The sequence below is a fragment of the Cygnus atratus genome, chromosome 11 (genome assembly GCF_013377495.2).
Source record: "Cygnus atratus isolate AKBS03 ecotype Queensland, Australia chromosome 11, CAtr_DNAZoo_HiC_assembly, whole genome shotgun sequence".
Classification (NCBI taxonomy): Eukaryota; Metazoa; Chordata; class Aves; order Anseriformes; family Anatidae; genus Cygnus; species Cygnus atratus.
In genome coordinates this window covers 1,565,990-1,710,168 of record NC_066372.1, presented here as the reverse complement: position 1 = coordinate 1,710,168, position 144,179 = coordinate 1,565,990, and the positions used below count along the sequence as shown (strand labels likewise).

The 144,179-nt window shown below is 36.2% G+C and overlaps 3 protein-coding genes across 4 annotated transcripts in view; 1 reads left to right on the top strand and 2 right to left on the bottom strand.

The window, feature by feature from the left end:
• LOC118251648 (aromatase) overlaps positions 1-8,481 on the bottom strand; it is a 16,984-nt gene extending 8,503 nt beyond the window's left edge. The window contains exons 1-5 of the mRNA XM_035554001.1: positions 8,340-8,481; positions 6,677-6,827; positions 3,147-3,301; positions 1,207-1,383; positions 386-500 (exon numbers count right to left, since the gene is read on the bottom strand). Coding sequence (XP_035409894.1) covers positions 386-500; positions 1,207-1,383; positions 3,147-3,301; positions 6,677-6,827; positions 8,340-8,481 — 740 coding nt within the window. The remainder of the gene's footprint in view (positions 1-385; positions 501-1,206; positions 1,384-3,146; positions 3,302-6,676; positions 6,828-8,339) is intronic.
• Positions 8,482-37,397: 28,916 nt separating this feature from the next.
• GLDN (gliomedin) lies at positions 37,398-56,313 on the top strand. Of its 2 annotated transcripts, XM_050712958.1 has the most exons (11): positions 37,607-37,727; positions 39,611-39,662; positions 41,096-41,107; positions 41,884-41,901; positions 42,923-43,030; positions 45,168-45,314; positions 46,080-46,199; positions 50,686-50,766; positions 50,855-50,980; positions 51,662-51,812; positions 55,101-56,313. In XM_050712958.1, exons 1-11 carry the CDS (start codon positions 37,695-37,697, stop codon positions 55,558-55,560), a joined length of 1,308 nt encoding a protein of 435 aa, XP_050568915.1. In that variant the 5' UTR covers positions 37,607-37,694; the 3' UTR covers positions 55,561-56,313. The 2 variants fall into 2 exon arrangements, with proteins under 2 accessions (XP_035409819.1, XP_050568915.1); XM_035553926.2 differs by lacking the exon at positions 41,096-41,107 and having other exon boundaries at positions 37,398-37,727.
• A 1,462-nt stretch (positions 56,314-57,775) lies between these two features.
• Positions 57,776-112,786, bottom strand: DMXL2 (Dmx like 2). Its single transcript, XM_035553927.2, has 44 exons — positions 112,485-112,786; positions 104,587-104,712; positions 102,744-102,815; positions 101,997-102,075; positions 101,200-101,353; positions 100,207-100,273; positions 98,205-98,380; positions 97,268-97,451; positions 96,463-96,637; positions 95,362-95,592; positions 93,836-94,113; positions 92,954-93,650; positions 91,640-91,761; positions 90,495-90,584; positions 88,399-88,516; positions 87,559-87,678; positions 86,918-87,145; positions 84,458-86,137; positions 84,060-84,170; positions 83,139-83,308; positions 81,698-81,795; positions 81,376-81,541; positions 80,171-80,435; positions 78,344-79,443; positions 77,098-77,289; positions 75,450-75,526; positions 74,757-74,887; positions 73,797-74,045; positions 71,617-71,798; positions 70,733-70,863; positions 69,603-69,688; positions 69,153-69,354; positions 68,235-68,352; positions 67,382-67,444; positions 66,898-66,984; positions 66,699-66,820; positions 65,786-65,924; positions 65,204-65,264; positions 64,994-65,121; positions 63,017-63,094; positions 62,315-62,406; positions 61,676-61,728; positions 60,379-60,596; positions 57,776-59,253 (listed from the first exon to the last, which is right to left on the bottom strand). Exons 1-44 carry the CDS (start codon positions 112,569-112,571, stop codon positions 59,044-59,046), a joined length of 9,213 nt encoding a protein of 3,070 aa, XP_035409820.1. The 5' UTR covers positions 112,572-112,786; the 3' UTR covers positions 57,776-59,043.
• Between the last annotated feature and the right edge of the window lie 31,393 nt (positions 112,787-144,179).

Genomic DNA, 144,179 nt, shown 5'->3' with positions numbered 1-144,179 from the left:
CAATCTGTGGCATAATATTTGACTGTCCTTAAACAGATAGTTAAAGTAATTTCTCCCCATAAAATGGCTTTTTCTTTCCTCTTTGAACTGAACCAATGATTTCAACTCAGTTTCATATCTGATATGACATTAACTAATGTTTTGGTGAGTGAATATGGACTGAATAGACATGGGCCTTAAATGGTCCCCTGAGTTCAGCCACTTGTAGCATCACTGACAGATCTCATTCTATTGCTATCTTGGGTCTGCAGATAGTGGATTTCAGCCAGTCACCTTCGAAATTTTCACATTTTATTCTCTAAAAGGAAGAGAAAAATGTAAGGAAAGATCTTCCTAGAAAAAAAGAATCTTATGCAAAAGATTTGTAAAAACTGTGGATACTTACACTGCCTCTTCATATTTCTTGCACAGCCAAGAAATCTTAAAAAAGATGTCAGGCTTTAATAAAAGTGCTTGCCAAGCATCAAAGTAGTTCTGAATCTTAAGTACAATGGCACTTTCTGAAAATAGATGTTAACAAACAGCTGTATAAAATCTAAACTTCAATAGTCAAATAGCACAAATGTTTCAGGAAAATTAATAACGAGGCCCCACTCCCTACTCCCACTAAGTTGACAGGAATTTGATAACCATTTTGTTTTTAATATGTAGTAGACAACATTAGGAAACAGTTGTGGCACACTGCAGACAAGATACATTTCTTTGTAGAAACTCTTGGTAGCTAGCTAAAAGGAGATCGTGCATCAACCAGAGCCAGTTTTCCACAGGAGAGAACTCTATTGCACTGTATTGATATGGGATAATTTGTACATCAGGATATTATTTCTGTCAAATGGTTTTGAAGGTGAAGAAGTCATCAAAGTTCACCTGACAAGTTGTCAGGTGAACTTTTCAATGCAATCATTTAGTTTGGTGGAAAGATTTCTGTTTCTTACATGTATGTAATGTTGAGGCTGTAGCAGCCTAGTACATAAAAATGTTTTTACATGCTATTTGCTTGATTGTGACAACTTAAATATATGTATTTGATCTCACTAAATTCTCATAACTAGAATCACTTATCAATCAATTTCAGTTAATTATTTAGTAATATAACAGTATGTTCTTGTTCCATTTTCTGAAACAATATTTGAGTGATATAAATGAGTTTTTCTTGTTTATGCACTTAAGTTTCATCATAAGGTATAAAAATAAGGCTGTTAGTACCATCCAAAGGGATCCCTAGAAAGAGTTTGTTAGATGTGTCAAGCATGATCCGTCTCATAAGATTCAACACATTGATGTTTCCTACTTCAGTGGTCACTTCTTCTAGTTTATCCAGGTGATCAATTGTTGATTCAACACAAATGGCTATCATACGCACGAGACCAGGACCAGACAGGGCTGTAAATAGATATGTGCAAAAGGATAAAAAGATTAGCTTTCATACCTTATTTAATAACTTATTGGCAATAATAACATCAATAAAAATCTTTATAACTTAAGTGACTGGAACAAAATGGTTTTGAGAAAAAAACGTAAGCGTTTTGAGTTAGAATGGCAATAAACCCAAGGCCCAAACTTCCCTTGCATCCAGTCACTCTGTATTTTAGGCACACGTTTTATGATAGGTTCACACAATGTTAGTGAAATGTATTTGGCTTCATCTGTGCTATCTTTCAGTGTTGGAGGTATATATCCTCCATATCCTCATCTGCAATATAGGCACTGTGGATGTCCTGCCTTGCTTGCAAGGGTGGTGAGCAGGGAAGTTAGACTGGGGATTCACAGGGAGGAGGACAGGAATTTTTGGAAACAATTCCTGGGTGCTCTTAAACAGCATGACAGCTTTCCAATAAGCTCCCCACAGCCTATAGTGTCGCTGCAGACATCCTGAAGCTTAATCTAGTAGTAGTCTAGATGTGTTAGCCAATCTTAGTCTGTCCACCTGTGGACATTGGGAAATAGTGTCATGATGCATTTTTTCCATTTTAAGAAATTAAAAGCAAGCAAAAGCAGTGGTCAGTTCTGTTGCTGTGTAATTTTTATGATAGGCTCTATCTGGAATGAACTCAGATAATTTTGAGTGACTTTGGAAATCTTGCCCTAGGTATTCTATTTAAATTTATTCTATGTAAATTACTTTTCCATATAACAACTTCTGTAATTGCCTAAAGGACATTATTTTATCAAATATATGTTGAGAGTAGTTGTACATTTGTAATTAAGAAAAGAGGTTGTCTGTGTTGTAAATACAGAGAACTGGTGGTTCTAGGAATAAATAGAAATAAAATGATTTCTTTCCTGTTATCTTTAACCAGTACAAAGTTGCTGGTACTTTTCAACAGCAAGACCAATTAGGAAAGGCCTAAGTGTCATACAGAAGAACAGATATCAACAAAATGGTAAGGAAGACTTAACAGATGATTTCTTTTCTTAACTGTAAAGCTTGCAGAACAAGAAGGCAACAAAGTGTGGTAGTTTTGTTAGGAAGGCTGTAAGATCATTGGAAATAACTAATTCTAATGATATACAAACACTGAAAATTTTGTATGTGGAAAGAAGGTGAGTCCAAAATTTACAGACTCTTAAAACAGTAAAATTTGACTTTATGTATTTTCTTATTTGATTTCAAGCTAATGATACTAATTACAACAACCTTTTTCTCATTACTACAAGAGAAAAAGATTTTTCTCTGTTTCTACATTGATTCCTAGCATATTAAATGGATTAGTAAATAGTTCTGCTGTGCAGATCTTCTAAATCAATTTTGAAACTATACACACATTTTTATTTTTTTTTAATTAGAACGAGAAAAGTCTGAACCCAGTTAAAGCTGGGGTAGGAACTTCCAAATACATTTATAGAAATGCCAGTTGAGTTAATGTGAATGTTGGTCTTGAAATTTAAAAATAATTTTAAGTATGGTTTGTGGGCATTTTTTTTTTAAGCAGAAGAGATTAAGCATTTGTAAAACTATGTGAAGACTGTTTCAAATACCATACCAAGCAGAATAAGTGTGAAGGAACATGTGCAAGAAAATATATTGAGATGTAAAGAGAGAACTGATTTTTCTAATTTAATTATGCAAAGGACAAACAACATTTCAGAAAAAAATACTGTGTGATAGAGTGAGGCAGTGTGTTAATGCACACTGATTTATTTACCTTTGGTGAAAAAGGGTCGAATTTCTTTCCAATGTGCTGGGTTGTTATTAAATATGATCCCATTTTCATACATGCCAATGCACTGTAATCCAAGCTTGCTCCCAAATCGAGAAACATAGTTCCAATGTTTCATTACATGGAATACACTTGAAGATCTGGGAAGGAAATGGGGGGAGTAAAAATCTAGCTAAAATACAGTTTCATAGATTATACACAAAACATTTTTCTGACATTCTCTGAAGTGCTGCTTTCCATTCTCAGTTTAGCAGGAGGTACTATGCTTGACACTAAATGTTGCGCCTATTACATAATTAAAAAAACTTGATGATAAAATGGCTTCAGAATTTGTACTAGAGCAATAATGTATTCTGTCTGGACTTAAACCTATTTTTCAATTAAAATACAAATGATGACCAAATGATTTTAATCTGAATAGTGTATATACATATAGGGACACACACACATACTCTCAGGCAATGACCAATGTCAGATGTTTCAGAAGACGGGGTAAAATAATGAGTTACATACATTCTTGTATATTTTTTTTTCCTAACATTAGATCAATGATATAAATTGATTTATTATTTTGATATTTGATCTTTGTTTCCTTTAAAAATCTGACATACTATATAATACAATCCTACTGACAGTTGGTGTGTGCTTTTTAAAATCACTACAGGAGTATTCCTCAGACTCTCAAGTTTATACCAGAGGCAGGAAAACACTGCCCTACAAAAATTTCTGATTGTATTTTGAGCAAAAGTATGAGGGCTAAGGTACATATTGTAAAGAATGAAGTGGTAGAACTGAAGACAATGTGTTTGACATCCATGTACATTTCTAATCTATGATAGCACTCATTGCAGTTGATTCCTTATGTTTTCAGAAGTATTAATAATGTATCCTACCAATTTGCACAATCCTTGGCAAATATTTTGGGAAGAGATGTATATCTCTGTCTGCCTGTCTATCCATCCCTGCCTCCCTCCCTCCAATCATCATTCCATATAATTCATACACTGGGATTTTCTGTAAACAGTTCAACACATCCACCCCAAATATGACATCTCTTACTTCATTATGTAAGAAAAATTATTTTTCATAACTTGAAGGCAGTAACTTGGCAGATTTTAGGAAATATAATTAATTCAAGTATGTTAAGGAGTGAAGACAAATTCTGCTTATTTTAATGTATTTATTTTATTTTTTTAAATGGAAGACTTCAGAGTTTTCCTTTGACTTAAAAATAACCAGACAGTTGACAACTTCATTATGATGTGTGTTAAATTTCACCTATACTTTGGTAGCTCTTTGGTCGTTCCTAAACACACCTACAAAGTATTAATATACTTGGAACTTTTGGTTATGCAGCATCATAATTTTATCAAGGATAATTACTCATACATAAATCTATTAAACTGAAAAAGAAATTTTATAAAATCAAATGTGTGGGATGAGTATTCCTATATAGAAACATAATGAAATCCAGCATATATATACTTTTTACAGTTTACAAGATTTATTTACACATATTCTGGTGAACAGGTTGTGATCAGCTTTATTGCTTTAAGATATTTCCTTTAGAGGGAGCTAGCATTTTAGAAATGCTAGTGTGATGAAAACCTGATTAAGTGAAAGCTAACAAAAAAGAAGGAAAATCAGAGCACAGATTGAAATGAAACAATAAGCTATTTTCTATACAGTCGTATACTCTTTGTGGACCAAATTGCAGATTTCTTACATGGGCTAATTACTTATTTTTTTTCAATTGAGTAAAGTAAATGGGAATTATTTCTTCACAACTTCATCAGTGCTAGGTTTTCACCATCATTTTACATGAGCAGAGGTAAATATAAGATGTTATGTTGTACAAGCAAACAAATGTGGATTATGCAGCGTGCATGCAGCTCCAGCCCCTCCAAAGAACTGAGCATACTCTTTCCTACACGTCCCAACAGTTGCTCTCTTTGCTAGTTTCCCTAAATGTTTTTTATGCATCAAGGAACATCATCTATGTTTCATGAACATGAAAAGATGGTGTTGAATTAAGATAGTTATGCCCAGAAATAGAAAGGTGCAGGAAGCTCCTTTTGCTCATTCCATTTCATGCATCTACTCAAGAGACATAGAATAATATTTTAAGGATAGGTTTTGACATATGACTTTCTGTAAGCAGATTTTCTTTATAAAACTATTTACTGAAGTCCTCCAAAAGACAACATTTCTTGTAACCAAGACTACAACATCTCAATATAATTAGATTTGATGGTAAAAATTCAGACAACAGTGGAAACAGTATACTTTTTCAGAAGTCAGGGTACGTTTAGTTTTGGAGTGAATCTATGAAGCACTCTGAAAAATATATTCTGTTTTCTGTTATTTTGTTTTTGTTTTGTAAAAAAGTTAAATACTAGTTCTCCATATGATATCTATGATTTTAAGTAAAACATTTTAAATATCTTCAGTAAAACTGAAGAAAAGTGATGTATAGACTGTAAAGTCTGATGCTATTGTATGATAAAGTTTATCGCTTTGCTTCTTACCAGCACTACTGATTTGTTTCTGAAGAACTGGTAACACATAAAGTGAAAGACAGCAGTAAGAGTTCACAGCATGTTATACGATCAAAACATTATATACAATGTTACATGAATTAATATTTACAATATCTACGTAGGGTAGGAATATAAATAGTTTTCCTGTCATGATTACCTCTTTTTACATAGGTAAAGATAGAGATGAAGCAGACTTGTTCAAATGGAAAATCCTGTAATAGTCCTCCTTACTGCATTATCTTTCATAAACTTTTACATGATGAGAGGTGGATATGCATTGATTGATATTGCTAATACAAAGATTGTGATTTATTACCCATTTTGCATGGTAAAACCTTTACTACTTTTTTTTTTTTTTTTTTCTCATGATCATCCAGAAGATCCAATGCAAGCAATTGGCCACTGGAACTAATAAAATGATAGACTGCATTTTAGTATTATGTTTAGTACTGTGTGTAATTGAACTCTCTGAGTAACCCCAGTAACTGGAGTGGAATTACTCATGATCCTGTAATGCTGCATTTGCTTAATTACCCTGCTGAACTGGAGCCATAATCTTCCAACATTACTCTCATTTTAAGGAGAATCAGAACACAGGAACTAAAATTTGATTTAATCCTGCACTGCAGTCAGCCAGTCAGGATACTTGATGTACTATGTAACACTAGTGTTAAATGGAATAAGAAGAAACTGTAAACATTCTTTTAGGACTGACCCATAATTCTTGATCTTTGTTTCAACTAAGAAAATGAGATATTCTATTCAGTAGTTGTCTTTAGTAGAGACATCAATAGTAGAGTCTTTAAAGAAACAAAAGATTAAAAAGGATTTGTGAACGCTAGGAATTAATACTGTTATGTTAGGATAATTTTGCAAAATAATAACTTAAATTCTACTTTTGAAAAAGTAGCAAAAAAGGTTGTAAAAATATGAAAAAGCTCTTCATGTTATTAAAGATAGAAAATAAAGATTTACTTGCTGATTATAAATGTTTCTTCACCACTGATCCAAACTCTCACAAATTCTCCGTATGTCTTATTGTAGTAGTTGCAGGCATTACCTACTCCCATCCAGAGAAATCTCCCATGTGAAATGAGGGGGCCAATTCCCATACAGTATCCTGGCCCTAAGAAAAAAAAAGACAAGTTTTGTCATCAGTGCTCTCTGACAAGAATATATCACTCTTTTGGAAAGGACATTTTTTTTACATTACATCAATGTCTGCACTGGGCACCACATAAAATCCCATTATGAAATTCTGTCTTACAGAAACTTGCATCTACATCATTGAAACCTCATTTATTATCCATGAAAGCCTACAATTCATTCAATATGGATACAATAAATGATATTCATTATTTTATACAACTTCAAACTGCTGCTTTGAAGTTGTTTACATTTGGAGGAACAGTGGCTAAATATTTTTTATTCGTTTGTGCTTTTAACAAAACCTTCGAGTGATCTTGGATAAATTTGTGATGAAGTGTCATAGTAACACCATCAAAAGTTACCTTTTGATGTAATTAAATATAATTAATCTCTCTTAATGTAATCTAGTTACATTTCTCTTAGTCATTAATACCAGAGTAAGAAAATAGATATTTAAAGGAAAAAGTATTTTAGTGCTGTGAATTTAGGAAAACAGCATGTTGCAGTAGACTGGATTAATACGCATTTAATCAAAGCTCTCAACTAAAACCTTTTGCTATAACTCATCATCAAATGTCCCTCTTACAAGAAAAAGGAGAAAGTGGAGAGAACAGGAGAGAATTTGCATAGTCATTGCATTATTTTTAAAAGGAGGTTTTCCTTCTTCATTGAAAGCTTAACTTGCCCTTACAAAGTCTGTGAAAACATAAATCGGATTCCATAAAATGAAACAAGTGTTTATAAAAACTTTTGTATTTTATACTGTTTAAAAGATTTACAAGTTGCATATGACTTCACTGTTTACTAATAGAAATCACAAGAACCCAGATTATTTAAATACCTGTAATCTTAAAGCAAATTAATTTATTTGTATCTTCTTGTCAATCTCATCAAGAATTCAAATAGAAAGCATTACCTTTTGTGCATAGTTTTGCCTGTTCTCTAACTTCTGGAGAATTTTAGCACATGGAAGGAAATTTGGCAAATATTTTTTCTCTGATGTTGCTCTGTTTTGGAGGGTCTCCAGTGGCAAACATGGTGAGGAAGATTAATAATTTACTAAAATCTAAATAATTTCTGAATTGATACTGTTTGCCTCTACTAAAGACAATTCAGGAAGCTTTAAGCTTACAACATATAAAATGTAGAAGTTTATAATGCACATGAATATATGAACATCTAGACTTCATAAAATAGTATTATATCTTTCTAGCATATACACAATAAAAGGAAAACTGAATGTCATATATTTATATAGCTAAGCCAGGTTTATTATGGAAGTGCTGAGGTTAAATGGAGCCTGATTTATTTTATCAGTTATTTAAAAAACATGTATTAATAATAATTAATTAATAATTAATAATGATTAATAATAATTTTTGATGCTTTCAACTATTATTCAATATTCCCCTCTCATTTAAATTTGAGACACACACACACAAAAAAAATACTTTGACAGCTTTTATGTGATACCGCAGAGTTAGTTTACCTGGTATTGATGATGTTTCTTCATGATTCCATATTAGAAACAGAAAGCACATAAGAATGAGTATGGGCACTGTGGCCACTGGCATCACATCTGGTACTAGGCTGGTGATGTAGTGCATTGGATTCAGAGTTTCCAATACCATCTTTTCCAAGAGATTCTGCTTTGCTTTACAGAAAGAGAGAATGGGGAAAGAGGCAGAGGTTTACAAAGCTTTAAGATACATACAACTTTAGTTGGTACCTCTCAACCCTCTGGAGGTCCTGTAAATTACTTCTTGATGTAGCTTTATTTTATAATGAGACTGACTGCTGGGACTGCTTGCCAGGACAAGCTACATCACAAGTTGAAACAGACGTGCGGCAGACACTCTTTTGGCTTGGAAATAAGTAAGCTTTTCTGACCTTGATATTGAAGCATAGTTTTAGATGCTTTGGCTAACAGACCTCTTATCTCTGATATTGGCTTGGCTGGCCAATGCTGAGGTTTACTCCTTGCAAATTTCTAACCAAAACACAAGAAATTAAACTCTCAGCACATGTGGAAGCATTGAATGAGTTCACTTGTAAGCTTTTATCTCTGTTACTTAGCCTTTTTCCTTCCTGCATGCCTTTAGTGTTAGTCCTTGAATTTCCAGAATACCTACATTAGTTTTGCAGACACAGTGTACCTCAGGATTTTGTTTGACGCAATGTACATTTTTATAGTCAACCTTTGAGTGTAATAGAAAAAGTATTGCATTTCTTTGTGGTGCTTCTGCTGATGAACACTTTGAAAAAATTAGTGTCTGCTATAACAAACATGATCATGAATTGTCTGGTACTTCAGGTAGTAACCAGGACTTGAAACAGGACAGAAAAAACAAGCAAAGAGAAAGGTCTGTTGTGCATAGGGGGATCAGAAGGATTCCTCTGAAGTTGTTTTGCATGTTTTTGTAAATTCAAAAATTAAAAATTCATAAAATATGAGAAGTGATTGTACCTGAGAAGGAAGATGTTACGTGAGTGAGAAAACCCACTTAACCACAGAAAGATACTGCTTGCATCTGCTCAGCAGTAAAGTAATAAAACATGGCCTTAATTCTGCGCTGAAGATAAGTAGGAATAGATTTTCTTTTTTCCTCCCTGCAGCATTTTTTCAAAACTGAAGGAAGTAGTTACTTAATAGTACACTTTTTGTTGCAGCTTACTTTCAGCAAATGTTTTCTCTTTTATCTTGTGATTTGGTCTCACAGAAGAAAGTACAGTTTAATTGTAGTAACTCTCAGTGCTGTAACTGTATTAAACCATGTCAAGAATGTAATAGATGCTTTCTAGACAGTGACAAATTGGTGTTTTCAGTCACAATAGAAAATGTATAGGCTACAGACAAAACCACGGGGAAGGGAGCAAGCAGTGGCTCAAAATCCTGCAAGTGTTTGTAATGCTCCAGTGTTTTGGACCATTGCTATGAAAGCGCTCTGCCATTTTTGTGATCCAAAATGACTGAAACACAATGTGCTATGATATGTACATGGATGCTCTTGTACATGTTCAGCTGTTGTACTGTTTTGCGTGTTTTGAAAAATGATTTTGTAATCAGAAACTTTTTTATCACATAACAGTGTTTATTAGTGAAATTAACATACAGTTACACACTAATGGTAATGTTTCTGTAAAGATAAATATGAAAATGCTAGCTTTAAATTGCCTTGAGTACATTGCCACAATGTGCCTGTATGTATATGTAAATATTTTTATTAGATTCAATCCCTTGCACCATACGAGCTTACAGTATATAGAAATGACTACACTTAGGGAATATTATTTTTACTTCTTATGCTCTGGAACCTATCTGAAGCAGTTGCTTTTTTAATAAATGTGGCTCCTATAGCTCTTAAAACAAACAACAGACATTTCTTGTTTTGAAAAGTTCCCTATTTTAATAAATATGATCCAAGCAGACAGGTTTGGCGTTTCTAATAAATTGTTGTTGTTGGAAAAGCCATCTGAGCCATGAAAAAATCACCTTGAAAATATAAGTTCAGTTCAGCTGAACTACTCATCCTGCTTGTACCCATTTTATTTTTTAAAGAATTTTCACTCAATAATAATAAAAAAAAGAAAATCACTCAATAATAAAATAAAAAAAAAATCAGCAAGTAAACTTTGATAGTAAATAGTTACTGAATAGACTGAAGATGTTTAGAAATGGAACAAAGCTGTGGTGCATGGAAGAAGCATTCACTATTCTTGCTTATTTCATCTTGAAATCTTCTACAAGTTGTTTTCCTTGCAGCTGGTTGAAGCGTGTGTGTGATAAGAGTGATTTGTTGGTTCTGATTGTTACTTATACGGTGGGGTGCGGGTGGGGAAGGTTTTTAAATTAAAAAAGTAGGTGGAAAGAGGCTTATAAGGAAATGTTTTTGTAGAATAAATGGATATGCACAGGCCTCTTGATCACAGGTAACTGTAGATCTTAACAGCTGGGAAAGCATCTGCCAGCAGAGGGCCCTGTAGATCACATATCTTTGAGACCTGGCAGAAGTACTGTGAGAAAGTTCTAGGTTCTGTTAAATGCTTTCTTGCAAAAGGTGTTATGATGAATGATGACAGGGTCCCACAATAAAGAAGAAGTCCATATAGCCAAGTGACAACTGTGTTGAACCCAGTCCTTTCAGCTAGAGCTTTGTACTTAATAGCTGTGTCAACAGAAGTGCCAACTATGTATATAGTTTACAGAATATAGAATGTTATATATCCAAATAGCTGAAATTTACTGATAATTTTGAGAAGGAGCTAATAAGACAACCTGAAAATTCTCAAAGATCCATTCCCGATTCCTGGAATTTTTTCCTCAGCAGTATTTCATTTGTCAGGAGGGGCATGGGGAAAAATCTGCTGCTTGTTATAAATCTCTAAATATTAGTGCCCAAATAATAGCATCCAAATCAACTGACCTAGGTTTAATTAAGCAGTTTGGAAAAATGAAATTTTAAATAGACTGATTTCACACAAAAATAACTATTAGATTATACAGTTCCAGGAAGTACTCATTTTTCCACATAAAACATTGTAGCCTTCCTCTCTTTTACTAGACGCTGATTCTAGTTTCACTAGTTTCTAGTTTCAGTTTCACTGAAAACCATGGTTTTCAGTGTACCAGAAAGCTCAAAATGTTCTTGTTTCCTTTACACCACAGCAGCAAAACAAATATATCTACCTACAGTACAAAATAGTTTTCACTGAGTTAAGATTGACAATTTCATACAGACTGTAAACCTTCAGCCTTCTACGTGTAAGTACATACTTAGCTTTTGTAGTGCATTTCACAACTAGAAGGCTAATGTCTAGCTAGCTGAGTGGTGTCTGTCTTGTTTTTTTTTTTTTTTTTCTGTGGATGCTCCCTGAATGTGTGATAGTCAGGAGGATGGTGGCTCAAGGTATGTCTCCATTGGCGTTTCAGCTTTTTCAGGGGTTTGCTTTGATAGCAAAACTACAGATCATTCCCATTTGCCATACCTGTGTTTATATCTCAGAGCATGCAAACTTTTTGGATGTCATTTCGGATGAAAATAAATCAGCTCTTGTACTCAAAAGCTGTGTTTCACTCACACACACCAAATTTAATGGCCATTCAAATGACAAAAACAATTTAGATCTATTCTGAAATGAACCCTCTTGAAATGTATTAATGTAGGGAGTGGATCATCACTACCAATTACCTTTTCCTTCTTGCTTTTTTTTTTTTTTTTTTTAAACAGATCTGCTTCCATTGGACTACAGTGTTTTCCAGTGCTGGCATAGCTTAAAAGGAACATAGTACCTTTTAACAAATAGAAGAGTTGGATTCATTGGTTTTAAACACGACTATCTTGCAGTATTGGGATGATAGCACTTAAGATGAGCACTTTTAATGAGAGCTGTCCCTAAGAGCATATCAGATTTCTTTACTAGAGCTCATGATGAAGGAGTTCATGTAACTACTTTAACACTGCCTTCAAATTGTGGGTTTTACTGCAAAATAGTAAATTACTATCCTAGCTGTTGAATAAAAAGTCATTTGTGGAACTATTGTAAAATTAGTTGCATTTGCAGGGAAACCATTGTAAGAACCACTAAAAATAATCCACCTTTTTGTTCCATGGCTGTGTTACTTTTGAAGAATTAGTCTGAAGTAGGTAACTATCACCAGATGTGTAACATATGACATACACAAACCTTGGTACAGGGATTGTCTTGTTCTCTTGAAAGGCCATGGACTTTAAAGTTGAGAACACATTAAAAGATGTTTTTAAACTTGAGAGTGCTTACTGTTCCTTGTAAACCGAGTTGTAAAATTATTCTGTAAGCATCTGATTGCATATGTTTATTTAGTGCCACACTAGAAATTGCTCCCTGATATTCTGCACTTTCCTAATTCTGTAATTCTCTCCAGATGCAGTGGGGATGTCATTGACAGATTTTCATCACAATTCATTGGACGTCTGATGCTGTTACTCGTCCTGACATTCTTTACCTTCAATTATAATATTTTTTCTTATTCGTTTTTCACTTGCTTTGAATCTGTGCTTCAGTAATCCTCTGCATAAAAGACATTCCAGATGTCATCTGTCCTATTACAGTTGACTTCATTTCCGATTAGAATGTGTAGAGCAGATCTTTTAAAGTTAGATGTGCTTTTGAAAGCACTCTGGCTCGTTTAGGTATGTCTCCTACTTTTTATTCAATCCTTTTGAACTACAAGAGAAAGATAATTATAGCAAAATGTGCACATCAAGAAATGAATACATAGCCTATAGTTACCTTTTTCAGCCATTTCTAGAGTTTGAATCAGCAGGCTAGAATTTGTGCAGTCGTAGGGGTCTGTCACATCTAATTGCTATGGAAATGTATTCTAGCAATGTTGAATGATTATTGCAGTCTTGTAGACTAATCCTGTGCCACTTGATTACTACATAACCTAATCTAAATGGCACTACTGAATTAATCTGTTGTTAAGGTTAGAGAAGGAGGAAGAGGTTACACTTTCAGCAGAAGCTTGGAAGTGGAAATTTAATAACAATGATCCTAGCTGTCTAAAGGGGCTCTTGACTAGTAAGGGAGCCTAATGTGTCTGAGGGTGAGAGTAACAGGAATGCAGAATGTGTCCATGATCTAGTGGTGTTGAAAGAAAATACCCATGTACGAAGAGATGAGAAAGATCATTACATTTGATGCCTCTGCTACTATTTGGAATTGTGGTTTTCTTAATCTCGGTGAGCCTTCTTATGACAATGTTGCCTTGTTTCACAGCTGAATAGAATCTAAATTCCTAGAGCATATTTCTCTGATATTTTAAAGTTCTGTCAGCTGCCTTCAATATCCCTTCTAAAGTGTTACTGTATGTTGGTTATGTTAGTGGAGGCCACCATAAATACAACCATAAATGATGCTTGGCTTTTCTTACCTTCCTCAGTGAGCACAGAACTCCATTTCTTGTCACCCCTCCTACTCAGTGTACTGTAAGTTTGTGAAGTGCAGAGAAGGTTTTAATTGAAGTACTATTGTAAATACTGACATTCCTGTTATTTTGGGTCTGTTTGATCAGTTACTTTTCTGAATACTTACTAGTACTAGCATGTCTGGGACTTAATTGGTAAATGCAGATTGAACACACATTGATAGGGAAAGAAGTAAGTTAGAAATAACTTCTGTGAATGTAGGACTTTTATTTGAATATTACTATGTGTTTGGATAACTACGTGAAAGACAATGCCTCTTTTATGAGCCTTAATATTGTAGTTGTATGCCTTCATTTTGTGAGCTTACTATCTTTGTGTTAAATCAGAATTTGTCACATATCAAATGGTGTCACTGACATTTAGGTGTCGTGGAGGAGCTGTTTGAAGCCACTGTATTGAGCTTGGTATTGTGATTTCTGCAAAGTGATTGTCAAATAGTATCCTATAGGCTGCTCTTCCCCTTGTGATTTATGTAAATGACACTTCTGGTACAACAGAGCTGTAAGTCCTGGCTTTTAAACATTCCAAAGAAGTTACTGGATCCTTTTAGTAGTTTTTAATGCTGGAGATCTGATGTTGCTGTTATATAACTAAGTACTGACCAAGTTGATAAATTATTGCTGAAGTAGCTATCTGAGCTCTTTGAATTGCTATCGATCACAGAGCTTAGTGAGCTTTCCAAATAAAGTCTTTATGATATACTGTCAAATTAGTTTGGATATTACCTTTGGGGCAAGCCAGGGAATGTCCTAATAATCTGAAAATCTTGAATCAAATGCATCCTTCTAGAAACTGCTAGTTACTTTGGATGTCTGAATTGATCTTCAGAGGATGAATGCTCACACCCTGAAAAATCACTTTCCACTATTGTGTTAAGAATTCAAAATAACTAGCCAGTTTTAAAGCTATGATTGCTTTGTGGTGGGCAATATTTGGAGTGATAACCTGTCCTGTGTAATTAAAAAGTTGGGAGTTATCTTTCTCCCTCTTTCTGGCAGTATGCATACTATTTTCTTGTAGCTATTTATACAACATGGATATGTGAAGTAAGGTACATTCTGTGCTGCCCAAATGACTGTACAATGAGGGTTTCTGCTTTCCGAACAATCTGTAATTATTTGAATTGTGATTTTTCTTTTAGAAGAATAATGATCTGAAATTAGATCTTGGACGATGTCCTCCTCTGAGGTTTTAATTGCAGTCTGACATACGATTTGGAAAAATAACTTGCCAGTTTTAGTACCTTTCATAAAGGGTCTCACTGTTGCTTAGGAACCGACATAACGTCCATGAAATGTACTATCTGCAATAGACAGTAAAAGGGTTTCATCTGAAACATACATCTCCTGAGGGAGAATAAGTATGGCAGTGCACCTATGCCATCAAGAAGAACTGTGGAGATAAACAAACTTCTGCAGTATTGGTAAGGCTCTATTTTACTGCCTCTACCTCAAAAGTTTCATAAGAACACTATAAGCTCTAATTGCACTCAAAACTAACTGGAAAATGAGTTGTAGGTAGACAACTTTTTCTCTAACATGCATTACATGTTACGATTTTTCTCTAATGTGCTAACACATCAGATGTTTTATGACTATGGGAAAGCAGACCTATATGAAGACTTTTATGTATATAACTATTATCAGGTTGCTATTACTGCCACGTGGGAGGTATTGGATGTGATTTGGGAGAGGGAAGACAGCTCTCTCTGCCATAATTGCGTCTTTGCTGTGGTACCTCTATTCCTAGCAAACACTTTGACCAACATAAGCAAAAAGTTGGCATAGAAGGGACCACTCTGTAAGAAAAGTAACTCCACAATTTTTGACTTTTTCTGGCTATAAATACCAAGTATTCCATTAAAGTATGTCAATTAACCCTGAGGAAAATTTAGGTTTTTGAAAAAACAAGAATGCATGAATATTCTCAACCCGTTTTCCTTTCAAATGACTTCCTTTGCAAGAAATAATTAACTAAGATGTACCAGCTTAAAGAAGATTACACTTCTTCACAGCAAGCACTTACTGAGATACATCAAGTCATGATAGAACAAACCAATTTTCTGGGTCGTTTCCTGACTTGTTCCACTTGATGACCTTTATATAACCTCACTAATAATTCAGTTTTTCCCCTGCTGTGACAACAATGCTTGATTTATCCAACATTTGTTATGTTGGACATAACATATGTTGGTTTGTATTGTATCTTAACTTGGTCACGACACTTCAGAGTAGATTGAAATCAGAGACCACAGAAACAATGGAAAGTTTTTTCTTTCTTTCCTTTTTTTTTTTTTAAATCAGTGATGCTTGTATCTAAATAACCTAAAAAGTTTTAGCATTTCTTGACATAACATAAACACTTTGAAAGATTGAATGAAGTGAACACTTTCTAAGGATAATTATTCTGCAAGAACATTGTGCCATTTTTTAACGAAACTTTTTAAAATAATCACAAAATATATAACAGTTTGGTGTATCTTAATGTCAGGAATTTGGTTTAAGACCTACAGATCTTCTAATCAAAAATATCTATTTAGATACTGACAACATATCATTTACACAAAGTTAATTACAGTCACTCAAATCAAATCAGCTCCAGAAAGCAAAATTCTTCCACAAAAAAAAAAAAAAAAATAATAAAAGAACATTTCTGTTATGTCCCAGTCATACTATCTGAAGAAAAAATGTAGCATATAAATTAAAAAATTACCTGTGTTCTCCTCTTGATTTTACTGGTGAAGAGTGCTATCTTTCTTACTGGTGTGCTTCTTTTAAAGATCTGGATAGGTTTTCTGGTGATCACTCTCTGTGGCATCTTTTATGCAGGTGCTTCTTGTTGCTAAGAGATCAGTTGCTTAGAGATGGAAGTTTGTTTTTTGTAATAGATCAGGGGCCATTGCAACTGAAAAGAGAATTTTGTAATTTTACCTCTCAGCTCAGTATATCATCTGCCAGTGATAGAGATGCACATGCTTAATGGTGATTAGAATTGTAACGGGATAGCAAAACAGAAAAGTAAACAAAGTTTAATCATGTTTGAAGTCTTTAAATATCAAGAAAATAGATTTGGCATTTAAATGGAGGTGCAGCTATCAGAAATGATACTAATTCTTTGCCTAGCATGTTTAAATCTATTATTGATTTCCAACAGAAAGGAAGAAAAGTTCAAGCATTTTATTCTGACATTGGGATTGCCAAAGTTGTAGATGACCTTTTGTAAGATACAGTCCTGCACAGACATTACAAAGGTCTTAATGGCTGTCCTGTATATTTTTGCTTATACTGTTTCCTTTATATTCCCAGGTGGTCTAGCAACTCTTCATAACTAATGTACATACTGAAGGGTGGCTTCTCTGCTTTGTGATGCTTCTATTTATTACTGTAGCTTTGAGCAACTTAAACAAACTTAATTTATGAAGATCCAAATGTTTTTAAGAAGTACATTAAGCAATTATAGGAAACAGAAATAATGACCAAAGTCCTATAGAAAAAGGTGCTGATGTTATTAAAAGATGAGACTAACTCAGAAGTATGAATAAAGTATATGTCCCTGTTACTGCTTTGAATCACCAAATTATAAATTGTCTCAATTTCTGCTATGGCAAATCCTGACTCAGCTGCCTTTTCTATAAATTTACCTCTATGATTCCCAGTGGAGCGTTTTGTGGAATAAGTCAGAATCATCTTTTTACTCAATGCTGTCAAGTTTAGAAAATCCAGTCACTCAAGTCTGTTTTCAGCAAGGCTGTGTTATGTCCTGTGGTGGTAAGAAGTTATGCATCCTTGTCTCTTGCTGTCAGGCCACAAATGTGAAATCTTCTCACAAAATGTTTTCATTCTTCTTTTTATGAATTCACTCAATGCATTAGCATTTAAAAGTAAGCAAGCACTTTTACTAAGAAAACCCATCAACTGGGTGGAAGGGACTTATATCCAAAGGACTATGATCTCACTTGGAACAAAAGTATTAAAGACTTATGTACAATACTTCTAGTGATAGAATATTTTTAACTCAGGAAGGCTGGAAGAGGCCTAGAATTTTATTGAATGCGAAATCTCTTTTGAGAAGCCTTTCTTAAATAAATAAATAAATAATGAATGCAGGCATTTTGGGGAGAATAAGGACTGAATTCATAGGGAAATGCTTCCGGCATGACTGTGACCTCATTGAAGGTACACAGCTTACACAACCAGAAGCCAAAATAATTGCAATCTGAAAACTGAACTCTTGTTCTTTTTCCATGTGCATACACCCTTCCACATCTATTTATTATGCAGAGACTTGTTTACAGAATGATTTCACTGTATAATTTTCCTGGAATCAAAAGTACAAGCAGAATGGGCAGAACTTTAGTGGGCAATTCTATTGTGTCCTGTATTTAGAGTTGGTCACAATGATGATTAAATTCTGATGCATGGTATCTTATGTTCTGAAAATGTTTCTTTTTTTTTTTTTATTTTAAAAAGAGATGACAGCTGTTTTCAATTTTTAAGCCTAATTAAAAATTCACAGGGAAATCATGCATTAATATTTTTTTGTTTGTTTTAACAAGCTGATTCTATGTTCTTACTACTTGTAAACTAAGGATATTTACATTCTGGAGGAGATAGGTTTTGAGGCTGATTTTCATCCATTTCATGGTATATTTCCTATACATTGTTAATGTGGTTGAACTCATACGAATGGTCAGTTTTGAAGGTGATGGATTATTCCATGGGTACCAAGTGAAAATAGCTTTATATATCAGTACAAGGAAGTTACCATAGAAAGTTTCCAGCTCTTTCCCATGATTTTAATCTGGTTTACCGAGTTTAGTGTTGCTTTGTTTTAGTAGCCAAGAAGGATAACAACTTGTGTTGAACTTGCTAATTTTCTTACTGTGTTTTTCCTTGAGTTCATCATGTATTTTAGAAAAAGTCAAACTCACTATTTGTTGCTAGTGCAAACACTTTTTTCCATGAAGTTAAGTTTTAATACCTCACCCCTCTTGAGTGGTTGCAGCTGTTGCTCACTGACTTTGGAGATGGCATATTGTTATGTAGGTCACTTGGAAGCATTGGAAAATAACATGGCAATTAGAGAAAGTGCTCAGGGAGGCATTACAATCATTATTGCTAAATCACAATTAAAACAAAGATTAACTCAATGTAGAAGCACATATATCTTTAGATATTCTTTATTATATGTGCAAATGATAAGAGTAAACCACTTTAGTATTCATACATTTTTTAAAAGTCTCAGAATTAAGAGTTTGGTGCAACAAGAAGCGAATGTAAGGAAGGTGAAACCAATACAATTTCTTTTTGTTATCATGAGTTGCTTGAGTTTTAGGGGAGTCAAAAATGATCTAACCAGGTTCCAACCAATAGATGTTTTGATTCCTTGCACCACGATCCCTTTATTTAATCAAAAGGACTGCTTTCTAAAAATGGAAAATCTGGTAATATTTTGTTGGGGCTGCTTCTTCTGACAGAACTGTGGATCTACTCAGTAATAAAAAGAATTAGTGCGTGAATCATAATTCAGGAGCAAGAAGCCTGTTGAATTGGTCATCAAGAGGGCACAAGAAGAGTTGAATTACGTGTAAATACTTGTTTATATTTAAATTAGATTTTGTCAAGTCCGACTTCTGTGGGATATATCTTCAAATCAAGTATTATTTCCATATACCAGAGAAAATATATTTCAGTTTATTTCATGCCAAAGAATTCCCGGAACTCCATATAATGCAACCAGAATGATTGGACTTGTTGTTCACTACAAAGATCTATAGTTGAATACTACAAATTCTTCAGTGCCTGAGTAGGCATTCAGTGAATTAACAAAGTTCTTTTTTATACAATTAAAAATAAGGCACGGGCTTTTTCTAAATATTTTACAATAGCCTTTTGTGAAAAGAGGATGCAAAGTGATCTTCATAGTTGAGCAGAAGGGTCCACAATCTTGTAGGGTCCCTGTGGTTCATATGATAACATTGATTAGAATTTTGTTTTACTAGGGGCTTGGATCTGATGTAGCAACTGCATACATAAAAAGAAAATAACTTCAATTAAATCAGGGGAAACAAAAATACTGATATAAACGTCAGTACTGTGAAACTAGTAGGATGGGATCAGGCTCAGATCTTAATTCTTCTTATGGCCTGATGGTTTCAGTGCATTTGTTAGGGTATGAGGTAAATGCTCTCCCTATACCAACAGTGCATAGCCACTGGTAAATCTGTCCCTAATCTACTACATGTTATTTTAGGATAGAAGGAAACAGAGATATCTGTATGAATGTGTACTGTCAGGGCATGGCTAAAGAACAATCTAGCTCAGCGCCCCACCTCACACAGTGGCCCAAACCAGCCGCTAAGTGCAGAGTATAAGCATTGGACAAATATATGTAGTACTTTCCTCTCCTTTTATTTAAGGATAAAATAATTTAAAATGACAGTCCTTTCCATCCCTACGTTTGCAGTAATGGCTACCTGTCTTTTCTAGACACTTCAAGAAAGACCTTGTAATTCTTTTATTGAGGCGTTTTACTCCCGCCTTCTCTCTTTACTTCTCATATGTACTGTCTTCCTGTTATCCTAAGTAAGTTAGTTGTCAAGTACTGCTAAGAGAGCTAAGACTACTGCAAGTGTCTGTGTGCTCAAGTGCTTCCTTTGTTGCTTTCTAATTTAAAAGTATGTATAAGCCATGAGAATATCCTACATTAAAAGTGTGAAGTTCTCACTGGTGAGGAAGTGTTTTTTCAACAAAACATGCTTTGGATACAGCAAAGTTTATAATTCCCTAAAATTGTATTGAGTGAATGGCTTGAATTTTTAGTTTCTTTTGATTTTCTTTCAGGACACTGTTGAAGTATGTGGTACTAGTAAAGAGTTTTTCTTTTAAGACTATCTTCAGAAGGCCTGTATTGCTGTCAGTTCTAACACCATGGTTAATTTGGTGATTCTGCTTCTCGGTTCTTCACAACTCACTTTCCAGGTATCTTCCAAAAGCCCCAAGCTTTAGAGTAACTTTGAGGTCTAAATTTAATTGCTATCCCCAGCTTCATTTTATTAGAACTCTGCTGGCTTGAGGGAGAGAGATCAGGTGCTTTGGCATTGGGAACAGTGTTCAACATCCAGAGTGTCATGGTTGCCTTTCTTTTTCAGCAAAGTACTTTAGCTGTTATTCTGGATGTTGGGTACTAGGAAATGAATTTTATCAGTTTGTTTGTTTGTTTATTTTTAGTGCAGGGTGAACAGAGTAATAAAGGCATGTATTTTAAAGCATAATGTAGCTGTAGGGAATTCCTTCTCTTAGTAAACTCCAAAATCCCCAGCTGGGGCTCTGCTGAAAAGAATTAGGGTCTCCGAATTTGGGCCAGTTCATGCGGTAGCTTACTCTAGATTAAGGAATGTATTGCTTTGCTTCAGCGCACAAGGTCAATTCCTGTCAAGTCCTGAAGGAGAGCAGGTGATCTGGTAGAAGGCCAGCAGAGTTCTTGTTCTGTCAAACATGATCAAAATCAAGCCACCTGCTTTAATGCTACTGAGAAATTCTGATGGAAAGCATTCTTGGTGGAATTTCTCTGCCTGGCTTACTAAATTAACTGTGAGTGAGTCACATGTAACCACCTCTTGTCAGACCTTCTGGGCAAATATGCTTTATGGTGGGAATGCAGAAAATGAGCTTTTATAGAAGTCAGTTAAGAAAATAGTCACAGGTGTATAACATTGACTTGTCATTTGATCCATCTCTATTAGACACAATGTGCATGATTCCAGGATGTTGTCCTGTAAATTTAGGATTTTAAATTCCATTTTTCTGTCAGCCATTATCCAGGACTCAACTTAGTCAAGAAATTTGACTTCCATGTCATAATCCTGTCTCTTTAACTGAGAAAGTCTGTGCATAAGCTTGTATGCTAAATGCTGCTATGCAAGGTGGCTAAGTAAATGGGGTGGCTGCTACTCCGCTAATACGTTACGTGTGAAAATCAAACATCTGTGTGTTTAGTGCATTTGTTCTTAAAGAGGTCTTCCACATGCTTCCACCAGCTACAGGGTACTTCCTCAGAATATCTGCTTGCTGCAAGTTCTTTGGAAATGTTGAAAGGGAGATATTTTTTTATCTACCAAAAGATAGAAGAGCTTTGGGATAAGCTCATTATACCTTCAGGTACAGTCAAAAAGTGCCTCTGCTTGTACTGCTGTCTTGAGATAGATACAAATCTTCAGAGATTATGACCTTTGGAAGTCTTCTTGGTTTGGTTTGTGTGTTTCATTTATTTATTTATTATTATTTTATTTATGGAAAGAGCTTTATGAAAGCAGTTCTATGTGGGCTTGAATACCTAAAAAGATCTCTTCAGTAATTTTTATTGTCTGTCTGGAACAACTGTAAGAAAAGCTCACTAGCGAGTGCTGTGGCTGACTGCAGCTTCTTCAGGAACCATTTTCATTTGGTCTCGGTGTTTGTATGCTCTGTGCTTCGTTAAAACCACTCCTTCCCTGAAGAATATATATGTGTGCATGTGGAGAGAGTGGACTAGCTCAGCTTTTCTTTTAGAGTTGTCATCACCCCAAACCCTTATCACTAAGCCTAGAGGAGGAGCTGCACACACCAGTTTGTGGTTTTGGCACAAGGATATTTTAGTTGCTGATAAAAATGTGTACTTTACAGTGGCACTGTGTAAATATCATCATGTTAACTGTTACATGACAATCGTCTACCTCAACAGTTACTGCATGAACTAGGGCTAAATGGATGTATTGGGCTTTGAGATCCTTAAAGCAAAATAATAATAATAATAAATGCAGGGTTATGTTGCTATTGTCATTTGCAATAGGCATTAGATAGCTGTTATTAAGTACTGCTTTTGCCTATTAAGAGGATTTAAACCTTGTAAAGAAAAAAAATAATTGAGCTGTAGTTTCTTGGTGACTTCCCACCAAAATACTCTTCTCATTCTGCCCACATAAGATTGATAAAATAGCATTAAAAAACAGCCAGTGAAAGTCAAAATGGAAAAAGTTAACAATATGGGTATTTTTCTCCTATTAGTCTCTCTTCATAAGTTCAGATCTTCAGACTATGGTAGACTACACTTGTTAATTCAAGAAGTGCTACTGATTTTGAAGATGGGGACAGTGTGTTCTTGTCATACGCAGAAGCAGTTGTAATGAAATATGACAGGAACAGGTCATGGATGTGCCATCTAAAACTAAGTCTGTATGAACTATCTGGGTATCTACAGTTTCTTTAGCTTGTTAGCTGTTCAACTTATTTACTTTTTTTTTTTTTTTTTCCCCTCTCTTGAATTGGTATTGAAGCTGGTGAGAAAAAAAGTAGAGGTATGTGAAGACTTCTTTGCCCCTTCTGGATGTGCAGAAACTAGGCAGGACTATCTCAGATTTTCTCTGTTTAACCATGGATATAATAATACAATTTGAGAGCAGCTTTTAAGGATGGGGTAAAAGCACCTCAAGAGAGCATCTGTTCCCTTGTACCTGAAAAATGGGCAGGCTACTTAGAGTAGTTTAGCATGAGTCTTCAAATTTCTATAGACTTATCTGACAGCTAAATACTTTTTTTTTTTTTTTATAACCTCAGCAAGTCTTGAACAGCATTCCCTAATGTTGTGACTGCAATAAAATTGATAGAGAACTTGCATTTGAAAGTGCAGCTGCAGAGGAAGACCACATCCTATTGAACTTAAACCATTTCCCCCCATTTTAATTTCTTCGAAGTAATATGCACACTCTACTAGTATTATGGTTTATAAGAAGCTGATTTACTCAGTATTTTATCACATTGATTCAAGGTTAATATTGACTACTTTACATTGTAACTGCTCAAATGCTTGAGCAGTTCATACCAGCAAATTGATTTCCCCTTTTGCACAAAATGAAGTTTCAAATAATTCCTCAGATTGCAGTTGGAAACTGCAAGAGTGTAAAATCTTTTATTTAGAACTTTTAGTTCTTATAGTCAACTTTTTTCATCTATAAAAATGGTATACATATATGTGAGTACATATATATTTATGTTCAAAACTGATCTGTGTTACATTAATACAACTAATGTGGCCACTGAAATGACTGCACCCTCCTTTTCTGTAATGCATAGCTTGATTTTTTTTTTCCCCCCAACCTTTTTATAGAATTTAGGTTCTTCTGTCTTCTTTGAGGGAAAGTTCCCAAAAAGATAATACACATTGGAGCTAGGTCTCTCTTTCTTCCATTGTTATGATTTTCCTTAATTCTGTTGTCTGTTGCACCTTAACTTTTGGAAAGCTTAAATTGTTAAGCATTGTTTCTGTTGTTCAAATTATTCCTACTTGAAGGACATTTGAAGAAACCTCCTCTCTTCCTTAACTCCTACCATTTTTTTCCCTCTTCCTGCCACCGCAGTAACTCCTGTAACCATTGTCACAAGTACCCCCAAACACTTAGAGGACAATGATCTAAAAAGAAGTGGGCTAACCTGTTGAGAGGAGTAATCAGCTGGGTATTCTGCTCTTCTTTTTCTCAATGAACAGGAAGAAAACCCGTGCAGGAGAGACCTCTCCAGTCCTCTCCTGGTGCCTTGCATCCCCTCTCTGTGAGGTACTTCATTGCCTTGCATTCTGATCCCATGTCTTAGCTGAGAGCATTGATCAGGCTAATATTCAATTGTTTGCAATGTCTGCTCTCTCTGTAGAGATCTAGGGAAGGTTGGGATTATCTCCCTCTCTGAGCTTTCTTTGTACTGTAATTCCAGTTGCCTGGCCTGTTATTAAAGGGGAAAAATGGGTTTGCAATCTTGCAGGAATCCTGAGATCTCATGTCTTGCTGTTTGGCCAAATAATCACTGTGCTAGCCAGGTTCAGGCACTACCCTCCTATTCCTTGGGATCATTCCAGGTATGGTAAGAGACAGCGGTCCATTAAGGCCACCATGGACTTCCATGTTCTCCCTTCAGCATCCTGAACACACTTACTGTCTTTTGGTGCCACTTGCAGAAAAGCTCTCTAATATCCACGTAACTTTCCCAAGCAGGTTTGTGTTTGGTAATTACAGTGGGAAGAGGGTTCCACTGTACTGTTGTATCGTATAGAATCCTTTCTAGCGGTCACTTGCATAAATTGGAGGAAGTCTTAAGTGTTTTTAAACAAATAGAAATGTTTTCCACAAAAAGATAGGAACAAAAATATTAAACTTTTGCTAAAAGGAAAATATAGCCAAAACTCTAGTGCATGCAATCCCCAAAGTGAAAACAGACATTTTAAGAGTGCTTACAGAACAGAACATTTTCAATACTGAAGGTGCTGCAGGTATTTCCTTAGTAGAATTAAAATACACAATACTCAAATTTAGCTTGGCAAGAAGGTACAAAATAATCAAATGAAAATTCTACCAACCACTTGTAGTTGTTTTGAATCCTCTAAACTGCTTCTTCAAGTGCTGTTGCTTATTTTGCTAATGGTACTGATTTCTCTGTCAAGACAGTGGCCTTGACTGCATAAGCTCTGAAGTGGACAGGATTCAGAGAGTTCTCTCTGCACCTACTTTCTAACCATCGTACTGCTTGAAGGTGTAGCAGGTTTGCAAAAAACATTTTCTGTGCATAGGACTGATTGCTTATGTAAGAAGAAGGATTTTCAGAAAGTGAGTTTTACAGTTACATAAATTCTCCTGTATATCTGTCCAAGTTATGGAGTGTTTTGTGACTGATCAGTTTCTCTTAAAATGTTATGGTGTTTTTTTTCTTTGTTTGTTTGTGCTTTTTTTTTTTTTTTTCAAATACAATAACCAAATGTTTTGAAGTGATACATGGAGAAATAATGCCATAAGTCTTACCTTAAACCAATTTAGAGCTAAGTAGAATTTCAGGTTGGAAATGCTGCTTTAAAATAATTCCCTCTGTGTTGAAATATATTGTTCTAAGCTTCTGTATTTCCTCCATCTTGTAAGGCCTGCAAGCCAGTTGTGTAGAAATGTAGAAACCATGCTATTTTTTTAAGCCCTCTCATGTTAAGTGTTTGATGGAATATTACAACTTCATGCTACATGACACTGGGCAGTAATTGTAGTTGTCTGCAGAAGAAGCTGCTGGCAAAAGCAACATAGTTGTGTGTGATTATGGACTAAAGCAACTGAAATTCCTCTTTGGCTGAGAGCTCAGAACTCAGGAGTTCTGCAGGAATCCAGCACATGACTCAGAATTTTTCCCCAAAGCTGTGATCGTTAATATTATTTTTGACTTTTAAAGTTATGAGAAGTAAATATGCTTAATCTGGGTACTTCCTAATAAGCTGTGAAATGCAGACAAAGCAGAATTTGTCATAGCCTACAAAGGTCAGACCTCTGAATCATCTGTAATTATGTTTAGCAGCTGGCCCTAGAATGAAATGTTAACTTGTCCGTTATGTAGCTGCTCACAATTAGTGTTATGTGTATACAAGTAAAATGCAATGTATTTTTAAGAGTAAGTTACAGCAAGCTAAGCCCAAACTTAAGCAGTACTGAAATTTATTCCCCTGAAGAGACATGCTTGCTGAAGATAGTTTAAGAAAACAGCATAATGGAAACACTTTTTTGCAGAATCCTCTCAGATCCATTGTTTGGGATTGAGTCGATTTTAATATCTGAAACACTGAGGATTATTGGCAGTTCTTGGTGAAGTTTTTGTAGATTGTCTCACATCACTGCAAAGTCCAGTGCCATACTCCTCAGTAATACCTAAGTTAACTGAAGGAAATATCTTGACAACTGCTAGCAGAATGACCATGGTAGTTTGGTACTCTGCCTGGGGTATTTTACTCTGCTGTTTAGATCTTGGAAGGAAATTTTTCTGCTGCAGTTGTATGACGGAAACCATTGGCTCTGCTATTAAAGATGAAATGGCTGGTATATGTATTCAAGAGGAAATCTCCTGGCCCTTATTTTTCTTCATGACGTTGTTTATATTTTTAGGCTCAGGAGATGTCAAGTTCAGTAGATCTTCTACTGAAAAAATAAAAATAATTGATTAGAAGCTTGAGTAATAAGCAGGGAAATCAGGTTATGAGTGTTGTAAATGATGAATGTTCTTTTATAATGAATAAGCAAACTAGTCATTGTAGCTCTATTTCATATAAAAATTGTTGAATAATCCTCATCTCTCCATGACATCAGGTTCCTTACTGACCTTTAACAGACTCCGATTTAATTCTACAAGTCAAAAATGATAAAATCACTCATGCATAAGATCATTAATTTAAAAAATATCTAAATAGACAGCTTTTCTTAGCATTCAAATGCACTCATCAACTTCCAAATTTTGTCAATAAAAGAATGCTGAAAATAATCTCAGAATTAGCCCAAGATCATGCTGCATCTGCTCTCTGCTGAAAGAGTAATGTATTGTAGTGAATTACTCTAGAACTGTCAAAATACATAAATAAACCAACCAAACAAAAAACATCCAACCAAACAAAAAAACAACCTCAACAGCTGTTTTGCCTGAGGGGATGCTACAATTCTTTCTCACTGCTAAACCTCCTTTTTCCAAATAATTTAAGTACTGATACCTGGCTTTACCACCTGAAAGAAACTGTATAATCACATCGAATTGCATTGACATTAAACATATGCTAACGTTAGTCGCAAAATCTGAATCTGAAATACATTAAATTCCGTGCTTATTTCTGTTATGGAGGAAATGCTACAACTCATTTAAAGAAGTGCAGTGATTTTCTTCTTCTTTTTTATTTTATTTTAGCCAGTGTGTAACAAGGGGAATATAATCCAAAACTTTCATGGAAATAAAAATTAATAATGTTACAAGTTAAACTCCCATTTTACTTATTTTCATAATATTCATTATGAAATGTGGATATGATATGCGGAGACAAGGATGTGAAGCTTTTTTGCCCTATGGGCAGTTGAGTCAATTTTGAATCAAAATGTCCCCTGATATTCTTTGAAGTTGAAACATAACAAAGAGTGCAAATGAATGGCAATGCTTTAAGAAAGATGTCTCCTTGTTCTGCCAAATCCTCAGTTATATATATTTGGTCTGGTTTCCTAGCAGTCCTTTTGATTGTCATGGAGGAATTTTTAAACTCTCCTCAAGCTGACACATAAATGCAGGGTTCTAAAAAAAAAAACTTAGTCTGAATAGGCAGTTCAAATTGTTTTCTTTATAAAGTGCAGGATACAAATACAAGGCCCTGGGTCAGTGTCAGTACCATTTATTTCTTCATTCTTAGTAATGCTGCTTTGATACGACAAAAAGTCAGTACCACATCCCGTAGAGTTCTCTTTATTTTTTATTATTTTTTTAGGGTGAGGTGAGGGTGAGAGTAGATGAGGAGAAGCTTGTATAAAATAGAATTTTATTGAAATATGTGAGTAAACTAGTTAATGCAGGAACAATACAAAATTGTCAAAGTCGCAATGCAAAAATAACCACAGAATAATAAATCTGGGAAACAAAGGAAACAAACAGATGAATGTCCTGGGCACTTCTTGCTTGTGATGCAGTTTCTTTTTATGCACCTTCAAGGAAAAAAAATCAATAAAAGACAAGCAATAAAAAAGAGCCTTGGAATTTACAAAGTGTTTCTGAGAGCAAAATACTTTTTTTAGGTCCACCTGTCATTGTGGACACAAACATCCAGATCTTGATTTAGAAGGAAGAATGAAAGTGGACTGAACATGCAATTTCATGTGACAAAAAATTATGTAAGAAGGAAAGGCAAGTTACCAATATGTTTCTAAACTTACCTTGCAGTGAGCTCTACTCTGAAAAGTTTCCTGAATGTCCTACTAATTGGCTAACATATTAGAAAATACATAGGTAGAAATCAACATAAACTGTATTGCTGTGCCAGATGCACTTATTTATCTGAGATTAAATCCTTAGTTTATGCTTTTGTTAAACAGTAAATACATCCATTTTACATATTGGTTGTTGAGATGCTGAACTACAACTGGCAACTATACTTAGCTCTCTGGTTCATCTTTTTTGGAAACTCTGAATTAACATAATATAGATGACAACAAAAGTTGTTAGATTAAGGCTGGGAAAAAAAAATAAAAAAAAAAGGCTGTATAGTAGAAAAGTTTGAGCTCAGCTGCCCAAATATACCATCTGCAATATAAAATGTAGCTGCCAGTACAACATCTAACAGCTATGAAGAATATTGTTAGATCTGATTATTGCAAGACCTCTGGACCTGCAGAAGGAATAAATAGTCAGCACCTTAAAGACTGCAGTCCTATAGCATCCAGTCTGTCATGCACATTCAAAAGTCTGATAAAATTACTTAAATTAAAATTAAATTTATTTATTTTTAAATATTTCTTCTTTCTGACTTAATCTACTTGTTTAGGAAAGTACTATTTCTCAAGTCATGATTTGTGGCATTTCTTGGCCCTTTGTTGTACCTTCAGATCTTTTTCTATGGAGACCAGGAACAAAAATTCAGACAGTGCAAGCTGAGAGGGTTCTTCCCAGACGTGGAATGTGCCAAATTGCTTGCTGTTGATGTGGGCAGTAGCTATAATGTCTGTAAAGGCACTAAGTATTCTGCCAGAGTGCCCCCTCCATCCTGTATTCCCAGAACAATTTGAATGTTGTGTCATAGCTATGTGCCATTTTGAGATCTGCACGGGCTTGCAAATTTTTTATTCTGAAATTGAAGAGGTATACAGCTCTGAAAATAGGGTGTCTGGGGGTGGGGGGTGCCCTGTTGCCAGTAAAACCTCAGTGCCTTCTGCACTTTCCCCCAAAATAAGGCAAAATATTCAAAATAGTTTTATGAGTGTACATTCTGTAACTAAATTACAAGAGTAGCTTTACTGAAAATTGTAGGACTAGATAATTTATTTTAAAAATCTCCTTGAAATCTAGTAATAAAGCCCTAATAAAAAAGCACTTCATCTCTATCTTCATTTGCTTCCTACTCCTGTTGTGTGCTGACTAGAGATAAGATTATGAAATCTTTGAAATAGAGATGATCTTTTATGAAGTGCGTCTGAATAAGGACTACTGTAATATCCCCCTCTCCCTGAGTGGCAATATTACTGTGTGCATGGTGCATTGTCCTTAACCTCAGGCAGGTATATCTGGACTATCTATATCTGCTCCATTAGCAGTAGAGGAAAGGCAATCATTTCTAGAATGCAATTCATCTTGTGTAGAAGTCTGTGTGGTGACTTAGTTTCCACATCCCTCTGTAAGAGGCACTCAGGTGCCATGGATAAGTTAGTTTAAAATTCCTATTTAGTTGGTCCAGTGTACATGATTTTGTCCTGTTTATAGGTAGAAATGTAGTTGGTAATTATTTGGTTACTAATAGAAACTATGCTTCTGACTAAAGAAAATCTTATTCTAGGATATTGGTGGACTTTCAAGATGAAAACGGCACATTATATTGTTTTAAGATGGTTGCTTTTTAGTGTCATTCTAATGTATGATTTTACAGCCATGTTTAATATAGCCTTTCAGTTATTCCTCTTAATCTTTAAAAGTGCAGTGTGTTTTACTATAAAGACTTCAAAGGATATGTTCTGTGGTTTGAATTTAAGCTAATATATAGTACATATAATAATCTACCGAATACACCTAGCAGTTCATTACTTGCAAATGTTCTGAAATCACGTTGCCATCTCCTCCACTTACAAATCTTCCAGTGCAGTTGGTGCATTTCTCTTGCAGCTGTCTTTGTGATTATTACTGTGATTGTTTTTCTGAAAGTAGTAGATACATGTAGTAAATACTTGATTTGAGATTTCTTCTGTGATTTGTTAAACAGACTATCAAGTGCTCTCTTGGCTTTATACATAGTATTAAGATACATGTTTAAAGTGTGTATAGTGCTATAATGAATAAGTAGAAGTGTTCAAATAGGAAAATACGGTTTTAATTTCCAGTGAATCATAATGGTAAATAAAATGAATGATGGAATACTGAGAAGAAACAATCCAGAATTCTGTTGGTGTTCAGTCCTTTCTGATTGAAAGTTACCAAGAGATACAGCTAGCTGTAATTGGCTTTTTCTAAGATTGCACTGTGCTCGATGCTTAGCAGTAAGAGGAATGGAGGCAATGTACACCCAATCTAGTGTGGACAGAAAGAGAAATGTCTGAAGTAGAGAGGAAACCTTAAGGCTGCTCTACTTCATATCCAGCTATTTTTCTTCTTCCATTCTGGTACCTTTGGGCCACAGTGACATTCACTTTGGTTCCGTCGACAGATCTGTGGGAAGTGGATGAAGTTAGTGTCTATAGCATACAACTCAGAACTGGGTTAAAGTTCTGGGAGTTGTGTTGTTGGAATGCCTTTACCAGAAAATGTTCTTTGGTGGTGTTTTGTGTGTCACTCAACCTAGATGCAATTCAGGTTTGATAAAATTTGTTTGGTAATAAATATTCAGTATATAATTCCTAGCAGGGTTTTGGAGTGGTTGGGGAGTTCCTCTTCTTCCTTTGATAGCTTGCTGAACTGCAGGATCCTTTGCAAAAAGCCAGGACTATTTTTCAATGGTGGCTATCTTGTGGATTTTTTGAGCTGTATTTATTGTTTTCAGATCCTGGTGGTATTATGAGAATGTGATAGATCTGTTGAGTCACTTACCATTTGTCATGTGTTTTGTGATCAGTTGTTTTTTATTCCTGTAGTTTAAATTATGAATGAGCAATTGTAGCCATGGTGTTTGAATTGCTCTGTTTGACTTTGCTCCTTAAGTCATCTTTGCCTATGATTCAGCTTTGATTTTTCTAACACACATATGTGTGTCAGAGGAATTTTGAGCATTTTTCTGGGAAAGTCTTCTTTAGCTGACAGTGCCCTAATGATGCATCTCTAAGGCATCTTCTGCCAAGGTTATTGAATGGTCATTGTAAGACAATGAAACATTCTGCTGGTGCCATTGAATAGTACTCTTTGTGCTGCACTACTCGCAGATATTTGTGGGTTTTATTTTGTGCTTTAAACACCAGCTTGGCTGACCTAGTAAGAAATTGATTTTTTTGGTTCTAAATTTACTTTTATCATTGACCGAATATTCCAAAGTAGTAGCTGGTATATCCTTTGCATAAATGTATTTATTTTTACCACTCTGTACTAAGTTCCCTAAAATCAGGGGAACTTCCTAAGGTATCTGTTGCTGATGCTTTAAGGAGTTTTATATCGTTTTGCCACTAAAATATACAGTGGAAGCTGGAATGGGTTGGGGTATATATCCAGCTTTTTTAGATGGTAATTTGTTGAGAATTATCTAACATTCCCAAATCTTTCCATGCAGAATTTGTATATTTTTAAAAATGTAAAATACTGCTTAAAATAATGTTACCCTAATCCAACCAAATACCATTTGTCCTTCCTGTGATTAATTTCACATAGAATCATAGAATGGTTTGCGTTGGAAGGGACCTTAAAGATCATCTAGTTCCAACCCCCTGCCATGGGCAGGGACACCTTTAGACCAGGTTGCCCAGGTCCCATCCAGGTGGCCCTGAACACTGCCAGGGATGGGGCATCCACAGCTTCTCGAGGCAGCCTGGTCCAGTGCCTCACCACCCTCATAGTAAGGAATTTCTTCCTAATTTCTAATCTAAACCTACCTTGTTTTAGTGTAAAGCTTTTATCCCTTGTCGTGTCACTACACTCCTTGATAAAGAGTCCCTCCACAACAGTACTTATTCCAGTAGTGTTCAATCTATGATATTTTTTAATTGGTTGCTGTTTTGGTAATAAAGTACATTTGTTGAGGGTTCATCCATCTGCTGGAGCTGAATTCCTGAATTCATGATTTATTAATCCTGCCAAAGTATAGCAGTAAAAAAAAATTACACACATTGCTTTCTGCTACTAATAAAACTGCATAAAACATTAACCATTCTGCTATATTTTTAGAAGCATCCAAGGATTCTCCCACAAAAAAAAAAAAAAGGAGGGGACTTATTTTGATACAAAATGAACATAATTCTACTATTTACTGTGTATTTTATTTTCCTTTTTTTTTTGGTTTTGTTTTTGTTTCTCCCTGAAAGAAAGCTTGTGTATCCAATATGCTACATGCATGTGGAATGTATGTGCAGAACTGGAGTGGGCTGCATTCTGGTGTCTGTCATCGATGCAAGTCTGGAGTAATTCTGTGGGGTGAGGTTAATTATGAAGCTTAGTGCAAAGTCTAAATTACTCAAGTCTGCCATTGTAGCTGACCATACAGTTATTGCACAAACATTTAAAACCTACGTATTCCATTTTTTTCCAAACATGAATAGAATAGAACCTAATATGAATTTCAAAATCAAGCCTTTCTTTTTGCATGTGGTCAGAAGCCTTGTAACATTCTAAAGCTAGGCTTTGGCCATAGTGAAACAATGTTGGTTTCAGTGCCAATATTGAATTGCAGTTGTGATTTGGATGGAGGAACTCTACAGCTGCTTTGCTGCTAATGTGTCATGTGATTTGAGCAGTGATAAGAGACAAAGAGAAAGGGCATTCATGGCTTATAGTGTTGCTAGCCTTCCTGACTATATCCATGCTGAACATACAGTTGCAGTGGTTATCAGTATCAAACGTCTCAAAGGAAAGCACGAAGAACTCACTGAAAAGCATAACTCTCCATGGGTTTGAGTTCAAAAATCCTCTTCCCCTCCTACTTTGTAGGCTTGTAGAGTAGGTTTGGAATCCTAAAACTAAAATATTAAGCATATACCATATTTCCTGATAAGAAGAGGATTCAATATATGTCAGTTATATGACAGTTATCATAGGAGGCTATGAAAGCTTTAAAAAAATCTTTTTTTTTTTTTTTTTTTTTTTCCCCCACTTTAACTAGTTCAGGGAAAGAGGCTACTTTCTTTCTAATAGTGCTTATAAAAATTTCAGTCTGTTTTAGCATCCTCATTGTAATAGCATCATTGGATGGTGTTTGGTTATCTGTCTTTTAAGAGCAACATCCTCAGCAACTGTCCATCTTTCAGCATTAGTTATCCAAGTGGAAAAGACATGCCAATCTCCAGTGTGCTTCATCACTGTGAGAGCTGCCTAAATAGTTGGGATTTCAGATATGACAATTTTTTGCAAAGTTAAAAATCAGTGGTAGCATTACTAAAATGTGACACCATCTGAATACATTCTCTGCCTCGGAATAATCAAGTGATACTCCTTATTACACACAAAAATAGCTCTTGTGGTAAGGCTATGTTTTATCTCCTAACAACTTATTTCAACTCTGTGACTAAGCTGGAATTGTGAACAGAATAAATGTGATGTTTTATCTACAGTTTGTGTATATACATTGATAGCTGGATTCTACTTCACACATAAATTAGGCAGATCTACATCATCTTTATATGCCGTGCTTCTCTGCATCAAGCTATGATGCACATTTGCATTAGGGCATGCATTAGAAAATCAAAAAATCCTGAAATGCCAGAAAATAACTGAAGTGTTACTTGTTGACATCTGTCTGGTCTACCTGGATAAAAAGACCAAACGGGTATATGGGACACTAGTTTTCTTATGTTAGTTTAGATTGCTGCTGAGCACATTTTTTTCTGTCCTTTTGATAAGGAAATTGCAGTAATGTCTCCAGAACTTATCAGCAGGACTCCCAAACCTTCAGTCAGCTTCACTGTTCATCAGTCTACCATAGGGATCTTTGATTTTCATCATGAAGAAGGAACAGTCATCAAGCATGAGGATGCGTTGCAGTTGGTGATGAGCGCTGTATGGATGGACCAAAACTTCAGGTGTGTTATCCTGGGATGGGAGATCTAGATGAAGACACAGAATTAGCCCTAAGCTGGGGGTAGTAGAGCATGAGCAGATTTGGAGACCTTTAGATGGAGTGCTGATTATATGGTATGGGGACAGATGCAGTAGAAAGCTAGGAAAGGCATGTCCACAGCTCAGTAAGATGGCTTGGTCTGCCACTGTAGTAGCTAATAGAACTTTCCAAGCAGCCTATGCTTGGGAGCCCTCTTTAACCACAAAACTGTGCTTTCAACTGATTCCAGACTATCAAAAATAGGGCATTTTCTTGACAGAGTTGAAATTCCCTGTGTCCTGGCAAGCTAAGCACTGTAGCAGCACAGACTGCTGTACGGCCCTTGCTATAGATAGCAGCTCTGAGCAATTAACAGCCTGGGGAAGAGTGCTGCAGCTCTGTCAGCTAAGCAGCTTCCATACCACAGCCTTGGATAGGGTGTTCACAGTGATCCAATGGCCCACTATTTTTAATGAACAATGTTCAGCTTCTTTTTGTTCATAATACAGAGAAAATCCTACAAGATTAGACAGATGGAGAAACAGAGTGCTGTATTACCTCTGTTATTCTCCAAATGGTAGCTCATGATTATTGTATTCTTTTTGCTTGAACATTATACTCTGGAATGGACAATAAAGAGGAAGGATAACTGTTATGCTCTGTGGTCTCTGGAGTGCAGTTCTATTTATTTTCTAAGACAGAAAAATGCTTTAGTTTGCTCTCATGATAGATTCTTACTGGTTTTGTTATAGGTATGAAATTAGAAACTAAGCTTGCTTAAGATATAGTGTCTTCTGAGAATTTCTGTGCAAGGCCATATTTCTCTCTCTCTTTTTTTTTTTTTTCCTTCCCAAGTTTAATAGTATAAGCAAAACTTAAAAAAGTAATTTTATAATAAGCTAGGATATCAACTGGAGAGTGAACGATTATTCTTGTAAATTCATTGGCATCAGAAACACTTTATATATGTTTAATTCTCTGATAGCTTTAGAATAGTCTGCCAAGGGCCAAAGCCTCTGAAGTGATTTGCAGGGGGGTTATGAATGTTTGTTTGTGTTGTTATTCCTTAGAATGTCACTATTTTACTGATGGAGCACATTCTAAGACTGTTCATCCTGCATAAAGGTATGCACATCTGTATGACGCTAATTGTCTTTTCTACAACAGACTATCTGCAAAACTAAGGTAGAGCTCAAGCAGTAATTTAAACTTCAGTGAGATTCTTTTTTTGCTGAATGCTCCATTGGAGGTTAGTAGTAGGAATATAAATAGAATCAGATAGTGAAGCTGCAATTCCATCGTAGGTTTTTTTTTTTCTTTTAATGGATGAATTAAGTTTTAAATAGTGTGCTGGTTTCTGAAAATACCTGTTCATTAAGGGGATCAAATTCCTTGTTCTGATTTGTCAAACAGAGAAAGCTGAAAAACTTATTGTGATGCGGAAGAAGTTGAGCACAATGGATGTGAGGTGGTCTAACCTGTTCCTAAATCACAAGGTAGGAAATATTTACACAATACAGTAAGCCCAAATTTCCAAATCTGTCTGACCTACAGGGATAAAAAGGCATTATATTTATTTATTTATTTTTGCAATATGTATGAGCTACCAGAGAGACCCCTATTATCCTGTACTACGGCACAGTAGACTTCTATGATTGTGCAGTGATAGTCCAGGAGAACTGCTGAGAAGGTTGAGAGATTAGCGTGCTGGTGAGCCTTGCTCCTTTGGCTGTATGGTAATTTTTTTTATGTCTCATCTGTCATTGTGGAATGAGGTGGAACAAAGTTTTTGTCCCCTCTACTTTTACCCTTCTCTACCTAAATCCATCAGGAGAGTTTCAGAAGAAAACTGTCTCCAGTGTGATGCTTGAGGACACCAATGCTTCCTGTAGTATTTCTTTTATTTCAGAGAGATGAGCACTTTAATATAATAGAGGTGTTTTCCTCTCGGTATCTCTTCTGTGTTTAACTGGATGGAACAGAACTACATATATTAAATTCAAATTTGATTTGACCTAATAGTTTATTCTTTAGTGCACTATGGGATTAACTTGAATTGCATGTCAAGGGCATAGTTAGAATAGTGTCAAACTGTGATACCCGACCAGTTAAAGAAGTCTGCAGAGAACTGTTGTTGAGAATCAAGAACCCTTTCCTGTAGGGAACTTGGCGTTTAAAGTGTCTGAATTTCTGGAGATCGATTTGACATAGCAACAACAAAAGAAAGCACAAGGACTTTGTCTTTGAACTTCAGATTTCATCATTTTAAACAACTTTTCTACAAATGTTCTTCTGAGTTGTGTAACTTTCATGGTCTTCATGAACTCTTTGTGTTCAGGCAAATTCTGCTGTTCCTCACAACAGTTCAATTCTGTATAATTCTTTTCTTATCTTTACTGTTAATTAATGAGGGTCGAAATTGGTTGTATCAGAGAGATAACATGATATCCCGTGTCACACAAGGAATAATCTGAAAAATTCCAGCCACGCTTGGACATCTAAAGCCGCAGGTAGTGCTCTTGGTACTCGCTTGTGTACACTGTTCTTAAGAGTGCAAAGAGCCCACTGGGGCTGCAGGCTGGCAGCACACCGGGAGGGATTTTCCTGCTCTGCGATCCCTGACGGCTGGCATCTCGGCCTCGGGGAAGGAAATCAGTGAGGATATCGCCCCAGGGCCGCTCCCGGGGACCGCAGGGGGAGGCCTCACAGCCGGGACCGGTGCCCCCGCGGGGGGGGGGTGGGGAGGGGGCACGGATCGGCCGCGCTGCCCCGTGCCGGCCCCTCCACCATAACGCCCACCGCGGCGGGGCCATAAAGCCCTCCCCGCCGACAGCGGCCACCCGGCGGCTATGGAGGCTGCAGGCGGCCGGGCGCTGCGGGCGCTGCTGGCCACCGTGGGGCTGCTGTCGGCGCTCAGCGCCGCCGGGACGCTTTTCCTGCTGGCGCAGTGGAGGGAGCTGGGCGCGGCGCTGCGGGAGCTGGAGCTCGGGCTGGAGGCGGCGCGGCCCTCCCCGGCCCCCGGCTCCGGCCCGGACCTGCTGGGCGGCACCGCCGGGCCTCCCCGGGCGCACCCCGGCGTCCCCCGCAGCAAGCGGAGCCGCCGCGGGGAGCGCGCCCGCGGGCACGTTCGCGCCGAGACGGAGGAGATGATGATGATGCTCACCTACTCCCTGGTGCCGGTAGGGCGGAACAGCGCTCTCAGACTTTGAAACGCTAGTAGGTTTAGGGGAGCTCCTGCAAAAAGGGGTGGAATAAAAGGTCAGCCCGCCAGGTTTGGAGGTGTCAGGTTTTCAAAACTCTGCTCCGCTGGTGGAATCGCCCGTGTTCTTTCTGTCCTGCATCTCACCAGGACGCTACCAGGCCTTATTTTGACATCGTGCTTTTCTGAAATTGGTCGTGCCCTTTTAGCGAGCTTTAAATTCAAGGTATTACATGAAGGGTCGGAAGAGGAGAACTGTAACTGCAAGAGAATGCCCTGTATCTGGCAAAACTGCATAGCTTTTTGCACTTCAGTGAAAAATTATCCTTGCTATGTAGGAACAATTAAATAGCTGAAAAGTTTTGATTAATTTAGAAGCTTTTAAGTTCCGAGTCTGAAGAAATGCAAGAAAAATATTACTGTTGAAGGAACCTTAATGGAAAGTCTGTCCCAATAAAGATTGCAGGTTTAAGCCCACAAAGAAAGCAGAAAAGGCTCCTACTGATGTGGCTATTGATTTTGGTTCCAAAAACTTCTCACAGGAAATACCTTTTCAATAATGTCCCATGGATGTTTTTGTCAGTAAGTCATTGCAATGATAACTTTACAGTGATAACATCTGCATTAATATTAGAGCTAATGAGATTGTAGGGCATAGGTGTTCCCAGCTATGATGTTCCAGGTCTCTGTTGAATGTGGGCCTTGACTGGAGGTCTTGTCTGAGCAGGATCTCTCTTGCAGTAGAGGCACAGATTTTTGCGGTTGGGTGCAATGGGTACTGATATCCTAGTGCTCTGCACAACAGCTGGCTGGGGGGAATCTATTCTGTTTTGTGGATGGCCACTGTTCAAGAATCTTTGAAATAACTTTAGGCATCAAAAATCTTATTTTAGCATTAATAGCATGAGTATATTTTAGGTTCTGGCATTTGTTTGTTTATTTTTATGTATTTATAAATATATGTATTTATTTTGTGTGGGAATTAAAATGGGAAATTAGGACATATACTAGTGTAGAAAGACTGATGAGAGTAACAGTCCAATAATTTTGTAAGCACGAAGTTTGAAAGTGAGATTTAAAACTGCGCAGAAGTTGATGGCTTACGTATCACTCTCTAATTTTCTGACAAGTTACTTCATGTTTTATTTTGTCTTTCCCCTGCTCCCCTTTCTCCCTCTGAAGAAAACTAAGCCTTTAACATTTAAACAAAGTACTTTTATCAGTAGCTTTTCTTCTTGGCAAAGGTGAGGCTGGCTGATTGGAAGGCTGTATTGCTAATCTTTTCGTAGTTAAGCTGGTGGTTCTGATGTAGGCTGTTTGCTATAACACTCCTTGAATGCCATATTTTTTTAACTGTCAGCTAGATCGCACTGATTGGCAAATACAATGCAGAGATAATTGGAGGGCTCCAAAGCAAGTTGTAATCTTTTCAGCAGTCTCATCAAAACCATTTAGATGAAAATGCAGTTTGAATTAGAGAACACTCGGGCAAGGTGTATTTTACAAATTACAGTGTAGAAGCCAAGTTTTTTTGAGAGATGAACGAAAAGAGAACAATCAAATTCTGATATTCAAAACCAGTTAGCTCTTCTCAGCTACATTAAATTGATCTAAAACTTCTCAGAATGTCTGAGACTCGGGAGGTCATGTGGTCCAAGTCCCCACTCAGATCAGGGCTGATACTGATGTCAGATCAGGCTGCTCAGGGGACAAAATGTTTGAAACTTCAACATGAAAACAAAACTGACAGAAAGGCTTATGACAGAAGGAAAATGATTTCTATGGTCAAAGTTAAACCAGATAACTTTCTTTGAATAGTTATGGCATGCATTGTTTCAAACTTTACTTTCTTTGCAATATTAGGTCCGGGTGATGGTGGATTTATGTAACAGCACAAAAGGGGTGTGCTTAACAGGTATGTTTGTTACTATAAACATTACACTTATACCTTCAAGAATACAGATTTACCATGTTTTCAAAGAACTTGAGGTAGATAGAGTTTAAAATGTCCAAGAATTATGGTATTTATCAGAATTTATAAATCAGTTGGGTTATTTATTAAAAAAAAAAGTAACAGGTGCTATTTTGGGGCTTACCTATACCTACTTATTATAAATGCTGGAAGTCAAGGAATTCAGTTTATATTACTTGGCGCTATTTCTTTCCTTTGTAATTTTTGTAATCGTATCTTATAGGTTTGGGTGTGTTTAAAATACTAATTGAGATTTAGCCTTGGTATTTTTTGTATGTGTCCCCACACTTCCAGGCTACCATGGGATAAATGTGTGTGCTCTCATTGTTGTAACTGCTGTGGAGTAGTGGGACTTGGCAGAGCAACGTGCTAACCTACCCTGCCTTAGGAACATGTTAACAGGGCGCTGGGTTTCACTTGTTAGCAGTCTGGAGTTAGAACAGCTGGGACACAAGATGATGTGAGCAATTTCTGTGTCTTGATGAAGAGAACATCAGGCACTAGCCAACTGAAGGGGTATGGTCCAGTTTGAAGACTGTAGCAGACTGAATCGTGTTCACTTTGGAAATGAGAAGATTAGAAATAAGCCACTTTTTAGGAGTTTATAAAACACTTCACTTGCTGTCTTGTTCATATTTTTAACTGGCTCAGATGATTTCAGCATACAAGAGATTTACCGTAATGTACACAGATGTTAAATACTACTTCTGAAATTGCTGACCAGTTCTGATTGCAACTAAGGCTGAACCACAGGCAATCTAACTGTTTATTTCTTTGGGCTCCAGAGTTCTGAATTCATGCTACTTAGTGCATCTTTTTCCTCTCCTGACACTACTACATTGTTTCTTTAGTAGTGGCTTTCTCTGCTGTAGCCCTCTGTGATACTTATTACTTCTCAAGCACCTTTCTCATTTATCTTATGCTTATACAAGGATACTCTAGATCCTTAGTTTCAGATGACAAAGTAATTGTAGGTACTAATGCACATAACATTGTAGTGTGGAAAAAATGTTCATTTACTGGAAAATTGGGAGTGAGTTATTAAGTGATGTTACTGCCTGTACTGATTAAAAGGAATAATCACTGTAATGGTATTATAAAATGATTTTCTCTTTACTTGTAATGCTTTCTAATTAATGCTGAAGGCTGTCATCTTTAGGGAAATCCAGCAACTACTGTTATTTTCTGTTTTAGAGACTTTTTGTTGAAACAAGACACTACTTAACTGAATAAAGTGTTCACAGCACTAATTTAGTTCTTTAATTACAACAACCCCACTTTTCTTTGTATTCTCCTAACCTGCTTTCCTTTTTTCCTTTTTTTTTTTTTTTTTTTAAATATGTATTGGGAATCACATAAGATGTATCTTGTTACAGAAACATTTTCAGGTAATGCTTTACTCCTGCCTGCTATGCTTTCTTCTCATTAAGGCCTTAAACTTGATTTAAGTCAGACAGAATAAGACAGATTTTGTTGTATTACATGTTGCAGAATAACTGAAGCAAGTCCAATTTCTAGTGCACCAACCAATTCGCTAACCAGGTTCTGTGGGAAGCTTGGTCCAGTCTGGAGACCAATCACATGTAAAAAATAGTGTTTGTGGTTTAGATGTAGTTCACAGGAATGACAAGACCTTTTTGCCTATCTAAATAGTCTGAATCCTGAACTGTAATGGAATATCTGAGAAACACAAGGAAGCATGGTGTGTAACAGGATCATGCCATTCACCAGTGTTATTAAGCTATTTTTCTAGTGTAAGAAGATTTTGGAAAAAACTTATATAAAGGAAATGTAATAATTGTTGGATGGCTTGGGTCTGTGGCACTGGAAAGGCACCTAAACCGAGTGAGGTTATATTGTAGAGGTGGCTGTTTGTCAAATCTTTATCAATTGAAATTTGCAAAAGGCAGACCATGTATGTATATGTAACTGCTTTTAAGGATACTCTTTCAGTAAGTCTAGGTGCGTTTGTGCTCATGTTCAAATGTCTGTTTTTAATACAAAACAGCTAAAACCATAGGTGTTCATTTTGAAATCTGATGGACTTTTCCCCCTTTTATTGTCCTGATCTAATGCCAATCAGTTCTATTTGGAATTGTTTTTTGTTTCCTTGATGGGAGAAACTCACCATTTCCTCTTTCTTGTGTTCTTTTGCATGATGTAGGCCCCCCAGGTCCACCAGGTAAGGTACTTTGACAATTGCAGTAATGTATTTGGGTAACTGAAACAGAAGTTGGTATGAATGTTGAAATATAGAAAAGTATCTTTATAGAATAGTTGTCTTTCTTTACCTATTAGAATAGGGGAATGTTGAATGACTGCCTTTATAACTTTTATACTTATGTCAACCTATGCCCCTTTAAGGGGTGGGAGGGAGGCTTTTGTATCAGAGGGAAGAGGAGAATAGTTTAATGTTTATTGAAACATATGTGGTCAAAACCAGATGTTAAGTAGCATTTAGGTTAAGAACATATATAAGAGCAAACTGATATTTTAATATAACACTATAGATATCTCTTAAAAATTGTTGGTTACTGATTTCTGACCCCCACCCCTCCAATTCCCTAATAACTTTTCCTTCTTTCTGTTATCACTCATGATTGCTAGGCTATACGAATGGTTACTTGCTTGCTTTCCAGGTTTCTTTGGCTGTGGGTCTGCTTAGAATAATTCTGTCAGAAAAGTATTGGGTACTTTTTGTTTGTGGGGATCCAATAGTGACAAAGGGAATGATACCTTCTGTATCAAGCCAGAGTTTGGTACTACGGTATTCTGGATGAGTAGGTAAATGCTCTTCTTGTGTTAGATTAGTCTAGCCTGTATCATAAGCAATGTCAAAGCTTCTGTGGCTTGTGGAAGATGTATTTCTGACTTTGACAGTGACTGTAACAATGGGTTCCACTGTGTTGATCCTTCAAGTGGAATCTAAAAGGCTGATCTGTGCTGGCCTTCGTGCAAAATATGTGCAGCATTCAGTTCAGTCAGTTTTCTTATGCTAAGGCCAGGGCAAATGCTCACTTTTTGTGCTTGTGGGTGTTTTTTTGGAGGATACTGTATTGGCATGGAGAGCATAATGGCCAATTAAAGGATCCTGTATTTCTAAAGAATATATGCACATAAACATAATATATATAGATTTAGTGATTTTAAGGCTAAATTGCATTTAATAGTGAAAATTCAATTATGCTGTTTGGCTTGTTCAGGGCCTCCTGGACTTGATGGGCTGCCTGGCTACAATGGATCAGATGGAGTCCCAGGTATACCAGGTCAAAAGGGAGAACCCGGAGTAAATGGAAAAAGAGGAAAAATAGGTATTATTATTATTTTTTTTCCTGTTAAAAAATCCTTTCTTGCTGTTATATTCAAATGCAGTTACTTTTAGACCTTTGGTACAAGGAGAAGGGTTTTAATGTTTACAAAGAATTTGTACATTGCAGAATTCTGTAAAATTCTTTGTCTTACACTAAGTTCTTGTAGATTACTTCAGACTTATTCCATCGTATATATATGCTATTGAATAATGGAAATTAAAGCTATTGAATGAGATTAATTGCATCTCAGTATTCTGAGTTTGCTGTTAAATACTGTCTTTACAAGAATATTTCCATTCCCTCAACCTTCCAACATAAGTACGCTTTGACTTCAGATGGCTTAAAAAAACCCAACCAACAGAGCCAGAGTTTGGGAGTGGGAGTTTCACGTTACCATAGTTTTGCTTTCAGATACATAATAGTCATGGTGGGGAAAGTATATTTCCATATTTTTCTTTTCTTTTCTAAACTGTCCGTTTAGGCTGGAAACTCTTGGAGCAGCTTTTTTTGAGTTGCAGATAGACTGTAATGCAGCAGGGTCTCTAGGTACTATTTTAATATAATCTACACAAATAGAGCAGCTCTGCTAAATAGCCCATAGGCTGCGTGCAGTCCGCAAGCAGTTTTCTGTGCTGGTCAAGGAAACTGTTTGTCCTAACTTACTGATTTCACCATGACATGTCTCTGCTAAGAACACAGAGAAGTGCTCTTGTCTCTCAGATGCTTGATTCAACAAATCACTGTGCAGTGGGTGACAGTTACTGTGCTCTGAGGCTGTAAATTACCGTAAAGGTGTAAAACAGTAATTGCTTTACAGAAATATCTGATGCGTCATAGCTAATTGAAAACACTGATGGATAATGGTTTTTCAAGGCAGAGTGACAAAACAGTGGGTTGCACATGGTAGGAGAGTAAGGAGACAGAAGGGCATCAGAAGGGATAATACTTGGAGGGGGGGGGGGAGGATAGAGAAGTGTATGTTAATGAGTAGGTTGGCTGATGCTAGCACATAGATATTTATAGTGGCCGACCTATTAGTCTGGCTTTTGCACCCTATTGCATGGGCCTGCTGGCAGGTGCGAATGGGACAATTGTCTACGATTGCTTGAGGCAGTACATGGTCTGTCACATCACTATTCCCCAACAATTATGTTTTAAATTGGAAATGAAACAGAGAACCTGTTTTCAGGGATTCACATGGCAATTGTGCCAAAGATGCATTTTAGATTTCACCCCAAAAGAGTAATTGTTTCTGGTTTCACAGAGTCAATTTAAACAGTAAAACTTTAAGTAGATGAACAAGCACTTTCTTCTCAAGTACTTACAAGTGTAATGTATTTGAAACCTATGCCTGCAAGAACACTTATATTTCCAGTCTTATGACGGTTAATGCTTCTCTCCTAAAGCATGAAAATACTAACTGATGCAAAGGTAGAGGGTGGAAAGTTTTGATATGTCAGTTTTACAAACACAGCATTGTTTTCCTTGTTGCAAAATATTCCAGCTGAGATTACGCAGGACAAACGAATGTCCTGTTAAAAATGCTACTTTGCTAAATGATAAAGCACAAAAAATATTTGGACTGATCATGCTTGTAACAAGTGTAGGGGCAGGGAATAGAAGCCACGTGAAAAGGTTACTGGGTAGCTGAGTCTATGCTCTGCTGGGACATAGGAAAATGTTGAAAGTACAATGTGTTGTAATGTTAGTACATAATGGCTTTAAGAAAAGAGGAGCTATGAAAATACACTTCTTCTTTAATGCCGTACAAATGTAAAATAAATGACTTCACATTTTTTCCTTAGTGTTCCTAGTCTAGAAATGCTCTAGCCAGCATTGGCAAGGCCAAGGTCTCCATGTTTCATGTTCTAAACTCATAGATTACTAGGTAAAGAAAATATTCTTCACACCTAATGAATTGTACACCGTTTCCCTGCTTATTTGGTTATAAAGTTGCTTTGAAATCAAAGCAAATTACAACAATACAGAAAAATACAAGTGAAAAAAAACAAACACAAAACAAAACCAACAACAAGGGTGAATACATTTTGTATTTCAACAAAATGCATTGATTTTAGGAACTGTGTGATTAATACTGCAACAACATTCTTGGTACTGAAATGCTTTTTATTTCTAGGCGTGCCAGGGCAAAAAGGTGATCAAGGGCAGAAAGGAGAACCTGGAGAAATGGGTTTACCTGGCAAAGATGGTATGCCAGGTGGAAAAGGCGCAAGAGGAGCAAAGGGTGAAAAGGGGGATGCAAACAATGATGTAGTATTAGAAGGTAAGAAGAAGTACTCTTAAGAGCTCTCTTGCAATAGCGTACATGACAGAAAAAGATACACTCTGTTTCTGCAAGAGTAGGACCAACTAACATAACCACATTATCCACAGTGAAGTTTTTGGGTATTGCTACAGTTTATATAGTAGTATTGGTCAGTAATAGTCTCAAGGGTGTGTGCAGCTCCAAAAATTAAAAGGACTGCCTAGGGGAGTATGTTTCATTTATAATGCAATTCCTCACAAATACTCTTCTATTTGGTCTTTGGGTTGAGGTGTACATGAATTCCACCCTTTCCAGTACACTTCAAGAGAGTTGATCTCCTTCTGCTCTTTCTTGCAGCGTATTTTTATTTATGTATTAGAAAATGAGAGCAGATTTCTGCTCAGGAATATATGAAGGAAGCATCATGGCAGCCACATTATAAGTTGCTAAAACTGTGGCCTCTTAAACACTAAACACCTGGCCTCTTAAGTTGAAGTCCTAAAAAACACTATATAAAAGGCAATAGTGCTTTATAACTCTCTAATGCACCTATAATCCAGACAGATTAAATTGCATTCATGTCTTAGAACTTGTGAAGTTCTGGATGGCTCACATTCTAAGAAAGAGCATTTCAGGGAGTTTATTGATTGCACAAAAACCTCTTAGGAAGTCAGAGGCTCTTTCCGAGATCTCTAAAAGTGCATCATGTGGACACATACGGTTCTCTGCAGATTGCCTGCTTGCCTGCAGGGTCTGCAACATTGTACTTCATTTTTTACATAGGTGCAAAAGGTGAACCTGGACCCCCAGGGCCTCCTGGACCACCTGGACCGCCAGGACCTCCAAGAAAACGTAAAGGTAAAACACAGTTTCAGGAGAACATATACAGCAACAAATGCACAGGTTAGTTCTTTCCATTGTTCTTTTTGATATTATAAGCCGGTTCAAAACCCATTGCTCCAAGACGCATGAAACAATAAGCATGTATTTAATTCTCCTGGCATACGTAAAACTGAAAAAACTTAAAGCTGAGTATGTACTTATATGTTTTGTTGAAATGCACTCTTGGTAAGGCAGCAAGCTATCTATAATATTTGTCTTTTACTCATACTATTCCAATGCTAAAACAAAGTGTTTACAAATGGGTTTTTCTACTAGATAGAATCACAGAATCATCTAGGTTGGATTAGACCTCTAAGATCACCTAGTCCAGCCTCTAGATCACCTAGTCCAACCTCTATGTATTTGTATCCGATGTATTTGGAAGGTAAGAGAAGTGGTGTTGAATTTTTTAGCTTTTAAAGGCAGAATTTTAATTTTACGTGTAAATACAACACCTGTTAACCAGGCTGCATTTCACTGTATTCTGCAAAATTAAATTGCCTGGTTATTGGCAGAACCAATGAAAGCTAGACTAGCTGGAGGAAGGCAAAAGGCTTCATGTCTAATTGATTATGGAAGTTTCTGGAGCAAGGTGATCATGTTTTCCATTTTTTGCTTCTTATCATTATTGCATCCCAATTCATGATCATGACTCTCTTATTTGCTCTACTGTATCTGTGTTGGTGAGCTACAGAAAGTAAAAATTAAAAACAGAGCAGACTTCCTTCAAACTGCTGCAGTGACTGGCTGCAAATTACACAGCAAATACTGTTAAAATCCATTCAGCTGGTTAGAATGCCAATTCATAGATCGTCTGCTGAAATGTAGGACCTGCCATCTGTTTCTCTCCCCTCCTCTCCTCTATTCTCCTCCCTTCTTTTTATATTGGGGAGGAGGGGAAGGGGACACGCTGGTGCTTGGAAATCAGGGATGTTCTCACTCATTTTATTGTAAAACTCAGCAGCTGTGTTCTATAAGTATTTCAAGATGGATGTGTGAAGTCACTGCACTTTAGAAAATTTTGACCAGAAATGTTATCTGAGAGCATTTCTTATTGGTCAGTGAAACAAGGGGAGGTGAGATGAGCTGCTGGCCTTGGATGCTCTGGAAAATGGGATCTACAAACACTGTTGAATTATGATAACTGGAAAATTTGGCTCAAGCTATTAACTGATAAAAAAATGCAAAGAGAAACTCGTGCTAGAACAGCATTTGTATTTCTAGCTTACTCCAGCTTGAGAATGGAAGCAAACCTTTGGGCTTGGATCTACATACTGGATCTGGCCCCTGTTGTCCTTATCCTTTACCCCTCAATGGAATTACATTTGATGTCAAAGATGATTGTAGCTTTCAGTGACTGTTACTATCCCTACAGTTCTGAATTTTCCCTTTAGCTGAGAAATCTGTTTCCAGGGAGGTCAGAGTGATCCAACAAAAGAATAACAAAGAATGTCTCAGTTCCTAATTTTTCTTCTTTCACATTTCTATAAAAGAAGGCAGCTCTCTGTGACAGTGTTTGGTTGAGTGGCATTTCTTTTGTAATTGGGAATGTAGCTTCTTGAGAGGCATATCAAAAGGGAATCGACCAAGAAATTCATGCAGTTATTAAGTGTAAAACATGCACCTTGATTTTTATGTCTCACCATTAATAGGGTGATATTGATCTTATGTTGTGATAGTAAAGTTGCAGAGGGAGAGCACAGTTCTCCATATTGGGGAAAAAAGGTTTCAGTTGTAATGGATTTGAAATAGTTCTCCCTTCTGCCAGTTTGACACTAGTAGCCCTTTATCTTGCAGGCTAAGCAGCATACAGCACTAAAGATGTCTAGCACCTACGTTGTCTACTGCAAGGAGATAACTAGTGATTAGCTGTCGGTGATGTCTGTTTTAGCTAAGAGTAGTTTCAAGTGAGCTAAGACTAGTACCTGCATTAGCATCATCTTTTCCCCTTAACCATCACTCTCCAGTTTGGTAAAAAGAAAATTTTCTTTTTTTATAAGTGCTATTAACTAGAGAATATTTAATACTAGATGGAACATACATCAATGATTTCTACCTCTTATTCTTAATGTAGAACATAACTGTAGTTGTAGTAGCATGTGAGAATCTCAATTGGGAGATGCTGGGTATTGAATTATCAGAATGGAGCCCAAAGAGTCTCTTTACAGTGGAAAGTGGATAGCTGAACAGAAATCTGATCCTATTTGAAATTCAGAAGTGCATGAACTGTGGTACAAGATATAATTGGACCATTTACTCAGGTAGCCTCTTTTCAAGTGTTGAAACAGACTGAAGTGCTTTGGAGAGATAAGTTTTATTGCATGGATTTCTGATGGATTTGAAATCCCAGTGTGCAAATAGGAGTTATATTCAAATAACTTTGCAGAGAAGAGGTGTTCCTCTGTGAGCGTTTACATTTTATGAGCCAGTAGATTGTGTCACCATAATGCAAAAATAAATCATCTTTTGTGACTAAATCTTCATATCCCTTTGAAGAAAAGAGAATGCACATGTTGATTTATAACTGTAATTAACTTATTGCATAAGAATATAAGAATGATTTCTATAAATCAAGTTTTCCTTTTTTCAAAATTTGATTTCCTTAAGAGAATACAATAATTAGTTGCAAGCTCAGGTGTGTTTGGTCTCAGTGGTACTGTTAGCTAATTCTAAAAGAAACAAAACATCCCTCAATCTGTCCTTCACACCCTCCCCCAGATAAACCAAATCAATAGTTCTCATATCTTGTAAACTCCATTAACTCTCATCCAGAATATTTTAGGATGAGAATCAGTAGGATATTTCTTTTTTTTGGTGGAAAGAAAGCAATGAAAATTTCACATAGTAGTCTCTGATTAAAAACAAAACAAAACTGTCTTTTCAATCTTAGTTGTTATCTGTTTCCTGCAGCTGAAAATTCTCAGAGTATTGCAAACATTCTCAAATCCGAATAGTGCATTCAGCTTCACCAGAAACACAGGCTTGGTCCTTGATTATTCCATATTCTTAGACAAACTACTGTATAGGGAACTGCTCACACAGTTAACTTTATCCGTTTTCTTGGGCTGAGACTAATACATCTGTGCATTTCAACTTATTTCTGCTGAATGGATTCCTTCTTTGAGATATTTTGAGAATATTTTGAGATCAGAAGCTGGAAAGGGACCTAGAAGGATTGCTAGATTCCAGCTATAGGCATACATCTTCCTACAGCTGGATTGACTGTTTGTGCCTTTTTTGAGAGATAAATTGTGATCAATTACAACATTTAATGTCATATCAGTGAATGTCCTAGATAAATGGATGGGAGAAATATGTGTTGTTTTTGCTCTATCTTGGAATATTTTCTTTCTCTGTGAATAAAGACAGGATATAACTTTAAGGAGAAAACAACAATGCAGTGCAATCTGCCCTTACTTTCCTCAATGTCACACTACCCTTTCCGCATTACTTTATAGTTATTTCATATTTTTGCTATTTTACTCATTTAAACTTCATCACAGCCCCATGAAGCCCAGAAATCTATTGGAAAGCAACAATGAAAGTGCATGTCTGAAAGAATTTGCAGGCTGCATGTTAGGCAGTGAAAATGTGTAAGGAGATGAATGTTAGAAATGAGATTAGAAAACAAGCTTACAATGAAATCATGATATCTCTAGCACAGAACTGAGAACTCTTCTCTGTGATTATTAATTCTAAGTAAAATGAAACATGTTGCACTGATTTAAAGCAGAGATCTTTTAAAGAAGGGTTTACAGAAGAAGTTCTATAAATAACTTCATTAAGGCATTGATTAAACAGTAAATGTTAGTTGAGGGCTGGGGGAAATTGTTTGCAGATGTTTATTTGTTGCTTCTGTGAACCATTTTTCTATATGGAATGTGGCGTATAACTTCCCTCTGCTACTTTAACGGCATGGATGACTGACCTGCATTCTTATGCATAAAGTGCTCAGTGTGTGTGTTAGTACATTATTGTTCTGGAAATTAATGACAAGTGCAAAACTTCCACAGTTGCCTACAGAGCACACCCCCTCTGCTGGTGTATCTAGATTTGGGCATGAAACTTTTGAGTTTAGTCATCACTCATTCTCAAGGAAGCATTTTGGTATTACTGATAAGTCAGCCAGCTGCCAGCTTTTTCAGTTATCTATTGTTATCTAAGGAAAGGGACAACACAGTCTTTCTAAGCACTGGCTCAGGAATTCACAGCTAGAGAATTAAATCTGTTGGCAGAATTAGTTATTCCTCAAAGTTGTCTGTCAGCTCAACAACTTCAAGGGAACAGACCAGCCCAAACACTTCATTTCCTTGGCAGAAGTGAGAGCAAATGCCCTTTTTTAAATCTCGCCCTCTCTCTCATTTTTTTTTTTTTACCCGAACAACTTTTTTTCCAGGTGAAATAAAATCCCAGTTGTTATTCCTTTAGTTTGATGAAGACAGTGACTATGTATTTGTCATGTTGAATATAGAAAGATGTCATGTTTTACCTTTTCTCCCAACTCTAGGCGAGACATGTGCTGTACCAAATGATGATACTCTGGCTGGAAAAGCTGAAGACAGAGCCCTTGATCATTCAAAAAAAGCTGGTAACCTATTACAGAGGGGGTGAGACTAACTGCTCCTTACTGTTTTTATAGTCTAACAGATAATGCATGTGTGCTCTTTCTCTACTAGAATGTGTCATAACATCTGTAGGAAGTCCTGTTCACTTTGTCAGTGTACAGCAAACGTTTGGAACTTGGATGAGAGAACCTGCAAATATAAGCGATGAAAGGATTTGGCTTACCATGCATTTTTCAGGTATAGTAGTAGTACTTACTGATCAAAAGTCAGTTTTATATTAACATTGCTTTCTAAATTCTTTCAATCCAAATTAGTATTTCTCATAAAGTATGATGTTTTCACTCACATATTTTTCAGAATATTTTCCATGTTACCAATATAATACTTAACTATACATATGGCTATAGACATCTGTAGTATTTTCTGACATTTTCAGGATCTAGTGTTGACTCTGAAAATAGTTTGAGGATTTTTTTTTTTAAACCAAATTTAAATGTCTGTTGTTCATGTCTTTGTATTCTTTTCTTTCAATTGTTCCCTTACAGTTTTAATTCCTTAAATTGTAGCTAGTACTTTTGCCTTTTCATTTAGGAAAGCATGAAAATGAATCAGATGCTGCATGAGCTACATTTATTGCAGGATAATTTCCAGGACCTAAGTGGAAAAAGGAAATATTTTGACAGTTTACCAACTATGTTCAGAATTAGGGCTCAGCACATTCAGTGGAAAGCAGGCCCTTGAACACCTCTGTAGGTTATTGGTGTTTGTCTCTGGGTTATTTTAGCATATTCCAGCACATTAAATCACTGTTGAAAACACAAATAAGATTGTTTGTCACAAACTTGATTCTGATTGAATTGTAGTAGAGATTTCAGAAACTAGATAAACCAAATGATAGTCATTTTTCTCTTCGTTTAGGAAACTCTGTCAAAGAATATGAGAATTCCAATGCCTTGCTGAATGATAGCTACAGAATCATTAACATCACAGGGTTCTTTTATGGATGTGGTCACGCAGTACAAAACAATCATCTGTACTATCAAAAGGGAGGAACCAATGTCATTCTGAAGTAAGTCAATATAGTTAGATTAAGACAACCTTTTTTCTGTACCATTTGTTTCTTTTTGGTCCCATCAAAAATAGGGAGAATAGAGGAAATGGTTCAGAGTTCTTTCCAGGACAGAACAACTAACTTTTTTTTCTGTCTGTAACTGGAATGTTGGCCATTGGCCTTCCATACAGTCTGTGTGTGCAGAATCTGTGGGAGCAGAGGAACTGGGAGGGTAGTCTTCAACCATTACTCTGCTGTGAAGGTCAGTTCTTTAAGCATTGTTCAGCTCTAACTATGTCAGTTGCTACATGATACATGAGATATATAGGACAATTGGGCCTCCAGATTGAAAAGATGCTGTGTGCAGAGATGACAATGGATTTTTTCTGTTGGCTGTCCTGGGGTCCATGAGGTTTGTATTATACATTACACTGCTCTGGGTGTTCTTGCACTTGGATTCTTTGCTGTGTTCATAATTGCCAGAAAGAAGTGGGAACTGACTAATGAATTTGGGGCTCAGAAAAAAGAGCACAATTGAAGAAAACCTGTGCATGCGTACCTGCATCAGGGTGGAAATAGGTTCATTTGCAGTCCGGGGGGCACAGATATGGGATTCCATGACTGAAGCCCACTTACGGAACATTTTGGCTTTCCAGAGCTTCTTGCTGGGTTGACACTCATGCCTTATTCTCAAATAGCACTGTTCTTTGCTGGTAGGAGTTGAGTTAATGCTGCTAGTGCAGAGGAATGCACTAAGGCATCAGCATAGGATGTAGCGACCTACTGTACATTCCACTGTGGAGGAGTGGTTCTGCTGTTTGATTTCTTCATAATAAGAAGTTTCTGTAACTCTCACAATGCATCTTTCTGAACTTGAACTGGGAATTACATCTTTATTTCTTCACTTTCTACTGACGACAGACAATACAAATCAAAACCAAAATCTCATCTTGTGGGGAGAGCCAAAGAAAGGCAGTCCAAGGGCAAGTGAAAGATTGCAACTGCTTTCAAGCTCCACTACATGACTCTGATGTTTGAGCCAAGAACATTACTATACTTTGATGTCTCTACCCAAGCAGGTGTGAGTGCCTTCTTCCTATATTCATTTGGATGCCAAGGAATGTGAGCAAGCTGCTTGGATTCTATAATATTTATTCTGCCAAAGACAAGCTCAATTTTTGGTGACCTCCTTTAAATATCTGTAGGACATTTTGTTTAAACCTTTTTAATGACCATCTCTGTCTAAGCAATGCACAGTGATGGGACAGAAGTTCCTTGCCCTTGCTTGGGCACCACTAATTTGGAACTGCCTTCATATACAGACAAACACAAGCTATTTGTGGAATTTTCAAAACCTCTCTAAGAATTTGCTGAGAGATGGTCTTTGTTTTCAGTTATTCACTTTATTTACCTTCAGCATAGACAGGATTAGGCACTGTGAATTTTGTTATAGTAAAGTCCTTGTTTCTGGGCTGCGAAAAAGCTTCTGGGACTTTTGTATTGATTTAATGTGAATAACAGGTGAGGACCTAGCTAGTTGATTTTGCAAATGTTGCAAGCTGTTTATTGTCATATTTAAAAGCTGACAGAACTAGCTTTGTTTGATGCATTTTGGAATGTTTCATCCCTTTCTCCTTCGTCTAATGTTTTCCCACCTGTATTCGTTTTGGTTGACTTACTCAACTTAGATGATTAGAAAACTCTGTAGCTTGATCTTCCCTGTGGTTGATGAAACATTTACCTGAATCTCATTGTTTACCCCAAGCTGGCAGAAGATTAAGGACTTTTTGAACCATCTGGAGTTCTAGGCTGGACTGTCCTTGATTGGGTGAGAGAAAGAGAACCTCAGGAATGAAGTGTCACTTTGCTGCTCCCTTCAGAATTTTCACATAAAAGAGGAAAAGACAAGGTGTTCTGTGTTGCAGATCTTGCACCTTTCTAATGAATCTTGAGATACTTTTTGTCTTGTTGGCTCTTTATAGAATAACCTCCTGAAGAAAAGCTGTATTTCTATGTAACTGTTCCTGCTAAGGTCTGTTCTTGTAGCTTTTGCATGAAGCTATTTACCAACATGAAGTGATTAATAAGATTAACTGAGTTGACATGCATTTTTCAGAAATCTTCTCCAACCTTGAAGCATTTTTTAGTGCACACATATGCTGCTGGAATATAGAGTTGCTGCAGACTTGAATTTTACAGAAGCTGACAAAAATCATTTTGCTAGTCTAGTCATTCTTGAGTTTTCTTAGGATGATTTTCCTGCATATGCTATCAACAACTCTTCCACAGAAATATGAGTGTTCCAGTATTTTTCCTCTTATGTTGAAAGTTCTTGGATGTGAAATGCTCCTGTCAAGTCTATCCTTTCAGAAGACTTTTGGAACTGTAGCAGATTCTTGTACTGAGTAATGTTTTTCCTCTATTTGAGGAAACGAGCTATATAGTTACACAGAAGTCACAGTGAAATGTGCTGTAATTCTGCACTACAGAATACATTAATTAAAAAGATAAAGCACACTCTGCCTTTACTAAAGCACTGCGTTGTTCTGTGACTAAATACTAACTGCATATATGTCTTGATAGTAGCTGATTACTCTCCTGAACTAGTTAGTAGAGGAACTCAGTTTTAACTGCTAAATGCCACTGTCCTCAGGTTATCATCCTATTAAGGAATTTCAAGGAATAAAAACAATTTTATACATCAGAGACGAGACATTTAGGCTGTCCTGTTGGAGGCCAGCTCAAGGTCAGAATTTTGGCTCTGCAAAAGTAGAATTTTTATTCCTTTGATGTTTATTTGAGCAAATCACTGTATTATCTGAACCGCTTTCAAAAGACAAGCTCTAAGACTAGGTGATCCTGCCCAGAATTCATGCTAGTTTGGTCACTTTCTTCCTTTGTTCCTATCCAGTAGAAAGCAAATTTCTGTACAGATTTCAGTGATAAGTTTGGGGCTTCACTTGCTATCTAATTCTTTTTCATACCCATTCCTTCTTTTAGTTGGCTTCTTTCATCCTAGAGATAATAAAGTTCATAAACTATATAAAGTGAAACCTACCAAAGTGAGTTCATGTCATTGCACACCTTTTAAATTGTTATTACACTGGAATTTTCTCCTAGTGTTTTGGAAGATGCTTTGAGTGGAGTACTTCATTGTAAAAGATATCAGAATGGTCTTTAAACTCAACTACTTTCAGCTACATTTCTATCAGTAACTTTGTACTCTGAATCAATATAACCAACCATTGTACATAAAAACAAAATTCTAACACAACATACTAAATACTTATTTTATTTCCATTTCAGACTTGGGCTTGATAAAGCATCCTTGGGCACACTGCTAATTGAAAATGCCTTGTATCATGGTCGTAACTACCTCTTTGCTAACTCGAAGACATATTTCAACGTGGCAGTGGATGAAAAGGGTCTTTGGATTATATATGCCTCAAGCACTGATGAAAATATAATAGTAGCACACATTGATGAAGAAACATTTTCAGTCATTCGGCATATCAATACCACATATCCTAAGTCCAAGGCTGGTAATGCATTCATAGCATGTGGAGTTATGTATGTTACTGATACTAAGGATATGACAGTAAGTTTTGCTTTTGATTTATTGAAAGAAAAGCAGATTGATATAAGTTTTGAGTTACGATCTTCACAGTCTGTTCTTGCTATGCTTTCGTACAGTCTTAGAGATAAGAATTTGTACACATGGGAGAATGGGAGCTTAATGGTATACCCTGTACATTTTGGCAGATGAATATATTTTAAAATGGCATGTTAGGGAGCCGTGCTTGGCTAAACAAATTATTATTTAAAGCTATATTATATACATATCGAAGTCTCTTCATTTGGTATACGTCTTCTGTTCACTGATGGTGGTTTGCATGTGTGCTTAAAAGGGAGATCAGAACCCTTTGTATAAACTCTTAAATTATACAGGCCATTTTTTTATTATTTTTTGTTCAAAGAATAGCTGCTCAATATTGCAGCTGGCACACAGCACAGACTTGCTTTTGTTTTTCCCCTATTCTTGAGCTGATAATTAGACATAACGTATGTTGATTATTCCATGATCATGTGTTTGACAGTGACTATTTATAACTTTCAGTTGCAATCATCTTATCTGCAATCATTTTCTAGTCAGTGATTACGGTCTTAGTATAAGCGTCTAAATAATGAACTTTTGTGTACAAATACATTTCTCTGTTATTTTCACTTAATACTTTCCAGTGATCCTCTGTGAACATGTTTTGGACAAAGATATACAGCTGTTAAATATAAGGGGGATGGAAATAGTTAAATATATATGTATATAAAACAAAAAACCTTCAAATTTGAAAAGTCCAGCCAACTGTTACATAACTAAAAGCAAAATCCAGCCCAGGTACAAGGAAAATGGGAATAATGGCATTATTAAATACTGAAGCATATGAAACTGTGTTTAGTAATGAGAATGTTGGAAGGAAAGTAACCAGGTACAAAATTGAAGAAAACATGTATAATTTTTGATTAAAATTCCTCTTTTAACAGTGTTCAAGTTACTTGTGTTGCTGCAGTCTCTTCCTTACCCCTCACTGCCATATAAGCTCTACCACCCCATGGAAGTATAACTTCCTTATAACTATACTTAGTTGTAGTAAGTTATATTTTTACTAAATTTTCCTCACATTCCTCCATACAAATGAAATGACAAAATGAAGGGTATACTTTTTTTGCTGGTAGTCATAGAAAAATAAAATACCTGGAGCAGGATTGCATGTATTTATTATAGTGCTTAGTGACTCATCACTGTTAGTTTGGAAATCAGAATCACAGAATCATCTAGGTTGGAAGAGACCTCCAAGATCACTTAGTCCAACCTCTGCCCTAACACTAACAAGTCCTCCACTAAACCGTATCACTAAGCTCTACATCTAAATGGCTTTTAAAGCCCTCCAGGGATGGTGACTCAACCACTTCTCTGGGCAGCCCATTCCAATGCCCAACAACCTTTTCAGTAAAGAAGTTCTTCCTAATATCCAACCTAAACCTCCCCTGGCGCAACTTTAGCCCATTCCCCCTCGTCCTGTCACCAGGCATGTGGGAGAATAGACCAACCTCCACCTTGCTACAGCCTTCTTTAAGGTACCTGTAGAGTGCGATAAGGTCACCCCTGAGCCTCCTCTTTTCCCGCTCACATTCACATTTTTAAGAGGTGAAAAATGATAGGAAATTTTGATTTTAATTTTACTCAGTACTTCATATTTCTAAAATTAACGTTGCAAGGTAAATCCTGTCTGTTGCTTTGTGTTTCAATGGAAAATCATCATGACCTCAGAAATTTAGGTGGGTGTTTTCTAAGCTGCCCATGTTTATTGGTAAAGCCCATGCGGCTTTCATCTAACTATTTAGAAACAAAGCATCACTTAAACCCCTGACTGCACTGAGCTGTTTAATACCTGTGACATCAAGGCACCACTGAAGGACTAGCTATGCATGCAGAACCTTGGTCTAGCAGATGTGCTGGAAAAATACCTCTGCAGCTAAACTCCTCTCTTCTCAGCATACTTAGGTGGTGATTGCACTAAGACCATGATTCAGGCCTTGCATGGTAAGGATGGTGCAAATATAGTTCAAGCCAGAAAATGTTTTTATAATGTGCAGATGTTAAATCCACGTTAAATTTCTGAATGTCATTGTTGATCCACTTAGATCAACCTGGAGGAGGGACAGCAAACTCTGCCTTCTTCCTCAGTGACAGAAGCTGGCTTGTGTAAGAAGTGTTTCTTGCAGCTGCCTTTGTTGGAGATGAACTATATTCTGTTAGCGTTAAAATTTTCTAGGACAGCTGAAAGTAAAATGCAAACAGCTAATCCTTTTTCTCTCAGTGCTGTCTGAGGTCAAGTCAAAGCTAGCTCATGCACTCTCCGGTCAATCTATCAGAGGTTCAGTTAAGTCTATTTAAATGTAAGAAAGTTTTGGAATGAATTGTTCCATGAAGTAAAAGTAATTTATTTAACTTACAAAGGGAAAACTAAACAATGACATTTACTTTTCTTCTTTGTCCTACTTCACAGCCTGCAATTTAAAATTGCCTTTGGAGAAAGGTGCTTTTTATTCTAGTATATTTTACAGTACAGCACAGACATCAAAATGTTCATTGGAGGAATAAGACAGTTTGTTAACACTTAAATATACAGACATCTTTTCCAGTGTCTTAAGAACATGGTTTTTGTTTACAACAGAAAAATACATCTGACAACAGTAGCTAGTTATATTACAAGCAAACAATATTGAACTCTGCATAGTTTATACAATATGCTGCGGTAATAATTTAATTACCAGTTTTATCCACTATTTACTAGCTGGCCACATAAAGCCTGACATTCATCTGAAATGTGGCGTTGTACGTTCTATTGGTATTCTCTTAATAGCTTCATTTAATGAAGTATTTTCTGGACAAATGATTTTCCAAACTAAAAGCTGACCAGAATCATGGATGTCCTCGCTACAAACATTTAACGCGTACAGTACATTCCTAAAGTAAAGGCAGGTGACTAATAGGGAACATATCTGTCAGAAAGAAAGGGAAATAGTGAGCAAATTAAAAAAAAATTGCATTTAAAAATGAGTTAATGTGCAAGTTACAGTATCAACTATGTATTAATACTAACAGGGAAAAAAAATCTCAGCATAAAATGATACGTCTCACAGTATGTTCTTGATTGCACATTGTTTCACAGCATTTGCATCCATTACATTTTCTTGCGAAAATCAAATACACTGAGTATCCTTAGTTAAAAGAAGTAAACTATTTTACAATGAGAAGTTGTAGACATGCTTCAATTAGTGTGAAAAAAAAAAGAAATAAAATTAATCAGAATCACATCAGAAATGCTTACTGACTTGTAGAGCCACAGTGCTTGTTAAGTGAATAACAGCTGTCAGGATCTTTACAATACACTTATTAAATGGAGCTCGTGGGTTACTGAACAATAACCCCACCTATGACTGTACTGGGTTTTATTCTTCGCTTTTACAATACAGTACATGCATTTCCACCCCAGTGATCCTTAAAGGCATACTCAAAATATACCTGTTGTAAAAGGCTTTTTTAATCTTTTTTTTTCTCCCATAATACTTAATGCCGCTGTAATTACTTTGAAAGGCAACAAAATAGCTCCTTTCCACAGTGTATATCACTGCATTTTTAGATACTTAAAGGGACAGTATATAAAAACAAAAATTAGCTCACATAAAGCTACAGAATGTCAAAAATGCCTGAAGGTACGTTGAAAGCATTAGGAAGAACTCTCATCTTCAGTGTGCCATCTGCTCCACAGGAGAAGATACGATTCCCTTGCACAGTTTCAATCTGGGTGACACCAGCACCAATGTTTCTGAAAATGGACTGCTTAGCATGTTCATTTTTAAATGAATGAATTAAATTATAGCCAGTCAGTCTCCACACCTGTATCAAAAGAATGACAAATGAGACAGAAGGAGATTAAAATTAGGATTTCTATTTTTTCCCTAATGTTTCAGATTCCTAGCTGTTCTAAACCTTGTTCAGCAAAGATAAAGGGTATTTTTGTTGTCTATAAGCGACAATTACAACAAGTCCAAGAGTCTTAAGAGGCTTTTGATGAAGCATAATGCAAAATAGCATAAAGCTGCCATACTGTAGGCCAGTTGGTTACTCTGCAGGGCAAAGCTGCTGTTTTACCTGATCAGCAGTGCCTGCCAGCTTCCTCCCCATGAAAGGTGCAGAAATGAACAGGTTGCATTTTTATCCAAGATGAAGATGACTGTGTCAGCTTTGCAGCAGCTGGAAATGCTTTTCTGCTAAGGAATGATGCAGAGAGTCTGCTGCATAATTAATGAGAGTGCAGAGTGGCGGTGCAACTGTCTGAGCTGTCCTATGTCCCAGGCTGCAGGAGCTCTCACCAAGAGCAGGCCACAAAGCATGCACAGGCACAGAAGGCACCTATTAACACTGCACAGTCTGGCTAAAAAGAAAGAAACTGTGTTCTCAATCTCTTTACCATGTTTTTGTATTTCCTTCCTTTACTGCTCAGGAAATAAGCCCTTTAAAACAGGGACTTAGTTTCTGTTATTTCTGTGTGTGTCTGACTACTATGAGACCTCAGTAGCTGCCTGGGACATCAAAGTAAACAGAAGTTGGTGTCACAACAACTTTATGAGATGTTAAGGTTACTGAGTGCCTGCTGAGTATTACGAACATCCAAAGGCCAAAACCAACACATCTTTGAGGGAAAAATAAATCTAAGACTTCAGAATCATGCATTTTGCTTTATCCATTTAAAATTCAGTCACGCAACTTTTAAAAGACTATTTTATCTTCTTTAATGGAGAACAAAAGCTAATTGCTTTAGAAGCATGTTAGTATATTTAAGCTTACATTATGAATACAAAGCAAGCATCCTGTGTAACAAGTGTAGAAGTTTTGTGGATTTTTTTTTTACTGTTTCGTTACCACATTCATCTGGCAATTTACAGCATGCTGATCAAAATATATCTATACAGTACCTAAGGTAAATACTCTTACTACGACTCAGCTACTCTTAAGGCTTACCTTCATGTTACCTTCTGCTGAGCCTGTAACAAAATAATCCTCAGAAGGGTCCAGTGCAAGGGCCTTTACAGCCGATTCATGTGCTTGGAAGGTATAAAGGATTTGCCTCTGTCTGATGTCAAAGATGCAGATATAACCCTTCCTACCGCCAGAGATTAGCAGTTGATGTTTAGGTGCATACTGAAGTACCGTGGCGCCATGATCATGACAGGTGAAGGCTGAAGAAGGATGCCACAGTTGAATCGATTTGAAACTGTAAGTAGCTTTCTATCTTAAAATGCGTTTCTGCTATGAATTGTTATCTGAACGTTTTCTAACTTGACAGATGCATTCCTTCATATTGGTAATGCCATATCAATTAACAGCTTCTTGCTATTATTAGGGCAACACAGGTCTAATGCACAAGAAAGCGTGATACGCAGTCTAATTCAAGTTAGAATACAGGCACACACATGAATTAAAAAAAAAATAAATAACATTCACCATATATATTAAGCTAAACTAAATTCCCGAGTTTAAAATGTATATATTCTAATTTCCTGAATTCTAATTTCCGTAGGAGCCCTAACTTGATTTCTTCAAAATGAGACTGAACTTCTGTGCAATCTGCTACTTTTAAAATACGAAAGTAAGAACGCCCCTGTTGTTTACACAGGTAATTGCTATGTTTATTCATGTATTACAAGTGTTTATGGCTGTTTATGATGGTTGAATTTGCTCTTTTACAAACCCTAGATATCAAATTTGTATTTTTTTCCATAGTGCAAGATGATAGAATTTTGCTTTAGTTCTTTATGTAAAGATGAAATTATTGAACCTGAACAAATAGATACAAACATCTTGTTAAGAATCTAGTCCAAGTGCTGAAAAACATGGACAGTGTTTTCTGAGTTGCTTCTACTATTACCTACAATTGTCTTTTCTCCTGTACTTCAGTAGAGTACTGGATCTATTTACTAAGTGCTAGTTTAAGTGAACGCCTGCATACACGCAAACTTTAATAATGCAGATGCTTAGTTTTTTTCAGGACTGTATTCAAATAGTTCAGACTTTATTAATATTGTCACGAAAATAGCTTTATGTATGATCGTCCTTCTTCATACTTTTCTATATAGAGCAGATTATCATCATGCTGGAGACTACATAGTATCAGTCCTGGTGCATGCATTAGTGTGGCACACAAATACTTAAGACTAGTACCCCAGCATAAATTTCTCCCCTTGACCCAAATGTATACACAAACTGTATTTCTTGAGTCAGTGAAAAGAAGACATCTGATTTTCTCTCCACCACTTACCATGTATAAGACTGTTACCAGATGAAACCAACATGTCCCAGAGGCACACATTTCTGAAGGGGAAAAAAAGTCATTATGGCTTGTTGATAAGCGATTCATGGTGTGACATGACTCAGAGGGTTCTTGTGTTCTGTGTCAAAGCCTAGAAGGTAGAACTGAACAAGGAGCCCTCGACTCTTTGCAGTCATTGGAGAGCATACGTAAAGACTTAAGAGCTTAACTCTTTCTGTGCTCTTTTGTCCTTCACAATGGAGACTATACTTTCTGCCTTTAAGCTGTGTACTAATCTTAGGTCATACCAAGAAATTATAGAGGTTGCTCTTTTCAGAGAAAAATAATTACCTTGACTTTACTGAACATATTTCTCCCCTAGCAACAGCAGCACCTCAGAACTAGTATTTGGAATACACCTTGAAAAAAATGGTCAACTGTTGACCATACCTTATATAAACTATAAGTTGGGAAACAAATGACTGAAGGAATGATGTTCAAAGAAACAACCTGTCAAGTCCAAGCTGTAACAAAGCTTATAATGCTGATCCTTGCAATGTCAGCCACACATTAATGCATGAAAGGCAGTGGGTTAATGGACATTAATTGGTAGCTTTGGTGAAATTTTTTGGTGATCTTTAAACACACCTGTTATCATTGGACTGTCCCGATGTGGCAACTAGACTTGAAGAGGTTATAAATGCAAAGTCACTTGTGGTTTTACTGTGACACTGCCAACTCTATTAAAAACAAAACAAAACAAAACAAAAACACAGATAGGATCTTATTGGTTGTCATCTGCAACAAAAGTTACTATTAGTGTGATGTTACTGATAGCATACTGCAAGCAGTCTTTTAAAGTTTTAAAAGCTAAAAAATAGATATAAAACACAGCTTGAAGTCCAAAGGATGAAGTAATGAATTAAAAAACAGTATAAAAATATAATACAACAATTGAATTATAAAAAAAAATCACACCGCATAGCATTAGCCTGAATTTCAAATTAAGCATTGTCTTTGTGTACAGTTAATTAGCAGTGAAAAAAAAAAAAAGAGTGTACTTTTACTACGTCTTGGGACTGTAAAGTCATTACTGTGAGCTCTGATTTTTAATTTAATCAAGGGTAATGCTGGTAGTATTTGTAATTACATTGCAGCTTATGGCTCTTCTACAATTAGTTTTCCAAAAACATATTACTGAACCACACATACTGGTAAAGTATGCTAATTAAAAAGCAGCAAAATCAAAAATGCCTCAGTGAAACTCTTACACTCTTGGCTTGCCTGAAATCTTGAAGACTCAAGTTTTGTCTATAAAAAGAATTAAAAAAAAGTTGTCTATTTACTTACCAGATAGGGCTTAGGATTTGAGGTGGTTTGGTTTACTTGCCAAATACTTAGAAATCCTTCACCATCAGCAACACCACACTGCAAGAAGTGAAATGCATTTATTAGCATAACTTATTGGTTACTGGATGTTTGCTTCATGACAGCAAACAGCTGAATTCGGGAAAAAAAAAAACAACATACCAAACCCACGAAACCACTGCCTACACATCAAATATCAACAACAATGGTTTTCAGATAGAACAAGCAAATTAGAAGGCAATTCAGTTCAGCACTGATTGTTTAATGATTAATGATGGATGCTTTCCTACATGCCTAAACCTCTTCTGGAACTGAAGGCATTTTAAGTGTGGAAGCTTATCATTTGAATCCTGTTTTTAAACACTAAAGCCTACAGAGGAATCATTACTCCCCGACTGTTTGAAAATGCTTAGTAAAGTAAGATGCATGACAGCGTCTCATAAAAGCATGATTTTGAACACAATTTTGGAAAGACTGTATTGTATCATGTATCATTATTGTACCATTAACAACTGAGCCAATTAACCAAAATGCATGGCAATTATACTGTATATTCCATACAGTTATAAATGTTTTACAAAATGTTTTTAGAAACATTTATAATTATTTTTCATATTTTCTCTGTCTGGTCATGAGTCCTGCTTGAGTGACCTCCATGTGAAGCAGCAGAGATAATTCATTCTTTTAAAAATTGATTCCTGTATGATGTTAGTTTATAATATTTCAAACATAATCAAAACACTGATTTAAAAAAATAAATAAATGAGGTTTTATGCTACCTGAAAAAAGATGATGTGGTAGGAGAGATATTATGTTTCTAAATGTTGTTTCTTACAGTCATACCAACTCCTTTAATTCACTTTTTATGCTCCTTAACTATAATGAAATTAAATAGTTACATTTTATGCCAGTAAAATGCAGAGGACAAGACTTCTTGAAATAACAGAACGTACTATATGAAAAACTGAGGAGGTGGGTATTTCTCCCAATTCCCTTCTCTTTGTCCACTGTTTTCTGCAGTTTACCTCATGCTCATTTCTGGCCAAAGTATGTGGCTCTTTTGTAGTTTTTTTATTTCTCTACACTGTAGATTTACTCTCTTCAACTAATGGGCTGCAAGTATATCTTCTAGGTAACACGTTCTGTCAAAACTTTATCATAGCCAGAAAGCAAGTATGAAATACCTCTTGAACACCTAAACCTAGTCTAATATAAGTTTGCTTCTGCAAAATAGGTAAGTTCAATTTTTTTTAATGTTTAATTTAAAAAACCCTCCATGTAGAAACACAGATTTCAGAAAAGGGAGACAAGAAGTCTGAAAATAGGGCAAAGGGGATATGTAATACTGAGAGTTGCTTAAAATGTAGTTAATAATAAAGACTAGCCAGAGATTAACAGACAGATAAAATGACTTGATAGCCCCCAGAAGTTCCCTTTTGAGTGAATCATATTGGACTTCCCTTATGGGGACAGCAGGAAGGAGGCTTCAGATCTATCTATCTTGTAAATGATAGTTAAATTTTAGAGGGATTAAATGTGTGTGTGACAGAGAGAGAGAGTTTGAGAATAAATTGTTTTGAGACTGCTTAGACTATGAAGGGAATAAATAGTTCTTTTAGGAAGGGACAGGTAAGAGAAGACAGTCAAGCTGATATAAATCAGTGCGTTTCTCCTGCAATAGAATTTACTCTTGAGGTGTAAAGACAGTGGAGATTACTGAAAATCTTGCTTCGTATTAATATAACCCCACTTGTATCAGCATGAAGCTGATAGAAAAGAAGGGAGTATAAAGGTCAATGTTTATTATAAAGCTTCCGTATGCAGCGAAAATGAAATCATACTGGTTATGCCATCTTACGAGTTTTGTGTGTTATCAATTAGAACTGTTTTAGAGGTCACAGTACTATCAAATGTGTTCTCTTATGAATAATGAAATTTAAAATTCTAAATTGTACCTACCTTATTGCCCTGTGAATTGAAATACATTCTTGTAACCCTGGCATTCCCAGCCTGTCGGAAGCATACCAATTGCTGTGGCCTTGTCCATTCAAACATTCGAACACTACCATCTTGTGCTCCTGTAAGATCTGAGATCAAAAACAGATGTTCATTAATACAGAATAATATAAAAAAATATTTACTTCGTACTGGCAATTCTGATTTACTTACAATACTGATGGACTGGATGTGAAGCCATTCTCTTGACATTATTCAGATTCCTTTTAATAAGCTTCATAAAAAAAAAGGAAAAAATAATTTTAAAATAAAAATCAAGATAAGACACAAACGCATTATTCAACCGTATTTATTCTACCACACGTAAATGTTCCCCGAGTTAAAAAGCTTGTAAACTAACATTATTTGTAGCTAATTATGTCTAGTTGTCTTTAGATTTTAGATTTTCGGTCACGAAATTTCAGATCATGTTATCTTCTATTGTACAGAGATCTGATGCAATACTTCTGATATTAGTCCCAAAGCAAGATTTTTTTTTCTTTTTGAAAAACTGCTAGTCCTAGCTCCTCAAAGGTCCCGTAAGAAAAACTTGACTGTCCCATTTTTTTCTAAGTTCCAATAATTCTATGCCACAATCTACAAGAAAATACTTAGTTTTGTCAGGTCTTGGTCACTGCAGGCCTTTTACGTTAACACTGAATTAACAGTATGATGATTTATATACTCTAGGACTTTACTAAATAATACAGCGAAAAAATAATAGTGTCCAGAGCTGCATGCAACAAAAGTACTTACCACGCCAGCTCCAGTGCTAGTTTGACCACTGCCTAACCATGGCATAGATGAAGATGGTTGTATCTGATTCACTCCAAAAGATGGTGCAGTTGACTGTGTTAGTGTTGTGGTAGAACCACGAAAGTCAATATCATCAGAACTGTAAAAAAAAAACAAAACACGGCAGCTTTTGCTTTAAAAAAATGCTTTGCTATCAATGTTGTTTGCTTATCTCATGGTTTAGAGCCCAATGACAGTGGATAGAGGAAGTAATTATAATGAGACAATAATTGCGTAATTCCTACGCTTACATTATACAAACATTTTCCAAATGCTCCAAATATATCAATTTTTAACCTGAACAGATGATTCTAACCATGGTAGATGCTGACAATACAAGCTCCCTTGAGGAGAACATTGCTGGTAAAAGAATGGACAGAAGGATAATACAGCGTCCAACATTGATGACCTGTGCATCTATTCTGTGCAATGAAGTGTAGTGCAAGTAAGTGCTTTCTGCAGCTGACACATTCACACTTCTCACCATGATAATGGTAGTAGCTGACTGTAGTTCAGCCTATTGCACTAGACAGCTAGCATCAGCTACCACAAGTAGCCTCAACACTGCAACGATGCAACTGCAAGTGTTTCTGAGGTAGTGCTTCCTTTAGTAGCTTATGCATCACAGGAGTTTACTTCACTGAACAGTGCAGACATGCCCAATATACTTAAACCCCTCAAAATCTTATTTTTATCATGTGTAGAACATAGCAATATTCTTTTCCCTTCCCTCACCACTACTCCTTTGGAACGTAATCTAAAACCTACTAAAGATTATTCAATTAACATTCTTTTGTGTACAGTCAACATTTATATAACTATATACCCAGACTCACGGTAAACTCTTACTATAACCACAAAGAAATAATCCTACCTTTTAGACTCTCTGTCATATTCTTCCCCAATCCATATAAATGACTGAGCAGCAAGTAGAGCTGAAATATCAAGTTCTTGAACATCATGTGTAGATGCCAAAACAATTTCATTGCTGTTTGCCTATGCAGAACAAACAGAAAACTTATACTAACTTTAATTAAGATTTATTGCACATACTAGTAATATTTAAGGCTTACCTTATTAACTGCAAATGCCATTATCATATCTGATTCTTTGTGAATGATTTTTGCTTTTCCTCCAGGGTAGCCAAGATCTGCTTCAACCTACAAAACATTTATGAGAAATTTTAATTAGAGTGAAAATCCATTTTGTAGTGGTACATTCAGATTGCAAAAGTCGATACAAAATTCATGCAAGAAAAGTTCAGTGGCCTCAGCATTGTTTAGGAAGCAAACTTTAGAATTCTCATACTGTTTGGTGTTCTAAAAGTCAGAAGTTATGTCTGAGTGTAAGAAACACAAAGTTGCGTGCGCAACACTGTTTACAAGGTGTTCACTCATCCCAATTATAGGACATCCAAAGTTAATTCATTCACTGATTAAAAGCCTGCCACACAGACTACACAGAACACATAGCTTCTGTTAGTCACATTAAAGAAAGAAAAGCCAGTTCCACAGAACTTTTAAGAATGTGCTAGAGGTTTGGGAGAAGGGATACTACCTTGTTTTTGTGATCTTCTGCTACGCAGTTTTGTTTGACCTGCTCCACACGATCTTCTACAGACTACATAACATCACACAGTCACAAACACAAAACACATGCACAAACAAATATAAAAAAAGAATGAAACATTCCAAACTAGATTTTAAAGGCCACTGTCAGCAAATGATGACAAATGTATTATTAACTTCTTATAAAAGGCACAGGACCTATGGCAGCAATCTAAACAAACTCACTTAAAATGTAATGCCTCCTAGATGAACACAAAATGTATGATATAGCAAATAAATGGAGGAGTAATACACACACAAACTCCATACTTACAAGAAAACTTAAAGATATTAAATAGTATAGTTATTTTGCATGGTACTGGTGTTGGTTAAAATTTACAATTACAACTCGTTACAGTTGTAACAGGTACAATTCATAAAACCCCATATTATATATTATTATATAATATTACTTTTATATGTATATATTACTCATGCATATATACATATACACAAAGTAATAGCTCATTGAAATTTCTTTTTCAATATGACAACAAAAAATATATGAATACAAAAGTTTATTTACTTATTACCTTTATTGTAAATGTTATTTTTCTTTACTAGGACAGTATTCAAATACATAAAGGTAAGGTGAAATATGTCTTGTCTAAAAATATTTGTTTCAGTTAGTGTTTCAATAAACAACATGACAGTCATGTTGACTAAATGAAAAACACTGTGAAATGAAAGAAATTGAAATGCCAACAAAAATAGAAAGAAAATTTAAAAGATACTGAAGAGACTGAAGAACAGTTATAACTGAGCTTTCTTAAAAAAAAACTAAAGTTATATCCTTTGTTTACCTCACTTTGCTTTCTTTTCTTTGTGAATATGTATCTTATGAAGGTCTCCTGAAGAAGTTCTTGCTTCACAAGAAAATGCCATAGCCTTTTTGCTGGAAGAGCTGAATAATCCTTTGATCTGGATGATGCAGGAAAAATGAAAAGGCTTCTGTTTAATTAAAGGTAGATAACATCCCCCTATCCATCCCTAAATTTGGAGAATGACTCCAAATTACTTTAAATGAAATTCCAAATTTAAGTTCTAATTTGTACATGGCAAATATCAAGGGATACATTTTTTTTTACATTTGTTAGAATATGTTAATAAAATCCTACAGTACCAACCATGCAAATTATATATCTCATATATAGTCACATACAGCTAACAAAGCAAAAGTTGTGTTTTAGTATATGGAGAAAAGCAAAACTATTTTTGAGTTGGAAATATCCTTCAACATCTGCATTTAAAGATACCTGCAAGCATGACACAGGTCCAACATAGGAGGATTGACTTTATAAGGACTGTACTACAACTCTTTTTCTCTTCTCCTACTGGCATCTGCATATACTATATAACTTTTGTGGCTGAGGTAGGGTGGGAGATAGCTACTACTGGAGGAACAGAAAAAGAGGTTGAATAGGGTCTTCCTAGCAGGAGCTATTGCCCTCAATTTGTAGTCCTCCAAGCACTGCTCTTTCATTCTTATTCTCCTTTCTTAATGCATCTGAGAAAGGTGCAGCAGAATAAGAAAAGCAGCTGCAGGAGACAGCTGCATAAGAAGTCACACAGGGACATAGGAAAATGGTTTCTGTAAAGCATTGTCTGGAACTAAGATCTAGCTAATCTTCATTTGGCTGTTTAGCTTCAGGGGGAAGTAATCTTTAATATGTCCATGGTCAAGGAATGTGTTTTTTTTTTCTAGGGAAAAAAATATTTACTTGAATGGTGTGTTTTCAGGTTCAATCATTGCTTTATTGCGGAGAATAGCCGGTCCTGCACCTACTCCAAGGTCACTAGGATAAGTGTTAATGTAGTTTGGCGGTGGGCCTTCAAACTGGTCCATTCTGTCTTGAAGAATCTGTTCCCAGTGTTCCAAATTTTTTATTACAGCAATGCCTAATGGTGATGTTACAGGCAGATCTAAACAGAAATATTAAAAAGTAAGGCTTAGAGAAAAAATAATATAACTTACAGCGCATATAAAAAAAAAGTAGAATAATAAAATCATTTAAAAAAATCTTCAAAGAAAATGTATTTGTTTGCAACTGTCACAAATAGTGTTTTAAATTATATACATTTTAAAATAAAAATTAAGTGATGTATTTATAGCAGTCTGACAGAAAGACACTTGTTAAGAAAACTAAAATGTTAAGTTGAATTTCACGTACCAATGAATTCCAGACCGGCAATAGGAAAGAAGTTCTTAACATTGTGCAGAACTAGTTTTACCATTGTCAGATGCAGAAGAGCCCAGCTGTATAAAAAGAATAGTTTTAGTTGTGCTAAAACAACACTAACATATCTGTCTGCAGAACAGGTTTTTTTTTTTCTTCTACCTAATACACAGATCAGAAAAACAGCACAGATGGTTCACCAAGGTTTTTAAATTTAACAGACATGTAGAGAGAGACATATCTATCAACTATGCAATGTAAGGCTGTCTCCCCTCCCATAACAGTAAGCATCGCTTTCTCTTTATAAATTTAAGATTATTGAATTATTTTCCATAAAAAACATATCATATAAAAGAGTGTGCACATGTGAGCCTCTGCAAGAATGTGATTTAAGTACAAGCCTCCTGAAATACTTCTTGAAGTTCTCCAGTGAAATCACAATGAATACAGACAAGCAATTACTTGAATTTGGTATTCATGCTAGAAGTTTTCCCAACTGAAAGAGTCTCACAGGTACTAAAATTACAAAGCCTGTAGAGTGTAAGGACTAAAGAGAGAATCGAAAAGTAGAACACATTAAAAAAAGCCATAATTTTTTTCCACTTTTATAATGCTAAGTTCATGTGCTTTATTCCAGCATCTTGCAACATTTGTATCATCTTGCAACATCTTGTATCTTGCAACATTTTCTCTTTAAGTGTTCTATTTAATCTGTCTCTAATTCAAGAACTAAGGATCAATCACACTTGAATCAGTTTTCTGAAACATCATTCTAGAGCTGGCATTGTAGTAGCTCATGCTCCTTGTGTCTTAAAGATGACAGGTATTACTTGTCTTCTTCTTAGGGTATTTCTTGTTTGTTTCCCTTCCCACCAAGGAAAGCCAAAACACAGCTCTGACTTGCTAATCCCATTTTCTTCAGGAAAGTAAATGGGGAAATGTTTGTTACTGTGATCAAAATTTGTTGCTCCTGTAATCCCACTGACAGAGGTACAACTATCCATGGCACTAAAAATACTCAACTGAACCTGTGGACTGTGTAGAAGACCTGTATGTTCTTTAATTTGGAAGAAAAGGTAAGCACGTGACATTATTATTCTAAAACAGTGGCAACTTCTTCTAACCTGTAAGAATTGGCATCTTTGTGTTCCTGGATCTGTATGTCAGAGAGGAAAGCATCATCCTCTTCCTCATCACTATGAATGCTTTCATCAGAATCATATATTACGCCGCTGTCTGACAAAGGAAGAAATGGCTGCAATGCAAAATAAAAGTCTGCTTTAAAAGTAGTTTCCTGATCTCTTTAGACTCCTTTAGTTTAGGTATCATTTAAATTCTTTGACAACGATAACAACATATAAATAAGGTTCCCTAAAAAAAAACACACCAAGTAGCAATGGGAACAGTGTTTATCTCTATTGTTAGCAAGAGCCCTATTTTGAAAGTTAAGTAACAGACCTGAGGTAAGTAACAGACTTGAGACTCTATCTTTTATTAAGATGAAGCTTTTTAAGATGATGCGGCTTACTATGAAGAGCACTGAAAAATTTCACATTATTTTTGTCCTATAGAACTTAAGGGAGTAGAAATACTCTTTTGTGAACTGTAACTTCACAAAAGTAACTGTAACTGTAACTGTCTACAACTTCCTTGTGAGGGGGAGTGGAGAAGCAGGCGCTGACCTATTCTCCTTAATCACCAGTGATAGGACCTGCGGGAATAGTGTCAAGGTGAGGCAGGGGAGGTTTATGCTGGACATCAGGAAGAGGTTCTTCACAGAGAGGGTGGTCGCACACTGGAACAGGCTCCCCAGTGAAGTAGTCAGTGCACCAAGCCTGCCTGAATTTAAGAAGCGATTGGACTGTGCACTTAGTCACATGGTCTAAGATTTTGGGTAGACCTGTGTGGTGCCAGGAGTTGGACTTGATGATCCTTATGGGTCCCTTCCAACTCGGGATATTCTATGATTCTATGATTCTACGAACTTATATTTTCCATTTTAAATTACCTTTGCCATAAAGTAGTCCCACATGCTGAGCTCTGGAGGGATGAATTTTTCTTTGTAAGAGGGTCTTTCTGCAGGCACAGGTGGTGGTACAGTGCTGTCTTTCACTGGTCTTCCTGGCACGAGCATTCTCATATTAAAACGACGACGATGTTTATCCATTTCTTCTGAAGGAAGAGGCGGTGCTAAACTCAGATAATTTGAAAAGCTGATGTTAACATCGCATCTTTCAAAGTAGTTGTATTTTATAATTGAAGGAAATTAAAACATTATTATTGGTACTAACTTCTACCAATTCAGGAATCAAAGCCAGCCTAAATAAATTAAGTGTAATCATACAGAAAGTTCTGTTATGATAAATTCAATAACTGTAGCATTGGGTATATCATAAGAAATACGTTTTATTATCTGGATGAAGTTTTCAGTAGATGTAGCATTTAGCTTCTCAAGAAAGAAAAATTAAGATATTCTGTTCAGAAATAGAAGCAATATATACATTTTCACTAATTAGCACTAATTTTCACTAATTAGCATTAGTTATTCAAAATATAAGTCAAGGAACTCTTAAGATAGTAAAGAGAATTTGAGTAGTCTTTTTGACAACTGAAGTCTATTGTAAAATGTTATGATTTAAACCATCTTAATAGTTATCAAAATATAAATGTGGAATTAGACTTTTGAAGTGTCATTGGGCAGGTAACATTGAAGATTACACTTACTTTATTACAAAGGAGGTAGATATTAAAAAACTTTTTTTAGAAGCCATCACTAATATTCATCTACACTGCAAGTTTTTACAAACCTTCATTAACATCCTCTGAAACATCAGAAACTGTAGCAGCTTGTAGGTTAAAGGAAAACAGAATACATCTCAAATGAAAATATGACTTTTTATAAAAAGTTGTTTATATTAACACATTGTCAAAATAAATGATCATTCCTAAAATGATTATTCTCAAATAAGCTTAATTTACTCCATAAAAGAGAAATAAGTTATGAATACTTATAATGATGCAATTCAGAATGTTAATTGACCAATGGTGACTGTATGATAATGTCATCAATGACAGCAATCATTGTGATTAGAAGTAACTTGTTTCCAAGTTACTGCAGTAGTTATACAGCAGGGCTTCTCTCTCACATACAGAAAACCTAGGTATTAGCACTGATTTATACCATCTATTCTTCACTAAAAATAATGACTGAAAGCACTGAAAAGTGTTATAAGCAAGCACCTAATAGTAGTTTCATAAAGAAATATGCTTAGGACGCTTGTTTGAATCAAAACATCTGAGTTAAAATTACTCATCACTAATTTATTTTTCTGGTGGTTTAATATCAAATGCAGGTTTGAGTTACAAAAGTACTGGCAATGCCATTCTAAGTGCCATCAGTTCTTACATTAAGAAAAATAATGATGTATACTAGTAATTCTGAAACTTTTATATTGGGAAATACACAGAGCAATCCATGTGCAGGTTGCTTACCATGCTTCTGGGATACATTCCCTGTGTCACAACACTGATTTCATCACTACTTGTCAAAACTACTTGGTGTGATGGCTCACTGTTAACAGTATTGTTGTTATCTTGCTGTTTAAGCACTTTGCTTTACCTTGAACTGAAATTTTTCATCGTTGTTTTAGAAAGACTGAAGGAAAAATCCCAAGAAAACTATGTTGTGTGTAAAAGTAATTAAATGCTGAAGTCCAATGACTTTCTATATCCAATCTAAGTAGAGATTAAAAAAAAAATCAAAACTCTATCCCATCGACACTCTTGTTTTTTGTGACAACAGTCAGTCACAAAGATGAAGTCTGGATTTTTTTTTTTTAACCTAACAAGTGCTCAGACAACAGTCTTCAAGACCCGAATTAAAATTAATACCACTATCTAAAATCACAGTTAAATTATCAGGTCAAATTAAAAAGTTGCCTTCTGAGTAAATACCTGTATTGTTTCAATGGTAAATTCAAAATATGCTGGGTGCCAGTACAAAGGACAACTGTAAGAAAGACTAACATTTTTTTGGCTTTTTTACTAACGTAACAGATTTCTTGCCCATAGATACTTAAAATAATGCTTGCTTGTTTTTTATCTTTAAAAGGAAAGAAATCTTCCCTTATAAGTTACTAAAAGGTACAAAATACAAATCATTAGTATGACCTTCAGAAAACAGAGTACCTGGAATATTTTCTGATTGTCTTCGAGGTTTTACAAGTAGTTTCACTCCGCCACCAAAAACAGCAGCCCACATTCGGCTGTTCAATGGATGGGCTGCTAGTCGAAATAATTCGTTACATGAATTGGTTGCCAGGGCATGTATAAGCAGACTCAGGTAGACAGCTACAACAGCTTCACAAAGAAGAATGTTTAACTTTGGTTGATCTTCATCCTGAGCTGAACTTAAAAGATTTATAAGCGAACTCACACCTGCAAAGAGAAGAGGAAAAGTTCTGTATTAAATGAGTAGGTTTACAAACAGGGAAAAAGTCAATGTGACTTCTCTACCTTTTATGGTAAACAGACTAATAGCCACGTGATACTTTTATTCGGATGAAACATACTATTATTATTTTTCTTAAAATCATAAAGATTGAAGTAAAAAAACCTTCTTTGGTCTGGGACTTCTGAATTGTGTCTCAGTTCAGTTTGCCTGTGAAACTCCTCCACTATTGCCAGAGTTGACCTCAAAATACTAAATCTATGTTAGTACATCAAAAGTAGCTGTTTTGACGGCTACAGCAAGTAAAGTATGTATGTAAGACAGTACTGTTTAAACAGCTAACAGAAAAGCTTTGCTTGGGGGTGAGAAAGACTGGAAGAAAACATTTTAGGACAACAAATTAACAGCTTACAGACTGTATCCTGAGGATCCTCATCTCTTCTTCGAATAAGGCTTGCAATACAGAAAGTTTATTTTTTTGTTTTGATATGTGAAGAAGCTAAAGGCTGTTACTCATTTGAGAACTAAATACAAAACATTTATCCATCATTGATCATCCACCATTTCATCCAGATTTGGATGAAAGATTAGCATCAAGTTGTACTGTAAGTTATTATATTACAGAACAGTGAGAAAATATTGAAATGTGGAGCTTGTCCAGTGAGTGGTGTTTAAAATAACCATTATTTTTGTCTCACCAGGCCACTGAGCAGGAGACGAGTTTGGAGTTGCGTGCTCTTCAATACTTTCTGTCCTCAGTCGGCGTCGATCACTCAAAAGCAGTCCTTGATAAACCATCCCTGTAAACTGATTTGCTTCTGTTTGACTGCTAAATACAAATCAATTTTTTTTTCTGATGAGAAAGGATTTTAGAATATTTTTGTAATCAAGTATGTGTACATTTCTCATTTTAGTTAGAAAATGCAACATTTAAAATTCTACAGGATTAAGTAAAGAGTTATATAATTTCATGGAATACAAACTGTTTTTTAAAATTAAAACTTTGTATGTTTTTACAGCTTTCTCTTCCAGTTCTAGTTTTAAATATAAACTTTCTGAAACCTGACTTAAGTTAGGCTCAGATATTTCCTGTGCACCCCTATTCAGCAATGGATGTGCTGTGGAAAACAGCACTCACATGTTCTCTCAGAAGCATCCTAAGAGTGATACCAGATTGTCCTGTTATTTGTTGGAACAAAACTACTGCTGTTATTTTATGTGTATAAAACTGATTTGGAGTATCAAAGCTAACAATGTGTAAGCTGTATAATTATCTACAGCCATACACAGCAATTTAATCACTTTTCTTAGACACAAGCATGAAGGATTTCCATTTTGGATGCACAAAGTATACTCCAAATGTAGGACTGTAAGAAAACTTCTATTTGTACCTGTAACTGTGGCTGTCACACAGTGCTTGATAAATGGAAGCAGATAGTGAAGCTGCTAAAGAATGAAGCGTGTGCACCTAAAATAAAAACAGCTGGTAAGTTATATATAAATTATACATAAATGGTGTGTAAACCACATTTCTTTCTAAACAGCATTTGAAAATGTGTTATGCAGAAATCTCCTAGTTTTAAACCAAGTGCAGGAAATGGTAATTAAAAATAACCTTAGGTTTACAATACAGTATTTTAAAAATTCAACTGATTGATGGAGATCAGTCGATAACAGTCAAAATCTAAACATACGTATTCTAATATTATGTCATCTAATATTATGTCAAGATAATTGATTTTATAGAACTCTCACAATGTTGTAATAATGATTTCTATAGTATGAATGGTTCTTGGAAGCCATATTATATGACATCATAGCTCAATATAGTATTAGTTGCTTCATATGCGTAATACAAAAGTTTGTGTAATAATTGTATGATTATTTTATTATATATATACTCTCTTTTTGACCTCAGTTATATGCTTAAAATTTTTCAGGAGTCTCTCAGTAACAAGAATAGTACTCCGTTAGTGCCTTGCAATGCAGCAGAAATGCTCTAGTTCTTAAATAGAAGAAGAAATGCAAAAATTTCTTGGAAAGTCTGATGGAATCCAAAGTGTGACGAAAATGGTAATGTGAAACTGCTAAAAATGTAAGCTTGTAAGCTTTTTTTAAAATCAATTATTTGTTTCCATCTTTTCCTACCATCTATTTAATAAGATGTTAGATCTCAGATTACAGATATAAATTATTTAAAGAGTTTTGCAGTTAGTAAGTGTCAGTTTTCTCTGAACTCTCTTAAATAAAAATGCATGTAAAATGTGAGTTTTTAGAGTTAAAAAGATGCTTACTATTGCATAATGAGTAAATGAGAAATAAATGAGGTTGGATTACAGTTCTAGAAATCTTTAACTGACTTGCAATGGGACAACCCGCTTAGTTTCCTATTTCTTCTCTACTTTCATCTAGTCAATAGAAAATCAAATTCATTTAATGAATATGAGTACTGATCTAAATGCACAATCTAATGATTTAGCATCTTACTAATTAACTATGCAATAGTCTTGGGCTATTTGGCTTTTTTCTCCCTCTACTTAATGAATCTGAACAGTCCTTATTCACTGTAGGGTATGGAGCCAGATAAAGTAATTCATCACAATTCCAGGAAAATCAGTACAACTGGAGAAATTTGTGCTGGAGTAAGATTTATAGTTACTATACTATGAGAAAGCTTTATCTTACAGCCTCCCATCTCTACTTTCATGATCTCCCTACCAGATTTGACCTGGATGATGACAGTTATGGCATTATGACATGGTTAAGAGCAAGAATTCAGTACTTTAGTGAACATCCAAACTTGGAATATTTTCCTGAGAATGACTGACCAGAATTTGGATGAAAGGGAACTAACCAGATTCCAAAAAATGTCAGAAAACAAGTGGTTATCTACCATTTTCAGTTCTCTAGGCTTAAGGGAGAAGGTCAGTATTGTGAAAGGGGTAACTGCTGAAAAGTTAACTCATACGCTATTTTCGCCGGCTTTCTCCCCATTTTATAAATAATCATTTAGCCTTTTCTGAGAACTGTTTTCGTTACCTTGACGTCTTCAATATTAGGATGTGGTGGTGATTTCATCTGCACAATAGTGTAAAGAATATCATGGATGTGGTTGTTTAAATACAGCACAGGATTAGCTATCACAGTTTTTGTGGATGCTATGCTTGCAGAAAGCAATGGTAGCGTTGTGGGTAATGGAAGTGGAGACTGAAGTTGTTTTACAGTAGTTTCCTGTTTAAAAGAAAAGATTGCATTTAAAATGATTACTTTGAGAACAAACAAACAACAACAACGAAAAACAGTAATTTTATTTATACTTTTTCTAGGGTTATTTATTCTCTTCCACTGACATCTACTCAGTAAATTCTTATTTACTGCAAAAACACGAATGACGTGATAGCCAAGTTTGCTCGAACACTTTTTGATTTAGTGCAGGAAAAGTATTTTTATGTAGTTCATTAAGAAGTGTTGGGATTGTCTACTTAGAAACAGTAACTAGATGTGCACTTGCAGTAGCATGGGTTGACATACTAGTGACTGATCTGAGTTTAATAATAAAAGCCAAATTTGCACTAATCTGCATTTCTCAAGTGGAAAAGAACAGTTTTTTTTTCATCCATCCTCCCCCCCCTTTTAAAATGACAGACTAAGTCCACCACCACCAAAACACTCAACTATTGCTCCTGTTTTAAATATGAAAAACCTGGGACCGGAGCCAGGTAAGTGATTTGCCCAATATCAGAGTATTTGCTCAGACTAGTCACTAACATTTGCTGGAAAATATCTATTTCTGTATGAAATAAATGTAGAAAATGACATAATATAGTAAAAGGGAGCACTACACTGTCTGACTTGGTATTATTTGTTGAGCCTTGACACTAAGATCCCACCCCTTATAGCCCCCTTGCAGTGATTTGCAGAGGTGTAAGGAATGAGATTTTATCATACTTCATCAACTGTGAATTTAACTTACAGTTTTGATCACAATATTCTAGGTACCTATATAATAATTTCATTGCAACATAAATATAATGCTGCAGCTACTATATATACAGCAACATTTATGTACCATAATTACAGGTAACATAACCCTCTAGCAGATTCTGAAGAACCAAATAACCAGGATGTGGATACATAAAACTCTAAAATACCAAGTTCTCGCCCCAAACACATTAGACTTGCAGAACATGAGGTATCTATCTAGCCACAAACATAAGCATTTGACAAAACTGTCAGTCCAGAACTGTTCAGACTTGTTAAAGTAAATTAGTTTAATTTGCTTTACCTGCTGTGACTCTTGCAGCAAAAATTTCAGCTCCATTCTTACAGATGCTAAACCACCACCTTGTGCCCCATGAAGACTACAATAACTTAGAAAAACTCTTAGAAGAGCTTGGTTCTTCTGCAGCCACCACTTTCGTCTTTCAGCATGTTCTCGTTTCGCTTGTAACCTACGTCTTTCTATCTGGTGCCGTTCATAGGAACCAATGTCTGGCTTATCCATAATATCCTCATGATCAAGTAGATCCCCATTTACTTTGGTATATGTTTTACAGTAGTCTCTGCCACCTGTTTCATGGTTGCATATTTCATGCATAGCAGCGATCTCTTTTTCAAGCCAGTTGTACAGCTGAAATCGGAGTTTTCCTCCATCTACCTCATAACCTGTAGCCAAAGTCCTCAGTTCAGTCATCAGGATCTTCAAACAGGCTCTGAACTTGAGTTGTTCAGCAATAACATCAACCTCAGTGTCTCCAATATCAGAAATCTCTCCATGTGGTGTTTGTGAGACATTAGTGTCTGAGGTTTTCTTATCTTGTTCTTCATTCTCGGAACTGGATTTTGAATTTTTCATCATTATGCCAACATCCTTATCCTCATTGTCTGACTCACTTTTGTCTTCACCCCAGTCAAGAGTAAGAGGCTCATCATCAAATTTTACTGCTGGCTGACTCCAGTCAAATTGTGCTGAAGATTCAACAGTACCCTCCAGAGCAAAGGAAGTTGAAATTGGCTTTGACCAGTCTATATCACCACTTCCAGCACCACCCCCTAGGGCTTTGGAATCTTGAACACCAGCCTGTATTGGAGGACTAGATACATCTTTCTCTGTAGTTATAGTAGACTTTTTTCTTATTTTTGGAATTTTGGAAAGAACTTCAAGGGCTAGTACAGGACAACCCACTTTAAAGTGAGCATTTGCAGTAGTGAAGAATAATTTTCTTTCTATAAGATTAATTTTATCAACAAAGCTTTTTTCAGTTTTTAGACCTAAGGTGGCCAAAGTCCCTTCTGGAGAGCTGAAGTATCTTCTGATGAGCAAAGGGTGGGTCCGAAGATAATTGTAAAAACTGAATACCACAGGATTGCATGACTTGACAATAACTAAGGAATTAAACAGATATGACATCTATTGACAATGGCTTTCAAATGGTATTATTTTGCTTTGCAATATTTCCTGCATTACAAAGATGTGTCAAAACACAAAATCAAAGACAGTTTGGGGTCTAGTTGCCAAAACAAAGCAAAAGTATTACTTACTCCCCACAAAAAGATTAAAGATATGAGCTGGATGAGTAGAAAGATAAGAAATTCTCACATTTGCTTCACTCCTATATTCTACTCAGCTAAGCCTACAAGAAGCTGAGAAGGCCATACAGATGGATATTTTCCTAGGGGAGGGAATATACTATAGAAATGTATGGAGCCACCTATCTGTCACTTAACATTGATCTCAAAAGAGACGGGATAGGAAGCCCTGCTTGACAATGCTGATTCCTAGAAGCAAGAATGAGAATTTGAAGTCTGCTGGAAAAGACTAATGAGCACTAAGTAGTAGAGAGGTATTGTAGGGAAGTACTAAACAAGGAAGGCCCTCCAGAGTTTATCTGACAGCAAAACTAAGTTCAATACAGGGGGGTTGGAGAGAAGCCCCTGGAAGAAATTGGGGAAAAAAAAATGAAGAAGAAATTGAGTGGGCTAGTACATAATCCAGTAAATGATTTCAGCATAATGACATTTCAAGAAAAGGGAGTATGTGCATACACAGAAAGTATTACCCCTTCTCTACTCTGTCTTAGAGAATTCCATCAGACTAATGTTTTCTCCTTACCTGGGTTTTCATCGTCATCTTTAGGTGTTTGTTCCAGTAAAGTGTCCAGTGCTCTAGTGTAATCTTTCATTATCCAGTATGCAATGCTTCTCAGAAATGGATCGGAATGCAGTTTAGTACAGCTGAACCCAGTTCCATCTTTATGGCAACCCAAAATTTTTTCATGAAGAATGGAGGTGTATGTGGCAGAGGTTTCAAACTCTGATTCGTATAAACGAGCAATAACCATAGCCAACTGGATGTCTTCCATTTTCTCAAGGCACACCTATGATAAGAAAGGGGGGAAAAGGTCTCTTTATAAGGAAAAGTTTGTTTTTTAAAACAACAGTGAAGTGAATAGCAATATATGTTTACAGAACAGATTTTTTCTCTCTTATCTTTCATGTATATATTGATCTTTGAGTCAAAAATGTGGTGAGATATATCCAAATGACATTTTCTTCCATGTTTGGGAAGAGGTGTTCTGACTTCTATTTCGGCAATTCTAGTATGCATGGCAGTACATCAGCATGGCAAAAAATAATATACCAGTAGTAAAGGTAAAGACGTTATAGCTAGTCGAATAAACTTAGCTTCCAACTTTAATGTTAGCACATCACTGGAAAGATTTTCTTCCACTGACTCATCTGCAGAAATGTACTTTTACAGGTAAAGACTCACTGACTGCATACAATAGGAAGGATAAATAAAAGTTCTCTAATTTCCATTTTCTCCTGAGATATGTTGCCTAAGTTATGACCCTGCTGACAACTCTCACCTCCCTTTTGGCAGGAAACATCACAGCTCCACTAAAAAGGGATTATCAGGATGCTTCAGAAGAGCTCTCTGATTTCCTTTTTTTTTTTTTTTTAACTTGATATTCTAACATTAGGGAATGCAGAATAGTTGGAAACTGAACACAGCATTGCAACAACTTAATTACAACGAACCAAAGTTTTGCCAGCAGGGTTATGACTGCTCTTCCCAGGAGCCATTCTACTGAGAACTGATGTATTTCAATACTTCTGGCCTTCAGATCAGCTTCTAAGCTGTTTTTAACAGTAGTGTGAAAGTAAATGGCATGTCTACAGGGCACAAAGGGGTCACGTATAGACATACCCTTCCTGCTGCCACACTTTGTGAAAAAGAGCAGCAGAACAGCTTTTAAGGATGCAGTTACGAAGTTCAAACTAGAAACTGAAACATAATTTCTCAAAAGCTAATACCTCTATAGCATCTTTCAGTGAACCTGCTAGCAAGAAAAATGCAGCTGATTGTTCGAAGCGTTGTTTTCCCAACAAAGCAAAAGCATTTTTTAAAGCAGCTTTTCGCCATCTGTCTTCACTGAAGTTGTGGCTGAAAAAAGCAGTCATCTTTTCATCGTGCTGGGACCTGCATAAAGAAATGCAATATATACAACTTCTTATTATATAACCTTAGGATACAATCAATTGAACAACGCCAATTAAACTCTAATCATGAATGACTTCTATTTTGCATTCCTGGTTCAATTATGATTTAATCAAACTTACAGTTAGTAGAACTCACCTAAACAGACCCCACACCACTGCCTTTTTCTTCATAGCAAGATAAAAAAGTGCAGCATCCAAGGCATCATTGTTCCTCTGGAATGAAGCTTTTGCAACCTATAGTAAGCAAAATCTAGTATTATTACTGCAAATATAAAACTTGCTTTTAGCTTAAGAACATATGTTCTCTGTCAGAGAGGACAGTCTGGGCGACCGCATTATTTATATAAAGCAACAGTAATTTCTTTCAGAATGTTTTGCAGAAAGTAATTTTTTGATAGGTGACAGCTCATTACACAGTTAATGTTCTTAACGTTCAGAAAAACAGCACTACTGCAGATATTAACACCCCCCCCATCACTACAGTGGGACATTACAACTGTGAAAATAAAAATCTTTTCCTCAAAAGTGTTACAATAACTTATACTATTAGGTGAAGTTCCTCTTGCAATTCATTATTTACATATTTGTAAGCTAATAGCTTACAATAAGTAATTTAATAATAAGTATTTCTTTAATGACCAATTTTTTTTTTTCCCCTGTATAGGACTCAGAGATGTAATTGCATTAGATTTAGAGGACTAGAACAATTAAGTTTTGCTCCTCGATTCATCGAATATCCTGTAACACTAAAATAAATTATTTTTACTACCTCTGAAATATAGTAAACTATGAAGTTCCACAAACAATTCAAAGAGTACATTAATTGTTGTAATTCAGAGCAAAGACTAGTAATAAATCAAATCCATCAAACTCGTTAAGAAAGCTGAAAATCTTATTAAATTAAGAATTTAAATCTCTTGGATACCTACGGGAAACATTTTAAAATAATATCTAAAAAATATACTGCATTTTATCTATTATTAGAGCTCCCATAAAAAACTCTGCATGAAAATGGGATTTGATGTTATTTTGGTTTCATATAATACAGGTGTATATTTCTATAAAACGCTATTTTTGTGACTCTCAGAAAGGAGTAAAACCTGCACTTATTTTCTGCTCACGCCTTTTATGTTCTATACTATTTTATTATCAAAACCAACAGAATTGACAAGAGGATTTTTTATGTATTTTTGTCTTGAATAATACTTTTTAAAATGATTATTTCTTAAATAAGACCCAGTATTGAATAATTTCCTGTTTCATCAATAGATATATGCTGTCACATATCTGAAGAATGATTCTTCTTAAAATAGAGTAATATAATCTTAAACATACTGTGAAATGTGGGGAAAAAGATTAGGTCCTTCAGAAATGGCTTTCCTAACTCAAATGTGGTAAATCAGAACTGCCAACATTATCTGACAGTACTAATGTTTCAGTGCTGGATATGGAAAAAAAAACAACTGTTAAAATAGTAGCTGGGCTGGAGTGCAAAGGGATCTGCTCTATACAAGTCATCCTAAGTATCTGTTAGAGCATAACAGCACATAACTATATTTGTAAGCAATAAAAAATACCTTCTCAATACACCTTCGGAGTGTGTTGATATTCCTGACCCACCAACCTATACCCATAGCTCTTAATTCAGACCACTGTGGGTCTCCCTTCTGGATAGCTGGAATCATGTTGATCAACTCCTCCTCAGCCTCAGAATGAAAAGCCCATGCAAAATGGCAAGTAGATAGGCCTAAACAATAACATAATAAAATTCAGAAAATTAAAACTTGTTAATAAACAAATGGAATATGTCAGAGGCAAAGTGGGATTTTTGCAAAGAGTGTTAGTAGATGTGAGAGGGACTGTTTGTCACAACCGTTCAAGGAGCAGTCGAAGCATCTTTTTTCTTTCTCTCTTTGAAATATATGTTTCTCTTTGGTGCTTCCTCCATTCCTTTCCAGCACCCTGTTCATATACGTTCTTGAGTTTCGTATGGTGTTAGAAGCAAAAATAAGTTATCTCAGAGACAGACCCATCCTGGCCCAGAAACCTTTCTGTATGCTGCTGAGGCAGTAATTGCTTTTCTTTCCTGTATTTCACAACAGCATTTACTCAGAGCAAGAAAAAAACCTGCTGTGATGAAAATAATAAAATTATCTTGGAGGGAAGATAAAAATGTACTTCTGTAAAGCAAACCCTTCAGTCCTCCAGCAGAAACAATGTAAAATATGATACAATTTGTATGTTATCTGGTTGGGGAAATTATTCATGCTCAAACTGAATGGCATAGAATCTCTCTTCTATTCTAGAGTTTTACATTTTTGTCTGTTCGCAGTGCACGCAGGGAAGCATATACTTTGCAAGACAAGGGCCTTAATGGAACAGGTGTCATCTAAAATTAATATGGAGATAATAAAAGTATCACAATATAAATCAAATATTATCAGGTCCTGTCAGCTCAACTGGATAAAATGAAAGTAATGCCACATTCCAAGAATTACCTTGGTGAAGTAGCTGTACTCGATACAGAGGTGGTAGTGATGTCAGAAGGCAGGTGTGCAAGCGCATAGCCAACAAATATCGTAAGCCACATTCATCTAAAGTATCTCTTCCTGTAAAATACAAAATATTGACTTTAGAATATGCAGATGACTACATGGGCATATATATGACTTACTGTATGCAGCATGTAAGGAATGTATGTTTCTAACTTTGCTGTTTGCGATGAAGTATTATGCTTGAAATACATAGATTTATAAAGTGGTTTTTGCTCTACTGTATCTAATCTGAATAACTGATACTAGCTTCCAGCTTTTTTAACCCCAAAATACTCAAGGAGCAAGTTTGCCTTAGCTGGGAAGAGCAAGAATGTTAATTTAATAATATGCTTGTTACTAACCTGAGTAATTCTTATCTCTGTTCTCATCTAGTTCAGTGCTTGTTGTTGCCACAGTGTCTGCCAAAGCTACGAGGAACATCTGCTCTAGTCGAGTGAGGCCTGGCAGACTTGAGTGCATCAGGTGACTTGAAAGAACACTGGCATGTTCTCGGCCAAAGTAAGTCGGACCATACTGTGAGAGATTAATAACTTTGGATTTACTCTCCCTCTTTTCAGGCTCGAAATCAATAAAGTCATCAGTTGTAACAGGCTGAATCTGGAATAGATCCGAGTACTGATCCTCTGTTTTTCTTTTAGCATGATCTTCAGACCCCTGAGGTATTTTAGAAGTTTCTTCGGAAACATAAGTGGCATCTTGATCTGCAGCAAGCAGAGCATAAAGTGGCAGTGGGGGAATGGAGTCTATCTCTGTGTAGTCTCGAGTACCATCTTTTCCAGCTGTGATGGTATCCTTTGCAGTACTACCACTTACACTAATGGTGCGAGAAAGATGGCGTTTAGGACCAGTTCCTTCTCCCGTGTCTGTGTCTTTAACTATTGCAACTTCTCCTGCAATACATTTAACTAAATGTGACAGAATGGCTTTGGCTCGGCGAACTTTACCCAGATCCATAAGTTCTAATAGCTGGGTTGGATGATACTGAGGGAGAGTAGGTGAAAGAACATGAGCAGCTTCAAAAAGGCCTCCATCTTGAATTACAGTTGGAGTGCCAAAAACATCATCCACAATACCTGCCCCATCAATTACACTGGTCTTCTTTGCTATCAAGCTTGCTTTGAGTGGATCTTGAGTTGCTGGGTCTTCAATAGTGAAAACATCACTTTCACCATCACCAAACTTGACAGCGTGTTTCCACTGTGCATAAACATGCATTTCACAGTCCATTCCCACCACCAGTATACCATCTCTCACCCATGAGAGAGAAACAGGCAGTGAAGGAGTGCCATCTACAGATGATACCAAATCAATCGATCTAAGCAACACCCACTTTGACTTTATACCTTGTTTTATGCTTCCACCTAGTGGTAAAGTAATGACAGCTACACCCTCTTTGCTGCTTGTTTGATCTGTTACAATTCCTGAAAGTCTTCCGTACATGAAGATGTTGGCACCAACTCCAACTGTCAATATATGTGAACCATCTTCTTTTGATACCCAATCCAAATGCACCAAATGCTTGATACTGGGCACCAGGTATTTGTCTTTATTCAAAAATGCATCTGATTTACTGTAAACAAATAAATTACTATCTACACTGACCCTTGAATCAAGTACACTTCCAACCCTAACTAAATCATCCAGATGAATTGTCTGTTCCAAAACCCATTCTGATCCTCCTGTAGACTCACACTCAAGTATACAAACATGCATGGAAAATTCTTTTGAAACAAAACCGTTTTGCTGTATGGGTTGTTTGTATGCTACTGCAAGACGTCCTGTGTAAGAACAGCTAACGGCAACTGGCCTTCCTACTATGGTGACTGTACTGCTGTTGTCTTCTCCTTCATCATTCATTAAAGGCCATTTTCTCCAATGATATGTTTCCCTTTCCTCATTTTTGCTGTTCAGGTCTTTCTCTATAGTACATCTCCAGAATCGCACTCTGTCATCTGAACATGATGTTACTATCAAATAAGGTGCAAGGCAGACTGGATATATTGATGAAGAGCTCAAATGACCTGAAATCAGAACAAACATTTAGTATCAGTAATAAAAGTCAAATACCTATATGAGACAGACACAACATTGTAACTACTAATAGAGACCTTTTCAATTTGGTGTTTTTTTTGTTTGTTTGTTTGTTTGTTTTTTGTAATTTGGAGCTGGGTAAGGGCAAATGTTTTAAGACTGATAACAGTCTTAACAGTTTAGATGTTAATCATCTGCAGTTCTGGTCACTATTCAAGGAAAATAAACTTGAACTAAACTAATTCTGAAAAGAATTGTTAGAATAATAAAGAAATACAACGCTTTAATCAGATGCAATAAGGGAAATTAAGATTAGGCTTGTGTAGCCTACCAAAATGAAACCTAAAAAGGGCACGATGGTACTTAAGAATATTATGAGAGACACAGAGACAAACAGACAGAAGTAGACGGGGTAAGTATATCAAGTTAAAAGAAAAAAAAAGCATCATATACTCATCAGATTAACGTTGGCAGGTGAACAATTGGGTATAAATTGATCATAAATAAATTAAGACTAGAAGTTAAGTTTCCAGTCATTAAAGCAGTAAGTTTCACAAAAAGCTTTTCTATGAGGACTTGATACAATTAAGAAAGGAGTGATTTGCAAAATGCACATTTTTGATTTGAGAGACATGGATATGGATTTAAGAGCGCCTGTTTAGTCCCATGTTGCCTGTATCAGTTAATCAAGAGAGTGATAGGCTGAGAATATACTAGCTTATGAACTAGCAGATAAATTAGTGGATTAATTAGAAAAAAGTTAAATTTACCTGCTGAAGGAGTTGCTCTTATTACTTCTACACCAACAGGAAGATCCAGTGGTTGGCTGTATACAAGTCTGGAGCTCAGAATGAGCTTACTAGCAGTCTGAAGATTAGCGATTGATGAAGATCGTGGAATGGGACTTACGCCAGGTGATATATCTGGAGAAGAATCTACAGTCTTCTGTTCAGGTACGCTAAGCTTATTCTCTGATAAAGTAGTTTCAGTGGTTTTTGCTATATAAAAGAAAAATCATTGCAAACAGTGTTAAAAATGTTTGTATGTGAGGACAAAGCATAAACATGCTATAATCAGATGTTTTTCTTAGCACTGCTTCAGTTATGCAGAAAATAATTATATCGTGTATTGGCTGCTTAGTTTTACTGCAAATAATTTTATGCTATGACTACTCATTTTAAGATATCCATAGTATTCTGAAATACTTAAGAGTTTAAAATAAAGAATCCAGTGCTTAAGTATATTACTTACTCTTTTAACAAATTTTCATATTGTCATAGCTATAGAATGCAACCCATATTTGCAAGAAACCTTACTCCTTCTATTGCTTTCTAGAACACCAAGCCTCAAATTTTCTGTCATGTTACTTAAAAGTTCATCTCTAAGAAAATACAACTACTCACTCACTCACCTAAACAGGCTTGCACAGATTTGAGATGAAGATGCCACATCTGAAGAACAGAACAGCCATTACTATCTTTTTCAATCACTACTAGGTAGAACTTTTCTGAAAAAGGCGGTGGACGATACCCTGTAATTTAAACACATTACCATAATCATGAAGTTTACATTCAACAATTGATAAAAACTGATACTAAAAAAATATTTTTTCCTCTTTGAAATTGTTTGATTACAAAATAAAATACTCAAACGGTACTATTAATAACATTTTAATCAATATTTAGTTTGTTCAGAGCTATAGAAGACAGTAAAATAGAGACTGACGTACAGCCAACCTGAGTATTAATGACAAATCTAACTTATTAGATGTATTTGCCTTCCTAATCAATTTGAACTGCTCTGCTAGATTATAAAACAGTTTTCTCACAGTGCTTGCTTCCTTCCTTTTTTTTTTTTTTAACTTTTAAGTCTAGTACCAAATTCCCCAGTTACTTTCTATAGGATAAAAGGGAAAGTCAGACATATGCACCTTATCACCTGGAACAACACATTAATTCAGGAAACACGCTTCTAGTCTACTTTGTACACATCTTTAAAATATAACACAAAGCATTTTGAAAAATAGACCTTGTCATACAAGTTAAAATATTTCACTGTAGGCAAATTAGAATAGTTTTATTTAATACCATTACCATGTAGGTAACGATTTATATGAGCAATGTGAATCAGCCATTTCAGTGAATTCAATATATTCTCATTAAAAATGAATCTAGTAGCTGCCTGCTAGATTTAAGTATTCTTTAAGAACAGTTTTGGTACCTACTTCATAGTAGTTATTCTTACACTATACCTTGTGATGGCTGGAAAAATATCTCTGTTTCCTTCCCTTCTACATCTTCCTTTTGTGGTTTGTATCCCAAAATGAAGTCTTCTTGAAAGACATGAAGTAATTGTGTGTTTGAGCCACACTGTAAAATCAAGCAGTAGTTATGCTTTCAGAATGGTATAACAACATTTTTTACTAACATAATTATTTTTTTGTACAATCTAACTATCGATTGAGGATAACTTACTTTCTTTTATAATGCTGAAAACGATCTTAATACATCAGAAAAACAGAACATTTTCATCTCTTACATTAAGAACAGCATGTTCTAGAACCTATTGTGTATATATTCCAAAAGTTTCAATGAAATCTACCATACTAGACTAATTCTGTAATATTTTTGCTGAAGCTAATGACAGATTATTATTATTATTATTATTTATTTTAGGTATCGAATAAAGGACTGTGGCAACAACTCTTAGACTTCTATCAATTTTCAGTGGAAAGATGACTGCAATGCACTGAGAAATCTGCTAAAAAAAAATAAAAGGAAGAAACTGCTGATACTCCTTCTCTTATAACTCAACAGCTGTTCCTCCTGACAGCAACAGACCTCTTTTCAGTACCTCCACCCCTCTACAAAGGAGGCTTCTGGCAGTGAAATCCATTTCTGCAGACAAGGAAAATGTGTCCCCCAAAGACAGCGACAGCAAAGTTTTCATGTTCTTGAACACATTTTTTTCCAGAGAAGCAAGGAGAGGCATCTTCCTTCACACAGGTATTTTTGAAATCCTACCAGGATGAAATTGGCAAAAGCTGACTGACTCAATATAAAATGTGGGTTTTTTTAGAGCTTCAGCAGGTGCTATGGGGATAAAGGAGGTAGTGAGAGGATGCATGAATGACATTGGTATTATGGGAAAGTCTTTGGTCACCATCATGATTGGGATGCCCTCTAAGGAAACTGGATTCAGTGTTTTCTTGTAGAAGAGAGAGGGCTTCTTCCTGACTCCAGAGCTTGCAGCCCTTTTGAATCTTTGCAGGCTGTTTTTTCACATCCAAAGCTCTTCCTAGTCTCAGCCTCCCAAATTGATACATTGATTTCTACATTCATTTAAAAAAAAATTGGATACTGAAAAATAATAACCCAACTAACTTATTTACCATTTCCGTAGAAGTTGGTAAGGTCCACAAATATTAATTAAGCTTTATACTAGGACATTAGAGGCTTGAAAGTATGACTAAGGAGCTAAAAGACACCCAGGATGTCTTGCTATTGTCTTTCCCACAACATAGGTCTTACGTAGAAGACCGTTTCTTACCTCATAAGCTATTCCCTGTACTCCTCATGTCAAGTCATAAAATAATCTATAAAAATTCTAAAAAATATTTTGTAAACCTGAACTTAAAATTGAAGGTCCTATGTGATTAATACTTACAAGACAAAAAAAACCATTGTCAAATAGAGAAGTACTTCTTTGTATGTATCAAAAATGTCTGTATGTCTAAGTAAAAAATGGTAAAATAAATTATTTTCCCAGGCTGCTACCTAACAGAAAACAGCACTGGAACTTGCAAGATCAAAATAACAATATGAACTAAATTTGATAGTACTACCATTCAATCAATTCATTGATTGAAACACGTAGCTATATTAGTTAACTGGTAAAAGTGTGTCTTATGAGAAAGACACAAAATTGTAAGTCATACAAGGCTATTATTACTACATTTTGGAAGACTTAAGTTGTAGTTTTTATTTTTTGTTGTTGGTGGTGGTCTTTTTGTTTGTTTGGGTTTCTGGAGGCAGCTGTTTTTGTTTTTTTTTCTTTCTTTAAATTACGATGGGTATAAAGCAGTATTCAGTCAAGTTTATTTTAAACAATATTTATGCCTAGAAAATATTGTTACGCTCTATAACAACAGGCTTTGAGCTCCTAACAACTATAAGTTGTCTCACAAAAACATTCAAGGTATCTCAACATTCACAAAAATTCAAGGCAGTCATTATCACCAATGAGAAACGTCCTCTCTTTTCTGTATTTTCAACAGATTAGGTTAATCAGCAACAAAGCTATTAAACAGTTTTATGTGATACCCTAAAGAATTAACCATTTATTTACTTTGTTAGTTATTGCATCAAGTTCAATAATGCACCCTGGTCGAGCAGTAGATTGTTGGCTCACAATGTTAAACACTTCCCCAATAAGTTTCTGAAACAGAGGAAAATGGGATGAGTTAGCATATTTTTTCTTCAGACAGAAGGAAATCGCAATCATTTACAATAAACTGATGCTATAATTTTCCTTGTTGCTGTAAATAGTAATAGGCTTCTTCCTGTTGTCATTTTGGCAGTTATGAATAATGCACTCATCAGGACATTTGCACTGTTTTGAGTCTGCAGCTATTCATGGGGATAGCATAACAATTTACATAGAAAGTAAATGTTTATTTAAAGACTTATCTTTTCATAATAACATAACAGTATAGGTACTATGAGAAACTGAAATACACTGCTTCACTTTTGTTTAAAGCTTCAGGTTTTGTCACAACACAGAAATAAATAAAAAAAATCAATACGGCTTATATATAAATGGAATGTACTATTGATTTTTGCTGGAGCATTCACAGTCATTGCTCCTGTAACAGGTTTCTCAGACTGATCTGAATACTGACAAGCTATAGCTTACAGGATAGCTTAAAAAATAACAGAAGAATGGAAAAATGAAAAATGTGCTTATTTATACAGTAACAGTTACAAGGCCAGGTTTTACTTTGCTCAGTCATAGAAATGAAACATAATAAAAGAACAGAAAGAATAGACTACAATGGAAAAAATAAGAGCCAATATTACCCTTAGCAATAACCTGCCCTGACTCCCTCCTATCCCATCATCTCTGTCCTCCCTCATATACACACCCTAGTGTATAAGTGTATACACCCTAGTCTTTCTCTTCTATCTTCACCTGCCCACTTGCTCCTGACTCCCCTCTTCCGAGAAGACAAAAATCCCATTTTTTCTTTCACCACATACTACATGTTGGGGAAACTTGTCAGCCATATTTTGTTTCAGTTCAGCCACTTCTAGTAGTAATATCCACATTCCTGTCTGCTAATGTTTACAGAGATCTGCAAAACATGTAATTATACAAGCTAATATACAGACATGAGGAAATAAGAAAAATCACTGGAGAGGGGAAAAAAAAAGTTTAAAAGTTACCTTAACTTTTATTTTAAAACTTTCAAGCCATTGCTACATAAAACTTACAGACGATTCAGGGTCAGATAGTTCATCTAGAAGTTTTCTTGCATCTACAACAGCTTGATAGAGTCTCAGGTTTTTGCCATCAGATGCAACAAAACAAGCACTAGCGGAGTTGCAGTATGTACCTACAGAAAACACAAAAAAACTTTATAGTTAAAGAAAAAAACAGCATGAAATAGTATCACGTAGTCAATTATAATCCACTTCACAATATCTGAATGTTTCTAACAATGACTGTCATAAAATACTGAAGCACAAACACCCCAAGAAATTATGTGCATTAAAACAACATTATTTAGACTTTGAAATAACTTTCTGCTCATTTATGTAACTAAAACTCCTCATAAACCTTGAATAACCTAAGCAGAATTCATTATTGTTTATAACCATTGTTCACACATGCAAAAACCAATAGATAGTACACCTAAAAGAATGCTGCCTTTCTTTAAAATGATTACATTCTTTTCACTGTCACCTCCAAGGGAGGTGTTTGGAACTTGAGCTTAAGGACTCTAGCTTCCCTGGGTTCTTGGAGATGATTTAGAGTAGGAATCCAAGGTAAACTGTTTAGAATAGCTCCTTTGTGGGATTGAGACAGCATAGAACATTAGTATGTGAGCAAAGGGATTTTTTTTTTTAATTTTTAAATCAAAGAAATTCTATGCCTTTTAAAGCACATTTAAGATTTCTGAGGTTGCACAACATCTTTGACACCCATTTAAAAATTGCAAAGGTCAGACTGGCCTTAGTATAATAAAATATCCTGGCACTGTTAGTATAAAACTTAATAATGTGATATTCACAACACAATTTACATTTTAGTATTGTACCTAGCAACTACTACAACATCTTTATAAATAAAAAATAAGTCTCTGAGTGGCTTAATAGATTAACATTTCTAGAAATTTTTCAATCAAGTGGTCCAATCACTAGTTCTGTTCAATCCACTGCCTCCTGCAACTGTATGAGGCCAACAACCCAGATACCTATACCATGTCAATGCAGACAGCACCCTGCAAAGTTGCCTAAAGCACTGAGGAATGGGATCACCTTTTTCTGTTGTGAGACTGATTGCTAACTCACACAAAGAAGTTACTGCATGCCAGGTGATCCATGGTAACTACAATCTCTTAGCCCACATGAACTATGCTGTTTTAAAGTAGCTTAGTCTCAAATGAAGGAAGAATGTTCACTGGCACAATATAAAAAATTGCTGAAAAGTTAATATACTCCAAATACAACAGTAATTTATTTTGAAAAAATAGTTTTATGGCCCCCAGTGTTAACTCTATATGGGATCATGCTAAGAATACTCACCAAGGCAATAGCTTGGAATAAGTGTTGGAAGCCAGGCTACATTAGAGAAAGCGGAGGTATGAAGAGAGTTAATTCTAGCCAACTCAGATACTCCTCCAGTGTATGACAAAGGTCCTATAGGGTCTACACGCCACAGAATCAGCTCGCTATAGATTGCATTTGGGTCATAGAATGTACGGGTTGCTGCATTTTTAAGTTGCTGCCTAGAAGAACCTTTCACATGTTTTATAGGATCCATTATTCTGTTTATTCTGTCAGAATCCTGAGAACTGTCTAATTCAGGAGTTAATAGAGCGTTATGATGAGAAGATGTTAACAGTAATGGTAAAACAGAATGGCAAGCTAGATCATTAAGATGAAAACGGTGACCGCAGTACCTAAATTTATGTGAGACTGTTAGCACAGTAGTGAAAGCTGATTTATCAGCAAAAGTAACTGCCCACTGATTTAGAGAGCCATCTATATGTTTGGAAATCATCATCACTATGGGAGAAATTATATTCACATTTGTGCTGTTCTGAGCAAAGCCTGGTCCTTTACTTCTTAGGGTTTTATCTGGAAAGTCCACTGTCTTCTGATGTACAGCATTACTGATATCTTTTAATAAGACAGGGCAAGCATACATCATAATATTTTTGCTAAGGGAACTAGCATCTCCTGAAGGAAATGCAACAGGAATCCTAGAAGAAAATGAAACCTGGAGGGGAAAAAAAAAAAAAAAAATTAGAATATAACAACCCAATGTAAGTCCAAATTAATCTCAACTGTTTCACAGGAATTAATTTAATTTCAAGTAATTCTTATGACCAGATTTAAATAGCAAGAACATAATGACTGTTCATTAAGATCATAAATAATAAAACAATTTCAAATATACAACACCTGAACTTGTCGAAAGATGCCTGGAGTGTGTTCATCTAAATACTTCACATGCCACACCAAAAAGGTACCATCTACAGGATGAATAGTAAAAAGCATATCTGGATTTCTGTTCCATTCAGTTAGGAGCAACTCAATTTTCCGATCTAACAAAACTGTTGGAAGAGGCATGTGTAGGCCTGCTGGTAGAGATGTTCTGGGGCTTCCCTCTCTTTCTCCATCTTCATGTTCTGAAGAACCTGTTCCAGTCCCTGTCTCTGATTCTCTATCTACAGACAAGTCTGCAACAGAAAATAAGTTTTTTGTTTTTTTTTTTGCAAATTGCAAGTATTGTCCTACTACAGTTTCCACTCCAAACAACAATATTTTAAAATCTGTTAATAGTGCTATCTCATAAGAACATTCATGCAAATTGAAGGTAGAAACATCTTTTGTCTGTTTGTACAACAGTGAGAGGCCCTGGCATTTGACTATTGATCCTAACTATGGAATACAAGTAATAATAAATACAACCATAAAAATTCAGACACTTAACATCAATTGTCTACGATCATCTTGCTCAACTATACAAAAACAGGTATTTTACATGAATGCTGGCTCCAAATTAATGTCTTTTTTTTATTTATTTGATTATTATGAAACATGGTATGTGACAAGTGATGAAGTAGTATGTATTGCACGTATAGTAAGAATGACGACACGAGCAAGTCTTTGTCATAAATTGCATTGGTAACCTAGATTTTAAGAACCTAAGCTTTATAAATGACAATAAACGTACAACAGTTTACATTCTTTCAGTAAGTCTTTAATAGCTCTTACTGGTTTAAGTAGAAAGGCTTTTATTTTTACAAATTCTTAGATAATTCTTCATTCTTAACTTTGAGAAGACAAGGGAAGACATAAGTTTTTCAAATTTTAAACAAATGGGATTTGTAATCTTTAATAAAATGGAAGGAATACATATACTGGCTAAGGTGATGCTCCTGAAGCAATGTTCAGTCCTTCTTATAGGGCATGTTTTTCATCATTAATTTCAAAATATGTCTCTCTCTTCCTCTTCCTTTGTGAACAGCTACAATTGGGATCATTGCGTGCTGTAAGGTTTAAGACGTAAAGCTTACCTCTACTGGAAAGAGTGCAGTTTCATTAAAATGGAGCTATGTCCAACCCTCCTTAAAGCTTGCCATCAATTCATGCCTCATTACTGTCCTGAGATTGTAAGGTGAATCAAGAGCAAGTCTTAGTCATAATTTCATAACTTTATGGAATAGCTCCAAAATGGAAATAAAGAACCAGAGCTACCTTTCTTTTTCAATGTGTTTATCATTACTGCATTCCAACAGAGAGTACAACCTTAAGTTTTTCATGCCACCAAATTATTATAGGAGCCAAAATTGCATCTATATCTATTTATTTTAGATTAGTAATACATTACTATTGTTTATAATGTGTTAAATAATTGCACTAATTATTGCACTAAATAAATGTGTTTCAGAATAATTCTTGTGCTATAGATCAAGATTACTAACCATGATCTAATTTCATATGCAAACCTCTCTCTTTTTCTTCCATTTCTTCTTCCTCTTCAACCTCATCAAAATCTTGTTCTAGTTGTTGTTCAGAAAATTTTCTTAGATGCTGCATAAATACTTCAATAGATGATGTAAAATTAAATTCTTTATTATTCAACCAGTGAACAACAAAGCCTCCATTGCCTTCATCTATATTAAAAGCTGTTCCAGCCAAAACTGATGGGATATCTGTGGACAGTTGTAAACAGATCAAAAAGTTGTATCTTAAACCACGTATCTATTAAACACACACACATTTCTTGATCAAGACAATTAACTCACTTTTGGTAGAACAGACCTTGTGCCTGTACGTTTAGAAAAGGTAAGGTACAGATCAAGTTTCTACATATGTTTTGAGTAAAAAAATGAAAAAGAAAAAAAAAAGGAAAGACATTTTAGCATCAAGAAATAAAGTAAAATGATTCAGATGAGACTGGTAAATGAGATTCAACAGGTCTAATTGCTCAGTTTTCTAAGTTGCAGTGTTGTCATATCATTTACTGATTTTACACACAGGATTGTTCTTCAATCTCTTCTTTAAAATATTCTAAATTATTCTACAAAAAGCAGCTGTTTTCCTGCTAATAAAATCTTGTACAGCTTTTTTTTTCCATTCACTTTATATTATGTAGGATGCAAGTAATCCATTCATCATATACTGTTTTCTCCCCGAATCAGGCACGAAGCAGACTTGAAATTAAGGTAGTGAAATTTCTTTTGCTTTCTGATGTGCAAAAATGAAATTAAGGCTTTTAAAAATGCTGAAAGTCTTGGGCAACTGGCTATAGGTGACCCTGCTTAAGCAGGGGCATTGCACAAGATGACCTCCTTCAAAATACAACCAGTCTGACAGTCTGTGATTTTTGGAAAAAAAAAAAAAAATCAGCTTGTCTTACAAAACTCTAAGCCAAATGACAGAATTGTGAAATAGCATTCCTCCTACAAATCCCTTCTATTCAATTAGGCAAAGCAAAGAACATGCACCTCAGCCCCCTTTATTTATTTTTTCCTTTTTGTGAAAATATATTATTAACAGTTTAATAAATAGTTCTATTTCACCTGTATTAGGGTTGATGCTTGCTGCTATATGGAAGTGACCAAGTGCATTTGCATGGTGTGAAATGTGACGCTGAACTTCATGAGTACCCTGTTGGTCTGGTAATACATCTGTGTGGGTAACAAGAACTGAAGATCTCCTTTGTCCTTTTCTCATATTTTTCAAATGGTGAATTGTCTGGTATAATTAGAAAAAATAATTTAAGAAATACTAAAAAAAAAAAAAAGGATATAAGTCCATAGTTATGTAATTACTGTTTGTTCAGTTTTGTTTTTACATTCACATATTTTCTTTTCCTATAAATTTAATATACTTCACATGACCTCCACTGAAACTCATAGCCCTGTAATATCACCTTTTGGAAATGTAATTATCAAATCAGATAACTAAAGTACTAGAAGAGTTTATTTACTGCTTCTACTGTTATAACTACAGACTTTCATACCCATTCCGAATGAAACCATCTTAATATTCCATATTAAACATCATCTCTTCCCAACACTATCAGTTAGCTATAGAAAATTCAGTCTCTTCCCAATGCTATTAATTAGCTACAGAAAAAGCAGTAGTTTTAAAAACATGGAGCTTGGGTGCAAAATTAGATGTCTCTGACTTCTTCAGTGATTAATAATAAACTTAACTCACATAAAATAATTTAGACTATTCTGTTATGCTTGTAAGAACTACATATTAGGTATAGTTCTAATATGTAATATATAGATATTAGAATTCTACATACTTTAATTTTTCTAGTAAACGTTTACAAGTTTTACCAATCCTGAAATAAAAAATTGACAAGTATTGTACCTCTAGTGCATGCTGTATTTTGTCTTTTTGCTTTCCAGATTGAGAAATGGTGCTGTTAATGCTGGAAGTGCTAGTTTCACAGATCTGCTCACCCAGAAGAGTATCTTCTGGTAACAGCGTCTCTGCCCATAGCCGACAGATGCCATCAAGACATGACGTGAGTAACACATTACAGACTAAACCCCTAAAGATAGACATATCAAGGAATTATCCAATATAATTAAATTAGGCATATGGACACAGCAAAAATCAGGGGAATATACAGTTATTTAGCAGTTACAATTATTTCATCCAAATTTCTGTGCTAACTAAACGTTTTATATGAGTGGTGATTTTTAGTATGCTGATAGATAAACTCATAAATTATTAGCAAAAATGCATGTGAACGTAGAATGGTTATTATTTGCTAAATCCAACAGTTACCATAAAACTGTGGTCATGAAACTCCCTAAATTATCTGGTTTGCCGGATTATGTGAAGAATACATACAATTTTACTCAATCATGAAAAGTGAAATCAGCTAATTAAAAAACTATATATACATATATACATGTATATATATACATATATATACATGTATATATGTATATACAACAAAGCTTCTAAGTACTAATTGTTTAAGAAATATTCTATTTCCAATGCCACAATACTATTTGATAAAGACAAAGCCTTATGCTTTCTGGCATAACTTGAGAAGGCACTAAAGTTAAGACCATATTTTAAAATAAGTCTCTCTTATTAAAGTGACTATCACTGTTGTACTAGGTAATCCAGAAGCGTATGTGAAGACACTCATATGTTTTATTTCTTGAAAGTATAAGCAGAGAAATCGAACCATGTTCTTGTAGCCAAATTTTAAGCACTGTGTTAAAAAAAAAGTCAAATATTTATTTTTTTGTTTGTTTATTTGTTTATTTTTAAATAAAATCTTTCAAACCTGGGCATGTACTTGCTAATGTTACGCCATGAAAATCCCGTCACTGCTCGAGGATGAGCTAAATAGACAAATGAGAAGTGGACAACCCCTGAGCATTTCTTCTCTTTGTTCTGTTGGGGCAGAAGAGATGACTTCCAACCAGTCATAGGATACCAAACCTTTAAGAGGCAGTCATCCTAGGTAAAGCAGCAAAATAACACAGGATTAGATAGCTATAAGTGAAAATGTCACAAAAATAAAATGCTAAATGATAAGGAAACTGCTGTTCCAGTATCTTTAATAAATACTCAACCTATTGCACAGAACTATTTAGTTTCCCAGACAACTCATTCCTGAGACCATGTATTTCATTGATGGTCATCCCGGAATGAGTTGGAGGACCAAAGAAATACTCTGCTGGCAACACATCAGTCCCAGAAGTAATTTTTCTTGCAGTCTATTTGGCTCCCTACTTTCCTCTTGGGTGTCTATGCATTTTCTGCATACCACATATGCATGCTTAAATCCCACATCCTTTCCTCTGCAAAGACAGAACCCAGAAACAGGCTGCCACTCACAGGACAGTATTAAACTCATTACCAATCAGTTTCTCCCTTAGGAAAATTTGTGCTGTAAGTCACTGTTGGTTCCCATGCACAGGAAACCTGACTTTCACAGAAAGCACTGTATCTACTGAGCATAGGCACATAGTTGAGCAGTAACCGTATGATACAACCTTCCTCTCCACTAGCACGATCTATACTACCTTTCTGGTTTGACTTGTTGGGCACCACTGATGTAATTAACTGAAAGAAAAGTGAAATGTTGATACAGCAATACAACAAATGCTGATAAATGAGACAGGAATACATCTACACTGATGTGGGCTAAGGGCAACATTACTAGTACGCCCAAAATACATCGTATACAGCTGCATGCCACATCCCTGGATTTCAGGACTGGCTGCTGGAGTGCAGATACAGAATAAAGTAAATAAATGAATGAATTATCTCTGAGAGATCTTTTATTTGTATTTCCTGAGAAGCACCTAAAAATACAGTATCTAACCACAGATTCTGCAAGAAAGAAGTTTGACAGACAGCCCTGTTAAGAATTATGATTAAAGCTTATATAGGAATTAAGATAGAGCTGTCCTACAAATAGGAAATAACTACTGGAACCAACTGCCTCTTAGTCAACTGACACTTAGTCAAATTCTTATATATATATATGGGAATATACATATATATATGTATATATGTGTGTATATATATACATATATACACTTATGAATATATGTATATTCATGGGAAGCAGAAATATGAAACAAAGCAAATGTTTTGATAATTTTATAATCACAGTGATTCCAAATGTAGTATTTTTAAGGTGGTGTTACTATGTTTATAGTCGTAAAACAACAGAGCTCATGATTCAGTTGTCCTCTTTAGTAAGTGTAAGAAAATAAAGCTTACTAAAATTCATCTCGTCATTTGACCAACATTAAGCACAAGCAAAAAATGCTTAACTATCCCGACTCAAAAAACAAAAGAAATCACTCAAATGAGAGAGTAAAATTAAAGAGAATTATTAATTGAAAACATAGCTTGACTAGCAATTTGACAAAAAATATGAAAAATTGAAATAGAAGTTAGGAACTGATAACTGAACCCAGACTTCACTGTAAATAGAAAAATCTCTTCTAATTTATCCACTGATATTACACCAGTTTAAATGTTTATGTTTTATATCATAATGATCCAATGATACATCTGTATGACTGTCAATTTATTTCCAGGTCAATTCTGAAGTAGTCAGTAACAGTACATAGCTAAATCCAAATTCTTGTTGCTGAAGTTCAAGGAATTATGTGAAAATTATGTATTATATAGGAGATGATAATTTAACTTAGCTCAGACTATAATGTGTTTATATGGTATAGGACCATTCTAAATTACTTATTTACTTTTGACAAAGAAATGCACACATCTCAAGCACTTATTTATTTTGTTGTTGTTGTTCTTACCTTCCCAGCTGTTGCAAAGTATTCACCATCAGGAGACCATGCCATCAAATGTACCGATACTGCAGTCCTAAAGACACAAGAGTAAAGTTTTAAACTGTAAGCAAAGTCTTTTATTCCATGTATATTCAGTTGATTCAGTATTACTGTGCATTATTTATATGAAATATATTCAAATTTATAGCTGTCGCTTTAAACATACTTTAGAAATGGCAGAAGCATAAGAGTATTTGCTTCAATGAAACAAGGTATTTACTATTCTCACACAGTTTTCTCTACAGAAAACCAGTACATTAAAATTAATGAAGTATGGCAAGCCCTGGCTAGATCTAATGAGATCACAGAAGTGAATATTGTTCTACTTGCTTTTCTATTCCCAGTGAAACCAAGACTTAGGAATAAAGGAAAGATCTTTTAGATAATTTGCGATGCTATTTCACAGTGACTAAAATGTATGGGTCAGCTGAAAGAGGCAAGCAGCCTACACAGTGCTTTATAGGCATAAAATCTAAAATGTTTTCAAAAGTCACACAGAACTTAGGTTTATGGGTAGCTGCTTTCCAAGTCTGTATATCTATAGAAATGGCTGATCACGAAACACTTCCGTACATGGATCTCAAATATAACTGGGAAGAAAGAGTGTTTCAAGACTCTTCCTAAGTTTCAGAAAACAGCTCTCATCTTGAACAGCATAGCATGTCTGCCTGCTATTGCTCCTCTGTTTGGTCTCATCCAGTATCTCAGCACTACTTTCAAAGCTGAGAAGAGAGGGACAATTTATACATATTGCCAGTGATACAGTTAAGCCTTTGACAAGGTTATCTGATGACTTAGTCACATGAAAAATATTTTTACTTTGAGTAACTTATATTGTTTGAATTTTATGGTATTTTAAACCTACTTAAAAGCAAATTTTACAATATGGTTTTCTAGAGAAAGATAGAGATGATATGAGTTGGCATTGCATTCTGTCTTAAAATGAGTTATCTCACTCACTTGCACTGCCAGACACACTTCCAATCATTTAAAACGGGGAGAACTTTATCATCTTTCATCTGATTGTCAGGATCATCTTCATCTTCTTCTAGAATGTCACTAGATGGTGGGGCCCACAATTGCAAATAGTCAGTTGCTGTCAGTAGCCTGTTACCTGAAAGTGAACAACATCAAAGCTGGGAAACCAAGATGATGCATTCATATTGAACGCTTACACCTGTCATCACATTTTGATGAGAATTATTAAAAACAAGTTGAAAACTCAACTTTATGAAGTCATTTTAAATATGATAGAGTATTCATTCATATTATACAGCTGTTTTCATCAAAACGTTTTAAATTTATGTCTTTTAAGAAAGAATATCAGTTTGTTTTTATGTTTTTAAATGACTTAAATTGATAGATCATATTTTACAATGACTGTTGAAGATGCTAAACAGCCATTAACATCTCAAATACTACATATTGTTAGGCATTTTATCAATTTCTCTCTCTTGGTACACTGCTGACTTTAATTGTGCTAAAATCCTATTTAAATGATTATTAGTGGTGATTTAAGCCAGTTAGCAACTTAACACCATGATTCCCAAACTAAGATCTTGCACAGAACGCTCAAATACTTGGTATAGCATCTTCACAAATGCTAATTGCAGCACCACATTTTACGTAAGGCTGCCTGAGAATGGACCATCTAAAATGTCTGTATTCACGCTCCCATTTCATTTCAATAAAAATAATTTGTGTTCAAGTTCTCTAACTACAAATGTTGAACAAATGCATCAGAAGTTCCACATTACCTTGAGGATCCCATGCTAGGTTGTAAGTCATAGAACTGAGGAAAAATTGCCCCGTTTTAAGCCACTGACACTTTAGCTGCTGTAGTTTAAAAAAATTAAAGAATTAATTTTCACATCAACAGCAAAATACAAAGGCATTTGTATTTATTTCTTTCTCTAGAAAATTACTATTTAGCCTGTTACGTACAAATTCAGGACCCAGCAACAGATTGTGGAATCTAGTTTTAATAATTTCTTCAGTTGTTTTACAAAAATTATATGCATCACACACTGCTGTGTGAACCTGACCTGGACCTGTCACATACACAAATGTATCTGTAGATTACTGTAAACCAGGCATACATTTACAACAATATAAGGAATGGCACTATAGATGCAAGAAAGATTGTGAAACACACTTGAGAGCACAGTTAAGACTTGAGCATTCAGTCATGACCATGTTGTTAAAACTAGCTTGGAACCACATATACACAAACAAGTCATATTTCTGTACTCCAGATCTGATACACCGATTTAAAGAAATACCAGCTCACCACCATGTCACTCTAGCATGAGATGCTGGGAACTTGGGAAAAGTGCAATACCCAGTTCGGTTTATACAGTGGATGATCCTGACCATCCAATTTTATTATGGATGGTGGAAAATGTTTATTGACTAGTCTTTTTTGTGTCAATTCAATAATAACTGGCAGACATACTTTTTTCTAAGAACCTAAACTGAATTACAGTCATGAAATACATACTTACACAATTTCTTTTATGATTATTTATACCAAGTGGTTCAAAAATGCAAACAGCATTTCCATATGATGCTGCAATCTGGAAAAAAATTGAAGACTCAAGATGTAAGGTTATGAGATAAGTCTAGCTGCTCTTTAGTATTTCAAAATAGCTAAAGAATTTCCAGTACAAATTCTATGTGCAATCAAACAAGAAAAGTGAAATTAATATAAATGTAATTCATTGTGTTATACAAATACCTTCTAAAGGAAGCTGAGAAATGCATACATTTGAATGAGCCCATCTTTAAGATTTTAACTTAAGCAGAGAATACATCTTGTTCAGTGGGATGCACACTATCCATCAGATCTAATACATACTTCTAAGGCAACTACCATTGATGCATAAGAGAAAGCTGATACTTCTGCTCTTGTTCTCTCTACTTTACAACTAACTAATGAATGAATTATTAGTGTCTGGGTCTCAGTGTGATCCCGTGTTCCATTTTGTACCTCTAAATAGTAATTACTAAAAAATGGGAGGAAATTTGATTCCATTTGAATAGCTAAATATATTGTCAGGTGAGACAAACGGTAAATGGAAAAACTGAAGTACTTGTACCACCCCTTAATTGCTTTCATCTAGTTCCTTCACAGAAACCTCCATTTACACAATGATCTTTATTAGGAATTTAATCTGGTTGTGCTCCTAATATTCAAATGCTTATAAGTACTTTTGACTATCTTGTAAATTCTGTCTTCTTGCTTAAAAGATTTTTAAAAGAACAACTGTTTAAGTTTCTCTCATTTAGGATTTGGTGTCTTCAATACAGAAATGATGCAAAAGTTTCACTACAGTTCTTATGAAATCTTACTTCCTCTTCATATGGGGGAAGGAAAAAAAAAAGGTTGCAACAACACACTCCCCCCCAAAAAACTGACCATGAGTTCAGAGTCTTGTATGCAGAAGCACCCGGGGTTCATGGTGATCTTGCAGGGGTCCCCCGTGCAGATGGAATCTCTCTTCCAGTCCCACTGGGACTGCTTGGCCGTAGTGTAGGGGCCTTGACAGCTAAACTTGCCTGAATTCTAACTGGGGCTTTCTCAATACTAAAACCAACTTGTTTACAAGCTAACAGTGGTAGGCAGGGACAACTGATAAGCAAAATTTGATCAGTGCTCTGCAACACCTCATAGAAAGTTGTTTTCTTGTTCTCTGCAATCTAGACTGTCTGGTTAGCATTGTTTGGGGATTAAAAATAAAGCCATGCATTGTTTGGGGACTAAAAGTAAAGCTGAGCAGCTAGTCAAGGGCCACACAGTTGCGAAAGCTCACACCGTAGCACTTTGAAACACATTATACATGCCTAGGCTTTTCTGAAAAATAAAGAACTTCTAATTCATTACTTTGCAGGAAGCACAAATACACACACACAAATGTGTGTATGTATGCACGAATGACTTATTCTTGTTGTCATCAGGTATATGCAAGCATACAATAATGGCATTCACAAAGCAAGAATTTTAATCCCATTGCTATACAGTAACTAATACATATTCCTACATTTTGCGAGGCTTGTCATTGTACATCCTGGAAAGGTATAAAATTCATTTTTAAAAGATGCTTCCTGCTTTCTCCCCGCACCCCAACCCAAAACTTACAAAAATAAATTATTATTATACTAAAACAATCCTCTGAATAACATAAGCAGCGTTCCTCGGAAAGTTACAGATCAGTAAAAATATTTGTCACAAAATTAACTCAGTAATAGCATTAACATATTATGTTTAATTATTTCATTTAGAGTATTCATTTTTTCCTTCTTTAAATTTATAAAAAAAAACAAACAACAAACAATTAAAATCCTTACCCTGCCTTGCTGTTGGGAGCACTCCACACAACTGACTTGGATGTTTCCATGTTTAGCACCAGGAATAATTTGTACACATTCGAAGTCATTTGCCAGAATAACAATGTCACAACCAGAACCATATGCCTGAAATAATTTTAAAAAGAAATAAATTTTAAAAGAAATACAATTTAAAGTTTATTAAAAACAAACAAACAAAAAACAACAAAAGCACTAACAAACAACTAAATCATTATTAGAATATGGTTTTAAAAAACACTGTGAAAATCTCCATTTACACAAATAATGAACTTTATGTTATTACTATGTAGAGAGTTTATTCCTCATCATCTTGGTAACATCAGCAGGGTAAGCAACAAGTAAAAAGTGACTTTTAAGGGTCACTCTTCAAAGTCGTTCAGATTAGGAAAGATTCTTTCAGGAGGGAAAAGAAATTCTACCAGATGATGCTGACACCTTAAGAAACTTAAAGCTGTGGAAGGGTATGTCCCTCTATTCACAGATATGAACATACTGAGGTTTGATCAGTTTATGGACTAAGTGTGCAATAAAATAATGAATACTGTCATCTTGCCTTGGAATCGTATGTTTTTACATTTATTGGACAGTGGAGTGTAACAACCATTGAAAAATAATGCCAACTGTCAGATGTTGACAGTATTATATTAAAAATGTTTCTTCTACTTTCAAGGGAAAAAAAATCTCCATGATTATAAATTTTTCTCTTCAGCATCATAGGAAATGAAGAAAAATTCTGTTTGTCTGCAGTTACCCCATTGCTACTTTACACAACCATATTAGACTTTCTTTTTAAAAACGAAAGCAGAGCCTAAAGATATTTCTGCTATATAATGCTGCTGCTCCTTAATATCAGTGAAAACATATTTAATACAGGAACAATTGTACTCTTCCTGCATAACAAACTTACAAGGGTTGGTTTCCATTTTTATGGAACCAATTTTTATGTTATCAAGTTCCAAGGGCATGAGCAATATGAACCCATTTCAAAACAAAGTAGCAAAGGAGACCTTAAATCATCCACGGCAAAAAGAAATAGTACGAAACACTTATTACAGAACTTAAGCTCTGTGCGTACTTTCACTTTTTGTTGTTGTTGTTGTTATTCTGTATTTTTCTAAAGTTTTTGAAGTTTTGTCCCCTGCACTCGTTATTGAATTTGCATAAAAATTACTTAAATATGCCCCTCTTTAAAAAGAGTATCAAAGAGAAGTTTTTCCACAAGAATCCAATTTCTGCACTTTCGAGTTTTAAAAAAACGTGTTATAATAATAGATTTGTCTTGGGTATATTGTATTTCATTGTACGTTACAAACTACAGTCTAAATAATTTAAGAATAGGTTATAGTACAATGATAGTTTGCAGCATTTTCTTTTGGCAGGATAAGCACGTATGTCTGCCAACCTTTCACCTGTCCTAATGCACTAGAGTATTCTAAACCCCTTAATCACTCCAGATGCTCTGTTGCACTGAACTCCCACATTCAAGCATAGAAATCCCTCCCTTTCATCAATATACTAACAAGCTGTTTCAGAGTGAGAAATTATAGTAAGATGTCTGTTTCCTTAAAGTTTTCCACTGATTCCAATACTGATTCCAATACACATTCCAATACATATGAAGACTTCAGAAAGACTGTGACAAAATGTTCTGCTATTAGTTTCCCGAAGCCCAGAAAATCATTGTGTTTCTATAAATAACTTTCTTGTTACCAAAATATTTAAAGTAACGGGTCTTGCATGTCCTTGTAAAGAAACTTTTAAAGAAAAACAATTATTCCAGTTTCTCTCTTTTTTTTTTTTTTAATGCATTGCAATTTGTTGCTCCAGAAGATGTCTACTAGCACAGTCATTAACTGAGAACATGTTTACAGATTTTACAATCTGAAGAAAGTTAGGTTCAGTAGCTATATACATTTTGCTTGCGAACACCTATTTTTGTGAGCATTATCATCACTGGTCAACATGCAAGCTTTTGATGTGGTCCCATATGATGTGGCCCAGTTGCTAAGTGCCTATCTGAACATGAAATGAAGATACTAATTTTACAAGTAGCTGCAGCAATGAAATATTCAAAGTAGCTATGCAATTGTACATAAAAATGAAAACTAGGTATGAAATGTAGACAGTCCGAAAGACTTCTGAGCCCATCTCATGAAAATAAAGTGACACAGTGTTGTCTTTGTGTGTCCTCAAAGTCTACAATCACTCTGGGAAGCTCTGAGGAACTGATAGTGGAGTATCAGTATACTGGAAGCAGGAGAGTGGAGAAAAAAAAAACAAACTGCTAAAAGGTGGTTAGAGGGACATTATCTGTGTAAGAGAATATCCTGGCTCCTTCATGACTAGGCTGTGTAATTGTTTGACCCCGTCTGGGCGGTAACATATAATTACTAAAATTGAATATGATTTTTTCCAGAAAGTGGGAGACAAAAAGACTTGAGATACTGAAATAAGTTTCGGCACTGAACAGAAAATCTTTTTGCCTTATCGTTCTCCAACTTTTTATATTGAATTTACTGCAAAACCAACTCCACTGGTGTGAAATGCTGGTCAGTCCAGCAAACATTCACAAGTAGCACGGGAGATGGAGACCAGGATACAAATGCCCACAGGTAGACAAGAAAATAGAACCAACTCCTGCAGTTCCAATAATTTATTCAGAATTCAATATTCACAAGCAATTGAATCTCCTACTACTTTTCTCAGAGGGCGAGCAATTAAAACAGCAAAGAATCGAAAAATTCAAATTCAGTTTTTATTTCAACAGTCTGCCTCATAACTACTGATACAAACCTGCTAAAAAGATGTGATTTAAAATGTTGCTCAATACAGTTAAAAAAAGGCACTGATCCACTTAAAATAAGGTCTTAAACTTCTCAGATAATCCCTTGTTTCACTGTCGGTATTGATAACTTGACTTGCAAATTTCAATTTCAATTAAACATGATTTATCACTAGTTTCAGTCCTGTTAGGAGGAGTCAGGGACACGTGTCTTGGAATTGATATGGGGAAGGGTGCTTAATTTTCTTAAATGTGCATGCATATGTGTGTGTAGTTTGATAATGCATGAACCAGAAAAGACCTAATAGCCGTGTATGGTTGTTTACTTTGTTAAGTAAGAGAACTCAGTATCTCGCTTCTTCCAATGTTTTAGTTTCTCCTCCTCTGTCCTCTATGTACCCCTTCTTATTATAGCAGCAAATGAACATTTTTCTGGCTAATTACGCTATTTAGCATGTTTTTATGAAGTTAACTGAAAAGGTTAACTTCAAATTAACTATTTGAGGGTTAACTTTAAATAAAAGGGTGTTTTACAGTAGAAGTTTTATTTTTTTTCTTTAAAGAATCATCAAAATGTAGAGATCTCTAAGTGAAATCTTACCACTGTCACTCTTATCTTTCCTTCTCTTTACCTGTGCCTGGCACTGCACCAGCAGCTGACAGCACACCTGATGTCCTGTGCCAACAGAGGGGATTTAGTTCTTTAGAGGCCTCAGTTGGAACACATTCCCAACAGGTATCAGACTGCCGCTCCAGGGTCTTTGAGTAAGTGCTGTCTCTTGGTTTTGAGGTCATTTTCTTAGTGTAGATATTTATTCTGAGAATGGCTCTTGTTTCTTGAAACTATGTAAAGCTATATTTACTTTAAAACTTAAGTTTATTTAAGAAGTACATCATACTGCCACTTTTGAGAAAAGGCACGCCCTCATTTTAAAATAATCATTCACTTTTTCACATTTATAGTCTCCAAGTTTTTCAAAACAGCAGGGATCAATATACTTTCCAGTACTGAAAGGTATTTCCACATACCACCGTATATGTCTAAATACAAGTTTCCCATTTGATTACTTTTATGAAGCTTTTCTAATATTCTCAATATATTAGCACATTTACACTAGAACAGAATGTGTTTCAAATTCTTTTTAATTTGTCCTTTCATTTCTTGAGCTGGTAACACAGTAGAAGTACCCTACGCTGACAAAGAATAGGGAAGTGCCATAATATTTAACATGAGTAGTTCTTTCTAAAGGATTCAGCTGACAACATCTTCAGGGAGATCATTCATGGCAGCACAGACCTCTCCTGCCAGAAGAAGAGTGGCTCCCATATTTGTGGCAACAGAGTGATGATCTGCACAGCCTGATAAATGGAATGGAAAACTGGTAAGCCATATAAAAAGTAAAGGTAGAGAATAAGATGCTAAGATACTGTAATGTGTGAGAGCAGTGCAGAGGCCTCAGACAAACGGAGTTATAAGCAGTCACTGAATAAAACAAGCGCAGTAAAACCACCCACATGGAATTCTTGCCAACCTCCATTTCTAATGTCACTGATAACTTTAAAGAGAAAATTAAATGGAGTTGCAAAACTGCCAGAATGCAAGGATGACTTGCAAGATTCACAAGCAACTAATAAGCTATAGTTTGCCAATGTCTGCTCTAACTGTCAAGATCTGGGACCACTGAAATGAACAATGACAAAGCTCTAATTGAATGCAGGAGCACCAGGCTTTGCCTCTGAAAAAGCAGGACATTGTGGATCCTACTGTAACAGTTCATGCTATATCCTTGATTTTCAGATACTAAGAAAGAGGCAGGTGCATCTTCATCCTTCACATGTCTGTGTTTTCCTATTTGGTTCTCTGATTGTAACGATGTTTTATAAATATGTAATATTTATTTTATATTTCTCTTTGTATATAAATTGATTCTCTTCTTTCTATAGCCTGCAAATCTCTACAAATTTGATGTGAGCGAAATAGACCAGAAGTTCTCAAGCTCTAATGTTTACTATTACAGGTGCAGAGGCATTTCAAGATGGCAAATGATGTCAAAGAAACAAAATCAGAATCAGCCAACAGTGGTATTAAAAAAAAAAAAAGTTCACCTTTATTAAAACCTAAATTAAAGCCTGTATTGGCATTGTGAGATAATCTAAAAGTTCAGGTATTCCTCCTGTATAACAACACTTTTTTAAAGTTGCAGCTATAGATAGTAAACAGGTAAGACTAAGAAATTCCTATTCCTTCCTATTAGCAATGAAGACACCTGGATTCTGAAACATTTTCAAACAGCTATCAACAGACAGAACATTTACAATCCCCCTTCTCTCTCTCAAATACCAGTAGAATTACAAATGGTCAATGCAAACTGGCAAAATAAGTCCAAAAAGCCCACCGCTAGCATGTGCCTGTAGAGTAGGCTTTCCTAAACTGACATTGAGACAGATTTGTGATTAAATGCTTTACAATGTTTACACACAGAGTTTCACAGAAAAAAAATGTAGTAAGGATTCAGAAGTCTACTGTGCCATTCACGTAAACATGACACAGTGGAGAACATACAGATTATATGTAATAAATAACAGTGGGATTTGCAAATCAAACTTTTACTAAGTGATTTTTCAGGAAGGATGAAGTAGAGGAGAAATGCACAGCAGAGCAGAAAACCTATTCTCAGTTATTGTGGAAGAACATTTTGCTTTTTTCATTGCCAAAGTTTACATACGTGTGGGAAACTCCACCTGCAACTGTTTCTGAAATTCATTGGAACAGGCTGTCCAAAGAGGCTGTGGAGTCTCCTTTCAAAATTCACCCGGATGCGATCCTGTGTAACATGGTGACGCTGCTTGAGTGTGGGGTTAAACTCTATAATCTCTGGAGGTCCCTTCCAACCTCAGCCATTCTGTGATTACACGCAGTTCCAGGCCAAGTGTCAGTGCTGGCATGGAAGATGCCAAGAAGCTTTTTCAAAAACTAAAAAACTAAATTAAAAACTTTTCAGCTCCATCAGAAAAGTGCTTATGTACAGGTACCTAGACTGACCTTAGAAACAGCTATCTTCTGTTCAAAGTTTCTGAAAAAAAAACAACCTTGAGTTTGGACAAAGGGCAGAAGTCATACAAACAGATTAAGCACAGCTCATCTTCTTTGTAAGAAACCACCTTATTCCAGGTCACGGGAAGTCAGACTGGTAACATACACAGCATCCAGAGTTAGGGTCAGTGACTGAAGTTGGGTCAGCTAAAAAAGGCTGCTTAATGACAAAAGCTATGTAAAATCAAACATGGCTTGAAAAATGTAGATAGTTTACAAGCTTTAAAAATACAGTAGTTGCCAATTAGACTACAAGGTTCAAATACTGTGTGCTTTTTCTCTTTAGCCAGGGTGTGTACTTTGTAAGGCCCATTTATATAAATATCAGCTGACTGCCTGCAACTTTTGTGAATTCCTTTGTGGAAACACAGTTAACAATATTTGCTGAAATGAAAATGGGAAGCCCTGCTCAACAGCAAGTCAAATAGTGCACTGAAGAAGCATCACCAGAAATGACAAAAACAGAACTTCTGTCATTTAGTAATAAAAAAGAAAAAAAAAAAAAAAAAAGAAAAAACTGTCTGATCCTAGCTCTTATTTCTTTGGACTTGTTTCACTCCCTGGTGTCACTAATACTAGCATTTTAGCACATAAAAAAAAAGAATGGCAAACATTTCTTTTCCCTTTGTCATTCTCAGAATAACCAGATGCCATTCAGCAAAGCTTTAAAACAGTATATTTTTTAAGCAGAACATATCATCTGAGCTCTGGCTACACAAACCTGGAAGTTAAAAGCCTACCACAAATACAGAGAAAAGAGAAAAAGGGAAGAGGAAAGCTACAGCTGCAGAATTCCAGGAAATACATTTATTAAGTCATCCCCATCCCGTTAGCTACTTCTTAAATAAGTTATAAAAAAAAAATGGACACAGCAGACAGAGAAAACAGTGACTGAAGTCTTGGAAAAGTCTTACTTAAACTATAATATATGTCAATATTAATTTTTGATGTTATCAAAACTGTTATGAGAAATAGCAAAAAGTTGTCTTTTACAGTAGCAGTTTACTGACTTTTCAAATTGTTACAGGAAAGGCAACACATTAGAATGCGAACGCGAGTGTGTTACTTATAAATATCAGAAGTAAGAAGTTCCTTTAATGTCAGTATGACTGCATAGCAGCAGAACAAGGAAAGAAAGAAAAAGATGGCACCTTTTACTTCTGATGAATTTCAAGCATTCATTACTGAAATTAGACATCTGTGATAATCTAAAGTAACCTTTAAATGTTTGACAAGTCTGATGGTGGTTGTCTTAGACCAAAAATGATGCCCTATATCATATAATTTGGAATTTGTTCGTGTCTTGGCTAATATCTTGTAGATGTTAACACGAAGTCTAATGAGACAATTTATTTACAAATAACATACTGATTAGCTTTTAGTGTGCTAAGCGCTGCAGAAGGTGATCACTCGTTAAAATCAGACATCAGAAACTAAGGAAGTCAAAATCGACATGGGAATTGACAAGAAATAGCCCGTGGATGATAAGCAGATTTATTACGTAAATTCACAGACCCCTGAAATTTACCGAAGGTGTCTCTTTTCATCTACTTTTACAGAAGCATCTGCCAAAGAAATTTGTGTTTTTTTAACCACAGTAACTGAAGCCAACCGCCCATGGATAGCGGAGAGGCCTCTTCAGATGCCTGGTGCAGCAGAGTATTTTCTCCCTGCAGAAAGACACCATTCGTGTTCAGGAAAAGAGGAAAAGAAAAAAAAAAAAAAAAGAGGCAAGGAAGCGACCCCCCAGGCTGAGGCCACCCAGCTCGGGGCTTTCCCCCAGCCCAGGGCACAGGGCCCCCGGCCCTCGGAGCGCCGCGGGGGCACCGCAGCCCGCCCGGCCCCTCCCGACGGCCACGGCGGGGCCGGCCCTGCCCGCCGGGGGGCTGCGGGGCCGGGAGAGCTCCGGTGCCCCCCGGCAGCGCCCCCGCGGCCGCCTGTACCCCCCACAACCCCTCCGCTTTCGCCCCCCTCTCAGCGATCGCCCCCCTCTGCCGTTACCGTGAAGGGGACGTCCTCGACGCTGCCCACCGAGTAGCAGTTGTCCCCGGGGTTGACAGCGCCGGTGAGCACCTGGTGGAGGTGCATGGCGGCCCCCTCCCCCCACACACACACCCCGGCTCGCCCGGGGACGGCAGCGCCGCGTCCGCCGCGCACCGAGCGAGCAAGACCCGGATGGCTCCGCGCTCCCGCCCGCCGCACGGGCACGGGCACGGGCACTGCCCGCCACGGGGACGCGCACGAGGGAGGGAGGAAGGCAAAGGGGAGAGGGGGGGGAGGCGGCGCAGGCGCTGGGCAGCGCCCGAGTCAGGTGAGGCGCGAGCAGCAGCAACCGCCCCTGCGCGAGCGGCGGCAGCTGGGGAGGGAGGCTGTGCGCGCGCCCGGCCATTAGGCGGGTGATGGGTGGATGGGGAGGGGGCGGAAGCCGCGCTGTGAGGAGCTCGCGCGAGCTGCGGAGGCCCGCGTGCGGGACGCCTGAAGAGAGCTGAGGGGGGAGAGCGGAGGGGCGACAGCGGAGGGGCGCGGGGGGGCGGCTGAGGAGCCTCGGGGTGCCGGGCGCTCGGCTGACGCCTTGAGGTGAGAATGCGGCAGGGCGCCTCCTAGGAGCAGGAGGGGGGGGAAAGAGTTTTTTAAGGGGGGTTTATCCAGCCTGGAGGTGGGCTGGAGAGCTGGAGGCGTGAGGGAAGCTCTCAGGTCAGAGGAGCCCGGGCAGCGCCTCGCTGACTGGAAGCCTGCGGCTGGACCGGCGATGCTCAGGTGCGCTGCACGCCGCAGGTGCAGGGAGCAGGCTGCCCGTTTATTCACGTTGTGTCAGAGAGTGTTTTTTTCCATTAAAGAGCATCACTTTCTGTCATGTTTCAAAGTTCTCACTAAGCTCTTGGGAATCCGTGAGTATCCCTCCAGCTGCTGTTCATGTTTGAACAGAGCCTGTGGGGTGGTACAGCCTGCAGCAGGTACCGGGAGCACTGTGGGCCCCCTTGGATCAAGAGAACTGCTTTGTGTCAATGATAAACAAGTGTTTCAAACTTGTAAACATCCATTTTACAGCACCTTGATGAGAAAACTAGCACCCTTTCCTCTCCTTGGACGTTTATTCGTGGCAGGAGGCATAGGTCACGCATCCCAAGGCCCAACTGCACCCCAACGTTTCTATTTCCCCTTGCCTTTTTTTTTTTTTTGCCTTATACTGCTTCTTGAAAGTACACATCTCTTACTGAACAAATGAGTTTACTCAGAATGCAGCGGTAAATTAAAATATAATGAAGTCACCTTTTAATGGGAAAAAAAACCCACACCAAAAACCCAACAAAAATGTCAAAAAAGTAAGATCGACCCTATTCCCATGCTACTTAATGGCCGTTCCCTTTTAAAGGGGATGGTATCTCTATTTGACACGAAATGGGAGATAACCATTTTGATCTTCAGTTGGCCAGGTTACATATGAAGCTACTATAGAACGTTCATATGCTTCCACTGATACTTACTATTCCATGACTTTTCTGTTTATCTTCCACATAAAATGTGTGCTAACTTACAACTGATTTCTGTTTTGGTAAGATTTTTCAAATGCATGCAGCAGGACTTAAAGGGAAAACCAGTGTATTTTTGGAAATCAGTGGAATAAAGTTTAACTAATGCCTGAAAATATAAGGAGCTTTTGAATAGATAATCAGTGCAGGCAGGCATAATATTAAATAGGATGACAGGAGAACAGTATAATCTTAAGAAAAGCATTTTCCTCTCCTAGGTGTAGTAAAGCTATCTGGTTTTCTTTGCAAAGAATATTAAATACAAGTAGAGTACTTGCAGGACCACTTTGATCTTACTGGGTGACAGACATGGCTGGTGGGCTTTTAGCTCAGACTTCTGTTACCTAGTCAGACTAAGAGTGCCAGTAATTCTTACGCATGCCAGCTGTGAGAAAGACTTACTGTTTGAGCTGGTGAGGGATTTTTTTAGTGTTTGACTTGTGTGGTGCTCTTATTCCACTGTGACTTTGTTGTGGGACAGAGAATGCATGTTACTCTGAAGCTGGTAAGAGTCCTCTTTAAAGTGAAAATAATCCCAAAATAGGGATTTCCTAGTAAAATACTGTGTTTGGGGCTGTGGAAGCCTATAGACATGGTCAGGTCCATACGCAGACCTTTGCGCAAGGATTGCTCTCCATGTACCTGCAGATAAGCCCTTCCCATTCCTCCTGAAAAAAAATATTTTCACCTGAGTTTTGCTGACAGATCAAGTTTCATTTACCTTGATTCATCCTTATTTGTGACTTAAATATCTCATGTTGTAATGGTTTTCAGTGCATATAACGGTGGTTTCTATGCACAAGAACATGTAGCAATCTCTCCCATTCTCCCCCCTCCTTCTCTCTCTGAGGGGAAAAAGAAACACGTAAGGGACATTTTTTTTCATTTTCGTTCCTGACTAGCGTGTTGCATTGTTCAATAACTTTGCGTAGGGTTACCAAGTAAGGAAAGTATTGGCAGTACCTCTACTGTAAGCTGTTTGCCCAGGAATTCCCTCCTTTGGCTTGAAATTAATTGGAATTGGGGGAGGAGAGGTCCTATTACTGCAGGAAAGCAGCTGCTGGACAGAACCAAAATGACAGTTTAATTTATGCTAATAAACCATAGTTGGAGCAGCACCTTAGTTGGAGATTTAACAAGGTGTTAGGAACGCTTAGGGTACTTTGCTCCTGGCTTGGTCTAGCACAGTGGATTAGATGACCTCTCAAGACCTTGTTTGCATGGTATGTATGGATGACTCTTTGTTTGCCTTCTCCAAACTACAAGGAAAGAAAAAAAACCAAACCTGTAAGTATTCAAAGGCTGGGACTTTCACCTTCCTTTCTGTGGCTTCCTATACGAGTGAGAGAGAGGCAAATGAGAGAGATCCAAATTTAGAAAGCAGGCACTGAGCTACACAGATGCTATGGAGAAATAACTTTTTTTTTTTTCATTTGCTGTAGGAAGGAATATATTTGCTTGGCAAAATAAGATGTTATACAGAATAATCAGAAGGAAATACGTGTTGGTATAGAAATCATGATTATAAAACAAGCAAAACCAAAACAACAACAACAAAAGAACATATAGCCATTTTTTTTCTAGGTTTGCTTAGTGGTAGAAGGGTAAAAATCCAAGTGTCTTATGGGGAAGGGAAGAAATGGTTCAGAAGACTACACTGTGGAATTTGCACAAGAAGAAGTCCTAAAGCACACATGAAAGAAATGTTCTGCCCATAGCCTGGGTCAAAAAAAAAAGTCTGAAGAAACATTATGGAAGATAAATAGCCATATTGGACCGTGTTTTATTTCAGAAGTGAAATGCTGCATTCTTGACTTGGTTATCTCGAAGAATGAGGAGCACACCCTGTTTGGACCACTGTGTCAGTTCCTGTTCTGCTGAAGGCCTTTACCTGTTCACAAGAGACAGAGAGCTTTTAAGCACAATGCTTTTATGATTCTGTGAATGTTTTCCTCGTGATTTGTGATGTCTGCCTTGAATCTTCACTGCATTCTTGAAAAAATTGTATTTTTATTTGAAGAAAAGCTACTTTTTTTTTTTTTCCCTCTGGAATTCAAATTCAGCTGTTAGCTTGGAGAAAATCACATGCTTCAACCCATAATATGTGGCACCTCTTTTCTGCTATTAATTTCTAAACTGGGATGTGTTTTTGTTGCTGTACTTTTGGTATTACTGAAAGAATAGGATTGGTCTAATAACTTTGTAAACTGTTGCTCATTGTGTGCTGAAGAAGACATTCATCTGTGAAGGATGATCACTTCTATACTGCTGCAAAGACCTTGTTACAGCACCATTTTTGCTTGGATATTTTTAAAAGATCATGTTTCTAGAAACTGAAGGTTCTCCTTCCTCAAGGGTACATAAATGCTGAACGCTTTCTGCAGTAGTTGGGTGTCTAAACGTGTCCACCACTGTGGACCATTACTCTCCTGTAATCACCAATGCTTCAATTTTAAAGAATGAAGCTGAGTGAAATAAAAAAACAGTAACATTAAAAGCTGCTCCTAAATTGCATCTTTTCAAGAGTTCTTTTAAACCACAATCAGAAACCTGTGGAGGGAAAGAACCACTGTTTTAAAAGTGTAATCTAATTAAATTGTGGGGTAGGGAAAAGGACAGATAGTTAAAACAGCACAAAGGATTTGAGGCACTTGTTCAACAGTGCTGACTCCATGACTAAGGCAGGTGATTTCTGGGAGCCCTATATCTTACTTTTCTTCAGAAGCTTCAAGGCTTTTCTTTCTTTCCTTCCCAGTCTGTCTAGTCATGATGCCAGCTCCAGATGGCTAGAATTTTTGGAGAGAGTTGTATGGGATGGGATTTTTTTTAAAGCAATGATTGAGTTGTTTGTTTATTTTTCTGTTGTAAATACCCAAATGCTAAGAAAGCAGAGACAACGTAAACCCGAGTTACTGCAAGTAGTGATATGTGGCATAACATTGTACATTAGTGACATACAATTAAGTATTAACTAGTCCTGTTGGTTCAGTTTATTCTTTTTGCTCTCTGCTAAACGCTAATGCTATAGAGAATATTAGTGAAATTTCTAGTGAACAAATGTTTGGAATCACTTTCAGAGAGTTTGGATCCTAACATAATGTAGGAGGCAGTGTTGTTTTAATAAATATTTTTCATCAGATGGAAGAATGATGCTTTCTACTTTTGCAGTTCTGATCATGTGTATCTTCTATAAATCTCACAAGCATCAGGAAGAAAAGGATTAAATGCACGTGGTTATTTGTGAACTCACTGGCGGGATTCTAAGTGCGTATTCTTCAACTTTCACTCTAAATGATGATTCAGTAAAACAACAAATGATTTTATAGTCAATTACATACAAATAACTTTCCTGATTAAGCATTCTATATGAGACTGTGTTTTGAAGACAGTAGATGTATATGAAGGATTTTCCAGGCATTTCTCCTGGTCATATTTTTAAACAAACAAACAGGGCCTCAGACACATATGTCCTTAAGAAGGGTGAAACAAAATTGAGTTGTATTATGCTACAGTAAGGTTTTAATTTTTATGTCTCAGAGGCAGACATTTCTGTTCTTAAGGTGATAAAGGTGTAACGCGGTTATTTATAGTACAGGCTCTTATCTAGGAACTGGAGGACACCAGAACAAGATTCCGATTGTGAATTTCTGAAGCCTGATTTCAGGTACAGACTGTTTCTTCAAGGAAGAACTAAGGAAGACTTGAATTAAAAGCCTTTTTGGGGAACATATGCCAAAACACTCCAGACCCTCATTTGAAAAGTTTATTCTCAATTTATGTGTGTTTTGCTTTCTTGGTAGCTCTTGTACCATGTATTTCTGCAAATTCATGGTGCTTTGTCACTAACACATCCTTACTTTATAAGAAAGCTATTGTTATTCCAATAAGAACAAGAATCTGTAAGGGAGTAGCTTTTCTCTTGTCTTATTTTCATTTTGCATTCCTATTGGTACTCTCCTTGAATTTTACTGGTACTTATGTAGAATGTTTTTTTAAAGCAACATATAAATCTACATTTTACTTCCTGTGTCATTCTGCTGAACTTATTTCCTATGTGTATCTGAATGTATCCTAAAACAACAGATTCTTAAGACTCACTGGCTTTTGGTACCTTGAGTCCACTGTAATGTTATCTATGCTTCAAATGATTGTAATATGGGCTTTTAAGTTGCAAGTGAAAACAACTGAGCTCTTAACATTATAGCTGTCACTTTTGTGTCCTTTCAACTGCAGATGGAACTAAAATATGAAATCATTTATGTATTTAGTTGTTGAATGTCACTATGAACCTATTTTCTTCTACATTTGCAATATTAAAAACAATAAGCACTATTTTTCTAGATAAATGTATATTAGCATTGGTGGAGGAAAAGGAGTGGAAACAGTATCCAAATAGTTTAATTTGTGTTCCTTATGTACTCAACAGAGCAATCTGAGGAACAACTCATGTAGGGTACCGAACTGTAGGTTTTTCAAAGTGCTCTCTGGAAGAGTTTACCAGTTTCTTGATTTTGCAGGGAATGCAGCATGAAGAGAGATGTACTAAATGATGCTGTGAACTAGTCCATTGTGCAACAGTTCACAGTTCAGTGTAATTGATCTGTGCGCACGCTGCTGGGGTTTGATTTGGTCTGGTAATTTTCTGAGGGCTAATAATTAACTCTTCAGTACTCAAGTCAGTAGCATACGCTCCGTGACCTTGTTGATACTCAAGAGCTGAACCATTGCTAGTTACCCTAACGGTATTTTCTTGTGTTGAGAACAACAGTGTAATGCCTGTATATATTGGGGTGTGACTTAGGCAGTGCAAATGTGGTTACTCTGGGTAACTTTGGGACGACAAGCTTTATGCATTTCCAGTGAGCCTATTAAGACCATTTGAACCATTTGAAATGAAGTAAAATAGTTATCAATATTCTTCCTTACTGATATAACTGAGCCATATCTCACCAACTCTGCTCCCTGATGACATTTATTTTTATACTTGAGTTTCTCTTGTCTGATTAACTCTTAAAAAGCTGTGGATATAGAACTGAGCGTGTACTTAGTAGTAACTGGGACTGTACAGGATTCTGATATTTTTCTCTATATATCAATCAGACTAAAAAGTTGAAAATACAAAATCTCCTGAGAAATGAAAAGTTAAAAATCTTTTTTTTTTTTTTCCCCAAGTATCTCCAGTCTGACCGCTTTGTGACCATAAGAAGCAAAGAACTTATATGCCTCTCTATATTAAAACTAAATTCACGGGAATCAGTTGCACTGAATATTATTTAGCTGTTTTTATCCTTTCTAAAACAGTCTCAGTGAAGTAAACTTCAGGAGGTAGGAAGCAACAGTAATGCTTGTGAGCAGTCTTTTAGTGAGTTAGGTTTGAGTTACTGGCATTTTCTTAATAAAGTGTCAAATTACCATTTAATGATGTACTTATTTATTTTAGATTAAGGAAATATTTTAGAGACAGAGTCCTGTGTTCAGAGGTAACTGCAAATAGACTTACTAGGAAAGGGACTGACAGGTATTTGCTTGGCATCTGACCAAATGACTTCAGATGACTGACTTCTAGATGCTTTTCTGTTTAAGTGCTAGTAGCTCAAGTTGCAAGTGGACGCTTAGAGACTTAGTCAGAAAAATAACTGGGGATTTTGCCTTTCTTTGCTCCTTAATGGCAGTGACCATGTAAGATCTTTAATACGTATCCTATGGAGCTTGCAGCTGAAGTTGGTCTCTTGATTTATATTGTTTCTGTGATTTTTTTCTAAGTACTATAAACCCTGCAACTGAGACCTTCACAAAGCCTCTCTCCCTGAGCTTACTTAGTCATAGGTATTTTGTCCAGAACAGTTACTATCTAAATTTTTACTTCAGGAAGGCAGAAGTTCATCATCTTTGTGTGGCTGTGGGAGTTAGTGAGCCATAACTGCAGTGGAGTTCACTTAACTTCAGCAGAGGTTGCTTGGTTTAACACCTGTTCGTATTTTTGTGTCCACAGAAGAACCTTGGCATTTTTTTTAGCAGTTATACAAAGAAAATTATTAATATTTAAAGTATATATGTTATATATTTGCAAATGCCACTCAGGATGTGGCACTTCTGGCACATACCTCAAGAGCAAAGTGCTTTCCCTGTATTCAGTTGCTAAAATAAATTGTTTTTCATGCAAGATTCCTCAGAGGTCAGTTCAAGGATGACATGTATGATCTGTGAAGCTCTATGGACTTCTTAGTTTTAAATTGGTGACTGGCATTCCTTTGTGGGATTTGCATTGCTAATAGTAAATAATAAAAAACAAGTTACTGTTAACAGTAAGCTAAATATATTTCCCAGAAGATTATAAATGGAACAACTAATTCTTTTTACACCTTCTCTCCTGCGAATTTGAGGGATCTGTAGAGGTTTATAACTGTGGAGATTCACTGTGCAGGGATAGTTAAGGATGACTGATTGCCAATCAACATATCTGTAAGGAGCATGTAGATTTTACTCTAGTCTTCAAACTGATCTGCACAATGCTTTAGTATGTGTTAAAGTGAAATTTGCTTGAATCTTTATATTAAGTAGCGCTGAGAATCTCTAGGATTATTTTGGGATGTGAGCTGTGTGTTCTGATCTTGCAGACAATTCTGAGATAGTAATAAAGATGATGCCTATGAGAAACATCCTCTTGGTTCCTACAACCGCAAACAGGATATGAGAAATGAACTGAATGCTAGCCATTATTAATGATAGTGGGCAAAGAGTTCACTGAAAGGGCACTGTGCCTATCCTGTTACATACCTTAAATTAAGTTGAGACAAAAGGTAAAATTTGGACCTAATTAAACCCATGGTTTTTGCCAGTGACTTGGTGGGAAGAGTGTTTCAGGTTTTCTTTAATTTGTGTGTGTATGTCTTTGGGGTCTTGTTGTGTTTTCTTACCCGTTAGCTTGTGCTCCCCCCCACCCCCCCAATGCTTTCTGCTTTATTTTTCCCACTCCATCTCCCTAAACTCTTGAATTCCCTAACTCAGTTTGATCAAATGCAGAAGTCCCTTGTACATGCTATTGAAATTCATGGTGGGGTAAAGAAGAGAACTTTAATTAGGCTTATGTTGGTGGACAGGCTGCAGTGAGCGCCTGTTGTGGATGCCCCGTCCCTGGAGGTGTTCAAGACCAGGTTGGATGATGCCCTAAGCAAGCTGATCTATTGGGTGGCATTCCTGCCCAGGCCAGGGGTTTGGAACTAGATGATCTTAAGGTTCCTTCCAGCACAAGACGTTCTTTGATTCCGTGATCGTTCTGGCTCACTCGGCACAGGAGGAAACTAATGTCAATAACTTTGGTTAGAGGAAGCAAGTGGTAGTATTAAGGAGAGGGCTTGTATGTGCCAAACGCCTCTGACAGAGCAGCAATGCGTGCATGTTCTGAGGGTGTGCATGAGTAAACGAGTTAAATGTCACTGATATTTGCCAGCAGCGTGATATGGAAATGCTGCCCACTGCATCACACAGATCTGCTACCATCTGTTCACAAAGGTTTGCTGTGGTAAGAGGAGTAGAAAATTGTATAATTTTCCATATGTTAAAATTGTGGAAAAACTTGCTTTTTTTTTTTTTTTAAATTTTCCTCTGGATATTTGTTTTCTGAAAGTCATCTGAAAACAAGTCAAATCTCTTTGTTCGTAATATTTTGGAATTTCCATGGATGGTATAAATATAAAGGAGCCTTATCAATGTAAACAATATTTTTCTCTGTATCTGATCAACATTATGTTTTGCTTTGCTTTGCTATTCCAGCAAATATATAAATCCAGAAATTAAGGTAGCAGGACAAGCAATCTGTTATTTGAATCTTATGGTATTTCTTATATATTACTAATGAAGTACCCAAAAAGGTTCATTTCTTTATGACCTTACAGTTATCAGAGTCTATATTTTCATTTTCAGAGTTAAGCAAATCAAATAAAAAATGACAATTGCTGCTGCGTTTGTTGGTGAAGGGTGTTTGCCGTCATTCTTGGTCAAATAACCTATTTAAAGCAGCTTTATTTTGGCACTGCCTGTGCAGCCCAACCAGGGCTGTGCGGTGGTCCATCTGTATAGTGCCTCAGACTACGAGCTTTTAGTATCAGGGATAAATGTTAAGGTCTGAAATGTACGGTTTTACTAAGAGGACCAGCTGTGTGATAGTATGAGTAGGGCCGCAAACTCAACATCTTGGATAGCTGTTTTTCCATCTGTTTGGACACCAGCTGTGTTGTGTTACTGAACCATGCTAAAAAATGTGAAGTACAGCATATAGGATCTATAAGCAGTGTATTCTGATGTTCAAATGGTCTCCAGTTCGCTGTCCCAGCACCTCATTGTGATACATCAGCCTGTTCTGGAATCATCAGCTTTCATTTAGCTAAAGCATCTGTCACTGTTTTGCTGACAGATTCTTGTGATGAGATGGTGATGGGAGCAGTAGTTGCTACCTCTTACCTTCTGCCTCTCCTCATTGCTCTAGAGATCCCCTAGAATAGGAAACATCCAGGCTGAATTTCTTCTGTTTCCAACTGCGTTTTGTGGGTGGCAGCACAGTACCCCGTGTCTGTTGCTGCAAGTGGTGGGTGAGGTCAGCCTTGCATTTGTTCTGCTTTGTATCACAGATATGAAGTAACCATAGCAAGCTTGAGAGAAGCCAAGTGCTCTCCATTTGGTTCTTGCGCTGGGCTCAGACTCAGCACAAAGATTAATTATTCCATTATGTCTTAGCCTGAAATGCAAAAAAATAAAATCCAACTTTGAAAAGGAGAGATGCCTAGGAGAGATGGTTCAGCATTGCAAATGACTTAATTATTTAGTCCTGCCATGACTAAGAAAAGTAGTAGATATAAATCAGCTACATTGCAATCTAGCTATATAATAATTTATTATGGTTTGTATAGCTTAATTTGATGCTTGGGTGCTTAGACCTCTAGCACCAGTGTAGAGTCTCCATCTGTGCAGTTGTCCTAACAAAGTAACAAACAGATTAATATATAGAGCTGGCTGTTGACTGAAATCCCTGTTCTGCAGAAAACTTTGAAACATTATTAAATTTAAACCAGAACAACTATGAAGCAGGAATTCGAAAACTCAAAAAAAAAAAAAAAAAAAAGTTGATGTAATAATTCAGTTATTTGGGACTGTCAGACACTGAGCTGCCTGAAATATGGTTTTTATTTTTTTCTTTCCACCCCTTACTCCACCTAATGTGGGAAACCTGGGAACTGATGCTGCAAAAGCATCAGAAATTCTTTCCAATCCCAACTGCAGAGACTGAAAATAGCTCTACCTTTTTTTTTTTTTTTTAAATGGGGAAGAGAAGTGACGGGGTCTATGTATTTTGCTCTATGGAGCCCAGAGTCCTATAGAAATTTTACTGTTATCTGCACTTGTGTTCAGTCATTTCGTAGTCATGTTGACCTGACTATACAATTTGTATTTTTTTGACGGAAAAAAAATATATACAATATACATAAGTTGTGCATTTAAAAAAGTGTGTGTGTGCATATATATATATAAATAATATTGTTCTGTTTCTAAAATTTGGTCTCTTCACTGCTCCATGTTCCAGGGAGCAGGGTATTTGAATGTTGCTTGTTTTTCTCCTATTTCCAGCTGAGAGCAACTGAACAGATGGAGGTGGGAGATAAAATGACAAGCCAGCACAGCCAGTGTGATTTATTTATTTATTGAATCTGGGAGGACAACACACTTATTGCAGAAAAGGCAGTAAAAATATGTAAGTACCTTTTGAGTGGTGTTCGCCTGTGTGTCAAAATTTGCTTTAGTTTCTCCCCGGATGCAGTAGGAGGGGAAGTAGTCTGTGCTACTATACATAGAAGGGGTTGGATTCATAAGGTAACAAACACTAGCATTTCAGAACTCTGCCAGGTGGTGTTAGCTGTGAGAAAGTTCTGTGATTCGTTTGGTAAAATGTTCCTCATGGTAACTGAGGTGCTTCAGACTTGTTGGTTCTGCCAATGGTAGAAATCACCACTGGTCTGATTAGATGTGACACTGGTCATAAAGGAAGCTTCTTATGACACTGCTTTTCTTCATGATTTGTCTGCCCAATAAGGTGCAATTGTAAATTATTTTTGCCTGTAAGTTCATCTCAGAGTTCAGTAGACCTTACATTTACTATTTTGAAAAAAATATGAAGCACCTACACAAAATATCAAAATGATTCACTAAATTTTCTTTGCCCTAACCGATCAAGGGAGAAAATGAATGATCACTTCCATTAAATTCTCTCCTCCATGTTTTGGAGCATGCAGCAGGTAGAACAGCATTGGAATTGGATGTCTAGTAGAAGATCCAACAAGAAGGGGTGGGAGGAGGCTGGAACAGTTCTGGATTCTTATTTGCAGATAACATTTTGGGGAAAAGATGTTGTCTGCAAGGTGGTGTCCAGATGATTTATGCTAGCCAAACAAATACGCATTTGTATAGCTTTGTTCTCAGCTATGCTATTCTTAAATATTTACTGTTTGGTTTCCAGTTTACTGTCCCAAAGTGCAAATTTGTTCCTCTTTGCTAGCAATTAGTAAGTAGCAATACTGTGAAATAGATCAGAATAATTGCCCAAGGAATACTCTTGTATATGCCTTGGAAAAATGACTAAGCATCCTCCAGGGCAACAACACATAACATTTTATGTTCCAGGAAGAGCATATACTGACAGAATGGATGCTTAGAGAGATACAGCAGAAGCCTTTCAGTCTTCTTATTACAGTTTTATAAGTTAAAGAAAATATCTCTGGGAACATGGACAGTTGCAAACCAACTCCCCTCTCCCCCTGAAAACCCGAAAGATTACAAAAAACATGGAATATCCAATTTACTTAGAGAGAAAAAACAATTTAGGAATAGGGGCACCTGTTCAGAGAAGTGATCATAGAAAAATTCTGTCTTCCTTTGTCTTGAGAGCGAGAGACAAGATCTTTGTCTTATAGTGACTTTTAGCTTTGTTCTTTATTTCCAGAAGTACGTGTGTGTGTTTGGTGTTGTGGGCTTGACAGACACCAGAGAACCTTCAGTTATGAAGCTGTTCTTCTGATCCCAGAATCTCTCTCTTCATGCTATAATCAAGGAAACTGTATTTAGAAATGGCCCTTACCAAAGAGATACTTGGGACCTTGATTAATGCAAATCAGCCCTATTTTTCTGGCCCATGTGTGCTTGCATCACTTCAGGGTCATTTTCCATCTCGTTAAAATGTCGTTCAAATATATATCTCCTTTAAGTATCTATCTCTTCCTTTTAATAAAAACATAAAATATATATTTTAGTATCTAATGAATAATGTAAGGATGGGGAAAAAATGCAAGATAATTTTGCTAGCTTTTCTGTGCTTTATTTTAACCAGTCTGCATCTGTTGATGTTATCTTGTCAGGCTTCTCTGAGCGATGCATACTGAATGTTAAAGTTACATAGCACCAGGGGAAAGGAGGCAGGAACAAACATATATTATATACATTACATATGCATTATCTACATATGACCCTATAGACTTGCATGTCAGATGATATCTGATATTATAATTAGATCACAGAGTAGCAGAGGAAGGGGAACCAGTCATTTTGTCATCCATCAGACAGCATAAAGTCATTACAGACAGAAACCTTTATGAAATTGGACATGATTAGTTTGGAATGTGAACCATACAACCACTGGTGATGATATAAAACTTTATTCTGAGGTATACTGTTATTAGCATAACATTTTTGTATTCCTTACACTCAATGTACTATAGCAAGATTGTGTAGAAGTAAAAAGCTTACTCTTTTTGAATAACAATCAGTATTCAAGAACCAAGGGAATGGGCAATGCTCTCCTTTTTACAAACTAAAATATCAAAGGAAAAAATAGAATTGGTAATAAGAAAAGAAGATGCTTAAACTGCAAGGATAAACTTGATTTCAGTAGTTTTAGATTTAAAGTGTTAGTCTTAGAGTCGATCTTTCAAATACAAAATCAAAAGAACTGTTTAGATAACACACCTAGAAAACTGCCTTTCTGCATACATGAATATTGTTCAGCTCTGGCAGAAACTGCGTACTTTAAAAGGGTAGATTTTTGTCTTGAATGATTTATTGTTTGTACATATTTTGTTAAGAAGTAATTAGAAGGTTGACAACCTGACCCTTGACAACCCCCTTCCCTAGATCTGATGAAAGAATATCCTTTTAATATGTTTCCTTTATTCAGGCTGAACCAGAGTATTGCTTGTGGAAAAGTAATTTACTGGTGGTAAAAAGAGAATAAATTCATAGAGTTTCGCCTTCAAAGCTCACTTACAGATCAACCATGCAGTCATACAAAGCATGCTTGTCAGTGCTGGATTTTAGTATCAATTGATAGCAATGATAATAAAGGATCTGTTGATTTTTACTGTAGGAGCACATTGGCTTTTTTTTTTTGTTGTATTTGACACCAACTAATTAGGTTGGTCTGTTCTCAGAACAACAGCATAGAAACAGCTGCTTTCCTGTATTGTTATTCTGTGGCAGGATTTTGTTGCTTGCTAAATTGAATACTATTCAGTTAGAGTTGAGGCAGGAGTAGTATTGATTCTTGTGAAAGCACACAGAACTCTCGAGATTCTGTACTCCCATTTATTCATCTGTTTAAATTTAGTGCTGGTCATAACTATGTGGGTATTTTATGAAGGCTCAGAGCTTGGGGATGGCCAAAGCATGCTGAAATATTTCCACCTGAAAATACACATTAAAGATGGTAAATTGCTGACCTTTATTATTTTTTTAAATAGAACATTAGTGACACCCAGTGGTTATATTTGATTATGGTCTGATACACACTATAAAACTTATTGTAAGCCTTTTTTCCTTGTAAAAAGTGGACCTCAAAGAACCTGCAGAAAAACTGTTTGAGGTCCATGTGCCTTTCTTGGGTATATATTCTTCATGTAGTTTAGGCTCACAAATTTGAATAAGTTTAAGTAAAGGGAATGAAGAAAAAGATAAAGGTACCTCAAATTTGTTTTGAAACAATTCTCACTTTATTACATGTTTAATAGCAGTGAGAAAAGGTTTTTTTTTTTTTTTTTTTGCATGTGTGTGATATAAGGAGTAATTTCCTTTTCTTTTTTCTCTATCTCCCCTTGCTCCCCTCTTTATTTCACACTTTAAAATAGTACACTGTATCAGCATATAATTCAGGATGGGAAAGGGCTAGACAGTAGGAATTTCATACTCCAGCAACACAAAAGTGGTGTGGTCGTATTAGTACCCTTCTGGCCTTTAGAAAGTTAGAGAAAGAAAGGAAAAGGTGAGTTGAGAGGGAGATGGAAAGGGGTGGGGGTGGGGGGAGAGAAAGGAAAAAAGAGGTAATCTAATGAATGTAGAAACTTAGCTTCTGAACCTATCTCTGTACACCTAGGGTGTGATGTAACCTTTAAGCTTCATGGGAATGATTTGGGTCCAATTCCTTATTTTCACATGTGAGCAAGTTGTATAGTTCTATATATGTTTGTTTGTCATCTGTTAAAATGGTGATATCAGTGCTTTTGTATTTTTGAGATTAAATATACTAAAGCTTAGTGAAGGGGGGCTGGCGAGGGCTAGGGATGGGACACATGCTGATGCCATATCCAGGTACTTAAATTGGTGGACTTAAACTTTGTCCTCTCTCACAGAGAAAGGAAAATGTCTTTCACCAATAGGAAGGGAAAATATGGCTTTATGGAGGAGGAAGCCTGTTGCAACTGATCTTAATCAGTATGAAATCCTATTGCTGTTAAGGAAGACTGTGAGACTTCCATCAAAGGCAGGCATAGTTTACCAAGCATATTAAAACCAGCAGTTTTTATCTCCACTGTAGAAGGAATGCTTAGCTAGTATGACTTATGACTTTTTCAGTGTCATTGACTTTGCATAAATTTGTTGCAAACTTTTGTTGTGTTCATTACTAAAAATGTAACATCTACATGCTTCTTTCCTGGTAGTATGCTATTCTCTTTTCAACACATGCTAAGGTTATGTTAGCATCTGACAGAACATGGCTGCACGTTTTCAGCATCTGTTTCACAAGAGATGGTGTTGTGTTAAGACTATCGCTCAGCCCTCAAAGTTTGTCTTTTCAGCAAGTAACCGTTCCTGCCCATTTCTGGGTAATACTTATCATTTTAGGACAGATAATATTTCCATTCAGATTGGCTAATACTCTATTTCATGAATGGAGAGAATCCAGGAGATCACAATGAGACCAGGGTGAGATTGATTTTCTTGTATCTGCCTTTGACAAGACTTGAGCTGAAATATTCAAATATCTTTTTTTTTTTTTTTCAGATGTATGCCTTTAACTACAGAATATATTTATCCTATCTCCCAGAGAAATAGAGAAATGAGTAATACCACGAAAAACTCTTTAATCATAAACATGGAGATTGTTCTGCAGATTGCTGTGCTCTGGCAGTGCCAGTCAAGATGGAGTAAGAAAAATAATTCTGGGAAACAAAGTGTCAGATTCATAGTTACTTACAAAGCAGTAAACATGGCCTGTACTTTCTAAACAGCACGGAGAAAATTATGTAGATAAGGAAGCAACTGCATCTGGTCTTAGTAACTAAATTTAGCAATGCAAAATTAAAATGATAACTTACAGTTCTTTGTGATGTCTGATATGACTTGTTATCAATACTGGAAGGCAGCTTTGTAGAGACTGGAATTAAGAAAGAATATCCTAAAGCTGACTGAGTTTAACCCTCTTTTACATTTAAAGTACAGAGCATATATTGTTAGGCTATGAAGCTTGACAGACAGTCATAGGTAGTCAGCACCAAACCTCTGAAAACTCATTATCTTAAGCCCATTCTGTGTTTTGGCAGTTCCTTTTACTATAGTTACATAATGTATTTTGTTGTGCTGCCAGGTAAAGTCAAGCTGGTATAAGCTGAGCTTGTGAAGTTACAGCACGTATATGGTGTGTATCTGTTCCAGTGTGACAACATTAGCATAGCTGCAATGAGGCACATTTCTTTCATGTACACGTGGCCTTAGGTTACTAGCCTTTAGCTTATAAATGTGAGGACTCTTACACACACCAGGAATTTTAGTGGAAGAGATGGTGCTGTTTGGGAGCCTGCTTAAAGCCAAGGGAAAAGTGAAGGGAAGAAGATCAAGTGTAACAATATGCCTGCACACCTCAGCAAGATGAAGCAGCAATGCTTCACAGTGACAGCTATAGGACTTTTGTAGTGCAGCATGACATTTCGCAGTGTTACAAAGACAGTCTGTTCTGGTTGTCTACTAATCCCATCTGATTTAGTGACAGGTCTTTTAAGGAAGGACTTTCTAAAAGGACTATCTGCCTGCTGTTGTTCACCTTACATCACCAAATGAGCTTATGGATAAGTGGAGGCCCACCAGGTTTGTGGGTTTAAATGTTTCTGTCTCACCCAGTGGCTGAGTACAGCGTTGTACCAAGAGAGTATAGATGCAAGGCAGAGTTGGACTGGAGCACATCTGTTGGTCCAGATAGCACAGAGTTCTAGCCATTAGTGAAATGCTGTGGTTGCTCTGGCTGATTGCACGTGCACTTTGCAAGTTTCAGTCAAATTTTAATCTCTCTAAATAAGATACTTTTTTTTTTTGATACAAAAAATCTCTTCCCAAATCATAACTGATGAGAAAAATTGCAATGAACTGACACGGGAATTTCTTCTTCTTTTGCATAAAAAACCTACAACTGAGGAGATGTATTTAAAATTCCTGGCTGGGTTCAGCTATGTGGAAAAAAAACACAGTGTGGTTATAGGAGACTTTAGGAGAATCTGTACCCAGAGATACCAATGGTATATTAGATGTACAGGATCATCAGTATTAAGAGGAGCTACTGCAAGAGGAGTAGGCATCTTCAACAGCACAATTGCAACAACCACTTTTTCTTTAAAATAGGCATGTTTTGAGTAACTTTTCATAAGGAAGTGTTGGATTGTTTCAAGACTTTGTTAGACTCTACTAAAATTTGAAGTCCTAACTAGTGAACACCCAGAACAGAGTTTCTAACAGTCGTTATTTTTCAGCTTCACAAATCAGATAGGCATCAGAGAGGTATCATCAGAAATGATGAGGTTGGTACCAAGGATCCAATTTTCAAGCAGTTTTATCTTTCTGTTGAGAAGTGTTTACAGTTTCTTGGCACTTGCAGGTGAATAAGTGAAATGGCTGAGGCAATGTGGTTTTATTTACCAAACTGTTCATTTTTGGATAGGGAGAATGTTTGAAAAATTTCAATCCCAGGGTAGATGTTTCCAAAAGTTATGCATATGAGGAAATGTGGTGTGTAAATAGAGTGGGTGGAGTTATTAACTCTATAAACTCTAACTATTAACTCTATATTAACTCTATAAATGGAGTTATTCTGCCGGGTTTGAGTTAATATAGCATTGTCTTTTCAAGTTCACTTGAAATCTAAATGGCTGTTTGGTTTGGTCTCGAATAAGACATTTACGTTTGCTCTTCCTATCTTTGGACACGGGAATTTAAAGTAATTCAGGAAATGGTCATTTCATTCAAGCACTAATGTAAGGAGAAACACGTGTGCATGGAATGTGGGTTGGATACTATTTATCTGAAATTATTTTTCTTATTATTCTTCTGATTTCTGAATAATAAATCATACTAAAAAGAGACAAGTCAGAAAACAAGTACAATAGTAAAAGAGAGAATGAAAAGCATGCAATTCTTGATCAACCCATCAGCTCATGTATTCATGCAGATATATATTCACGGTTCACAACTCACAGTTGCTCAAATTAATAACATTCAATGTGGACAATTTGGGAAAAGAATGGGCTAAATTTAGCAAAATATTAATTTTTTATGAATAATAGTACCTCTAGTTTCAGATGAATAGAAACTGTTTCCAAACATAAGCCACTGCCAGGGACTGCTGCAGTATTTCTTTACCTTAAATATAGATATATCTCAAAATGAATCAGCATTATAACATTGCAAAATCAAAGGTTTATATATATATTGCGAAATATTAGCATTTACGCAGTACAGCAGTAAATTCAAAGTAAATATGCCAGTGGCAAAATTAAAAATAAAAGTTAACCTTTAGGATTTAAAGGTGAAGTAGTCCTGTGGAAAGGGAAAATGGGGAAGGATAAAAATAAAATAAAAAATCCCAAAGCTGTTTATACATACATAATTTCGTACTGGAGTTCGTAATTATACATTGAACCCTGGTGATGGTTCTGAGCTTTTTCTGTGCGTGATATGAAAAAAGTATAAAAGATTTAGACAGGTGCGTAGTCAAAGATTTACTTAGCATGGGTGTAGGAGCTGAGTGCACAGGTACTTTTAAGGGAAAAAAAAAATCCAGTTTTGAAAGTTGAACATAGTCCAACTCCTGGCTCTACACAGTACTACCTAAAATTAAACCCTATGCTGAGAGTGCTGTTCAAACACTTCTTGAACTCCGGCAGGCTCAGTGCTGTGACCACTGCTCTGGGGAGCCTGTGCCAGTGCCCGGCCACCCTCTCAGTGAAGAACCTTTTCCTAGCTTCCAGTCTGAACTTCCTAAAGGTTCAATGAAAGTTCTTTTGTGTTTAGTTCTTGGTATAGTGAGACAGCCCAGCAGCCAAAAGTATTTTAATGTTTATGATAATCTCAGAAGAAGCTGAGGATAGACCAAATATAAAAGCTGCTGGAGAGGTACTTCTGTTCCAAGGTAACACACAGTATCTGGATGGTACAGAATCCCAGTCATTCTTGAAACTCATTTTCAGTTCCTCTCTTCATAATGCCTACATTCTGTCTTCATGGATTTAGGTTATCATTTCCTATCAAGGGAGTGACAAAGGAATGAAAATCATCAGTGCTGTTGATTTGAAGAGGTTGATTATTTTTTTTTCCTTGTGAAAATTGTTAGGTAAATGTTGCTGATAGACACAGTCAGTGTAGTGACTTACTGGGAAATGTAGGTGTTGATTAGACCAGTCCTGTTTCCCAAGAAATTGTTGTAAATACTCTTTTATTCTTGGTTTATTTGCATCTTGGTCAAAGACGTATGTTAGTTTAATGCATAGTGCCAAAGTACTTAAAATATTAATGAGTTTTGATTCCCAATCCAATACCTTACTTTAACAAAACCGCAGTAATTTTGTTTGAAAATGGAGACAGCCTGAAGGGAAACTATAGCAGCATTTTTTTGTGATCACATTTTAAAGTGGCAGAAAATACTGGATTTTCTTATGATTTTTCACATTAAAACTAAAATTATGAACTCCAAAGTGCTACAGAGAAATCAACCAGCTGGGGTTCACTCTGAAACAGCTCTGCGGAAGTATCTCCTACTCAGAGGTTTCTGGTTTTATCACTGATTGTGCAGCTGTGTGTGAAACTTGCAGGCTAATTTTTTCCTGTTCCTCTCTGGTTTGGTTTCCTTTGCATGTTTCTATTGATGTTATCTCAATTTTCAGATCTTCTGCATTATTCGTTATGGTCTGCTACTTATTTTGTCTGGGTTGAATGAGTCTTTGAATACCTTTTTATTTACTATTGTTTCTTCTTTTCAGTCTTTAATCATATGTCCATGTGTATGCCAGTTGGAAACTCAATCTTAGCTCTTCCCTGGATTGAAAAAGTAATAGCTTCAAAGATACTAACACTTTCATGTTTGCAGGAACTTCTTATGTATTATGTACTTACGTATCTTATGTACTACCTGTTCAGGGCGGAGGGCAGTTTCCAAAAGTGCTTTGTGTGCCCTGTGTGGATCAGCTGCTTGCAAGGGAAAGCTGGTGATGCAGACAGGTTTTAAAGTGCAATTTTGTAGTGTTTGATGATTATTAGTAAACTACAAGCTTTTTCCTTTTAAGGCTTCCGGTGTGAGAGATGAGGTATTTTTGCTAGTTTCACTCGAGCAGGATTGCTATGCTAAATATTGGCATTCAAATCAAATTCCTATTTTCCATTCTAATTCTGCTGATGAGTTGGTTTTGATGTCTACAGACATTGGGCATCATATTTCAAAGTGTTTATGTCTTAGGTCAATAGGAACAAAAGTTGTAGCAAGATTCCTCAGTCCTCTTAACCTTTATCTTAGCTGGCTATGTAGCTAATACACGTGTGCATACCAAGGAATTTAAAATACTGTTGAGCTAGGAAGATAGTACATAATTTTTTTTCAGACAGGAGATAAAATGTAGGAGGTATCTGAGTCAGGCCTTGCTGATTGAAAGCTATGCTCAGGATTTCATGGGGCGCTACTTTTCCATTTAATAAGATCTTACTTTTTTGACTTTCAAGTAGGCTCCCGTTTTGCAAAGCTCATTACAGTTTGTTCTCTCCAGAAAATGGGTTCAATCATGATGCTATTAAGATAACTAAGTTGAAGAATGTCATCACAAAGTGTGTGATGTAGCTATTAAACAAAATAAATGCCACATTTAAGAAATTGCTTTTTGATGTGTTCATTCTTTCTGATTGTTCTTTGTGTAAACTGAACGCAGAGGTTGCTGCGCATACGGGAATTGAACTGCTGACTCGAGTGAAACTTTGTTAATTGGTTCTTGGAAACATTGGAGTGGTTTGAGTCTGGATGGATATCCAGCCCAAATTCATCACTGTCTGCTGCCTGTATGTCAGCAACAGATACTTCCAGCAACATAAAAGAGTCTTTCTGTCTGCATATATATTTATCTGTATGGAAGTTTACATACACCTACCCCAGGACCTCTGTACTCCAAAGTGCTAGTGAAACCTCTTTGCAATGTTAAACAATGGAATGAGTTATGCTAGTTGTGAAATACTTGTACAGAGCATCTAATTCCATCAGGTGTTCATTCGAGTGGAAGTTTTCTACAAATTAGCGTGGTTACATGTTACACTCTGTTATTGATTTCAACCATCAGTTTGCACCTAAGCATTGAATTCAGCATCTCTAGAGGATGAAGTTAGGAGTTAATCTTTTACATAACTGTGTGCAGAAGTTCTCTTAAAGTAATTGCACACTAACACATTTCCCCCCTCTCTCCATTTTGAGAAACGATGGCTTTCTAGAACTCTGTCCATATACAGGATTCCTTTCCTCCTTTCTGGAAAAAAGTGGCTGGAAAGAGAAAATATGTTTATTAATAATGAACTTTTTAATGGTCTCCATCAACTGAAATATTTAACTAGTAACAGTTATAATTCCTTGATTTCAGATTGCAAGTCACTCACAAAAATGAATCTCCTATCTGAAGAGAAATTGAATAAATTATTGAAGCTATGCAGCATTCATTATAAAAGCACTGAGCTGTGTTTAGGTTAAAGTCTAAAGCAGGAGGAGTCAGAGAAGTATGTTATAATCATACTTCATCTTTATGCATCTTTGGATTGTGTAGTAGGATGGATTTTCCAGCAGAGGGAGAAGTATACTGAATTATCAGGAACCAAGCTGTAATTTTGCAAAGCTGAAAATTCCTTTATATTACTTTGCTTAGAAGACAGACTTATTTGTTCCAACCAATGTTATTTTGAAAATATCTTTCTTTAAAATTTGTTAGCAGTGATTTTTATGTAATCATTGTTTTGGTAGTTTTTAAACAATCAAATAGTTTTGTTTTTTATATATATATATATATTTCCATCCATAATAGTCTGATCTAATGAGCTATGCTTTTCACTGATTGCAGTGATAACTGTTCCTTAATTCTTGATTAAACTGTGTTAAAATATGCTTTAAGGTACATATCTGTGATAACATTGTTTGTCTAGTTTACATTATCACAGTAATCTATGGATAACAGCTGTAAAAAAAAAAAGTTACTCTTTGTTAGAACAATGCGCTATTTGTTTGAATAGAGATATTGATGTGCCAAAGTTGGTGTATATGTTTTGGCATGTGTTCTTCATTTACTGGCCCTCTATCTTCTCTTCCTTGTCCCTTGCTCAGTGAAGCATGTTAGCCATGAGCTGAGTGCTGTTGATGGTTGGCGATTTGTAGGCAGTGCATTGTTTGATGTATTTTAGTCTGTTGAGCCACTCTGGAGAATCTTTTAGTTGCTGTTTTATGAAAAATAGTCATGCACCCCTTCCTCCCTCCCCCCCCCCCCCCCCCCCCCCCCCCCCGATTTTTCAGAACATTTTTTTGCAAAACATGATGCGTTTTGATCATTGCTGTCTCAGCAGTTTCAGCTCTGTTTTAAGCCTCTGTCAGAGAGAGTGCAAGGGGGTGGTGGAGGCTGTTTAAACTTTAGTGATGCCACTTCTAACTTTGCAACAAAATTAACCAATATGGAAATAATTATTCTGCAATAACTAAATCTTCTGTCCTTCTTGTGAAAGTGGCCATGTTTGGCAGTGAAACTAACGGGTGCTGGGAATATTACCAGATAACTTTTCCTCAGGGACCAATTCACGTAACACTGTCAAATTACACAATGTCAGTGCAAGGTATTGAAGAACATATTACAATGACAAATTAGAAGTGCAAGGTCTTTGGATAATGTAGTTCTGTTGAAGGTGGAAACTCATTTCAGAGTAGCTCTTGGGACTTCACAGGCTATCTGGGATTTATGAACATGGCAGGTATTTTGCTTTTAGGATCTAGGGAAGGGGAAACTGTAGCTCTACAGTTCAGCTCTTGTTTACATGAGATGAACTTGCTTGTTCATATGAGATATAAATATATTCTGCTGCCTCATTTCTACAGGGCATTTGCATGTAACAATTGTTTAGGTAATTCTTTCACTCGTAGAACAAGAATTGAAGATTTATTGCAAGAGTTTCTGCAGCTCTGTTAATAGAATTGGGGATGTATAAAAAAATACAGCTACAAATCCAAGTCTTTGCAGAGATGTTGTCTGTTTTAGCAGACACTGAATGTAGTTCCAGTGAAGTGGTATGGATCTACATGAAAGGACAGATTGAAAACTTTCATAGCCAAATGGTACTCGGGACCAGGACTGAGCAAAATAGGATTAAAAGCTGGATACATAACAGGATGTAAGAGCCCAGTCCAAAACCACAGTTCTTAAAGCTCACTGCTTCCCAAGCTTGGAGCAGCCTGCCAGAAGTCCAGAGGAAATTAATTTTTCTCAGTAATATTTGTTAGGCAACTTTTGGCCATGCTTTTGGTCTTGTGTTCTTGATAAAGCAAAGCAATATGGTGCCTAACTTCTGAGCCTAATATCATTCCACCATTTTGGCCTTTTGAGGCTTATCTCAAGATGTATTCTCAGAGTATACCTTGCAGGCAGTGTTTTTCAATGTCTCAGAATATTTTCCCAGATAGTAGTTTTCACAGTGAACTGACATTTGCTACAAACAAAAACAAAACAAACTGGGAAGAACCTATAGTGTGAGATGTGAACAATAACTAAGATTTTTGGAAGGTAGCAGCTTAGACTGTTAGTATCTGCAGTACGATGAAGCTTTGGACATTTGTGGCTTTTTCAGTGATTGAGATTAGTGTAAAGTGAGGTGCTTGCTTTTTAGAGGGATTTTTTTTTCCTTTTTCTTTTTTTAAAGCTTGGATTCCACAGAAAATGAGCACAGATTTGCTTTAGCAACACTCATTTTTATTGACTTTACCAGCTCACACTTCTACCTGTATCACCCGATCTTAGTGAAACCCAGAACTCTAGTGGAACACAGGCAAAGACCTAAAAAAGTGTGAATCAACCTATTTGTTTGCTGTGGTACTATAAAGCTGTAATTCAGCTGCAGTTCATTGCACAACAGATCTGGATCATCAGAAGATTTGGCCTATCATGACCTTAGTTCTAACCTCGTTGCAAAACCTAAAAATGGGACAGCTTGTATGATTTCTTGATTTATTATGAATATTTCATGATGGGCTGGTTTGGTTCAGTGATTAGCAAATGGGTTGACAAACAGTGTGTTTTTACATTGGTGAGTTCATCACTGTGACATCTGCAGTGGTATTTGAAAATGTAAGATTTTTTGCTGAAAGCTGTCTGAATTTTTACATGTTTATCTTTTAGCAGTCTAAGGATATTGAGGGAAAGTGTTTCTTCACTTTCATGTCTTTGTAGTCTTTTATGAACAAAAATGTACGAGCATCTTCTAGTCAGGTGTCTCTGCTGAATTGTGTAGTTTGCTGTGATCCTAACTCAGCAGCAATGAGGTTGACAGCTTACTCCTTTGGAAAGCTGTCAGCAATGCTGATGTGGCAGCTGCAGGATGTCTTGGCTAAATCACTTATATGAGTGGAGAGTCCTTCGGCCTTCTTCTTTCCCCTGTCTCACATGGGAAAAGGAGTAATAAACAGCATGATACTATTAAGCTCTCTAAAGCAGACCAAGTGAGGGATAGATTATGTCAGAGATGCTTTTAAAAACACTTATGCACTGAATGAGCTGAGACCCGCCCCATTAGCACTCTGGCAGGTAGGCACAGTTGAGTCATGGAGATCGGACACTTGCTCCAACGGGCCTCAGTGTAAGGTAGTGGTGGGCAGCTCAACACCAACCTATAACTGTTCCACCCTGGACACTCAGCTTCTACGCGGTGACAGATGTATGCATAGCAGCTCTGTGCCACCTTTCCTTTTTTTTTTTTTTCCACAACCAGCTGTCAGCATAGGCTGCTGATCAAATTAGTCCATGTTGATTTCAATGCCACAACTTTTCAGCAGTTTCAGGTATTGTTCTCCTGTCCCTTGTTAAGCCAGAAATCCCACCAAGGCTCATTGTGCTCATTTTTAGCTTGTATAGTCCTGTTTGCTCTGGCTTGTTTATGCTTAAGTCCTCTTTGTGTTGTCCTTTTAGCCATGGATCATTCAGTAACTCAACACTTGATGCAGGCAATGTCGTGATACTCTTGTGACAGGCTGTGTCAAACAGGAATGATACAAGACTGTGTCTAGTTATAAGTAGAGGTGTGTGGTTGTTTGGGCTGTACTTATTTTTACCGGAAGTGGTTAAATACTAGGTTTTAGATTCTCTAGGCCAGTCCCAGGTCTTCAACCATTAAATTAATATGTCTATATAGATGGAATTGTGGGAAATATTGGCTACTGGCCTTAACATTCAACATGTATATTTAGGTAGAAACAATAAGTAAATAGTACTTGTAATAAGACAAAGGGAAAATGTAAGTATGTATTTTAGGCAAAGCCAATGTATCACCAGAGCAGCAACACCAAAGGTAAACTTGGGGATTTGTACAACAGCAAAATCCCTTTCTCTTTGCATACCTGGTATTATTTGCCAACTTATTTCAGAAAGAACTACACCATTTTATGTAGTGAACCAACTGACTGAGTTCTGATGACAATATCGTCCTCAATGTGTGGGTAATTGATATCACTAATAATGAAAAAAACACATACTGCTTTTTAGGTTCTGTGTTCTGTGCTGCAACATTGTTTTGCAATACCTGTTTGTGAAAAGTATAATTTTTGTTAGTAGACATATAAAAATGAAAGAAAGAAAATTGCTTAAGTTGACAGCAATGTTTTGTTTCATTTAATTAAACTTTTGGACCCGTGCTTAAGATTCTAGATCAATTTAAATAGTTGACATAGCTATTTTCATTCTTAGACCATGTAGGATATTTTCCTTCTTTGGCCATTTTTTTTTTTTTCATTCATGAGTAGTGTTGATTGACTTAAAACTGGGTTTACCAGTGTATTATAAACAGCCTCTGGTATGCTTTTATGGATTTGTGGGTACTTAGAATCAAAATAATCTATTTTGGTATACATATGGTTGTGGTAACTGCACCTTGTATTAACTCACCTGAAATGACTTGGATTACAGCTGTGTGGCAGCATAGAGGCTACGTGCTATTTAATCAGTTCATCAGTACAGTTTTTTTCACTAATTCTGCACTTGCACTGAGGCACATGGCTGTTGTCAGAAACTGAGCTCTTGTTATCTGTGCTGGATGTAGCCTGAATTAGCTCTATACCAGAAAGCAATTTTCTCTATGCTACAGGAATGGTCAGGGTTGAGGGGACAGTTTAGTTTCAGCACACTTCTGGCTGCTTTTTTGCTTTCTGTGTGGGTAAAACTCTTAGAATCAAGGTGAGTCTTGTGCTCATATGTTTTTGTTGCTGCTGTGAGCAGAACAACTTAACTTAAATTTGAACTAGACAATGATTTTGCAGTGAGGGGAAAATATGTTTTTAAATAAAATCGTTTGGTCAAAATTTTAATAGGAAATTTCACTCGTGCAATAGCTGAACAGATACTAAAAGCTGGGAGGTATTAAAGTCTGAATGAAGCCATTTTGACTGTAAGAGCTATGCTAGGGATGGGTTATCAAGTTGTATTCTTCAAGAAAAGAATTAAGTAATGAGGAGAATAGCTAGGCATGATCACAGTGATAAAAATTTGTTTGCTGGAGCAAAGAGTTCTTTATTGGTTACTCTTGCAAATTTTCTCCTTGTGTGTGCTGGTTTACTGCTGCACAGTCTCTTTCTTCAGTTTCTTCATGCTTGACTCAGAAGCTGTGAGCATATTATCTATGGGAGAGAAGGAAACAAGGTTTCATATAATCTTAACATAAAATGAATCTTTTTTGGTGTTTCCATTACTGACCTGACACTTTCTCTTAGTGACCAAATTAGATCTAATCGTTTGCCTAATGCACTATGTGGAACTGGCCATGCCTTGTGTATGACAAGAACATTGTCATATGAACATATGTCAATGTTGAAAAAGTTCCACTAATATACCTTTGAAGTAGCCAGGTGTTATGAGTTTAGGTAGAATTGTCTCTGGAGTACTAACTTACTCCTTGGCAACTACTGCAAGATAAACTTATGTAGTTTCCTGTTTCTGAGGGTCCTAGTCTTTGTTCAGCAGAATATCTGAATTAAATTGCCCTTTCTCTTGTCCCTCAAAGCTGAAAGAACAGAGGAGAAACAAGTGATAAGTGAAGGGAAAAACAAGTGAAAGAGATGAATAAAGAAGAAAAACAAGAAGGTTGCCCATGACAAATGCATGGACTAGTTATGTCAGTGCTTCAGCTCATTTCTCACTGACACCACAGAAAGAACAGTTCTCTTGTGGCCTCGATTTTTCTCTTGTGCTTATACAAAGTTCATAGGCTGGATGCTTAACTAGCGTAAATCAGTGTAGTGCTGCTTAAGACAGGAGACATGGCTGAGGAACTGCTCCAGGAGGAATTATTCTGGAGCAATGTGGTGTAAGCAAGATGAGAATGATAATGTGTGCCTTTATTTAGCTCAGGTCCTTGAGCAAAGGGATGGACAACATATATAATACTGGTAGTAGTGCCTTTAGTACTCCTTGGCCTGAAGGATAATCAAAGCAGTTAAAAAAACAGAAATATAGAAGTAAGAAGCAGGCAGTAAGTCAGGGAGGATTGCTAAGCAAGGAACAATTTGGTGAAGACAATCAATACCTTAAGGTAAATTACAGTTGATAAATTACAGAACCAAGACCTTGGGAAAGTGGGAAGTATCTGGTGGTTTGCTACTATTCTTAGTCTGATGGTATTGTCTCTCTGAACCATCTGGTCCTTTGACTCAGCCGGTTTGTAATGTGACCTACTACTGTTGAAAAATGTTTCCTGCACAATTATATACCACAAACCATTTTTTGTGTAACAAGATCTGCATTTCAAGTGCATATGAAGGGCTAACTGTGCTGTTTACATGTATTTAAATGATCCTTCATCTATAATTTACCTACATCGCTGTTGTCAGGTATGTATCGATTACCATTCTATTGGATGTCAGCTCACTCTCTCAAAGATGCATGGAGCAAAGCAGAGAGGTGGTCCTCCTATTAGAGCTCTATTAAGCTGTAATGATTTGTGGCCTTGCATACCACAAAGGCTGTGTAAGGTCATGGATCTTGGGATGAGAGTACGCTGACTGATGCAGCACAGAGTTTGGCCTTTCTGTAGAACTGCTTTGCTCTTTGTTTTCACATGCCATAGCCACACAGATCTGTAGGGGAAAATTGCACTCAGTTGTGTTACATGCCTGTGTTACTGGAAGATTTTAAATGTGGGCAGTTATTCCATGGATTTACCTAAATGCAGTATATCCACATGTCTGCCTAGGCAGGCATAGGACCTGGATCAATTCTTTGATGACTTTATTTTTCTATTTCTTTTCTCTTTTTGCATGATAATACAATCACCCTTTTCTCTCCTCTTTCCTTGTTAGTCACAACATGTGAAATGAACACCACTTTTTTTTTTTTTTTTAAATCAACGGCAGCATTTGTTTGTTTATTTATTTATTTTTAAGCTGGTGTGTCTTTAACTGTTATTACTGGTACTTATTACAGTACCACTGCAAGGCTTAAATCAGTATCAGGGATTCAATATGTGAAGCTTTGTGTAAACATGAAGCAAAACTCAGCTGATGTTTTAAAAGAGTTTCCATTCTGGATAGAGTTACAGGTTGACATTGTAGGTTCTCGTCCCCAAAATGACATTATGGTATGCAACTGACTTCAAAATCTGGCTTCCAAGCTGAATTCCTTTACTGCATCTAGCTCTCCCATCTCCTATAAAACAGCAAATGCTATGCATTAATGCAATGGGGCATGTTACCATTTCTTAAATTTCAGTAGCTTTTACTTTAGCTTAGAGACTGCTAAATTATTTCAGAGATAGGACTTCTTTATATCAAGATTATTTATTTATTTATTTTCCGTAGCTACGACTGAAAATATCTGTGTAAACTGATCAATGATATAGAAATTGTTTCTGGTAGACTATACTGAAGTATCACTGCTTGTTACTGTGATCAACAAAACCTTTATTTCATGCCTGAACAACTACTAGGACAACTCACACAAGAAATACTAACATAGTTCTTATTTGTTGATTTGCCCTTCACTTTTTGTTGTACATCTAGAGGCAGTTTTCCCTGCTTTGGGGAACTTGGGCAAGTGGATTGTAGAAATTAAAGTTTTTTTTTTGTTTTTTTTTTTCCTTCACCCTGAGCTTTTGGGATGATATACTTTGTACTTGTGGAAATCCAGTGAAGAATCTCTCATTTTGCTGTGTAGGTTTTATTTGCAGCCTACCTGAGCAAAAGATGTATGTTGATAATTTCTGGTATTTCTGCACCAGTGAATGCTCTAGTTAATGTTGCAAACAGACTTTCATTATAGCCCTCTTTTTATCCTCCCCAACTCATATATTTTTTGAAAAATTCTGCTGTCTCAAAACTGCCATCATTAGTCTCAGCTCAAAAGTTTTGAGGAAGGTTTCAATTAAATGCAGTCAGCTATTATGCAAGTGGGAGGAGAATAAAAAATTTCCATTACTTTTGCTTTGTACATAATAGATTTAAAATAGTTAAATATGTACTTAAACTGTGGTGAAACATGAATTGCACATGCAGAGCTGCGTCTCCTTTCAAAGCTTAGTTGGATTTTCTTTCCTTCTTTTCGTAATAATTAAAAACTAAACTAACCTAAAATCCTATCAACTTGTTTTTTTCAGCATCTTAGAAGCACTGATATAGAATGGCAAGTGGTTTCTTTTGTGTGGGTGGATTAGAAAGGCAGCTGTTTATCCAACGGACTGTATCCATTTATGATTTTAACTCTTGATGGTACTTTACCAGTTGGTACGAGAAACACTCATGTTTGAATCTCATTTAAAGCAATATGCCACTGACAATTAAAGCATATATATATTTTTTGTCATGCAATCACTTCAGTTTTAAAGAAACATCTGCTAATTCCCTCTCCTGTCAATGCTTAAAAAAAGAAAAAGTTCTATTAGAAAACAACAACAACAACAAAAACATTCATTTCACTTTATTTTTCCATGGTATCCTAACATGTCAGTTGTATTGGCACAGAAAATCATATGTCTTATTATGTTTTCCATGATTTCCTGACATACCAGTAGGACTCAAAGGAGAGCTCTATACCTTACTATATTGTATAGTGATACACTAAGTCCTATTACTGACAATTCCTGTCAAACAAATAGACAAGCTGTTGTATTTTTTTAATTTAATAAAAAAAAACCCTCATCAATAGCCAAAGTTTAGCAATCACAGAAAAGTACTCCAATTAAAATCAAGATCTCACATTTGTATTTGTAATGAAAGAATCTGATATTTTGACACTTGATTGAGAAATAGAAAATGAGCACTCCATGAACTGGAGGCAAATCTGTTTTTGAAATATTTATGTTAGCTCATAATATTCTAAAACTTTGATACAGCTAGTTTTTTCAGACACAAATATGTTTGAAATTTTGCTGGCTTTTTTTTTTTTTTTTTCTCCTGAAGTGGCATTTATTTTCCAAAATTACTCCAGTTGGGAAAATTTTTCAGTTCTGACTTCTCTCTGCTGGAAAGTGGAAATGCAAATTTATTATCAACTCTTTTTTGCAGCACTACAGTGGAGAAAATAAGTACTTTGTAGTTTGCTGGAATTATGTTACCCTTAATATGACTACAGAATTCATAATCCTTCTTCAGACACTGAACACTAAGCTTATGTTTACGGCCCAGATCTTGCATATTTCAGCACTTGTCTGCCTTTTCCCTTTGTTTTACATTGTGGTCAGGCCCTATCTTCTGTGATGGCAAAACATTTCTAGCATAGAGTTTGCTTTTTTTGTTGTTGTTGTTTTTTGTTTTTTGTTTAAAAGAGAGCTAATACCTCCTTGTCAATAACTAGGCTTTGAGCTTCAATCCATATAAATAATAATGATTTTGTTGGCTCTGAGCACTTGCATGTGTTTCTTCTTGTGTTTCAAGGCTATGAGAAGCAATGCTGCTGGTAGTATCACATAGTTTCAGGGCCTGATCTATACAGCTTTTAAAGTTTCCTAATTAAATTTGACTCACAAAACTAAAATTGTACTTCATTAGTACATTAACAAATATGCCTTACTGATCTATGACTTCAAAGGAGTCTGTGTTTCCAGTAGAGCTAAACAGAGTTTGCCAGATGCAGCAACTTTCTGTAGATCAGGCAATCCACAACTCCACTGCTGAAATAGCTCCCACATGCCGTGTGACTGGAGCAGGTGTTTCTCTTGTTATTGGAAGCCACCCAGTTGACATCTGATTTCCAGATGCTCTAAAATATTACCTTGTAACAGTCTTTTTTTGTGTAGTCTTGTTCTTATCTTTTATTAGTTGTTTTCAGAACATATATTAGTTTACTCTGACAAAAAAAAAAAAGGAAAGGAAAAGGATGGATTTGAAATAAACTCAAGC

Bases quoted from the DNA above. Each gene is read 5' to 3' on its own strand.
- GLDN (XM_035553926.2), top strand. From the start codon at position 37,398: ATGGAGGCTGCAGGCGGCCGGGCGCTGCGGGCGCTGCTGGCCACCGTG. The intron at 37,728-39,610 runs GTAGGGCGGAAC...TTGCAATATTAG, and splicing joins TCACCTACTCCCTGGTGCCG to GTCCGGGTGATGGTGGATTT. The intron at 50,767-50,854 runs GTAACCTATTAC...TTTCTCTACTAG, and splicing joins TGATCATTCAAAAAAAGCTG to AATGTGTCATAACATCTGTA.
- DMXL2 (XM_035553927.2), bottom strand. From the start codon at position 112,571: ATGCACCTCCACCAGGTGCTCACCGGCGCTGTCAACCCCGGGGACAAC. The intron at 81,796-83,138 runs GTATTTTTTATT...TGCTTACTATAG, and splicing joins TCCGAAGGTGTATTGAGAAG to GTTGCAAAAGCTTCATTCCA. The intron at 70,864-71,616 runs GTAATTTAAAAT...TTTGCATTGCAG, and splicing joins GGGACTACTTTATGGCAAAG to CCATTTCTTCCTTTGTCAGA.